At 39.9% G+C, this 144179-nt stretch overlaps 1 protein-coding gene across 2 annotated transcripts; it reads left to right on the top strand.

Moving 5' to 3' along the window:
- The first annotated feature begins 28678 nt into the window (after positions 1-28678).
- On the top strand, positions 28679-74387 carry LOC128150239 (uncharacterized). Of its 2 annotated transcripts, XR_008237993.1 has the most exons (3): positions 28679-28918; positions 29083-29172; positions 74309-74387. XR_008237993.1 is itself a non-coding variant. In XM_052806279.1 (2 exons), exons 1-2 carry the CDS (start codon positions 28831-28833, stop codon positions 29601-29603), a joined length of 609 nt encoding a protein of 202 aa, XP_052662239.1. In that variant the 5' UTR covers positions 28679-28830; the 3' UTR covers positions 29604-29745. The 2 variants fall into 2 exon arrangements, 1 of the variants encoding a protein (XP_052662239.1); XM_052806279.1 differs by lacking the exon at positions 74309-74387 and having other exon boundaries at positions 29083-29745.
- The last annotated feature ends 69792 nt before the right edge of the window (positions 74388-144179 follow it).

Below are 144179 nucleotides of genomic sequence, written 5' to 3'. Positions count from 1 at the left end.
GTATTCAGCTAATTTCTTCCTTCAAGAGCATATGCAACTTCTTCTGTGAGCATATATGGTATTTTTAAAAACACAGTACTCAGTGTGCTGGGGTCCAGGCTGTCTACATGGTAATTTACAGCAAGGACGGTGAGAAGTTAAAATACCGAGAGGTGCTTTACACCCTTTTCCACCATTATGCTATGATGCAGTGAAAGACAGTTAAGGGGAATGTAATTTAAGCTGAATGCAGCATGCTAGAAAAGGAGGATTTTTTTTCCTAGCCAAAGAATTACTAGGCTACACAAAGTGTCTTAATACAAAGCATTCACAACTTTGAGGTCCTTTGCAATAGTGACAACAGCAACAATAGCTGAATGCACACTTTTGAGTGTTGATCAGGCTGTTGGAGTTAGAAGAAGAAACGCTAGAGCTAAATGAAATCTAGAGTGAAGTATTTTACTCATGTCTCTTGCCTGTTATGAAGAGCTCCTGGTAGGACAGCAGCCCTGCTGGCTCTTTCAATTTAATTACCCAAGCTCAGTGGGTGTGATTCAGTTGTTCAGATACTGACTTCTTGCCGTTCTGACACTGTCCAGCTCCTAGGCCTCTGTGACTCTGCTTTGCTTTCCAGGCAGAATGATGCATAAGCTACTTCAAAAAGATGGGTCACACAAAGAGTATCCAAGACTGTGCTCTGGGCAAATGAACACAGTGTCTGAAGTTTCTGTCTGTGGGATATTTTCCAACTTTTGACAGCAAAACATTTCTGAGCAGAGTTTGCACAAACAGTCCCTTAAACTCTAAAGCTGACCAAGCTATGAATTTTTGGGGCATTATTAAGGTGACTGAACTTGTGTTATATGCTAGCACCAGGTTGACGATGTCTTTCAGAAACAGCCAAGGTTAACGACATTGCAATTTTACTCTCCATTTGGGTTATAACTTTGATTTTCGTTTAACTGTTGGTAGCCTGGAACCCTTCTCCCAATTGCATAGAGAACTGTGCCTTCTCAGCAGCCTCCAGCTGAAGCTTGAAATGCTGCCCTGCAGCCCTGCCACGATGGACCACTGTCCACCAAAGACCATCCCTGCCTGGGGCTGAGCAACCCACTGAGGTCCAGGGTCCTAATCACAACTCAGACATTGACTCCTGGCCTTGGCTGGGGCAACCCGATTTACTTCTCTAAAACAGAGAGATAAAGCCTGCTTCGAGAACCTTGTGAGGTTTCAGGTTTATAAAGGGATATGTGAAGAACTAGGAAGTGTAATGTAATAATTTAATAGACTTCCCCATAGCCCATAAAAACCTTTGAAAGTAAATCTGTCCCAAACAATAAAAACAAGACATAATGCAAAAAGAATAAAAAAAAGTAGTAGTGATTTTTTTGGTCATCGATACTTCTTTTTGTGAGAGGGCCTTCACTGACTGGGTGTTGAAAAGCATTTTACCAATGGTTTCATTGCCGTGAGTCAGGTAGCTGGTGCAGAGAGCTGGCTTCCTGTTTTGCTTTGAAAGGTTGGCTTTTTGTAATTTGGGTGTTGCTAAACCAACTCTTTTCTTCTGTGAGTCTTTATATGATAACTCAACAGAGACTGCAAGGCTATTGCATGATATGCAGCGCTCTCAGGCTTATCAAGAGTATTGTAAAAGTTGTGACTTTTTTTTTTCTTTAAGGCTCCATTTTCTGGAGTCCTGGCATTAAATCTCTTTCTCTCTTTCTTTTGTTACAACAGAAAAGCTCATATTAGCTTAAATGTCTCCAGGGGAAAGCTGAAAATAACACCAACAGTTTCAAGATGAAGGGCAAACAGAGGCCAGGATGTATTTTATGTTTTGACAACAAAACGCTCCTGAGCAGAACCTGGACAAACAAATTTGTGATGCTCATTTGAGTCTTGATTCCACAGGGAAACTGGGAAAAGCCTTGTGTTTGCATTTGCTCCCTTCAGAGTACAAGGGAAGAGGATGGGGCAGCAGGAGAGGCTGTCTGAATACAAAGAGTCAAAGAAATAAGCTTATGTTGGAAACTGTGGGCACCTCTTGCTGGCTGGTATCAGCTAGCAGGTATGTGTATTTATTGCCTGCCAAGCTGGAAGTGGATGGACAGCTCTGTCTGTCCTTCCGTTATTGTTTTTTCCTCACAATGCCGTACACGGGTTACATGCACGGTCAAGCCCCTTGTGTTTATAATTTCATTTGAGTTGTCAGGAGCTGTGGCGGAGGCTTGAACCATAAGAACTACTTCGCTGCAGGTCAAGATATTCCTCTAAATGTGTCTGCCTTCTGTTTCCTTTAGTGCAAGAATCAAGAAAAGGTAACATCGGCTGCATACTCGGTACTTCCTCTGCAAAACTGCAGCTGCTGGTTTGTCTGCAACCTTGCCCCCTCATAGGCAAGGTCATTTCCTTCCTCAAAAGACCGACCATGCTAACGCCTGCCTGCACGAGATAGGCTTTGGGAAGGAGCTGTGCGCTGCAGCATGCAGCACTCTCCGAAGTGGGTGTGTTAGGCTCTTCTTGGAAGCTTGAGGAGCCAAGCATTTCCTACCACGCTGTTGGCACGGCTATACCTGTGTTATCTTGATAAGAACTGAGTCATTTCTCAATAGGCAATTATAATGCTAAGGCATCAGGATTTCCCCTCTTCCTGCTTCTTTTAACGGGTTTTCTGTAATTCAAAATTTATGTTTTGTTTTAAGCAAGGCAAGAATTCTGGGGAAAGGTAACAACATCTCTGGGACTTTTTTGTCTCATTACAAGCCAGCAGCAAAACACCCACGCTCTGGAAGTCGGTCTGAGAGCAGGCACTAAAGGTTGCTCTGTGGTTCTCGAGAAGGGGAGAGACAAAAGGACTGGTGAAACTGGGGGGAAAACCAACGCTACCTCTTGGCAAAAATTTAGGTTGTCATCACAGATGTGTGTTTCTGATTGAAGTTTTTGTAGATGGTGAAAAAAGAGTGTAAATTTATCTATATCAACATAGGAAATACAGGTTGACATTTCTTATACTGATTTTTACCCTATGTCGGTTTGCATTTAGTCAGGGTTGTGGTCTAACATGTATTAGAAGGTACCTTCAAGGGATATTTCTGAAAGTGAAATTATCTTTTTTGTTTGCTTGTTTGTTTTAGAATTGGTGCTTAATATTAAAAAAAACTTTGATCTGGTGAATAAATGCATTCAGTTTGGATGGTCATAACCTTCCTGTGAAAACCAGGGAGGTTACACAGAGAAAAATAAGAGTTAAATGTGGAAGCGATTAGTATAAGACCGTAGGAGCACTCATGTCTTCAGGAAACCATGTGGCCATTTGCATTTACATCCCCTCTAACACATTCATCGTTGAAGCCTAGAATCTGTCAACAGCATAAATCAATCCCCTGCACATATCGCTAAGTTCAAGTTTATTATACCATCAAGGTGGAGCTCAGCTATCCCTGCTGTCATGCTGCTTTAAATAAGCAAATAGATTAAGCTAATTTAAATATCATCTGGTTTTGGAGAGGACTGTGCTCTGTGGTCACTTAAATTGCAAAGAATTTGTGTTGGATTGGATTGGAAATAACAGATCTGAGTGGGGAATTTTTTAAGTGAGGCAGAACTGAAGGGGAGTGAAAACTGATACTGAGTTTTTATATAACACATCAAAGCTTTGGCATGGCTATTGGCTTTATGAGTGTGTAACTCTATCTCCTAATGTGAATTAGTTTCACCCGTGTGACAGAGCAGCAAGTATTTTGCTGCAGAGCTAGGCATTATCTTTTGGGCCCTGATGCAATGAGCCCAAACGGGCATGACAGACATATCCTAACTGCTGGTTTTGCTTATTCTTTCCCTATAAGAGAGAATGGGCCAGGTGTTCATCTTGTGGTGAGACTATATGAAAATAATTACACAATTCAAGTAGGGATAAAGCTAATGACATTTTATGAAGACAATTTTAGTACAGTTCATACTTCCCTCCATGCCTGCTAGAAACTTCTGTAATTCTCCCCCACATTTTATAAGAGTTCTCCTAAAATGTCAGGTAGATGTGAATGTGTGACCTAAAAGTTGCTGCACTTCTGAACTCAGGAATAGTTTTGATTTTTTTTGATTTTCTGTGGATCAGTTTCCCAACATTCCTGCTAGGCAGATGGAAAACTTTCCATCCCTTTTTAGAGACACCATGAAACAACAGAACTAAGGAAGAGATAAATTGTATGATTCTATTTTACCAATTCAACATTAATTTACGTGGCAGACCTGCTTTTAAATGATCGAGTTAAAACTCTGATTACAGTTAAGTGTAGTTCTCCATGTTTTTTTCTTGGTGTTAAATTGAAAAATACCTTTAATCACCTTCATCCCATTGTTCTTGGGCTATGTTGAATAATTCTATTCCTCTTGGCTGCTTACGTGTCTCAGATGCTCATGGTAGGGTATGATGGTAGATCCTCAGTACAGTTAACTATTTACATTGAAAGGCAATGAGTCCATAGCCCTGTGTCCAGGACATTCAGCTAGGAGACCTCAATCCCTGCCCATCCTCTGATGTGTATCTAAAAAAAGTCTCAAACCAAAAAATACTCAGCAAAGAGTTTAATAGTGGTTCACCACTGACTTGATGCAGACAAGAGGGAGAGGCATTTCTCTCAAATGGGAGATCGAAGTTTGATGTCCTGTTCTGGAAGAGCTGGTGGAAGAGGGATTTTAGCTGAGATGTCCCACAATTTAGCTGATTGCTGTAGTCATTCAAGAGCTGATGGCTGGAAAAGGAGGAGTGGGGAAAATACCCTCTCCTTCTCTCCCAGATGTATACTGTGTTCACTGGCTACTCTCAGAACATGCGTAACAAGGAAATGGGCATAATTGTTCGGGTGGGAAATCCCCACAGCATTTGGATGTGTAACAGGGCTTCAACAAGCTACGGACTCAGGCCTTGGGTACTTCTGTTGGACATTGCAGCCAGAAACTGGTACTGACAGAATATGGGTCTTTGTAGAGTTTGGGAAGCAGGAGAATCAGCAATGTGGGACTTTGGCACTTGAACTCAAAGAAAGACGCATGTCTGAGTGCTTTTAATGGGCATGGCCCACAGTGACTAGTGTAGCTATTCTGTGGCAATGACACACTCCTCACTGTCAACAAAACCAGGTGTGTCATGCTCAGTGTCCAGCGCCCAATCACTTCACAGACTCTGTAATAGAAAAATCTCGTCATAAGCACTGATAAAAAGTATAATGACAGGCTGGGGGGTAGCTGAGCGGATGGATGCACAATGATGCATGCTTCATTTTTGTTTTCATTGCACATCTTTAGCCCTGGCCTCTGTCAGTGGTAACAGAAAGTTATCACTTTTGGCATGTGTGGATTTGCTGCTGCAGACATCTGTGCTCACCAGAGCTGCCCATCAGGAGCGGCATTAATTAGCACTTTGGCAGCCTCAAAGAGGCCACCAGAGCTGAGCAAGCAGTCAGAGGCGCAGCAGCTGGGCACTGTGGGGCTACTCCACGGCTTATGTGGGGCAAAACTTTCCTGGGAGGCAGAGTTGGTAAATGAGGGCACACGCTAGGCTGTCCGACTTTCAGCCCCGAGCTGCCTGTGTTTGGTGTGGGACGTGGGATGGGCTCTGGCTGCCCCTACGCATGCACACAGAGGAGTGATGGTCCATCAGCAACTGCCTGCCAATGTTATTAATCACTTGCTAATGTGGCATGTTTTCTTAAATTAGTATCAAAAATAAAGACGAGACAATGACTGATTGAAAAAGGATTTTCTTTGTCCCTAATGGGCTGCATGGAAGAAAATCTCCTGAATAATTTATCAACTGGCTAATGACTGAAAATAGCTTTTATAATGCTGACGAAATGGTGCTAAATTCATCCCTGATATACTCTATGGAATTGCACCAGGGAGCAATTTGGCCCAATCAATCTCTTTCAGACATTTTTAACTGTTTCAGTATCAAAGGGACAGTGAGTAGGTAGCAGCAATAGATAGAGTCTGAAGGGCCCTTCAGACTGTTTAAAATCAGTGTTTTCTTTTGTTTTGTTCATTCATGATGTTGGATCTACAATCAATACCAGAAAAATTTAAAAAGCCACTCATCTAGAAAATATTATATGTAGTCCTTTATTCCACATAAACTGCAGTCAGAGGGAATAAATAACCAACAAATCTAAAAAAAAATATATACATGATGTTGAAGCATAGCTCTTTCCTGTTGAATTAACTTTAACTTCTAAAAATAATTATTTGTTGTAATTTCCCTTTCAAGCACAGGGAATGTAACTTGTCATCTATCAAAACCTATTCATTAAACAGAATTATTTTGTTGATTGTAACCTTGCTGGAAAAGATACTAACCTTAGTGATAAAATACAAGAAAATGAAGTAAGAAGCAAAACCTCTTCTTGATACTTATCCCCTCAACATCCTCGTCCACATCTTGTGGTGTCTTTTTTTTTTTTTAATGAAGAAAAAATGTATTTGAAGAAAATAAGAGACCCTAAGATAAAAGAATTGAGTCAATTCTCCTGCTGCTTTTTACAGATGTAGGAAAAAGAGCCAGGCAGGATTTAGGGAAGAAGGTGTGGATTTGACTGCACAAGAAAAATGGCAATGGCAAAGACAGCTCGATTTGCCTAGCTGGGGAACAGTGAGAAGGCTGATGACTGGGTTTTGCAGTAATAGACATAGAGTGCACAGTAATTTTAAATTTAAAATTAATTTCCTGATAGTTTGTTCTTAATAAATACAAAAGTCACAGCATGGGAAAAAAAAGAGAGAGGCCAAACCAACTTCTGAGCAATTAGGATGTTTCCATCACTACTGTCATGTCGCTTGTGTCTTGAAGGGTTGCCATTTATCAAGTACAAATTCTGGAAATCAGCTGAGTGCTTTGGAAGGTGATGGATGTTTCTGCTGCAAACTTTCATTGCCAGAGTATGTCTGCCTAGTTATCAGCATGCGCTAAAAATAAAGGCCAAATTTAATGTTATACTAAAATAGCGCATTTTCTGAGTTCAGAGTGAACAGAGCAAAACCACTGTCGTGTTACAGAGTTTTGCAAGCACTTTGGAACTGGCGTTTATGGGATCAGAAATGATGCTTAGCACATAAATTGTGTGACACAGACAGCAAGTCTGGCTCGCCAAACAGTTGTTTTACGAAAGCTCCAAATCCTCTGAGTTTACAAGGATAGTAAATTCCTAAGACATACTAGTTACTAAGCTGAAGAATTAGACATTTACAAGTTTTGTTTCCCCATGGATATTCTCTGCGAACGTAAATCTCAGTGTGCATCACGGTTGCTTTCCTCACAGAAACCTTTCCTCGCATATATATATACACACAAATATAGAGCAACAGCAAACGCTTCACAAGCTTAATGCAGTCATAGCTTGTATCACTTTAAAATGCCACAAGTGCGATTTAATCAGAGACACGGCATTGACTTCTGCTGCCCCATGCCTTCCACTGCCTCTGCTTTTGCTTTCAGTGAAAAAAACCCTTAGGTTTCAGCTCTTCCGTTGAATTTGCGCTTCAGGTTTTATACACCTCCTGAGCAAACAACTTCACTGCCCCTCCCTCCCATCATCGACTGCTTATTTGTTTCTGAAATCCAGGCCTTGATCCCGGGAAGAAGCAGGTGCCCCACTCAGTGCCCACAGCCGCTGAGTAACTTGTTTGATCGAGGAGGAAGGGCCTGAGCCACCCTCTCGGCCCCGGCCCCGGCCCCGGCCCCGGCCCCGGCCCCGGCCCCGGCCCCGGCCCCGGCCCCGGCCCCGGCCCCGGCCCCGGCCCCGGCCCCGGCCCCGGCCCCGGCCCCGGCCCGCGCGGGGCGGCGCTGCCCCCTGGCGGCCCCGCGGCTCCCGCTCGGCCTCCGCCGCCGCCCGGTCCCGCGCAGCAGGCCCCGCGGCGGGAAAGCCGTGTGCGGCGACAGGGCCCTGCCGGCTCTCCCGCCCCGCCAGTTGGGTCGAGCTCCCGCTGGGAGCGGGATGGGCTTCTCTTCGATACCACCCGGCTCTTTTTTGTGATTTTTTTAGGTATAAACAGTCTGGTTTTACCAATCAAAGAGAGAGACCAAGCTAATGATCGGGGCTCAGGACCACCTCGCTGCGGGTCTCGTGTCTGTGTATTCGGGCACTGGCTTTGCACTACTTTGAGGTTCGTGTGGAAGATTTCCATCTATGTTTATCACTGCTTTCAACCAGTGAGCATTCTCGATGCTGTGGATTAATGGCCGGAGGATCTGCAGAGGGAGTGCCGCGTTAGCTGTGGGCCCTCACAGCTCCCAGAGGGCCTGTGCAATGCACTTACCTACTGATCTGCGTGGGAAAGGGGGACTGTAGGCAGAGGTTATGTTGCTGATGGCTGCCCAGGGTGCAAGTGATAGGGCAGTGGAGTTGGTGCCACTGTGCAAACACTGATACTGTTTGCGGTGGGCGCTGGAATTTCTTTTCTGTTCATCCACAGAGCGACTGGAGCTGAGGGAAGGGATTCATAGATCCACAGACAGATTTTTGAGGCCAAAAGGGACCATTAGAGCATCTAGCCTCATCTTTTGTATAGCTGCAGAGTTTCACTCAGACCTGCACTGAGCTTCTAATTTGCTTGCTGAAATCACCTTCCCCAGAAAAGCATCTACCCTTGATATGACAAATAGCAAGCGGTGGGGAACGCACCACTTCCTTGAAGTTTTGCCACAGTAGTTAATCGCCATCACAATGAAAATGTACTCCTGCAATCTAATTTGATTTTTGTCTGGCTCCAGTGACTGCGTACAGGTCTCCAATCATTCAGTCCTTTAAAGTGAAGAGTGCTTCAATCTCTGGTCTTGTTTTTTCTGACAGTTTTTATGTGACCATCAGCTTGTCTTTCACTTTTTTGTTTGATAATCTGCATAGATTGAACTCGCTGGCTTTTGCTGTATTGTGTTTTCACCAGGACTCAAATCACATTTGCAGCCTCTCCAATTTATCAACGTGCTTTTGAAATTGCCTCTGCTAAGCAGCAAATATACAGACTGCAGAGGACAGGCATGCGTGGTGCCACTAGTCTTACCAAGATACCCTTAAGGAGCTGGAATTTGTTTACCAGATGCTGCACTTCATAGTAGTATCCGCTGTGACTAGGCTGGTAGTAGTTTTCTGGGCTTGAATTATAAAGCTTGTACGTTTCAAAGCCAATATGTAGGAGAAGAGCTTTCCACCTGGGCTCAGACTGCCTGTGTTGGAGAGCCCTGCAGGTGTCCGATTGAGAGGCTTGCAGACAAAGCATTGTTCCTCAGGGACCACAGACTTTGGACTACACTTCAGACCTGCTACTTGTGCCTGAAATAGCTCAAAGCAGATGTTCGATATGCTCAGCAAGGGGTTTTTTAGGACTGAACAGACCCAGCAAACTGTGGGCTTGGAGTCAGGAGGGGTTCTCCATTGCTGTCTGATCTAGGGGAGCTGCTCTGTTTGGTTTTGTGGGGTGGTGTTTAAAACTTGTTTCAAGTGCTAGCAGCGTTCGGGGACAAGGTTTGTCTTCCAGTTCACTGGAGCACAAGACCACAATTTGCTGTATAAGCTTTAAAGATTCAGTTTGCTTGCTTTCGCCCACTCCTGCTGACCCACCTTTTCCTTCAGATTTGCTCTGCCCTTTATGGGGTTAGGTTTTGTCTTTGGCAGTGGTGTTCTGGGAGCATATTGGCCACCTTTTGTCCTAATTTAATTTCCTTCTCTATGTTGTGCTTTCTGGTTTTTGCCCTCCTTACTCATCAATGGGTGTTCCCTGTCTTTCACATGTTGCTCAGTGTATGTCATTCTTTTTCTTTTTCCTTACTGATCTGTTTCCCATTCAGCTATGATGCTTATTGGGCTCAGCCCGAGATGTCTGTCCAAGCTTGTTCATCCTTCTTGTTCAGGGTCATGTACTTGGCTTGCTCTTGTTTGAACGTTCATTCATCCCCTTAAGGCAGAAGCTCCAGATATACTCTCTAGCTCCAAGACATTAACTGGACAGTGGGCCATTCAGGCACCTGAATGCCAGTAGCAGAATTGGTATCCACAAGCCATCAGGAATAGAAAAGCATGTATGCAAAAGTTTTGGCGGTTGACTAGTTGCGGGACTTTGCTGGAAATCTAAAGAGGCTGAGTAGCAATTTCAAAACATATTTTTGGAGCACTTAATTGTTGAAAATTCCCACTTGAACTCCTCTCTGTGATCAGATCAATGAAAGCAATACAGCACTCGGGGATATTTGACCGACCAGATTAAGCAACTTGTCTCCAAGCTGTTCCTGCTGGTTTGGGTCAGTGTATTAAGGGTGAAACATCTGAGAACCTTTTCATTTCTGGGTCTCATTCAGTCATATCCAAAGATTTGTAAAGAAAAGGAATCAGCCCCTTCCCTTATGCAGCATTAAAAGTCAGATGATAATGTGATTCCAGTTAAAATACCTGCCTAGATAACTGCCTGATAACACCTAACCGGCTGTTGGTTTCAGCCAGAGCTGACTTGTTGGTTTCAGCAGTGCTTTCTGACGTGGTGCTGTTTGTGCCTAATTACATGTTGGCTCGTGGCTTGAGTCCAAGCTCTCCCACCATCCTCGCTTCCTGTTATTGGCTCATGTTTTGGCTTGGCTGCAGGCAGATCAACTGTGTTTTCTCAGGCAGGAAAAATCAAGCCCCACATGGAGAGTAGCCTGACCTTGAACGATGCCCCACCAAGCAGTAGGAACTCAAGGCAGGTTGAGCTGATGACTTGAGGCTACACTTGGCCATGGCTAACGAAGACAGTCTGGGTTATAGCTTGTGCAGCTACAGTGTATAGCCATCTCCTAGCCAGGCAACTTCCTGAGCTGTTTCATGTCTATTTACCAGTGTCATCTCTTCCCGCAAGAGTTTCCAAAGTTTAGATACTCCCTTCTACGCTGGAAAAATGCAGTGGCGCAAGAGTGAAATTGTACTTTCATAGCTTTCTCATGCTTTCATAATCCCCTACTTTTTATACCGTTTCAGAGAATTCTCTCATTCTGGCATTTCAGTGAAACAAAGAAAATCAAATTGAATAGCATTACATCCTAGGAATTTCAGGTGATAAATAGCTGAGGCATCATTTTTATAAGGTCAATAGCCACCTGATATTTGTAACATGCATGTGATTAACATCAATACTTTAAATATGCAGATATCATATACCCTAATACATATGATCTATAGATTGCTCTTACGTCAACTGACTTACAGTACTCTACGCCTACCAGTCATTAATAAATCCTCAGTCTGTGCATAAAACTAAAAATAATGGGTAGAATTGCAAGTCCAGGTTCTGATTATGTAAAAGGCATGGACAAAGTCTAGAGATCTTGTGTATGTGGGCTCTCCCATGGGGCACAGGCAAAAGAGATTATAGAGGGCTGCTGTGTAGCTGTCACACAGAGATGGGTAGGAGGGGGTCTTGTGTTTGCTGGTTACACAGCAGCTGCATCCTGTTGCTGTGGACCAGATACTGAGCAGGACAGGAGCCTGTTGCTTGGTCTTCCCCCTTTAACCCTGGTTTGGTGCTAAGGAGATGGGTATTGTGATGGAAGTATTCCAGCGTTACAAATAAGGTGTGCCACAGCTAGAAGCACAGCCCCAGGTAATAAATAGTGGGAAACTTACCTTGCTACGGCTCTTCACAGTTTTGGGGCATCAGCGAGTCCCCTGGGGTTACAGGGCTGAGGGGGGTACAGGGCAGTGGCAGAAGTCTGGCAATGGAGAAGGAGACCGAGGAGAAAGAAGCTGGAGGGAAAATCAGAAGTGCAGATCCAGCCTTCTGCTTGCCAGCCGTGCCTACACCTCTGTACCGGTAAGAGGGACAGTAAGATGAAGGTACATTCATTTACTTAGTGTGAACAAAAATCAGGTGTCAAATGGAAGGAGTGTTTAAAAGCCCTGTGCTTTTAACTGCTTACCCAGTAAACTGATTGTACCCCAGGTAGATCTTTAGCATAGGTTTTCTCTTCCCACTCTCTCAGAGCACTCCCACCTACATGCCATCATTGTAAAGTTTTCGGGGTGAGCACCTGTTTGTACCGAATGCCGTGAATCAGTCTATGCTTCAGGCTGCTGTGTGGTCAGCCTTAGAAGGATGTTGATATTCTTGGTAACTTGTTTTTGATTGAATCAAGAATGAATGAGTCAGATAAATATACACAAAACGTTACTTGAATTTGCAGGACACAGGAAAATTTTTCAATAAGGTTAAGCAATCCAATGCCATATTACCAGCTAAATGTAGAATCAGTGATGCTTTGAACAAAAAAAATATTTATAAAGCAGACTGATAGTGGTGCCAAATCACTCAAAACCCAACAACAACAACGAAAAGGAAAATTACAAAACCCAAAAAAGAGCTGGCTGAGGGAGCTGGGGCCCAAGGCAAGCTGCAATTGTTTCCCCTTTTCTGGAGATAGAAATACCTTTGTCTCAGAGGAAATAGAGCAGACATTCTTTGTAGCTGATTTCCTTCTGACTTCCTCTGAGCTAGAGATGCCTGTTTTCCTAGAGCTTTTTTAGAAACTGAATCTTTCTGCTGTGATTTCACACTTCAGCAGCTTAAGTTCAGCTAGTTTTCTGTGATATCAAATTTTGCTTATGTTAACAAAAAATCCCTCTACCTAAACTTCACTTTGCTTTCCCTAGCAGACCATTTCACCCACTTCAGAATATTCATGCACTCCAGCTTGTGCTTTCCTTTATGATCAAGCTGAGTACTTAGGTTGCTGGTGGCAAAGTTCATGTTTGCATTGTTTTCTCCACTGTTTAGCCTGGCATCTGTTTCAATATCACTGCTTTGTGTTAGAATTAGCAGGGAAAAAAAGAAGAGTATTTATGCAGTGCAATAAGTTTTCGTAATCATTTCCAGATGGCAGATCCCATCCTTTCTTTTCTTATGATTCACTGAAACGTAAAACACTGTGTAGAGTGTTCTGAAGGTAAAGAAATAGAAATAAAAATCACCTCAGGGAGAGGTTGGTATGACTTGCTTTTCGTGAAAATCTGTCAAAGGAAAAGAAACTTAAAAAATAAGATGGGAATTGGTAGTCACTGAGGGAGGAATTTATTAATCACATTGAGTGCAGAAAATGGCCTAGTAAACAGAATGATGATAAGGTCATCTTCACAATTTCATGAAAATGGGCCAAATCCATAGTCTTTTCTTCAGTCCTTTCACAGATGAACCACTTAAAATCAAATGTATTAACATGCTTGTCCAATGTAATTTTCTCTCTCTGTTAAGGAAAATACAGAATTTGTTGAGCTCACGGCAGAAGGTTTACCAGGGCTGAGTTAGCCAGCTCAGACGGCAGCAGCTCCTGCTGTAAGATCCAGGGAGACAGGCTCTGTTCCCATGTGTGAGGACTCATTCACGGCATGCTGTTGCTCTTTGGACATTTTTTCACTAGGCTTAAAGTTGCCTCCCTGAGGAGTCAGTAAAAATCCCCTTCCAGGCATGGGAGATGCTGAGATTCCCAGCTACCTGCTCCATCTCTTTCCCCAAGGACTGCACACCAATGTTTGGATTTAACCACATCTGTTCTCTGGTTCTTGTAAGGGGTAGATGGCTACCTCTTGCCTTGTTGAGAGCAGGAAGATGTGAGCCCTTTGTGGACGTGAAGGAGGAGATCAGAAAACTGTATAATACTAGCGGCATTCAGCAGAGTGGGGCATCTGGGTGGGAGGAGGGACACAGGTAACAGTTCTGTCTGATAAAAGCCATTCAAGAAAAAGTATAGTTCCTTACTTCCAGATGTTAAAGAATCTCTTGGCTGTTCTTGTAGCTCTTGGCCTCTGACTTTTGAGCATTGATACCGTAAGTTCATTTGTATTGGCTAATACAGCGCCAAGAAATCAAGCTGAAAGGGACTTTGTAACAAAGTTAATTTATTTTCCAATTAACGTCATCTCCATCAGCTTCAGAGATGATAAAATGACACACAGCTGCCATCCTACTTTTCAGAGTTTGGCAAGGGCTCGCTTTCCTGCTGCTATGAAGAGGGAAAATGTATTTATTTCTACATGTGAGATTTATTTATTCCCTTTCACTTCCACCTCCCATTCATTTATCAGTCCAGGAAAGGAACATGTCAGTTTAAAACAAACAAAACACCTGATACGTGGGTGGCTCCAGAGTCACCGCAGATCCCTACGGAAGTTTTCATTGTGAAATATGCCTGTTTGGATGTGGTGGAAACTGAAAGTTTTGTGGATTCATGCTCCCCTTCATTTGGGTAGCAGTGCTGTACACTTTAATTGACCGGCATGATTCAGTACGTTTTGGTTTCTGTCCTGTTTCTTTTCGTGCCTCCCATATCCTCAGTACTCCTATCCTCTTCCAATCTAAAAGTAGAATCATAGAATCATAGAATCTCCCATTTAGCCTGCAGATGTATTTTACTTTACCTTTAGTGGAATAGCCAGAGAAATTAAAGGCCTTGGTGTTTAACTCTTTCATAATCTCACTTTTGCACAAGGCACATCATAAAGAGCTTTGCATGCATAGTACAGTCTGCTTGATCGATAGTTTTAAAGAAAAATAAACTCGGTTAGCAAATCCTGATTTGGTGACTTTGTGGCTGCTTGTGAGCTGGCCATTTGTGGGGCACAAACAGAACTACTAGCCTGGAAGGAAAGGAAAAATAAAAAGAAATGCAAATTCTTCATCATATTTTGTTGTGGAAGAGATGATTTGCAACATAGACACAGTTGTTGCCCAAGAAAGACTCACTGTTCCTAACTTCTTGAAAGATACTTACTTGATAAATTTGTGGACTGTGTGTGGGCTCTTTTTTTTTTTCCTGGCATAGATCCTGTTAAATACACAGAGGGTCAAATGCTTCTCTTGGTCTTCCTTCACAGAGGCCAGCTGGAGAGCTTTAGCGTAACAAAGCACACTTTTCCCTTCTGCCATTCACCTCTTCGTGAACTGACAGTGGGCACTTGAGACCTTGTCTTGTTCTCGCTGACTGCAGACCATATCTCTCTCCTTCAACACACTGCCAAATGGAGGCCTTTCTGAGTGAGTGAAGAAGATATATTATTGAATGTGTCTGTCTTTGCTGTAGTAGAGTTATTTTCATGTCCATGATAGAAGGCATTGCTGTGTTTCGATGTTATTTCAAGTCAGGTTACTTTGGGGTATTTCAAGTAGATGAGCTAGTAGAATAATTTGGTAAAAGGAAGCCTTTCCTGAAAGTAGATGGGGAAAAGGTATCCAGTAGTTAGCAATTCTTGGATATTCTGGAGTATATGTAAGGATATCAGAAACTAAAGGGAAAAACTAGGGGAGAAGAGGGGAGCACTTTTGTGAGAGACTGGATCAACTGGGAAGATGCTACTGAATGGTTTGCAGGGACCTACTGTCACTGGATGCTACCCAAGTGTAATTTGAGGGTGTAGCTGGTATTTACCAGTATTTAATCTATTATAATTGCTGCAAGAAATGTATCTTTCTGTGATTGCACCCTGCTAGCAACTGTGAATTTGCCTCAGAAGTGCAAAATCTGTATCGAAATGAAGACAAGGAGGACTTCAAGTGGAATGGTAAAAAAAATTATTCACACAGATACCAAGACTTCTGTTGTATGTTCTTACCTTGTGTGAACATGCACCTTTCTGTTTCAGATGTCTGGGCTGTGTTTTTTTTTAAAGAATGGCTGGCCATTGACAGTTATAAAGTTTCTCAGGGTCTATCTTTCAAATTAAAAATGGCATCAGGAATTAAAGAAGCATCCCTAGGATGTATTTGTTGTGGCTCACACTGTTTTTAACAGCTTTCACAAAGAAAGGGGATTATCTCTTAGTGGTGCATGTACAGGCACATCCCAAAATGCAGTTCTACAGGCACCTTTGCTCCTTGGGGCATGCCAGGGGTGAAGTGTGTTGAAACAGGAGAATCTGAGATCTTTTCTGCAGCAGATTGTTGTTACTTTTGTAGCAGAAAAATCTTTGAACCCCAGATTTAAAACTTTGTGATGGAAGGCAGAAGAAATGTAAATATTCTCTATTAAATAAAGAATTCCCTGAAGCCTGCTGTAAGGATCAGTTTTGTAGGAAGAGACTATCAAAGCGTGAGAGGGGTAAGTGCTTCTGAGGAAACCAGAAGGCTTTACGGTTTGAGACTGCTTCAACAATAAATATGCAATCAGTTCAAATTATATGGCAAACTGTAAAATAATGTCAGTGTATTTTGGCATGATGGTTGAGTTTAAATGCATTAAGCTTTTCAGTGAGTAGTAATAATATGGCATTAGAGCATTAAGAACGGAATGAGCTTTGCCAAACCTTTGCTTTAGCTTGGTGCCTAAAGGCATGTTTAAAAGGTAATTTCAATGTGGTTTTAACTGGCTGCAGTACTAACCCAGGAAGGGCGAGGGAAAATCTGGCAAGGGTTGCTGCAGTTTTGAGGTCTTAGATTTTTGGATTACTGTCATAGTGGGATGCAGCTGGATTATTATATGAGCAGAGCTTTGTTGCAGCTTGCATGGCTGTAAAGTCAAAGGAGTTTCACAAGCAAAGGAAAAGCAACAAAATAGTATATATAGTACCGGTGTGTGTATGCATGGGCCAGAACCTTTTATAGCAGAAGAAGATAGCCCTTGTGCTCCAGTACCTGCTAATGCTCCAGGCTGTGACTCTGCCACATGAGGCCCTCTTCATTTTTAGAAAATACCCTTTTAGTCATTAGTTGTAGGCAGGATCCCAATAACCTCTGGATCTGATGGTGGGATAAAAGCTATCATTCATCAAATGGTTATACATATATATTCTCTAGTGAATAGAGTCAGAAAGAGACAGGAAGGCGGTTATGGGGGGGGAAGGAGGTCTGGCCTCCATGGCACAGTGTCTAGTCGGTGTTGAAGGGAAGCAGTTCCCAAGACATTTTGTAGCTGGAGCCTAACAGAGCCTTAGGCTGAGACTGTGATTCAGGATGGTCAGCGTTAGCCTTGGGAATACCGCTTCGGAAAATTCTTAAATTGGAAAACCAAACCCCCAACTGAAAACATGTTTTGACCTTCTTTTTTTTTCTTAAGTATTCGTATTTGAGAGCACAGGATCACAGGCTTTCCATCAGATTCTGATGGCAGAAGTGATATAAGGGTGATCATATCTGCTTTTATGCAAAATTTCAAATTGATGTTCTACATTTTAAACTTTAATCAGGTTCAGGCTGTGCTTTAGTTGATTTGCAGAGTGAACTGCCTCATGACCAATGCAATTGTTGACTGCTTTTCCATCATGATACTGGTGGATGCAGTACTGCTGTCATTCAAAGTCATATTCATGGTCTGGTCATCACAAAATTACACTCAGAACAACAACTTCTCCAAGAAACATTTTCAGAAGCTCAAGGTCAATCTTTAGTTTTTTCCAGCTTAACGAAAATTTTGTAAACTTCTTAGTTAATGATCCCACACAGAATCTCTGCACTCAGCATTTGCAGCTGGCTGTAACATGACCTGAAGTGTTTGTACTGATTTGCAACTTCTTTGGGTATGAGTTTTTAGCTGACCTGAATGAACTAGTCTACCAGGGCTGTGAAATGTTGGAGAGTGACCTAACGTCCACCTCTACAGTATCAACTCAGTCTTCCAGCTTGCACACTCAGCAAAGGGAGTGCCAGCGCCTCCAGATTCTATCCATTTAGATCAATTTAATTTCATTTAAAAGAAGAAATTCCACTGTCAGCATTATTTTGTTTATTGTGTTACCCAAATTTCCATGTGGGCTATTGTATTCTGAGTATTGTATTCTTCCTAGTTATTCAACAGGACATGATATTGTATTATCTTGAGGAGTTTTCCTATGTGCATTACCTGGTTTCACCAGGGGTTCCTTTAGGCATATGGCTAGACTAAATGCTAAATAACATTGGCAAAAGGGTCCTCAGACCAAAGAGTCAAGAATTTCTCATAATTTCTAAAATTATTTTGGACTCTTCCAGGATGTAAAATCCTATAGAAATATAGGCCACTTAAGAACTGCTGAGGCCATGTTGTACATTTAACCCATTTTCAGATACTTTGGACTTTTTAGAAAATTTTCCATTATCTGAAGCCAAATTCATGTGGAATTCTTGCATAAAATACTTGATGGATATTTTTATGAAGTCCAAATTAGTGCCAAATACATTTTTTTAGCAAGCTGTTTTACCTGAGAGACCTCAAGCCTTAGCCAACACCTGTGCAGTCTACCACATATTCACTTCGAATTCTAATCCAGAGAATAAAATGTCTGTGACTTTTGCAGCATCCTTTTATGGGACAGTGTGGCATTTTGAATTACTGCTTCTTTAGTGAGAAGTACCTTGAAACATGTCCTTACAGTCCCACAGCATAAGAGAATAAAATAAGATAATAATGAAAAATACAGATTAAATGATGTTGCTCTCCAAGCCTCAGATTTTCATTTCTCCACTTTGAGGGTAATGTTTTAACATTGCTTTGTTAGTGATATCTATAAAGATCATGTTTATACATCTATCCATCTATCTGTCTGTCTGGCTATCTATTTATCTATTTATCTATCTATCATGACTGGTAAATCAACTATACAAACACTTGATCTGAAAAGAGACTACTTAGATATTTCATGGCCTATTTAGTACAGCTATAAGGACATTTCATATGAGAACATATTCTTCAAAGCTGGCAAAGGAATAACATATCTCACAAAATGACAGAATAAGGGCATTACTGCTGAACGAACAACATAAAGAACTAGGAGGATAACATGCCAGAGATGATTTACAGATACTGGAACACTGCTGTAACTGGAAATTTTTTTTGCCTGCTGAATGCCTTATGGAATTTTCTTCCACAAGGTCTGGATTACATTCTTTTTTTAACACATCTGGGTAGAAAACCTTGTTATAGACAGGATGGTTTTTGAGAAAAATTGCTTCTTTCTGTTGGAAAAGCATCTGATGTTTTATGCTACAAGAAGGCTTCTGTGGCTGTACATCTTATATGACTGTGAGCTCTTTGGGGCAAGGTCTTTTATCTCTTTCAATGTGTAAGATATACCTTACACAGTGGGGCTTTGTTCATCATTGCTCATCTTTTGTTTTGTCTACATTGAGCACTTTAATGAAATACGGAGTCTGCTTGTTTGGTATGCTGTGCGACAGAGCTGAGATAGCCTGTCCCAAATGAAATGTGTGAAATGAACTCCCTCTTGGGGCTTTTGACATTTGTCCTTTCTCACATGCTTCCATTTTATCTAAAATAAGTCATTTGGAGTGCAAGTACATGGTGGCTCTTCGTGGTGGCAAGAAGAAATTGGTAACTTTCTGGATTTTACTTCAGTGAACAGAGATTTTTGCACCCTTTTTTGTCTTGCAAATGAAACAAGAGCAATCATTGTATAATTCTAGGAACACATTGTACAGCACCCAAACCTTACCCTGTAATGACCTGGAAACTAATGTACAGATGAAATAACCCATCTGAAAAGTCTGAGGCGTTCATCATAATGATGGCCAAAACAGAAATGGATGGGTTTCACAGGTACACAGCCTATCTGTGAAAAACATGGAAAGTTCCAATTTTTTCATGACACTTTTGTCTTTATTATCAAGTCATTAAAAAATGCCCTTTAAATTCAGTTTTTCTCTGGTTTTGTCCTTAGCTGTTCATCAGCAATTATGTTCCACTTTTTCCCAATTAACTTGAATTGATTGAAGGCAGTTCCTTTCTAGGCTATGTGAATCTGTACTTTCTCATTAGGAAGAAGACCCCCTTTTCACAGCTTGCCACTCAAGTTTTGCAGAAGTTACTGAACAGCAAATGGTGCATCAGCTAATTCCAACCTAGTGATACAATAAACAAAGCAACACTTTTTGTAACAGATGATATTTGGGTAGTGCTCTGTGGTGTGTAACAGATATGAAATCAAAACAAACATTAAGGAGGTTTCAGCAACACTCAAACTCAACCAGCTGGAATAGTGACTGCAGCAAGCAGCCAAGTTCAGGGCAAGGGAGAAAGATAATCAATGACCTGCTGGTGATGGGTGGACTTTGGTGAAGCTAGTATGATGCCTATTTACAATAATGTGCTATTATAGACATCAGAATAAGTAAGTAAACAAACTTTAAAAGCAGAGACCACTATGAGATGTTGAAACACTTCCTGCAAATGTCCCGGTTCTCTTTCAGGAGCTTCAGTGCTCCCGTTGTAGGTGGTGACAATGATTGCAAAATGGCAGAAGAGCAAGAAAGCTTTAACTTCTGTACAGCTCTGGTCTGCTTTATCCTCGTGCCACTTCCAATACTAGAGAGGCCAATTCCCCTTCTGAACGTGTTGGCAGAAATTTTTTCCTCCCATTCTTTCCATTATGAATCTGCTCCGAACACAAAAGGAGTAACTTCTGGAGGAGGGGAGGGAGAGGCGAATGAAAATGCACATTTGGAAAATTCTTCACAATTTTCATGAAGTTATTCTTAAAGAAAGGACAAGGTAATGAAAGATGAAAGGGAGACAACCTGTGTGGACTTGAAGTGAGCATCACTCAGATCCATTCCTGGGAGGAATTTCCAGGTGGATGTTGAAGCGCTGCATGATATAGAGGATATCTGCAAGTGATTTGATATCTAGCATGCAGAACTGAGCTTTAATCCACTCAGTGATGTATGGATAAGGACACCTGGCCAACGTCTGGAAGCACTTAAAACAGGATGGGGTCCGGTGCATTCTTTCAGATAGTTTTTGCCTATTACTGTTTCCCCAGAAATTGTTTCCTGCGTGTGCTTTGTTTTCAAGTACATAAAAATAACAATTTGCTTTCCAGATCTCTGTTTTGGCAGTTCAGAGAGAGGAAAAAGGTGTACAAGAGTAGATGAATAAGAGTCAACTGAATCTGCCCTTCAGAGCCTCTCAAGTGCTAAGCAAAGCACAATGAACTGATAAGAGGGCATGAATGAAGTAAGGATGCCGGCACTCACTAAACTGGGGTAACTGTCCCACTAAGGTTAGATGAAGTTGTCTTAACTGGGGGTATCAGTGTGTCCTACTTATAGCAAAACAACGAATAGCTGCAGAGTGTGGAGTCTTCTTATGTTCCTATAGAAGTAACATAAAGCAGCTTTGGAAGGCCATTGTGTATGTGGTTGGTGAGGTTTTTAAAATATTCTAAGTTTTCTGATGCAGTTAATGCAATATTGCCCTGTGGAAAGTCAGAGAGGAAGTAAATCTCTCCAGGTGGTATTCAGGAGAGATTGTTCCTGGTCATGTTGCTGCCTCTGAACCAGGAGCTGCTGTGGCAGTGGAAGGGCAGGATGATGCAAATCTAATCGAAAAGGCACAGTTTGTCCAGAGAAATTCTTCTTTAGTGTTGAGATTTGCAAGGCATGAGGCTTGTCCGTTTTTCAGTTGACCAAACTGGCCACAGGGCATGTGCAGCACTTTGTCCAAAAAGTCAGCCTGAGACACAGAGGTGGCTTTTGTGTTAGCCCCGAGTTTGTTGGCAGTACGTGGGTTTTAAGAATAAAAAGACTGCTGTAGGGCAAAAAATTTTTTAATAAATGTATTTGGTCTTTGAAGCAATTGTTTTGTGATTGCCTGGCAAGGACATCTCTGCCCCAGAGCTTTCCACTGGAAGACAGAAACAGCTCTGATGCAAGTGGTGAGTACCCCACTGGTAAAAGACTTGCCTTTTGCTCAATTTTTAGGGATCCTGTGCTTTTAAAGTAAGGCAATCTGTCTTTAATAATGTTATGACACACAAAAGTACTGGGAACAAAATGATCTTTATTTTCTGGCCGTAGTAACGTGACATGGGCCTGAGGTTACAGTCAGTTACACTTTATCCAGTGGCTCTTATGGTTATTGTTATAAAGCTTTATCCTTGTTATCATCAGGATGGTCTTGAATTCATTTTTTCCTATTCTTACAGTGTTGCAGCCAGCATGGCCTGTACTGTTCTGTCAGACACACTGGAATTGTATCGTGTGGTTTAAAGCAGATTCTGGGAGAAACTTCAGCCCACATAGAAAATCTTCTGACTGCTTTGCCTTATTCCAGTCTAAACCAACACCAGTGTTTAAAAAAAAAAAGTGAATATGTAGCTGCATGTTTGCAAACTGAGCACAATGTACATGTGTTTACAGAGTGTAAAAAATATCCCATCTATTTTACTAGGCTATATTTACAAGCCACCAGGCACTTTCCTCTCTCCTGGGAGTTTGGAGATAGTCTTCAAATGATCCTTAGCTTTACAAGGCATGAAAATAAATCTGGAGCTAAAACAGGCAGATTCTTGGCAGGGTTTTTCTTTCACTCTGCCCTATGCAACTATCAGTGCAAACCAGGGCCAATGTCTTTGGCTGTGAAAAAGAAAGAGCTTATAAAAATAGTACCACAAAGTTTTGTGCAGGGTGTGTGGCCGTAGTCATGTTAAAAGAATAGCACAAGTATTATTACAATAAGCTGTCTATACAAAGAATTTGCTGAAGTCAAATGATCAATTTTTAAGAGTTAACATTTATAATAGGACTGGCCCATATGTTCAAAAATAATTGTTGCACTAGATGAGAAAATGAAAAATCAACCACTTCTAAGGATTTCTGAAATGTTACAGTCAAATTCCCATCTCTCTGTATGAACTGGCTCTGACAGAGAAGAGCAAGGTGAGATCTCTCCTTTTGCGGTTACAGGGTAACAGCAGAGCTGCTTCCTGGAGACCAAGGCATTATCCAGCCTGCAGATGTCTGAACCTCCATGCATCAGGATCTGGCAAGCACATCCTTGCAGCCACACCCATGCCAGTCTTCTTCCCCAGGGGTCTGCTGCAATGAGGTGGTACGAAGCAATGCCTCAAGTTGCACCCTTTCCAAAAACAGCAAGAAAATAACTGAGAAAGGAAAGGTCCCATCTTGCCCCAGGGGAATTGCGACAGCTCGTTTATCTTCAGGGCCTTCTGCAGATGTTGGCAGTTTAAGCAAAGAACTTGCTCTTCTACAATTAATCCAGTCCTGTAAACAACCAATTTAAAATCAGGTGGATAACTCTTATTTTACAACACAGGAGAAAACAGAGAAATTGGGTAAAAAGATTAACCGTAATAGTACTGTTCAGAGAGAATGAAGAATTGGAATATGGCCCAATATATCCTACATTCATAAGCAGTGAAAAACAGAGTTTATTTTCTATCACAATGATATCCTGCACCAAGAAACTGCCTCCTGAAGTGATGATTAGTTACGGTGGGGTGAAAGTTGCACATACATTTCAAGAGTTCTCTCAGTGGTTTGCATGATTCACTAGGGTGGTTTGAATTATTTGCTAGGGAGGGTAATAAAATATCATGCTACTTCTCATCCTGTCTGAACACTTGTCCTGTCTGAACACGTGTTTTCGTTCTTCTTGGAAACATCTAAATTTTATTCAATATGAATTCTTTGTTATCCACCATAAGACCTTCTGTCACTAGAAATTTATTTTAAAGAATGATTAATAAGTTTGAATGTTCCAATTCCTCCACAAAGCAAAAGGCAATACTCAAATTTGCTTCAAGGTGCACAGGATCATATGGTGAGTAATTTCTGCAGAGCCTCGGTTATTCTGGGCTGGCTGCTGCTAGACCAGCAAGGAAGCAGGGTAACGTTGATTAGACACTTTTCATCTGCCCGCCTGAGGACAGATGCGCCAGTGTTTTCCTAGAACCAATGACATTTGGGTATCTGACAAATGTAAATGTTTTGAAGATATGTGGCATACTGCCCTTCATACAAGCAGCAGCACAGTTTTACTGGTATCAGGCTTTAAGCCCCCCTGGACTTTTGCAGCAGCCCCAAAACGCAGCAGTTGCAGAAGCACAGCAAGAAGTAGCGCGCCAGGCTACTAGCAAGGATGCGAAGCAGCCGCTTTCCTGGGCACTTGGAGGCAGGGACGAAACAAGGAGTCAGGGGGCAGCGGGGGATCTGGGCATGCTGACTTGAGATGTTGTGCAACCCAAAGTGGGGAAAAAAAATATTTTGTGAGATCCCGCTCTCAAATAATCATACCAAACATCTCTTAATTCACAGGACTGCCTGTTGGGGATCCTGGTGGGACTAAAGATATTTGTTTGGCCAAATGCTTGATTATGGGAGAAAAACAGATTCAGATTTGTTATGTTTTGAAATAAACCAAGAATTTCAGTCTCTTTCAAATGAAGCCAAAGCTCTTTGAAAGAGCTTTCAAAAGTCAAAATAGGTTTTTCTACAATTTCTTCTGTTCCCTCATTTGAAGGCAATGTTTCAGTTAGTTTAACTGCAGTCAGTACTTGTGTGGCTGGGAGCCAGCTGCTGAGAGGCTGTAAAGATTGACAGCAATTGGAGAGAAAATAGGAGAGGAAAAAAAGGACTATGCTTCTTCAATCTTTTTAATGAGGTGCAGCAAATTTAGAATGATAAATACATGTAGAGACTTGTTATTCAAAAGCCTACATTGACTAATTAATGGAAAAATCATGATTTATTTAAAGAGAAGAGGCAAGATTGGGAGATAAATTACTGCTCAGTATCCACTTGTATATTGTGCTTTCTGTTTGCTGGGAATTGTTTCTATCAGCAGTAAGAATTAAGTATAATTAGAAAATTCTTGTGATGATTTGAGTCCTGGTTTATTAAAAAAGCCCAGGATGCTTTTGGCATCTGCAGGTGTTCTCAGTGTGGAAAAATCCTGGCCTGGTTAGTCCCTGCCATTGCCCTGTTACCAAATGCCTTTTATCAAAACAGTGATATCCTTGAGGGAGTTGCATGGTCTGAGGACCAGTCAATGAACGCAACAAAATAAGCATGTGTGAAACGAGTAGTGTGGTGCCAGCTCCAAAGTAATCACAGTGCCATAAGCAATGTCCTGAGGTGTATATTAACTAAATATCGTCTTGTGAAAAATATCAGCAAGGCACCCTTTGCAGTTATACAGACCAACAGCAGTCACTTTAGCTGTGAAAATCCTATGTTTTGCTTTACACTCAGCTCTTCCGGATAAAAAAGAAAAGTGCATTTACACCCTTTCTCAGTTGTATTGTTTTTGCAGATTTTAAACATGAAGAGCTTTCCTGGAAGAGGTTGTTGGTCTCACGGAGGCCACAGAGGTGACAAAGGAGCTGCGTTCATCACCTTGGGGATGTCGCTCCTCATCTCTGTTGTGGTGAAGGCGGCCCTTCGAGCGGCCCCACGCCCAGATGGGTCCTTGCTGCTTGGCTGGGAGAAGGGCTGCACCACATCTGTGGCTTCTCATACATTCTTGTGTACAAGCGTTACAAAATGCAAAGAGAAAAAACGCAACATGTTCAAAATGACCTTTTGAATTGTCAAGGTGAGCAGCTCACTATCATTCGGTCAGAAAACAGTTTATTTGTATGCTCGGAGCTTTCTGTGCCCATATTTGTTTGTGCTTCAAGGGTTTGAGTCTAGTCCCAAAAGCAGCAGAGCGATGCACCCATTTATAGCTGCTTCAGTGCAATGGGGACAACTGGGAATTAGGAGGGAGTGAAACCCAAGAAAATATTATAACAAACTGTTCACTCACCTCTATCTGGACTGTTTGTGCAACTACAGTCTAAAAAAACCCACCAAATCACATTTACAAATGGAAGCAGTGAAGTTATTCTATTGACATTTCATATGATATCAAAAGAACTTTTTCTGCATTTTCACGGGGGGGGGTGTGTTTTTTAAAGGAAATATTAATGAAATGTATTACAAACATAAGGTCTGCTTCTGCTTTTACTTTTCCTGTTAGCATGGAGCTGTTCCAATGCTGTTAAGGTCAATGGGAGGAGTATGGCATTGACAGGACTGGTCTGGACCCACAGGAAAACAGAGCGAGTGCTGGCAAGGTGACAGAGGAACTGTGCTTAGTAAGGTCATTTGTAACCTCTCTATGATGTGAACAGCTGTGTAGTAGCTCTTTTGCAGAATCAGATCTATAAACCAGACATTATAACTACAGTATCCTGTTAGGCCATTGCTGGGAGAAGACTTTTTTTAAGTTTCTGGATTTGATAATTTATAACACTTAAAATGATTGAGCTTTATTTTCCAAAAACAAATGCCCCAAACTGTAAAATTGTACGTTATATTATTTTAGAGTTATTATCTTGTTTCCTGTAGTTCTTCTTGTGGTTGCTTATCAAAGCTGTGATACAAAGGAGCATTTAGAGATGTACTTTAGTGCCTGCCATTCTAGAGTACTATTTAAACTTCCTTTTCAATGGTTTTTTTTTTCTAATTAGAGATGCAGATATGAATTAGGGCATATGGGCTGAGTCCAGTGCTATTGAATTCACGAGTAAGACTCTGGCTTCAGGGGATGTTAAATCAGTCACTTTGGCCAAACACTGAAATTTCAGTGTTTTCTTGTGAAGTGTTGAAATGCAGGAATCAGTCTCAGATCAGATCCAGCTTTCTTGACTGTTTTTCATCAAGCCTTTTCAAGCCTTCAAACAGCTTCTGTTGAAAATACAATATTTGTTACTGTCTCCAACATGAACAGAGTTGGTTAATTTCTGAGGAGTTGTAGTAAGAACAGTCTAGAAAATGAAACTCAGAAGTGAATATTCCTCTCGTGTTGACAGTCTGCTTACAAAAACACAGCCTTGTGTGAAGAAGTGGTGCTCCATAAAAATAAGCACATACACTATGAACGATGGTTGGTAACATTTAATAAATGCTGCAGTTTAGGCATGGAACGTATGTTTTGTGTGAGTGATTTTCCTTTAGTCCTAAACTAAACGATGCTATTTCTTACGAACTTTCAATACGAAATCCCTGAAGGGTTAAAACTTTTGATTGATTGCTATCTTTTTTTTTTCTGTTTTCCCTGCAGAATGAGCTTCAGAGTGCATAATTCTCACTCATGGACAAATTAAAAAGGGAAAAAAATGCCCTTTTTATAATAAATATTTTGTATCACAACAAATATTCACACAATAGAAGTATCGGCTAAGAGAGCTGGGAAATTTGACCTGAATATCTGCTGAGAGGTGAGCAATAGTAATCAACTAGCACATTATCTGAAAAGCAAATTATGCGTCCAGCCAGACTAACTATGCTAAAATGAGTGGCAGGAGAAGATGTCAAGATTTTTTTCTTTATGACCTCTATGGGTATGTGTTGATTTTTTTTGGCACAGCCCCAGTCCTCAAGTGTATACAGTTGAACAAAGGTAAAAGGCAGCAGATTTTATTGATTCATAATATGGCTTGCTGTAATGTACTGACGGAAAACAAAGGGCTTATGTTAGCTATAAGGTACTGTAATATATATTTAACTGGTATAAATTATAAGGTTGTCTTTCCTTAAGAGTATAAAATATAAGGCTGTTTCAGAGAGAATCTGAAGTAAAAAATGATTAAAGCACTGTCCAAAGTAGACAAATTCATCAAACAAACTCAGTTATTAAAAGAATGCAAACTTATGTATGAATTATTTGCTCCTGCTCAGTTTTACCAAAGGCTGCTAACCATTCCCAGTCCGAGATGAAGGGTAATTTTGTACTGAAGACAGCACCGTGGCATGTGATGTATTGCAGAATGGATCAGGTACCTTGACTCAGTTTTTCTCCTTGATGCTGTTTGCAGCCAAACTTCTTAAGAGTGGGAAGCATCATTTTCTCTAAAAGTTGGGCTTCCTTCTGACTTAATACAGTGTGGGTTTTGTATAGATCTGGGTAACTTCCAGAGATCCCTGCCTCTCTCTATCTGTGCTGTCCTGAAATGTATCTATTAACATCCTTGAGCACCAGCAGAGCTTGTGCAGTGGATGCACTGAACTGTCATGGTGCATGACGAGGTTTGTGTATGGACAGGTCACTGTGGCAGATCTGTTTTTGACATTGATCAAAATGTAAAATCATTGTCAGAGGGAAGTTACAGCATCACTTCTGGGTTTAAATGGTCTTTACAGTGCCTTTAATGGAAGAGGCAATGAAGGCTGCAGACTGCAGTGGACGCTGCCGTGTAGCATCCAGCCTCTTGGCATGCCAGGGACCCGCTACTTGGGGACAATCAGTGGGTTGCTCTGGGACAGGTGTAGGGCAATCAACTACACGAGACAAGACAGAAGCCTTGGTTGTGTAAGGTTCATGATGAGCCTGGGGTACCAACATCTTAAAATGATTGTAGCGATCCCAAAACCTATGTTACCAATTCTAAGCAGCAAGAAGATAGTATTTCACAGGAAAAACTGTAATTTGTCACATGTACTAATAATTTTTAGGCTGGAATTGATATGTGACCGAAGTAAAAGGGCTCCAAACATAATCAATTGAATATAAATCCTGAAGTTATACACACAGCATGAAGCACTGTAGAATTTGCCAAACTAGCTATCTAAAATGTAACTAAAAAGGGTTATGAATATCTAGGGTGAAATTTTGGCTCACTGAAAGGAGTGGGAATTCTGCCATTGATCTGAACAAGGCTAGAATTTCTCTCTCCTTAGACTCCCTCCCCTGCATCTTTTCATTTTATTAGCCATTCTGCTCGCTGTTTGCATGCATTTTTATTTTACATGGAGAGATTATATTATGTCAGAATATAACATTTCAGAATTGGCAAGACACTCCCTGTTCTGCAACTGCAGTTGTAGCTGCCCATAGGGAAGCAGCGAGTGGCTAACGGCCAGCAAACTGCAGTATCGAGGTGGGGTTACAAGGGAAGCAGAGCAGCAATGGAGCAGAGGAGGAAAGGGGCCCCTGCCTTGCATTCTTCTATGTGAGAGATTCAGGGAGAAGCTGCAGCCATCTGTCCTCTTAGACACTTCCTTTATGTACTCTGCAATGGTAAAACTGGCTGCTGCAGTGGTCATTCAGGCTCTTTTTTTCCCCAGTCATTATCCAGCATGAGTTGCAGCAGTTTGAATCTTTCTCCAACCCACTCATTGCATGTGTTGACTGTGGAGCTAGAGAGCCTGATCCTAAAGCTGAGAGGTAGGTGATCTGTGCTGCTTCTGCTGACCTCTTCTATAAGGGGTGTTTCATGCATGGTGTATGATACTTCACTGGTGACTGGGGAAACATAGCTAGTAGCTGCACACAAAACACTACTTCTCTGGACCAAGTCCAGCTTTCTGACTTATTTCTTCCTTTGGCAGATCTTCCAACTGATCCATCCCTATTCTTACTTCTTTATAAGGGAAATGTTGCCTTTAGTAAAAGAAGAAATTCTGTGAAAAATACACTAGGTACGTTTACTGCTCATGTTTCTCTGCTAGCTTTTGTTAACAGTTTCAGGGAAGCTGTCTCTGAGTACGGAAGGGTTTCAGGAGGCAGGCCAGACCTCCAAAGGCACCGGCTAGAACGCTTTGTGCACCCCTTCGCTCACAGCTGTGGTCCCAACAAAGCTGCAGTCCTCAGTGGCATTGCACTGTATCACGTTATATTTGCAGTCCTTCTGGAATGCTTTTTTTCCATATACTTTATCCAGAGTTTGGTCATATATTATCTGCCTGACAACTCGACACCTATAAAAATTTATGAATTTGTATTAAAACCAATACTTGATTATGTCAGTGTTTATGAGGCTTCCCATGAGCCCTATATTCTTCAGTTGAATCTAGCTATAACCCCTCATAATAATAATAAAACAGGCCATATTTCACCATTTCTCTGTTAACATGACTCACTGCTAGCAATTACAGTAGCTACCAGCTCATACTTTTGTTGATTTTAGGGATTTGCTGCCTTGTAAGGGTCTTTGCTGATCTAAACACACATAGACATATATTCAGTGGCCCTCCTTAGCTGGGCTAGAAATAGCTGTGGGTGCATTTTTCAGTTTCCTGAGAACAACGTCTATCTACAGTTATTCATGCAAAAGTGTGTAGTGACTCATAATGAATGCATAATTGTGGGTTTATGTACTGATGATAAGAAAAAATTGACACTGCTAGGTCCATTATGTTTGCAAATGCTCTGGATATGGAGACCAACAAAAAATAAAGAAGAAAAAGCAAATATGCTGCCTCCTCCTGCAGTAACCCTCTTCTTATTTCCATCCCTTACTTGTCTGGATCAGCCTTAAGTACTTCATTCTGGGACTTGGTAGAGAACTTGTGTGGAATGCCAGCTGCAGCCCATACACTTAAGCAATGTATGAGTTGTCTTCTGGCTTCTGCAAGGGAGGGTGTTTCACCTAAAGTTAATATTTTACAGTCTGGTTTTGGTGTTGTGCAATTCTTCTATCTCATTATCCAATTTGTAAAGTCAAACCAATGTATACAGTAAGACCATAAAAAAGAGGTAAGAATCTAGCATTTTAAATTAGAAGTCAGTGAGTCTGGGGGATTTCTAAGCTTTAGTACTAGCAATGGTAACATACTACTACTGTTAGGGTAACTGTAAGCTGTACAACATGCTTGCAATATAAAGATTCTTACATCCTAAGGATGATAAAGTTGTTCTGAAAAATGAATCAGGGAAATAGCTTTTTATATAGATAAATATATACTTATAATATAAAACACATCCACATTATCCTAATTTAGAATAACCTAATTACTACAGAGGAAGAACATGGAGAGACACAAATAGTATATGTGAAACATTGGAGCAAATTTCTTTTTATTTCCATTTCTTTACTTCCCATAACACATAGCTATAATATTTCTGTAATATGAGAACTCCACAGGGATAATTTTTGCTGGTTTGAAGGATGAGCTTGATAGAAGCTGGCCCCAGAAGTTATAGCTGTACATAAATTTACAACTCTTAGCAATGAATATGTAATATATACACAACTTTTAGCCAACAGTTATATAGGATTGTAACATATTTTACGGAGACGTAGAACTATGATGATTCTTGAACTTTTTAGTTCCTTCTGTATCAGATTATATCTCCAGGAAAAGAACAGATGACTTATGCCTAAGTTTAAATGATGCTGAAGTTTTAAATTTAACAGATGTAGATAATACCCATACTACTCCCCAAAGATTTTTTTCATGTCTCAAAATACCTCGTGCAACTTAATTGTCTCAAGATAGTGGTGTAAAACCCCTTCAGGATGGTAGGTGCTACTCTTCCAAGTCAGATTAAGTTCCACTCCTATAGAAAGCATTTATTGCATTTGCAAACCTTGAGATTGCTGGCAACAGCAGTATGTTGCATTTTGGAAGTCCTGCAGGACATATCCCCATAGCTTATACAAAAAGCAGGGATTTAGAAAATGGAGCAAAAGGGGAGAGAAATCAGTAGACTATTCTATAGGTGTAGACAACCCTATCATTCTTAGAAACTCCAGTGTTCTAGAGCAATCTTACAAACCTCTTCTGATATTTGTACTGCCAAAAAATGTGGGCAATGTTTTTGAAAATGATAAAGAGAAATCATTTAAAAGCTGGGATCTAGATTCACAGGAGCAGTTAAAAATCATGTAGGTCAGGAGAAGGTGGTGGTTGCTCCTTTACATCTGTTCCAGTAGAATAATTAGACAACCTTCCTCTTTTATTCAAAGCAGAGTTTGGAATCCGTATCTTCCATTTTGTAAGAATATTTCCCAGCTGGTCAGGTGGTCAGGATGTTGTAGACAAATTTCTGCTTTAAAGATTTAAGGAAAGGAGCTGGATGCACATTTTTCGTGCCTACATAGTGCTCTGACTACTGGGTAGAGAACATAGAAATGCCAGGATTATTTCTTTCTCTTCTTTATCCTTCCAAATGTGATTGATTGTGAATCTTGCCTTTTAACTTCTTTTGAAAGTTTCCTGAGCTTGATGCAATTCTTGCCTGCAGTTCCTATGGTGCAGATATGGCAAGAGGTGGTGGCATTGACTCATACAGATGTATACATCAGAGCTGAAATACAGCACACTCCAGCTTGTGCTCTCACTCTCTCTCTGCTACTCTCCCTGCTACAGTTAAAGTCAAGATAGTTTCTGCATGGCTGTGTGAAGGTCTTAAGGGATATTTGGATGACTATGCAAAGCTGACTTGCAGTCTAGCTATATAATTAGCAAATACACAATTTATTTCACTAACATAAATCATATTCCTTCACAGAAAGAAATAATCAAGTTAGTACCATTAAATTTTATAAAATATAAGGAACTAACTTCAAGGTCAAGATAGAAATGACCTTCCTTTTAATTATTTTGCTATTACAGAATTCCTTTACTTTATTGCACTATAATTGTTAACCAGAGACAATTATAATTTAAAATACGATCCTATTTCCCTAGATAAAAACTGGAAAATTCAGTATTGGGCACTATGCTTTATATTTGCTAGTAAGAGCTTGTAACATCTCCACCTTGTGGTTGTTTCTCTGAGTAACGAGCCGAGACAGCTGCATCTCAAATGGTAGGTTTTTTTGGCTCTGAGACTCCAGGTTCTCTGAACACAAATATCATACATTGACAGATTTTAGCTAAGAGATTCTTGTATGAGAAATGCCTGTTGTACTGATTTTAGACTAAGGTAAGTTCTTTTTTCATGCTTTTATCAGACTTTATTAAAATTTTATATTTTAGACAACATCAATAGTTAAAGTCAGGGATAAGCGACCACAGAAGCAATAAACATATACGATGACTGAAACTGTCCGATTTGAAAAGAAGTGTTTCTTACATAAAAAATGCCATCAAATCAAATAATAAGTTGACCCAAGAGTTGGGTCAAGAAGATGAATTATCTTTTACTCAAAATATTTGCAAGTATCCTCATATTTGATGAAAAGAATGCACATTAAGCACAAAAATATTCACTGTGGCAAGTGGGAAAGTGTTATTGTCCCTGTTTCACAAGGGGAAAGCTAACTGAAGAGAGGAAGTGCCCTTTCACAAGGTCACAAAGCAAGACAATCATGGAAAAGAAAAGTAACCCATACTTTCTGTTTTACGATCCCTGGTGTTTTACTGTTAGGTCTGCCATCTCTCATCTTGATTTGCTATATTAATAATATCAGGAAATTGTCTACTAAACTCTAAGAAACCTCAGATCACAGGTATTAACTCAGCATTAGTTGCAAAAGTTGAGCTGCCTTTTCTTTAACTTTTCAATTTGCAAATGTAAGAAAAATGTCCAATGATATTTCTGGTATTTTCCTGATCACAATCAGCCAGAAAAATTAGGACATAAGCTTTTTTGTGGTATTTTGTCACTTCCTGCACACACCAGAATTTTAAAATGCCAGGACAGGCAAATAAATGTTATTATGTTATCTAGGCTTTCTAAAATGTCAGAAATACTTTGGCTTGGTATTTTAGGTGAAGGTGTCCCCACCTCTTATTTCCAAATTCCAGTTCTCATTGTAAGCATGATTTTGCTTTCTCTTTATTTGTTATTTACGGCTACTTCACATTTCTCCATAGAAATCTTTCCTGGTTTTATTGTAGTCATTGTAACTTCCTCTATAGCCTATCATTTGCAAAAAGCTACTCAGCAGCCTTTTGTAATGCATCATATAAAGGGAACATGACAAAGTTATTTAACACAATGGCATGAATATAAGCAGCATCATTCCTTCTTTCTCCATTTGTAGAGATACCTTGCAGCCAGAAAAGCTGTATTAGCTCTGGTCACTGACCTTCTATTTTTTGGGGGGGGGGGGGTTGTCCTCCTCACCCCACTTAAAGCAGTACCTTTCTTTAAAGAAAAAGTGCAGATCCTGTAACTGCTGTGGTAGGATCTGAGGCCCAGGATGCTCCGTCACACTCTGCTGATGTTTCTTTCCATCTCTGTGACTTATCCTGAGACAGACAGTGGTACCCAAAGTGACCTTTCTGTTCCCCATTCCTACCGGGCTGTGTCCAGTCCCTGAACTGAGAGGAACCATGAATGAAAATTAGTACTTGTCTATTAGTAGAATGAGACAACTTTTTTTTTTTTCTTTCTGTCAGAGCTCTTTTTTCTGTCCTCAGTGTCCTACTGAATATTTACCCAAAGAAGGTCTAACCTAGGAGGGCTCAAAGGCTCAAATACATCTCTTCTAGCTCCAGGCACCACAGGTAGCAACAAGACTGCTTCTAGTCAAGAGATTTTTTCCTATTTGAATAGCCTTCTGTGGGCACCAAAACTTACGTGGTGTGATTCTTTGTGGCAGCCTTGCAAAAGCATCAGTTTGGGTACAACTGTGGTTGTATACTCTGAGAGCTGGTAACAAAAAAAAAGATATCTTATTCTCCTATATCAGAAGTGACTTGTCCCAGTGACCATGTGAATAAGATTTTGAATAGCTAGAAAATGCTTAGTAATGACAGTCCAAAGTGTTGGAAGAAATGGCACTCCATGGGGAATGAGACAGACAAAAGATGAGCTGACATATAAAAAAAATCTGACAAAGGAGGAAAGGAAGAGAGTTTGACAACAATAGCAATAATATGTAGTCTGTACTTCCTAAGCAGGAGGTAGAGTTTTGAGGTGGGGAAAAAAGCTGGAAGGAGGAGCTGCGAGGGTGGTGGATGATGAAGAAAAGTGGTGAATGTGGCCAAACATAGAACAGATTAATCTAGCTAAATATAGATGTCTTCGCTGTAGGTGTCAATATCTGAGCTAGTCATCCCAGGCTCCTTAGTGGGGCATTCTCAAAAGATTACTCAGAGAGGATGTATTCCTCACTCATAACTTCACACAACTCCTTTCTAATTGTCAGCATGTGAACTAGTCATGGACTTCATAGTCAGTACAGAAGAGGAGGCACTCTCAGGGCATGGTTAATGCCCCCATGAAGTAATCATGTAAAGTAAATCATAGACAAATCATGCTAAAGTTTCTCTTTTCTCTATTGACTACAAAGAGAATGCAGGTTAATAGCTTAGATACAACATCTGAAGAGTGGTCTGTGATTTAGGCTAGAGAAACCATGTCCTGCACAACTAATCTCCAGAGGATCCAAATTATGCTTTCTTCTCACCAGTGAAAAAGACCCAGAACTTCCTGAAGGACTTCAACTTCAGAGCTGTGGTGCCACCCACCCTGGCTGCCCTTGTCCCCAGGTGCTTGCTGCATAGCATGGTGTAACCCCAACTCTGGTGTTCGGAGCTGTCCAGACCATTTAGAGGTCTTCTTAGGATTAGGTACTGATGATAGGAGACTAAGCTCAATGACACAGTTTGATTTCTGAAGCAGAATACCCCAAATAAAAAATGTGGTTCTGGTGAGTGTTCCTTCATGCGCAGTATAGTTTTGATGACCATATGGTGACTAAGCCATACTGCCCTTCTTCGCCGGCATGATTTCAGAACACTACTGAATTAAATAACCATGGAGCTTTGAAGAGCAGATCAGTTGAGTTGGGCGGGCAAACTTTAAAAGGCTAAAAAAGTTGGTTCAAATAGCACATTCAGATGCTTGTTGGGAAATAATTGGTCTGGAAATCAGGCTTCAGTGCCTCCTTGGCTCAGACATTTGCAATGCTGAAGGAAAACCACACCTTTCAAATTTGTGCTCTGCCGAAGTTCAGTGAGACTCCAAAGAGTTTTTGATACGTTAAACTTTTCAGCATTTTTTCCAAGAGGGAAAATTTCATCCCATTCTGCTTGAAGAAATCTGCCTGTGACTAACTAAAAGCAGCACGTAGCATACGTTGCAACAGTGCCGTTGTCACCGAGCACCCTAGGTGGTCCTGAAGACCACAGGCATTTGCCTACTGCGGGCTCCGGTGGGCGAGGGCCAGCGGCAATGCTCCCATGAACAAGAATGCCCCAGCGGTCCTGACTCAGGCAATACCACCGATGAAGCCAGCTGGAGCCGTGTCTCAGTGAGGGCTGCAGGGTTTGGCCCTGAACACTTCCAAACAGGATGGATGCTTCAGCCCAGGAAATGCTCTGCGCAACAGGCTGTCGCCCCCAGATCCACTTGATGTTAGTGGTATGTGGAGACCGTGTTAATCTACTGCCACAGGGTAGAATAAAGTTGATGTTAGTGCCAACTGTACTTGCTTAGCCAAACCCTGCTCAAGTCTTATTCATCCTGTAGACTGAGAAATGCTTAGAATGATGAAAACCTAAAATGTTTATTTTTAATCAGTGAAAGCATCTTAATTAGATTTTAGGGGGTTGTGGGCTGTGTGCACATACGCACAAAATTCTATTACCCAGAGCATGAATTAAATAAATAAGAAAAGTCAACTCTGTGGTGTTCAGTATGATCTGATGGAGAGCATAAAGGGATATAGCTTGTTCTCTGACTCTGTTTAGCCATCTGTGAAGTAGTAACAACAGCAGTTCCCTTCCAAGCTCTTCTAAGGTTTAGCTGGTCGCCTTCTATAGCACAGCTTGTAATACTCGTGGTGGGCAATATTAACTGGGGTAGAGCAATATCATGATAAAAATTTGAAAGCAGGCTTTTTTCTTTGGAGTTGAAGGGAAGTTCCACTTAAAACAATTACTAGCATGACATGCAGCCATGCTGATTATGAAGATTTAGATCTATTATCCTAGTTTTTACGGAAAGCCACTCCCTGCAGCAAAGAAAACATAAATACTGTTTTTTGATGTTTACAAATTCATACTTCATGTGCTAGAATACATATTTGGAAGTATTTAAATGAACACATAAAGTTCATAATTTGAAATTTTCTGAAACGGGATTTTTATACTGATGATGCTAGGAGTTTAAAAGAAAACAACTTTCCTTCTGTAATTAAGCAGAGCAGCTATTTATACTGCCAGCTGCTGGCTGCATTCCAGTACAAAGTGCACTCATGGCATCAATTTAAAGGGCATATGTTGGAGGAAAACACACAAAAGTGGCTTGGAAAAAGGTATGGAGTAAAAGTTTCTGAACTGCCTAAGTTTCTTCAAGGAGTGAGACTTCGAGGACACTCAGCTGACTTTGAAAATTTTACCCAGGCTTACAAGAAACAGAAGAAGCCTTAAAGTTGGCTGCGATCCTCTGTAGCCACAGAAAATTCCACACTTTGGGTATAGGTTTTATTTGAGTTACTCCAGAAATACTTGCCCTTATTCCTGTGTTAGAAGGAGGTCTAATTTTATTTAAATGATTTGCTTTGACTTCAATGGCAGCAGGATTAAGTCCCGAGTCATTTGTTGTTAGAAGACTCAGAAATTTCTTTATCCCTTTTAATGTTTTAATTAGTTTTTAATATTTTTCTTTCTTCTTGCAAATTTTAGCTTCCATACTTGCTTTTCTTTTTAGGTATGTAAGGTGCATTATTTAAAAAGCCTATCTTTAGGAGAGCAAAGCATTTTTTCTCTAATGTTTCCAGTTCCTACCAGCCTAAAGAGGAAAAAGCCTAAGTCTGCCCTCGAGTGTGTACATTTTACTGCATAGCTGAAACCAAATTCTGCATGGAAACATTTTATCAAGTACCTTATTTTTCTACACATTCCTGGAGGACCTGCAAAGAGAAGCTTGTCAGCTAAATTGAAAACATACTAATAAAGTTAAAAAGTTAATGGGAGACATTTGCAATTTCCCAATAATTTTCCTAGTGACTTAAACTCGAAATAACTGTGTATACTTCTGCTACTGTTTTCCTTACATCTTTGTATCAAATGACATGCAGAAGAATTAGTGCCGGATATCTACCATTTGTCGCACACCTATCAAATTATAGTTTTGCTAGGCAAACTCACAGTTCAGGTGGCCAGATCTCTGTTTGTCTGGGAGACTATTTTCAATTGCTTATAAGTAATAATGTGTGTTTTATAACTCAAACCACTTGTATAAATAGAGCTTAAAACCTTGTGACTGAGGCAATAAAATAGAAGCAAAGGTTTAGCTGTTGCAACCTACTATACAGTCCATTTAAGGGCAGCGGCTGAAATATAGTTCCAGACTCTGGGCCACTTTTGTGCTAACTAGACAATATAAAAATACATTTTTTTTAATAATTAGGATTATTATTGTCCTAATAAAGCAGCTGTAATGATTGCTGCTTCTTTCAGTGAGCCTTGGTTAGTTACTGTGAACCAAGACACTTCCACATGCTCTGCTAAAGGGTGTGGGCTGACAGTGTTACCTTTGCCTTGTATCTCCAGGCTTGCAAAAGGGTGCCATTTAAATATATGATTTTCATTTAAGGCTACACAGAAGAATAAATCTGCGGGGCTTGGTTAATTCTGTCTTATGTTCTTCTGTGTTTTCTTTCCACCTCTCCGTTTACTGTGACTAGACTATCATGTCTGAATATCACAAGGCCAGTCATGTATTTATACCAACTAATGCTGCACATCGCTGGCATCCTGACTGAAAGGTCAAGAGAGAAATAGTTTTGATGGACTAACTAGCTATTTCAAAGGATATCTTTTGTTTTTCATTCCCTTCAGAATAAAATTTTCTGTTCAGGCACCTATTTTATAAAATTTGTGTATTTGCTAGATCTTTTACCTCAGGAAAAAAAAATATAAAGTGACATCTTATTCCTTTCTTTTATCTGCCTTAAGCCTCCAAGAACATTCCTCTGCATTCTTGCCTCTACTGATAACATCTTTTCTAGCTGCTAAATAGCTGACAGCATATTACAGGGGTTGCACAGTACTGAACGCTTCTCATTTAGGTTTGGCCTGAATGCCAAAAATGTTGACCTTTTCTGTATTTAATATGGCTTAGAAGAGGCATCTTTCCAAGTCTTAATATAATCTACTGCTGATCCTTCTTATCCTCCTCCACTTCCCCTCCCCTTCGATCTTCTAGAACTGCTAGTTCAATGTATGGGATACGGACACCCTACATTGCCTGGCGTATCCTTTTACATATATCCAGGGGATTCAGGAATTCTTCTGAATTCCTTAAGTGCTGCTGTATTTGAACTACTAGTCAGATTCTTTTATCAGTTTCTGATATCAGTCTCTGCTTATCTTTAAGGATTTAGTAGTCTGTTAGTGTGAGTGGCTCATTTCTTTCCCACACAACCTTTTTTTATCTGTCATCTTTTGCCCATCAGTTCTTTTGAGAGAAATTTTTTGAGTGAGGACTTGGCCTTCTCATAAAGAATACAGAATAGAAACAGGAACATACAATATCATTTAACTTTTTTGCTTCTCTTTGTTATGAATGGGTACATCTAATAACATCCCAGGCCAACTACCTTAGTTCTGCTATGTCTATTTATATATCTTTCATACAAGAGCAATCAAAACAGGCAAAATCTGAATTAAGTTTTATGATCTGGATTGTTTCTGAAACATAGAGGTGATCCATGAAAAGCCAAACACTTTGAATAGCTGCCTTTGGATTTGGTAAGATTTTGCAGTTGTACTAGATGATTGTTGTAGGTCCCTTCCAACAGAAATATTCTATTCTATTCTATTCTATTCTATTCTATTCTATTCTATTCTATTCTATTCTATTTATGACAAAGTTACCATTTTTGGCTGTATACAAGGTGAATGATACACTAATTGGCTTGCTATGCCTTCTTTTTTCAAGCTATGAATTCCGATTATAATAAAGTTCTAGAACAGTTTTGAAAATTGGCATGTACCATAGAAATTTTTGTAAATAGTCTCTATCATTTAGCACATGACTTTGTCTTCACAGTTGTGGTGTATTCACAATGAAGTTTGCTGCTCATTTGAATGCCAAACTGACACCTATTTTGAAAGCAGAATCTGGTTTTCAGCTTGAAGAACAATTCCTATAATATTCCTTTATAAAATTCTAGTTGACAGTGGACCAAATGTTATAACTTTCACAGCTTTCATCCCACAGTCTTCTACCTGATTTGCCACCCATCCTGGGTACTGAGGAAAGTGATTTTGTAAGCCAACGACACAGAGCCATGTCCTGGGCCAGCTTGCTTCCAACAGCTGTCCCCCATGAAAAAAAGTACTTGGATAATGCCTCCAGATATGCTTTTCCAAACATAAAGATGCAGTTCTCAAAAGTCAGTCCCATTAAAACCTTTTCTTTTGAGCCAAGCCCAAACCATGGCAGTGCTGGGAGTATACTTTCAACCAAACAGCACCAAGCCTATTCTTATTCTCCACAGGCTTGTGGAAAACTCCCCAATAAGGGCAATAATACAGCCCACGGGAAAACCATGCCAAGCAGATGTTAGGATATAGTTTCTGATGAGAAGTCCTATGGTGCCCAGAGATCATTTCCTCATTCACTCAGCAGATTCAACCCTCCTGATGGAACAAGCAAACATAATACAATGGAAGGGGTCTGCCCTTCTCTTTGTACTCAGTGTAAGTTTGCCCTATTAAATCCTGAGAAAAAGACTCCTTTTCAAGCACAAAGACATTCAAGGGGAAAGACATCACTTATTCAAAATTACTGTATTATGCTTCGAGTTAAAATGGCAGAGATTTTGGGGACTTCAAACTAGTTCAAAGTGGGGAGTGTAACACAGGGGAGCATCACTCTTTCAAATTTTCTTTTCATTGTTACCTTCACATATCTTTGTCTCTTCCCTGTCCTCCTTTTCTTACTCTACCTATTTACCTTCTTGTAATGCTGACCAAAAATTCTCTTTCTAGCTAACACAGAGTGATTATCCCATGCCAGCCTTCTGCCAGTGTTACATCAGTAAAATTTCCGACAGCATGGGATAAACTTCTCAAAGAAAATTCTGTTTTGCAATCTGTAAGACTCGCAAAATTAACTTAGCAGATGGAGAATCCGGCCCTGTGTGTTCCACTGACAGCGGGCTACTGTAAGGTCAGCAGTTACCTTTAGAGTAACAGCCAAGAAATGTATAAGGACTCATGGATGAGTCCACATGTGGTGATTCAGAATTTGTATTAGGCATTATCAACACATTTCAGGTGTATTTATCAGCTAGCATCATGGTCTGTTCTTTCTAAACATGGAGAGCAGGAAGTAGGGCAGGAAAACTCAGTTCTAGCTGTAAATGCCTTTCTAATCCCACCAACCATCATACGATTAAAACCTATGGAAGGGCTGTTGCAGTCCAAAAACACTAAAAAAAAGACAATCGAAATTTCCACTGTCTTTACACCAAAAAGCAAGGTCTTGCACTAGTTAAACTCTGATGCAACGTTTGGATTTAATTACAGTAGGCCAAATTCTGCCCTCAGATACACCAGTCAACTTGGGTAAGACTTGGCATGGAGGGGACATTTTCAAATTTAATACCATGGTATTTTTATAATACCATGCCAAATAGGGCATAATATATTTTTAGAAACTCCCTCATTTATAATAATAAAATGCTCTTCAAGATGATTCATATTAAAAGAAACAATCATTTTGGCTTATAGGACATATTTGTAACTATGTGTAGACACTTATTTGGATGCAATTCAGCAGCATGCAAATTCAGAACATGGACGTATGCCAGTGGCAGGGATGAAAAAAAATCTCAACAAAGTGAGCTGTTACTCAGTAGCTGTTGCTGTCTCCTTTGCCTACTAGCTGAGAGCTCCCTATATCTTCACAGAGATGAAGAACTGGAAGGGACCTCTAGAGGTCATCTGGTCTATACTTCTGCAGAAGGATAAATTCAAACTGACAAGGACAGACATCTGTCAGTGATGGAATTACTATATATTGAAAACATTTTAAAAAGGGAAATTCCACGCCTTCCCATATTCTTCAGTATTTTTGCAGATAAACAAGCTTTTTCTAATGGCTAATTTGAATGGCTTTTGATGCAAATTAAGCAGATTTCTTCTTTTTCTTTGAACTGTGGTCAGGAGGAACAGCTAATCATGTGCTATCCCTCACTGGAAAGTTGTCAGTTTACCTCCTTTCAATCTCCTCTTTTAGAAGAGATATGGTAGAGAACCTTTGGCTTTTCCATCTCATTTATATGCACATTAAACCTTCTCTATGCTTGCTGCTATCCTTGGGGTCCTTCTCCAGTTATCTCCATCTCTTTCAGTTGCAGTGCCAAAAGCACCAGCTCAGATCTGACCAGCAGTGAGGAGAGTACAATAATCATGTCCCATAGGTGGTGTATAACTTTTCTCAGTTTGCAATAGCCTCACATTGTTGACTCACATTTAATCCATAATCCACCATGAAGCTCATGTGCATCTACCTGTACTGTTTGTCAGGTTTTAGACCATTTCTCCAACTTGTCAAGATCCTTTGAATTCTGATTTAGTCCTTCAAAAGGGTTTGTGACACTGTTCAGATTATAGTACTCCAGTCATTATCCAAAACATTAACTTTTGAAGAAAACTGGGCCTGGGTAGATAATGCTTGAAAGGTTCCATATTTTTAAGAGTGAACGATGGCTAATTACTATTTAAAAGTAATATTTCACTCATCTATCCACCCCCAATATGACAATTTCACTATAATCTATTTTAGTTTATTTAATACAGCATCAAAAGCCTGTCACTAAAGACATAGTTATTCTGTGATTTTCTCCTAACTGGCTAAAAATCAAATTATTTCTTTCCTTGGGTAGATGCATCATTTCCAAGGCAAAATTAAAAAAGCTCTATACTTAAAGTATGTGCTTATATGAAATAATGTTGTTAAATCAAAGCTATTACTGCTCATGTTTTGTTAACTTGAATACAGGCAGTCTATTTATTAAGATGGATGAAAAATTATTACAGTTATTAACCTGTAAATCACTGGTGTAGTATGTTATTCCAATCATTCCCTGGGAGGGTAGGGGAATGTGAACAATATTTTGAAACTTTTTTGTAATGCAACTTGCCATCTTTCTGTCAAAGTCAAAAAGAGACTGTAAGAACAACAATTCCGATTTATCACTTTTTATCCCTTTTTCAACAACCTGAAAGCAGGGAGTATCATTATACTCTGGGCAGAAGAAGTTGTTTTGCCTCAGGCTGTGTTATCTCCTTCTGCTTTCTGACATCATTCATAACAAAAGAAGCATTTTTAAGCCATGTTTTAAGGAAAGCTGCTACAGTATTGTCCTGTGGAGAACATGGTTTGATGTAGCCCAGAAGGTCACAGAGCTGCCGGATCAGCAAATGGTCTCTGTTTGATCCTACAAAGCTTCTGCCTGAACTTCTCTGACTTTTTCCTCCCCCCTCCACTTCATGCATTCAGCTTAAAATATATTTGATGGGGGTTTGGTTTTTTTTGCAATTATTAGCTTTTTGTTATTCAAAACCAGTTGATATTGTAATGCAACAAGTACTTAAACTAGATGATATTAAGTATCTCTGGTGTACTAGACAATGTAATGTGATTTTTTTGATGCATTCATACGTGTCTAGAATATTTTGTTATTCTGTTACGATGATGCACTTATCTTCTGGACAAAGTCTCTGGACAAGTAATAGCACAAAGATGTTTCTCCAATGATTTCTGCTGACAATAATTCCTCAGACATAGGCATCAGAGAATTAAAAGTCGGAAATCTATCAAAGAATAACATTTTTTTGCAAAGTCTAAACTTCAGAAGATGGATCCTATGTGTTGGCAACCCCTTAATGTCTGCAAGCATTCCCCAATGTGCCTCAGATCAACAGAGCATGTTAAGTTGACATGTTTAATTAGGTATGTGTAAAGAGAGAGAGAGAGAGAGAGAGAGAGAGATCTCATGTTTGTGTGTGCATGTGCATGTATGTGAATGAGGGGCATGGAGAAAAGGTAGTGTTATGGAGGCCTTCACTTTCACTTCTTCTGACCACATGCATCAACTTTCTTTCTTAGGATTTTTTTTTTATATAGACACAGAGCAGCACATTGGACCCCAATCAGTTATACCTCTTTCAGTCAATGAATGAGACCTGTTATTTGTGGGTGCTCCGCACCAGAGACATGGTTGAAAATGCACAAAGCCCAGCTGGGCAGGGTAGATAGACCGCTCAGCTCATTCAAGCAGGAAAGAAACCTGTCAACACCATATCTGTGACCTACAAAGTGGTGATAAATTTGGGACTTCCCCTACCAGTCCATTTTCCTAGTGCACAGGCAAGTAAAGCAATTTAGGGAAAACATAGACTTTTTTTGTGCAAGGCAGTGTAGATTCAGGGCAAGCAATACGGGATTTTTCTAGCTGATGTAAATCTCCTTAATGATGTACAGGAATGGTATGGAATTTGCTTTGTTTTTCCATATATCTTCATGGGGAAGTACACATAAGTTTGCCCAGGTATGTTGCCTTGACTCCCTTGAGGGTTAGGTAGGGATGCATGGGGAAAGAGGGGCACAAAGGGAAGGTCAGAACCTAGTTGCCTGACCTGCATGTCCATACCTTTATATTTAACTTGCAAATTAAGGATTTGTAGCTAAAACTGCACTGTCTGAAAGGTACATACCCAGATTCTTTTGGCCATAGCTATAAATTTTTTATCACTGATTGTACTTTGTGCTGGCTGCCCAGAATCAAGGCAGCCACTGTGTACTCCTTTCTACTCTCTGTACCACTAGGACTAAACTCTAGTTTCTGGTGAAACACCTTGAGTGCAAAACACAGCTGAGCGGCAGATTGAGAAAACAGGGACTCTTCAGAGATAGGTCGTGAATCTACATCAGTGCTCTGTTTTTCCCATGGCATCTGCCAAACATGGAAAAATATTGGGCATAAACCATCTCACCTAGAATCTTACTTCTTGCAGGTAGTAAAAAACGTCACTTATTTATTTAATCTCTGCTCTATACATTGTCAAAATGTTTACTTTACCACCTTCAGTGATGGGAAAGTGTATCCCTTCTACTAGTCTTCTGACAGACCACCTTGTCTCTCATTCAGCCTCCGCCTTAGGACAAGAGGAACTTTTCCAGGAGCACAACTAATCAGATCTCCTGCACTGCCGTCCCTGTCTCCTTGAAGAATCCTTAAATTTTTCCTCCATCCTTTGGCTCCTCACTCCTCCATTGCACTTTCAGTGTGTATTTACTTTGGTAATACATATTTCAAAGCTGAAAAATTACGATTGATAGTAGCTTTTTCCTTTTTTATTTCAATTACACACCAGCAATAGGGACCAGCTTTGCACTGTAGGGTGTCCTTCCTGTGGCTGCCCATGGCTTTTATCCTAGTGCTGGACTTTGTTTCTATCACTGTTTTGTCTTGCCCACTTGCACCCAACTGTAAACAGGTCTGCAGCTGGCATGTCCCTGCTTCCAGACTTATGGTCCAAGAATATCCTCTTAAACCAACGTCCATTGCTCCTGTGAGATCTTCTAAAACAGACATGCCGATATCACCACCTTTGCCTGTGCTGCGTACTTAACTTTGCTTCTCCATGCGGGAGTGTTTCAGATACGGAGTAACATTGGACAACAGGTTGGTGAGGAGTTATTAAGAATGAGATTATTAATGTTACATTAATTTATGCTTCAAAAGAATGAGAGAGTCTATGAATTTGCCAGGTGAAATTTGTGCTGGTTTGAGGTAGCTTCTTACAAATATCTAGCAGATTAATTTGCTGACAGGAGTGGATAACAGGGTCCTGAATTTGTAAATGCAAGGGGATCCCCTTACGTGATGGGTATGTCCCATTTGCCAAGCGTGCCTTGCATTTTGGATATTGAATTAACTTTCCCAAACTTGCAGCTTTTGGGGACAGAAATCATTGCTGTGACATATTTGGAAAAATACCTAGAACATTTTGATTGTCGTTGTAATATATAACTGTACCCACAGGCAGATCACATTATTTAGAAAGCAAGAATTTTTCATAAGAAAGATTTAGTAAATGTCTCAGCATATTGAAGTGAAGCAGACAAACATAAAGATGGTAGACAGACAACACTGCTTTTTTGCAAGTGGAACGCTATTTAAAGTACAAAAGAGTATCTATTGAGCATAATTGAATGGACTTCAGCAAGTTTCTTTTTTTGATACCTTTCAGATTAGATAAGAGTAAATTATGAAATAATAGCAAAAAGGATAAAACATCCATGAATGTCATTTTAGAATAAATTCCGTCTTAGGTTATTGCATGAAAAAGAGCAATACCACAGCAGGAGTTAGTATCAAAGGTGTAACTCAAAATGGGGAGGAACCACAAAACCCCCCCAATAATTTTTAATGAAAAACAGTTTTTAAATGAGCTAAAAGATCGTTTTCTTCAAAAGACTGCATGTTCTTTACATATTTTCTTACCTCTACAATTTTTCAAGTATACCAGTGGACTGGATAAAAGTCATCTCACTGAATTTATGATGCCTTTTCAGTTTGAACTCAGCAGGTCTTTGCCATAAAGTGAAAGGTCTAAAAACTTTTTCCTGCTTCTCCTGAAGAGAAAAAAGAGAACCTTATAGATGGACCAAATCATTATACAATGTGGTTAGTATTCATTGTCTCCCATGTATTGTCATCTGGCCAACAAAAACAAACATCCCAGGTCACTCAGAGAATGTGGTATTCATCACAGCAAGTCTATGGTCTCAAGTAAGCTGAGGTGGTTTCACAGGATGCATGATTTGCAAAAAGCCCTAAACAAAGCATGCAGACACTTTAAGCTTTATTTATTGGTATGTATAGCACTGACTGCGACATGGGTTTGCAGATACAGCCTTCCCTTAAAGATTTATAGAAAAGAGGAAACACAGATGAAAGTTCAAATTGTTACCTGTCTTGGCATACCAGCTTTTGAAATGAACAGTGGAAGGGTCCTAGTACAGGTTACAAAAAAAAAAAAAAAGTATCTTTGTATCATGAACTTTGTAAATCACAAGTCAGTGGGCTGAGTTACCAGCAGCAGGTTTTCTAAGGGAACCCTGGGGCTTTGCTGGCCCCAGGGATGTCACAGAGTCACCCACCATTCCTGGGCAAGCGGCCTCTCTCCCTGCATCCCTGCCTCTGGTGCACACAGACCAAGGAGGGTGGCTGCACTAGCACCTCGCCGTGCTCTTCCCTACTATTTCTGCTCTGCCACCACCCCGTACTACTGCACTCCCAGTCAGTTCCCGGTGCCCACAGCTGATGGGGGATGTACAGCCTCCCCCACCAGCTGTGGCTTTCCCTGGAGCTATCAATCTCAGAGACAGAGAGACTCAAACCTGAAATTCAAAATGCAGGATTTTTCTTTGAATACGGCTTTATTGATAACCACAATATGATAATAGAGCCCTAGAGTTTTCCCAAGTGCTGTTGTCCTGGCGGGGGTTCGCTGGAGCCACTTGCTAGCGTGACTTGGCACTGATCACTTGGGATAATATGCGGAGGGCTCAGCACCCCAAGTTTAGAGTTACTCAACCAAAATGCTGCGTGCTGAAGTCTGCCAATGTCTTGTGTAATCCTAACAAATTCCAACATTGCTGCGGAAAGCTACAGGACATTTAAGAATTTTCTGGAAACTTTACAGTTTTCTTTTATATTCAGCTTTAGTTTTCTATAAACCATCTGGCAGTTCTTACATGTAAGTTTGCATTACCTGCAACCTTGAATTTTAAATTTAAATCAATGTGTAATTGAGTTCCTGGGAGCAACAGTTAAATTATAGATTCTTCTCTTGTGTGTTTGCGTATGTTTAGACAGAGATACTTTTATTGATATCCTGAGGGCCAGCAAGCTGTTTGGATAGCAAGCAATTGAATTGTTACCCATTTCTGGCGCTTCACCCCTCTCTGGAATAACAGCTGGGCTCAAGGCTCTTTCTCGGCTAATTGTTAGACAATACTTTTTATTGTACTGCTTTCATAGTGAGCTGTTACCCACAAGTAGCATCTAAAGATGAAGAGAAGTATCAAAGAAAATTCCCTCCTTTGTTTCATGCTGGCAAAAGAGCATGACAAAATCATATCCCTCTTCCCTCCCCCCTTCTTTCTATTCAGGAATCTCATGGCATATTAGTTTATGTCTTTACTGTTCAGGGTATGGGCTTAAATATGCTACTCCTGTAGCAATTAATATTGCAGGATTATAGTAGCAATATGGAAAGCTGAACCATGAGACTTTGCAAGTGGGAAAGAGGAATCTGACCTAAACCAAAACTGTTTTCACTCGCTCACACTCTGTCACCCATGTACTCACAAGATCCAAGATGCGTGTGTCCACGTAATCCGGCTGGCATGCGGGCACCAAGGCGCACGAGTCCAGGCGGTCTGGCTGGGGTTCCTGGCAGTGACCCAGAGGACAAGAGACATCAGCTATTGAATATTCATGAGATCTCCTGGTCTTTTCTTCAGATGGCAACAACATCTGTCACCACAACCTTCTGTAGCAACAAGCTGCAGAAGTTCTGTACCTGCCATGAGGAGAGGCATGTACCATGCGCAGACATGGAAGGATTTTATAGTGACAGCCTGGGGGTTCCTGGGTCGTTCCCAGCTCCTCCGTGCTTGGTAGACCGGTCTCAATCTGAATCCCAGTATAATTGCAGCAATAAGAAAAAAAAAAAGGTACTAGATATAAATCTATAAATATATAAAAATCCATAAATCTAGATATAAATCTGGAGTGAATGTGCTGGCGAGTCTGTGTGTTCATGTTGTTTGTCTAACCTCACCCCTTGCAGTTTCAATACAGTTCTGTATTTTGCCCAACAAGACTAGGATTTTGGTTTCTAGCACATATGCCAAACATCAGTGAAAGAATCCCCTTGTCTTCTGTTTGATGTATCGGTCTTGAGAATTGGTCTCATTTAATATTCTTATCAGAGTTTGAAGTTCTTCAACTTCTGATTGATTCTTCTGAACTTTAAATAACAATATTATGTAATGTGATCTTTGTTTTTATCACTTTCTAAAGGGTGACCAAGAGAGACAGACTATTGGATTTTGTAGGGTGTTACTGTTCTTTTCAGTTTCTTTGCAAGCAGAGCTGAGCTGGAAAAAAAATCTCTCAGTAAAAACCAGGTAGAGCTTCACACTGATTAGTGTAACTTTAGAAAAGCTTTGTCCTCCCCAGAGGCCTGATAGAGTTTGCTGGATGCTGCCTCTAAGTATGTAAGTCCCTAAACTACTATATTCTTGCAGTCTTTCCCTAAGACGGTTAGTGCCCACAGTATTCAGGGTGGGCTATAAGGTTGTCTGATCTGACTGGTACGACCAACTTCAGGGGAGCTTTGTTAGAATATATTATTTGAAGCGAATGAAGAGCACCCAGGTCCTTCGGTGGCTTCCAGGTCAGACTAATGTCTTAAAGAAGGAACAAGGAGTCTCCGTGAGCTTCACCAGGGGCTCAGACCTCGCCGGGACCGGTTTTGGTTTCAAACACTTGAAGCTGTCGCGCTACTCCCCGATCCCACCATTAGATGGCAACAGCTCCCCGGCTAAACCCGCCGGGGCTGACAGCTGGGCAGACAGATGGAAAGCCGAATTTCCTTTCCTGTTCCGAAATGCTTTCCAAACCCCAGGCCTGGATCCCGTTTCTGGTTTGGGAGCGGGGATCTGGCGAGCCCCGAGCGATTCTCAGTCCTCTGCCGTGGGGCTGTGTCCCATTTCCCGGCCCCTCTGCCCCACGTTACACCCTGCTGCAAAACACGGGAGATGGCCAACAGCTCCCCACTCCCCCCCCCAAAACAGGCAAGAGCTGGATTATCTGTGCTGCTGCTTTTTTTTTTTTTTTTTTTTTAAAAGAGTCTAAAACTGCAATAAAAGGAGAAAGATGTGCACTGGGATCTGAGTGATAAAATTAATGACTTCTGCTTGAATTGAAAACACGTAATTTATGAGTTGCAGTCTGCAGCAGGTTGTCAGCACATGGAAGCAACAAAAAAGTAACAGCTTTGAGGTACAAAACTATGAATGTTTCATTAATTGAGTTATGGAGGTCATGAAACACTGCATTAGATGCTTTCTCTTTACCTTGCATGGCTTCAAATTAAAAATGCTAAGTAGCATCAAAGAAAATATGGTTGGAGGGAACCCAGTACATCTCAGTTATTCCGCTGCCCAGAGGTCAGTCAGATCAGCTATACCAACTTCATTCTCAGGGGTTGCTTCTCCAGCCTAGTCTTAAAGGTATGAAGGCTCCATAGCCTCCGGAGTAGATTGGGTCTTCCCCATGCCAGTGACTTCAGTAGCTCTTAAAGAACTATTTCTCGAGAAAGAGTCAAGATTTGTAGACAAAACATGCAGCCAAGTTTGAGTTTCCAATGTCAGCTGTTCTGGTTCTTCAAAATGCCTAAAGATATACAGAAGCTTGAGTGTCTCAAAGCATGTTACTGTCAATGAACCTGAGAAGTAACAGAGTGCCAACAGAATTACACATTTAATTATACTGAAATCTTCATAACACTTATGCTTTATTTTTTGCCTAAGCCAGGCATTGATCAAAGTAGTGAACAAACCAACACCCCAAGTACCTTGGTTTCCAGTAGTAAGATATGCAGATGTGTACAATGAATAAGCATTTTAAGCCTGTACTTCAATATTAACAGTTTTTTCCCTTGTGGCTACTACTTTCATGTCTGACCTTGATAAGACAATTAGCATAAGATTTTCAGAAGTTCCTAATTTTTGGTGCTTAGAAACTGTATTTTCCCTTCTATCCTATGTTATATCATTTTGTTCATCATCTTCATTTTCAGTGTAGATGGGTCATTTTCCTCTCTCTTTCCAGCTCATTGCGCCATTCCCATACTCCTGTTTCAAGGCTGTACTAGAACTTCATTCCCTTAATGTTCAGAGACATTTTACTGCTCCTCAGCAAAACTGAGTTTGTATTTGTAAGTATTGTCTGTCATTTCTAAGATTTTCTAAAGCATTGAGGTTTTTTTGAAAGTATTATCCACAACCCCTCCATTTGGGAAGAGTAATTATCTACCTGATCTTATGAGATCTTTTAAATCATTGAACAGAAGTGTCAAATGATTGTGCAATATCTATTTGCTTACTTCTGTTGACAGAGAAATTTAGGGCTTCCTGTGGAGGGAAGTGCTTTTATCATAATTTTTATTTTACAGTGATACACCTTCCATCCTTCCTCTTTCAACTTTCTCTTGGACCCAAGGATGCCAAGCAGAGAGCTGATGGTATAAATACCACTATGATCATCATGAACTGGCTATGTGAGCTAAATTCATTGCTTGGGTTAGCTTCAATTCTTTGTGTATGATATTCGCCTGCACCACCTGGATTTTGGGTTTACCAGGTATCTTCTGTAGCACCAGCTGACCCACCCCAAGAGCAAAACATAACAATGACAGAAATAACAGACTGGGCCAAGAAGAGGCCCCAAATGTGATGTAAATATTTAGTTTCAGTCACAGCAAGGAGGGTAAGAGGAAAGTGCGCTTGAGAATTCGTAAGTAATAGTGCTTGCCTCTAAGCAGGTTTGACTCTATTTATTAAAGTTAATCATTAGGTCAGTTCTAATTAATAATAAACACTCAGTTAAGCATTTCTCTGCATTTAAAATTGCACTTGCATTCCCTAGTAAATTAAAGTACTTCTTTTAATGTACTCCACAATGTTTTGGCAGCCTCTGTCATAAAATTTGCCTCTTATCCAGAAGATACCTTGATTGCTGGCATGCTATAGAATGGCTTCTATGGTGTCATTTACATATAGTTCCTCCTACAATTAATTATTGTTGTGGGATTGCTATAATAATGGAAATAAAACTGTTCTTTTTATAATAGAAGTTGTTAACTGACTAGAACAGTCATGATGACAAATACAAAGACATCATGGAGTGTAAACACACCACCCATCCATCTCAGGACAGAAGAGATGCTCACACAGCCATCCTGCGCAGGGACAGCTCTTGACCAGACCATGTAGAGGAATAGCATCCTTCCAGGTGAACCTGTTTTACAGGACTCAGCTAATTCTGAGCAAATCTCCTGTCTTATGAACACATGTGAATGGAATATTAGGTGATGGCCCATTATTTAGAGTGTTAGGTCTTTCCTCTGTGTGTGACTGCATGTATACCTACAGACAAGTTGTGGAAACAAAAAAGTCCTGGAGTGTATCATGACTTATTTTTCCAGACTAAATATTCTCTTTGCAACTGCTGGATTGATTTTGCCTTATTTTTGTTGTTGCTGGTTTTGTTGGGTTTTTTAAGTGTGCTTTCAATTTGCTTCTCACTAAATAAACATAAAATCTTGTCAACAAGTTTCTCTTCCTCTACCCTGAAATCTGATGTAAAAAGAAAGCAAAAATATCCCATACTCCCTCCTGTCTCCTGCTTCCTAGATGGCAGAAAGCTGGGTGGACAAATAATTTGCAGTGATTTACTCGGCAATCTTCATTGCATGTCCATGGGGCAATCATCCATAGAAAGTCTGTGGTTTTCTAGAATATATTTGTTTTTCAAAAATTATTCTCCAAATTACTTTGGCCAGTAATCTAGTTACCTGGAATACTTGTGGTAAACGAGTGTTTAGTGACAGCAAATATAATTTACTTTTGTATTTAAGTGAATGCTTGTGGGACATGTTGTAGGTATTTGCATGGGACTAGCACGAGGTACTTCATAAAGAAGACTGGCCACCAAATCACAGTCCTTCATGCGAGGCAACCAAGTGGGGGGTGTTTTCAGTCGTCTGTCTGTGGTCTGTCTATGGTTCTCCCACAGCTGCTGCAGTGTGATATGTCAGCAATTTCTCCTCGTGTGCGCCTGGCTGCCCCCAGCCACCCCTCAGCTGCCCCACGGTGGACTTTGCCACCACACCAAGCATCACAGGGGGATGCAGCCTCGGGGCAGCAGAGGCTGAGGTGCAGTACCTCCTCTTCTGCTGTCCCTGCCACCGGTGTCTGCACTTGGCAGAAAATGGACCAGACAGCTGAGGAGCATGGGTGGCAGAAGGAAAAGTGATAATGTCATAAAATACGTAACTATTTGCTACAACAGATGTGAATCAGAGGTTTCTGCTGGTTTAGTAGAAGGCACATTTTTCTGAATAGTCTGAATTCTCTGGACAGTCATGGTATAGTAAATCCATTACTTCTAGCACTGGAACAAAGATACCACAGCCAAACAGTGCAAATTGCTGATCCCATGTAACCTCACTTTGCTGTTTCAAATTTGTTCAATAGCTTTTGACAGGTTAACTTTGCAATAGCAAACTACACAGATCAGATATTCCATGTCCTTGTGCAGCCCGAATAAAAGCATAAAGCTGGCATAAATTTCAACTTTTGTTACTTCAAGAGAAATGTGATTGTTTGCCTATTTCTGATGTGAGTCAGATTTGTCATGCTGCAATCGAACAGTGCCCAATATCCAGCATCAGCAGTTGTGGAACTGCAGCCAGAGGATGCTGGTAGGAGCATCCCAAAGGCTGTGTTCAAAGTCTCTAGACAATACTTTCCATCTGCTCTTGCTTTTCAATTACTAGTATGCAGAGTCAGTTTGTGGTTCTTACTCTTGTTGAGAGATTTCATATGCTTTGAAACAGTCTAATTAGATAGTAAACTGGTTTCTGTAAGTGATGACTTCAGAATCTGACTGCTCCCACTAGGTTGCCCAAGGATGACCAACCCAGACACATCTTCCTGACTCCTTCATTCGTGTGGAAAAACTCATCATTCCTGTGCATCCACTTTGAGCACTGCTACAATGGGAACTTATGCAGTTGTAATTTATTTTTTTTAAATAATACCAAACACAGCATTTTAAATAATAACCATCATGTGTATGCAGCATTATTAGCAATAATCATGCATTTATTACTTATTAGCAGTATTTGCTATTTCTATGTTAGCAAGCAGTAAGGACCAATGTGCATAGATGTGTAGAGCAAAACAATGGATACCAACAACTTCACATCCAACCTATATGTGTTTCAAGGTACTTAATTTCACACTAACTCCAGCCTGCTCCCATTGACTAAAAGGCCAACCTTGGCTGGAGTAAATTAGGTGCACTCCTACAGCACATCTTAGAAAAGAAACTCAAGAAACCCAGTTCATGCATGGCAAGACTACTCTAGGATGTGAACGACAGCACAGTAACTGGAGGCAACTGTTCTCTTCAGAAATAGCCCTGACTGGAACTAAAATACTAACATAGAGGTACCAGCTGATGCCATGATGTGGGTCTTTGAAAACAACATTTATAACACTCTGAAGGGTTCTATCTGGGTCATTTGCTTAATATGCAAAGAAGTGTTGCTATCATTCAATTACTTTAAATCATTTAAACTTTTCCTCAAGCTTTACCTGTACAGCTGTATGCTTGCTCCTAGGCTAAGTGTAAGTTTCTCCCTGTATTTAAGTTAGAAAAGGTTGAATAGCTTATAGTTTAGGAAAAAGTGATAAAAAATTTTTATGATGTAAGAGATTTTAAGATTTTTTTAATGGCTCTAGCATCTCTGCAAAAGGTAATGGAAACTTGAAATTTGGCAGGAGTATCACTCCTATGCTGGAAATCGGCTTTGTTCAGCCTGCAAATTAACTGTACCCTTTTATGCATCACCTTTGCAATATGGTTTTTACTTACAGGATCACAGGGTATTCACTCCATGGCAGAACCGTCTCATTTGCTGTAAACATGCACAGTGGCTAAAGAGCAAGTGGGGAGTCTGAGGAAATAGAAAGATATGTCCAAGTCCTGGATTAAAAATTGAAAGACCTGGGTTCTCTTTCTTTTTCAGGAGTCCTACCTGGCCTTGGACAGGTCAGTAACAGCTGGCTCTTGGCACCTCTGCCAGCCCTATCATGTGGCTAATATGAGGACTGGGACGGGGGCTATGCTCACCCCTGGCCAGGTGAAGGGTGTCCTCATGGTATCAGTCCCTTCCTCAGCCAGGGCTGCACACCAGCTGCAGCTGCTGCTGTCTTCGTAACTACATTAGGTTTTGTGAAACTAAACTCATTCCAGTTTGCATGGTGTTGGGCCTGCATGGGCAGCCTTGAAAACATTTTTTATTTAAGCCAGGCTCTGGTTAGCATGCACAGATAGTGCTTTGAACAGTGACAATAAAATGAGGAAATGTCCTTTAACAAAAATCCTCTATGTGTGATCATCATAGCCAAGATTTGCAAAAGCACCTGTAGAACGACCTGCACAAAGATGTAGTAGCACTTTACTGTATTTGTAAGGCTGCATCACACACATCTGTGATATGGACTATTATTCTAGGACTATCTTGTACTTCAGGGAGTAAGGGAATAAGCTATATTTTGAAAGCAGTAGAAGTTTGCTGACTTCAGTGGTTACACCAGCACAGCTGCCTTGGGAAAACATTGATTTCCCTAATCAACTCAATCGTATCAGTATCACGCAGAAAAAGATTCTTTCCAGGGGCTTCCATGTTACCAGATGATACTCAAAGGATGACTGCTTCCCCTTTAGCATTACTAATACATCCTGTTTTCCCCTGAAGGAACCTGATACATAAAACTTCCTTTCTTGAACAGGGCAAAATAGTTGTCCTGAATGTGGTATCTGATGGGTGACTGTCTTGTTTCTTGAGCCTTACAATGCTGAAGTACACGATGGATGCTGAAGTACATTGATGGATGTACAGTTTGATTTTTGAAAATGCTGTGCCTATCCACCTGTTTTTTGCAGACTGCTGTGGGGAGACCTTTCTGCCACAGGTAGAAGCAAAGGACCAACCAAAAATTCTTGACCTTTATATCTTCACATCACAGTCTGCCTGGTAGTTACATTTTTGTTTAATAGAACTAAAACCACACTGGAAATCAGATCGCAGAATAGTGTAGGTGGGAAGAGGCCTCTGGAAGTCTGTAATCCACTCCTCCTACCTAAAGTTTAGGGTGCTCAGGAATTTATCACCAACTGAGTGTCATGTATCCATAAAGACAGAGGCTTCACATCCTCTCTGAGCTCCTGTCCCAGTGTCCTATGATCCTCATGGTAAATAATCTTTTCCTTACATCTGAGGAGAAATTCTCATGTTCCAGCCTCAGTTCTGGATATTGAATGTAAGACTGGTATAATTTTATACCTTTACAAGGGCTAATTAGAATGAAGTTGATATTTTTAACAGGTCTCAAAAACTCACAATCATCTTCAATAAATGCCACGGCTGGTGGCAAATTGAAGAGCCTCTAGGGGATAGCCATGGAGACAGAAGGTATGCTTTGTCCCTGGAAGATTTCAGGTCACGTGTGATGTATACTGTCAGGACAGAGTGCAAAACTTGTGCAGAGGATGTGAATGTCTAAGGCCACCAACTAAACCAGACTTTTGGAGGGCATTAATCAAAATATAAATCCAGTTCTTAAAACTGAAGCAGTTTAAGTTTTGAATCAGAGAGGCTTGATGTATTCACGTGCCAACTAAACTGCCCCTTTTGAAGTTTGTGATGTTCCTTCATGACTAGAATAAATTTCCTGTAACGCCCATCTCCTTCCCATCTTGCTGCATCCGTATTCCAGGTGGAGCTGACTTTTTTGAGTTAAATGCCACTGGAGAGTCACGGACAAAACCAGAGACCATGATGCTCACATTTGAAAAAGGGAGGAACCAATTTTATATAGGGCAGGTGGAAACCAGATGTACTTGAAACTGGGGTAAAAAGAAGCAGAAGTGTCCTGACAATTGAAAATGATAATTTCTATCAGGTTACACAGCTCTGTATTTCCTAGACCACATACCTGGACTTAATTAGGGCTTTCCAGAAAGAACATTGCTCTTTTTATTCTAATTTTTAAAATATTAACTCAGGCATAATACTTTATTAGAAAACGAAGTCTGGTTTCTTTTTTCACAGAAATGACTGGAAAATTTATAGATTTCCTAGGATTCTCATTTAAAACCTGACTGTTGATTAGTATGTGGATCTGTGCCTTATGGGAGAGTAGGAGCTTTACTGTAGTGTAAAAAACCTTCTCTTTAAAAGGCATTTTTTTTCCTGAATGTATTTTTGCAGCTTGTTTTGAAATCTGGTGGCCTTGGAGATGTTCTTGGTCCCAAGGTGACAGTCCCAAGGTGACAGTCTCAATGTGACAGTCCCAAGGCAACAGTCCCGAGGCAAGGGTCCTGGCACAAAAACACTTCCTAAGGTCAACAGTTGCGTGACTGTTCAGCAGTACTTTGTGAGCCAAGCCATGGCCCAGTGAGGCACCAGGCAGCCACGGGGACATGGTGTTGACCTCTGTGCCATGTAGGGCTGGCTGGCCATTTCGGCAAGCAGCCCTGAGCAGAGTGTTGAGGGGGGGAGGGGATGGGTGGGTGGTGAGCGTGATGGCCGTGGGCTGGCCGAGGAGTGGGTAGGATGTTGCCTCCCACCCAAGCCATACCTCCCACCCCATGGAAATGAAATGAGCTGTCCCAGGGCAGGGGGCAGAGGAAATCAAAGCTGCCCTTTACATTTCTTCTGGGTATGCCAAAATCTGGGAAAACCAAGCGCCTTAATGTGTTTTCAGCCTCCCTACTTGTCTCTGTCTGAAGTGACGCTGGAAGATAACCCGCTTTATTGCAAAAAGTTACCTGAGGTGCCTATTGGTTTTATTGTGTCTGTTCTTTGGGTGAAAAGTGATGGAGATGAAGGCGGACAGGCAGAAGGGACTTACTGACCTTTGAGGGTAGGAAGAAGGCAAAAGTGACCACAGGGGCAAAGACATGTTCGAGGAATGCTTGAGGGTTTGGTAGATCTTTGCTGAAAATAAATGTATAGTCAGTCACTCTGCACATCTGCAATGAGGCACTTTAACTTTTGAGAGATCCAAGAAGCCTCTCTCATTGCCCATCCCCATAACAGAATAGTGTCCCAGTCTGTAGTCCACAAACAAGGGATTTTTTGTAGCTTATTAGTTCAGGTTCTGTTATCATTCTTAGTATTGCGTTTGCCATAGACACTTGAATGGAACCACCTCACATCATTAATAAAGGCTTAATACTGAGAACATTTCTTACAAAGAAATGTCCTTCCATTGCATTTCTGGAGAGATACCCACAGGGAATGATGTGACTGAAGCATCTGGAGAAGGCTTTAGTGCTCTGCTGTGTGAGAAGAGTCCCCTTCCACCCTGCAAATGTGGAAGAGAGGGGCAGGGGGAGATAAGGGGAAGAGAAAGGAAGAGGCAGAGGAAATGCAGAGTTAATGCTAAAATGCTGTAACTAACCATTTGAAAGATGATATTGCACTTACTCTTGTGGAGTCAAACAATTTAACTCTGTGACCCAAGAAACCACCCACTACAGATAAGAGTAGGAAGAAAAGAATTGCTTTATTGACAAAGCACTGGGAGAATAGTGTGTGGCAGTACACTCCCCCCAGCAGGAAACGAAACTTCTCCAGGCAGGGAGAAGAGAAAAAAACCCCAAACCCTGGAGGCCGCAGGTTGAAAGTTGAACAGACCAATTGAGATGTGCCAGGTACACTGAGGTGACCTTCTTGGCCAATAGGGATTGAACGACTACAGGTCAGATTCGACAAGGGTATAGACAGGGTCCCACCGGAGGACATGCTGCAATCAGTCCTCCTCGGAGCAGCAGGTCTGCAGTCGGGGACTCCCCCTTGAGTCGGGGCACTGCCCAAGGTAACTCCTCGAGGGAGAGAGCCCTCAGCTTTTAGGTGAGTGATATGTGCATTTTGAGTCATCACTTTAAATCTTAAGGATTCTTAAGCCGGCTGTGTAGTACTAATTCCCCTTACATCATTGAACCTGTGGCTCGCTAATGTTATCAGAGTTCTAACTAACTTTTTACTGAAGAATAAATCTGACTATTAACACCTGTTGGATTTGTAACATAGTGACAGAAAAAAACCCCAGAGGGCATACTTGTAACTGTAAAAATAAATTAATCAGGGGGATAAGTTGTGTATTTTTATCCACATGTACTCTTGCAATATCTCTTTTTGCCTTAAGATGACTTTTTTTGTTATTGGACCTGTACAGTAGGTTCACCCAGAAAAGCAGTATTAGCCTATGGAAAACGGCAGCAGCACTAATGAAGATACTATATGGCGTTACTTATCTGGGCTGCATAGCAAGGGGTGCAAAAGCTGGGGATATTTTGGAGCTGGACCACCCATGGGGAGAGAGCAACAGATGTTCTGTGATTATACGTAACAAATATTTATATTCCTGGCACCCTTTATTCCTTGCTAAAATCTATACCTGTATTACATGCATGACTGGCTTTCTGCTAAATATGAAATGAGGACACACTTTCTCATTCAGTTACACAAAGGAGGTTGCCAGACACATAACTGGGTAAAGCTGTGGCTTCTCAGTAATCATTCATTGAGAAAAAGTAATGAAGCTTTTGCAAAAATTATATCAAAACACAGTTGGTAAATGTGTCAGCATCTTCTGTTACTAACATATTTCCTTACATACATGGAACTGAAGCTGGCTTTTACTTCTTCAGGAGAAAACTAGAATTTCTTGTTCTCCCAGTTACATTAGGAATTTCACCAAAAAAAAGGAAAAAAAAATCTTATCTTGGGTTTGTGGATTAACCTAAGCTCCGTTTTTTTAAAAAGTGTACCTAGACTTAGTGACTGATTGCAGAGAAAATATTGAAGATACATCCCCCTGCCCTATTTGCTCAAAACCTATCAAGTCAATGAAGACAATCTAAAAACATGATAATTTTTAAAAGCAACCTCATGTTTTTGCTGACTCATGCCTTTTGAACTGCAGTTCAAAATAATAATACTGAGAATTAACTGAAAACTTATCTAAGTTCCATCATGCAGCACAGATAACTTGCTTTTAATACTGATTTTATAATATGATGAATTATATAAATTCATGGAGTCTTGCTCTGTTCCCCAGCTCCCTTTCATTGCTCTTCATAAATGTTACCTTGTCACGATATTGACAACAATGATTTATTACAAAAACATAATGTCTTCTCTGTTTCCACATTACTCACAAGGCACTGGCATATTAGTATCTAGTAGATATTTTTAGTAATTTACAAACTGTATTAAGGTCAAATGTTTCCTACTTATTTTACTTACTTGTAAATGTCTCTTTAGTTTTTGTTTTGAGAATCTGTTGTTCATTATGTTTGGTGGTATTATTTCTGGTGATTGATTAAATAGACTTTCAGAGAGCCTCGGAAGTGATGGCCTATTACTTTGGTTTCTGGAAGTAAACACTCCCATGTTTGAATAATATGATTACATTTTCTTTTTGTATGGCAGCTCTTGCAAATGTATTCTGAATTCATACAAACTGCAGGCTGTGAATAAATTTCAACTCCTACTGCTCAGACAAGATTAATGTACTTTTTCATTCAGAAGAATATATGTAAAAACAAACACACAAACCCGTCTAATATTTGCCTCACCTTAGCTGGTAGAATACCAGCCACTGGGAATTCATCTTCTAATTATGAGTGCACAGTTAACGAATTGTTACTAAAGGAAAAGGAAAAAAAGCAATGAAGAACGAGAGAATTGGTATAACTGGAAAATTCCTTCTTTAGTCATCTGAGAAGCTGCATATGTTCACAAAGGATATTTTGGGGAGGTTACAAGGTATTGAGAGGAACAAAAGTGACCCATTGCTCTCATCGAAAAATCTCAAATAAGTAATGTTATCTCTATCTGTGTTTGTATACATTTGCACATATTTATATTTTTGTTCAGCTTTAGAAAAGAGGGAACAAGAAAATTATATTTAAACTGTAAAGGAATGATTGGTTAGGAAAGAATAGCCAGGGTGGGGGTGGAGGAAGACAGAAGAGAAGGAAAAGATACAGAAGAGAAGGAGAAGATATAAAAGAAGAAAACACTTGAACTACCACAAGAAAAAAAAAACAAAAGATGCTAAGACTTCATTTATTCCCTAGCACGTACTCACATCTTCTCCCAGAGAGGAAGGAATAGAAAATCTTCATCTTACCCTTATCTCTGTCCACCTGGATTCAAAGCTTGAAGAAGCCATGTGAGAACATGAAATGCAATCTTATTCCTTCATGGACACACAGTTTAGCCTGTGATCAAAGAGTAAATGATTCTTCCAGCAATCATATCAACACTGCCTTTCTCTGATTTACAGATCTGCTGTTGCAGATTTTCTTTCCTAAAAGGAATGAACAGTTCTTCAGAGATGAGTGCCTGAGGTAGGCCTTCTAGTTCTCTTCTTGTTTTAAAATAAAAAAATGCCATTTTTTGGCAGCAGCCCTTTTTCTTTAAAACACGACAAAAAATTTGGGTTGGATTATTCTCCCTAAAAGGCAACTGACTGCTGCAGTTTTACTAAGCTTGGTCTTACTCATTGTTTGTGAGCAACCTCAGATTATTTTACAAATTCCAGAGTAATTTCGGATTTGCTGATTTTCTAGGAAAACACAAAGACAAAATCTCTCTCTTGTATTTCAAAGCTTTTCATATTCTGGAAAATGTATTTTAAACTTGGTTATCATAAGACTAGAGTAGAAGAGTACTATGGGACACAGTTTCTCTCCATGCTGTCTAAAGGGCAGATGACAGAAATGCCCTGCTTTTTCTCAGTAAGCATCCTGATGACTGCAGTCATTAAATGCTACTTCTTGTCATTTGCTAGCTGTCAGTCACTCAGAAATTCTGCAGCCTGCTACCATGGCTGCTTTCTAAACTGTGAATGTGTTCCTCAAGTGAATGTCAGAAGATGTATCTTCATAAATTGTGGTGGTTGGCAGATGGAAGAAAGTAAATCAAGGAAATTTTTTTTTTTTCTTTTTCTGGAACATGCTTTAAATCTCTGAGATTATCCCAGGGATTCTCACCTCTTGTGCAGCTGAATTGAGCATTCCCTCCTAGCAGAAATGATTGTTCTTCAGATTCTCTCCAAACACATGGACGAATATTTTGGCAGTTGTTCTCTTGTTAGTATACATTAAAAACTCCTGACTTTCATGACGGATCATCTCCCCGGCAGCTTGGAGTCCATAGCTCCTTATTTGTTGATACAGCCTGTTGAGATCTAAGCTCTTTAATTTGCAATTGTAATAAGTAATTTTCTAGAAATAAAATGCAATTCAGTCACAGGACATTCGGAATCACTCAATTCTAATCTATAACGTCAGCAAGCCCATTTCACTGACATTATTGTTTTGACACTGAGTGTAATAGAAATGATTAAGCCAGGAAGAGAGCAGCACTTACTTGACTGCTGTCAGCTACTGAACCACAATAGCCCAGCACACAGACTCTATTCAGCTGATGAAATGTGAAACCTGATATGCTGCTGCAAAATGTTAGTAACCACAATGCTATATTTCAATCCCTACTTGATTTTATAAATGTTTAGTCTCACTCTGTTAGACCCAGCCTCATACAAAAGCAATTCCTGTTTCACAACTGGAAGGAATAGCAACCAAACTTCTTTCTTTTAAATTCACTGTATCCAGGCATATGTCAAGGCCTTTTTTTATTATTTTTTCAAATGGAAGAGTGTATTCAGATGGGGGATGAAAATGGCAAGAATATGAACAATAGTAGCCCTTGTGACTTTAATGTGAAGATTAAGATTCATGATGGTAGGCATGTAATGTGATAGAAATATATATCATGGCCCTTCCACCCTTCCAGCAGAATGTATACTTTGTTCTGAAATAATTTGTTATTGCTAAGCTCGGAGATGCAGGCACTTGAACTGAGTGCTAAGTGGGTATTTCTTCAAAATAGGTGTTTGCTTTCCTTTACATTTTATATAATTTTATATCATTACGCTGTCAAGTGCCCTGTGGTATAAGGCTAACAAATTGGGCACAGACAAGGCCGTGTAATGTTGTAAGTAAATACCTCTGTCTCTCTTTTATGTCTGAAGAGAAAACTCCCTTTTCCTCTCAGCTATGTGCACAGAAGATCCATAGTGTTACTTCAGGTATTTCAAATTATACTTACAAGCAGTCTTAACATATTTTTTTCTGATTTTATAGTTCAAAAGATTTTAGTTTAGACTGCTCAGTTGTTCACAAAAGTATTACCCACACATCATCTAAGGCACTGCAGAATAAGTATTTTATTCACAGAATCCAGATTAGATTAAGAATTTGGAAAGAATAGGTGAGAATAAGACATGGGACACCCTATGAGAGAGAGCTGACTTAGAAGGTACTGGGCATCCTCTGTAGCAGGGAGAACTGTCACCAGTAGAGGTAGGCAGCATCTCACAATTTTCAGAGACAGGTTCTTGCCAACACTCTGGCCTGTGGTGGTCTTCTTCTGCTATTGCTGATAGAAAGGATCTGATTTTATATGAAGAGGAACCAAATATTTGAAAATGAAAAGGCTGCATGCAAAACTTTCAGCAGAGTAGAAGCCCTCACGTTTCTTATAAAGCAATTACATGGTTACATAAATGGCTTCATAAATTTACCTCTTGAATAATGTATCACCTCAGGGAAGAGTCTGATTTATTTTACTGCTTTGTAAATAACAAATGTATTTGTATCAGTTAGATCACATATATAACACCTATGATTGTTGTCTCTCCATGTACCATAATATGTTCAATATTATAAATATCCAAAGATTTTCTTCTTGATGAGAGTGCAAGTGTTTCATACTGACATGCAATCTGTCTTAAGGTGGTGTTTGTAACTTCAATTCTTCTTAGATTTGTTGTCTTCTCATTACCAGTACTCAGCCAGACAGCTGAAACACTGACTCAGAAGAGAATGCAGAATATTTAATAGCTCTTCCGTTGTAGTGCATTTTTAGCATTATTTGAGCAGTGCTGTCACAGATATGGGAGAACTTCAGCATAGATTTAGTAGATTTAGATAGATATAAAACTCTAGATTAACTGGAAATGCCATAGTAGTGTAAATAAAATTATTTACAAGTATCAATAATAGAAAGGGAGACATACATGCAAGTGGACAGTGGATTATATAATACTTGCCATAATTTATATCTTAAAGAAGGTAGAAAAGAACTGGCTAAAGCAGAGAAGCAGCATGAGTAGGGCATGAGTTCATGTTTTGGAGCAGGGAATTTGGGGTTTCATCACTGGTTATTGCTATAACTTTTGGCATGCCAAAACTAAATAACTTAATTTTCCTTTCTGAGAAATGGTCATAGTTGTATACAATTTCCAGGGCTGTAATGAGACTGAAGGAAGTGACAGTTATAAAGTGATATAAATTCTTCACGTCAAAGCTTATATAGGAAGGATCTTTCCTTCCATGACAAGAGATCGCAGCAGACCATAAGAGAGTTGGACTTCCACCAGAGGGGGAGCATGTGCGAGGGGACAGCAGGTAACCGTGCATGCCAGAGCAATGATTTGGTAAATCCTGCTGCGAGCGCCAACCTCTGTGTGGCTTTGCTCCCATGTTGACTGCACAAATCTGGGCAGAGAAGAGAGAGCGCAGTCAGGAAAGGGGCTGACTAGAGCTGGGGAGAAAACCATTTCTTCTTCCCTTTCTCTCATCTTGCAGTAATTTTTGAGGTTTAAAAAAATGGGTCCTGTTCCACATGCAACTCAATCTAAAAAACCCCCAAAATGCTGAGCTGCATGTTTGCAAAAACAATGAGAAATGCTGAAATGTTTTACTTCTACACTCACAGCATTTTTAGGTTTAACATTTTAAACTTTTTCAACTTTTAAAAGTATTTTCTGCATTTTTTTATTATAAGTTAACTTACATAGGACGATTCATTCTGAATGAAAAGAAGGAACTTTTCCTGTGGCAGGAATAGCTACGAGAAGGCAGCTACACTTTTCCTCAGTGGCTTGTGTGAAGTTTCTAGCTGAGAACATGCTGGTGTCTGTGTACACACACACTTCCGTGCGTGCTTCAGTTCCCAGCCATAATATATCGTTAGTAAAGGTTTGGGGGGTTGTGCTTTGGGCTGGTCTAGCTAGGAGTGAAGAAAGGGAGACTTACTCTGTGGTTTCACAATTGGCTAAGCCTGTCTAACTGTGGGCTGTCACCGAAAGCAGTGCTCCCGCTCTTCCCCACTGTGGGAGCAGGTTGATTTGCAGCCAGCTCCACGAGCAGCCTGTGCTCTGATCTTGCAGTATCTGCATTTTTTCAGGCAACGGATTAAGTCAATAGCTCTTTGGTGGGGACAAAGCGCTTTTCGAGCTGGGAATTGGTAGAATCAATATTGGCCATGGATATGTCGAATTCTGGAGGGATACAAACAGGCACTGAAACAATCACAACAACAGAAGACTCTTGCTTCTTGCCCTGGGCAGATCCGTTTTTACTGGTGGTAGAGACTTGAAGTCTCAGGACAGCTTTGTGTGCATGTGTATTTCTAAGATCAGAGATTTTACACCAGTGGGGAAAATACAGGCTTTAGTCAGAGTGGCTTTAAAGTGGGTATCAAGTTTATTTGAATAAGGTTATATGCAGGAATTGTCAGTTCTAATAAATGAAAAACAATTCTGAAAAACATTGTATGACAATGTAAGTGTGATGGCTCTGTGAGGTAATAAGTTGAAGTCCAGATGATAAGGATGACAGAAGTAATGCTATTTTATTCATACAATACTAAAAAATAAAACAAAAGCTTCTAAAAAGAAGAAAGTAACAACACAAACTTGCAAACTCTCTCCTAATATCTGTTTGCACGTGTATGTTTGTTTCTTTTTCCCAAAAGAAAGACATACAAATATTTCTAATGTAGCATTTGAATTTATAGCACTTTTTTTGTCTGGTTTCCTTGGGCTTAGGTGTAGGATACTCGTGTGTCACCTCTATTTTCAGAATTTGTCTTTTACCTCTGTTTTGCAGCTTCATGCCAGTATTTTGTAGAGTATTTTAACAAAGGCTGACTTCCCATGATATTAAAATATAAATGGTGTGTTACAGAGCAAATGTCAGACAATTCTACTTATTTTTATTTTTGCCTTGTGCTTTCCATATGTCTTCCTTTAATCTTGGTGCAAGTAAAATGCAGAGATGGGATTTTCATTTAAAATTGCAAAGCTGCAGTCAGCACAACTGAGGCCGTAGTCAACAAGCCAGGCTCGGTAGTAAGTGAACATGCCTTGTATCTTGCAAAAAGCTCTCAGCGTCTTGCAGAATGTGTTGTGTCTGTCTAATACCACATAGAAAAGCTACACTGAATTTGTAGTATTAAGCAAAAGTGACCATCAGTGTTTGCAAGTCATCTATGACAAAATACTCCTGCCCATGACTTGATAAAGCCAAAGGTAAGGCAGATATTTAGAAAGAAGATGGAAAATCTTGTGCTTTAGAGAGAACATTACCACTCTGGTGACTTGAATTTGGTCCCTTGCCCTGTTAGTGAGCTGTTGGCAATGGTGGGCAAATTAGGCACCAGCACTTTCACAGGTGGTCACTGACTGTGTTTTCCTCAGATTTGAGCAACTGGTTCAAGATACCTGAGGTCTGACTTTTAGAAGTGCTGAGCTCTCAGAAAGGCAGCTGAGTCAATAGAAGCTGTGCTGTGAAACTATAACATGCTATAAAATGTTAAGTACTCAAAAAAATTAGGTCCAAGTCATGTCCTATTAGGTACTTAGCCACTCTTGGTTATTCCCATTTTTAAAACAGGAACACCATTATGCCTTACATTGGTAGATGCTGGAAGATAAATTCAGCCATGCTCATAAAATATCCAGATCCTGTGACAATAAGCACCTCATAGTGGAATTAATAATTCTTCATTTTTCTCAGAGCTTGACTAACATACGGTTAAAACTGGGAAGAATGCTCCCACACTGGGTATTTATATGCTGCACAAATGATACCAGTGTCTAGGAAGACACTTGGAGAGAGTGAATGCCTAACTATGAGTGGAAGGATGACTCCATTTCATACCAACAAGAAATGGATGTTTTTTAAATTTTTCTTCCATTAAGTGTTTTTTTAAATGAGAATCTAAACATTTTTAACTGAGATTTTTACAGTCTAGTTCTATTTACACCTGTGTGATTATAATAGATCTGAGATTAACTGGGGATGGCTTTATGTTGCAAGTTTGTCATAAGAAGTAGGAACAATTTTTTTACCTATGTTTTAAACTGGGAAAATCCTGTTTCAAAATATGTACCTCCTATTAGATGTTTAATATCAAACTCTTAGCACAGTACAGAATATCTAGGACCTGGTGTTACAATAACAAGTATTCAGTGATGATACTGGCTTAAAATATTCCTTCTTCACCCTTGTTCCACCCTTGACTGCCAGCTGTACCTTTGCATGGGGAAGCAGTGTCCCCACCCTTGGTTGCACCAGTGCAACTGTTGCTGCAGATTCTCTGTGAGACATATCTGACCTAGCCCAGCTGAAAACAAAACAGAAACATTTTTTTCAGAGACAATTTCCTTGCTCAAAGAAATTAAGCCCAAACTACTGAAAAACAGCATCTCTTAGACAGAGTTTGTTAGTGTTTACTTTTCTTAATACTGACACAGATTCACATTTTCAAATCAGTCTCTATGCTGCAGGTAATTTATATTGTGTCCTCTTATGGTAAGTAGCTAGTGTCTGTATATGGAGGTTATTCTTTTATTACCATGTATTAAGCTCTCTGAACAGAACAGGTAGAATATTGCCTGTTTGCTGTGTATCAATGGCAAAGCTCCAATTAACTTGGAGCAAGATCTTTCCTGAATTTTTGAAGGACTTCATAATCAGTAACTTACTTTCCTCCATCCCATTGACTCCCATGAAATCAAAAGGAATTTTGATTTCACAAAACACTGGTGCAGACTGGACACTTAATTGCCTTGTTAACCGATAAGCTGTTTATTTTTCAAATAACACTTATAGTTCATTTTCCATTTTTTATCTCCATGACCATCTCAAATCATTCATAAAATCTAACAAAAAGAATACTGTAGAATTTTCTTTTCTAAGTATAAAAAGTAAATACAAATGCTCTTCTCCAATTACTTTCCACACTCGTGATGTTTGTAGCGATTTCCTTGCAATTGTCTTTATGAGACAGTGTAGAGGTCTTTTTCCTTCTTTCTTTCTTTGCTTCTTTCTTTCTTTCTTTCTTTCTTTCCTCCTGTCTCACTCTGTTTCTCTCTTTTCCTTCCTTCCTTCCTTTCTTAATTCCTTCCTTCATTCTTTCCATGAGATACAGCCCAACTAACAACTTGAGTATATACTTTTATGTTTGGAGGGCATGCTTAATGATATACTAAAAAGTCTCATGCATCCTGACTGGTTTTAATAATCAATAAACAGTTTTTGTTCTCTTATCGAATATATCCTTTGCTAAAACAAGGGCAGACCAAAAAAACCATCAGTGTGTTCAAATCTGACAACCTTTGCAAACTCCTTCTTCAATAATAGCACTTTTAAGACTTGCTAAGCCTTATTTTAACTCATCACATAAGTCAGATCACAGATTCCTCTTTTGTATCCAAAGGCTCAGTATTGTTTCCTAATTATAATAAGAATGTATATGGGACAGTGGTCACATCTGTGTTCCCTTAACTAATTCATCCCTCAAATATGTTGATACAAATCAAAGATAAAAGGTAATTTTTAGGTTAAATATTAAGATGCTTGTGAGAACTTTCTTTTTTGGGAAGCCAATGACAAATGAACTGCTATTTTTCCGATTTAAGTTAAAGAACTTTCTGTTAAAACTATTATTATGATTCATCTTGCTGAAAGCAAAACTGTTTTCCCTTTTAAATGAAATTTTAAATTCAGCAATCAGAAAAAACCAGTCCTTTGAAGACTCAGGGACCACTTCAAGAATACAGTGTCAAGCATGTGCATACTTTTTGTATTGTCACAGATTGGAACTGACTGGTTCTAGGGTAAAAAAGTTCTTGTAGATTCTTTAAATGTTTAAAGGAAACAGATAAAATACAGATGTTTCTTCACCATAAAATCAGTGACCATGCCTGGGTCATTAGTAGGGTCTGAATTTTTCAGATATACACTCATGCACAAATCTCTGCTGCTTTAATGAACTGTGTAAGTGGAAACAAATTTTGCAGCAACAAGCTGTTCTGCCTGAATGATTTAGATTTAGCAAATTCATAAATATTTAAAAACTGGTCCTTATAATGGGAGGTATGTGGGAACTCTAGCTCCTGTTGGTTCGACAAGATCTGCCTGAAGACCAGAGCTGATGCTAACCACTTGTACTCAAAGTTGACTCCAGCTGTCATTCACTGGAGTTGTGTGCATTCATTTGAGGAATTTGGGTTCTGATTAAGGTATACAATTATAATGAGCAGATGTACCATATTTTGGTACTGATAATGGGGGGGGGGGGCAATTTTAGACCTAGTTTAACCAAATCTAAATTAATGCTAAACTCCCTTATCCCTTCTCTGAATTGGCCCAAACAGCTGGAACCACGGAGGATTTCTTTATCAAATCTGCACATTTAGGCTGCCGTCTTAGCAGCCAAGAGGCTAATTTCTGGCTTGACGCTGGCCAAAGTGTGGTTAACCTCACAGAAATGTAACATTCCAGCAACAAGAATTCATTTTTACCCACTGTTGCCACTAACCAAATGCTAACATTTTACTTTGGAGAGCACAGTATTATTCAAGCTGTCTTGCAATACTCCAAATGTTTGTACCATTACAAACTGATGACAAACTGATTTGTTCATTACATCTTAAATGTAACTGCCAAATATTCTATCCCCAACTTAAATGCTGTGTTTTGAGGTTAAGCTAACCTAGCCTGTGTGTATAGGTAGGCAGCCAGAAACAAGCACAAAAATCTGTCTTCATTCTGAGCAAAACCTGCTATTTTTTTTAAAGCTCTGTATAAGGGATAAATGCTTTTTCTGAATGACTGTGGTCTTTCAGAGCATCCAGAGATGCGTCTCTGGTCAAGGCTCTCAGAGCTTTTGTTGGAAGGGTACAGAATGGGTGATCCTGGGAAATACTCTGGGAAAAGGCAATGCAGTACCAGAATGCACAAAAGGGACATTGATTCTCTTCTCCTTCTCAGAGGTGGTCTGTGATTTCTTTCCTCCTAGCCAACTCTGAAAACACCAAACCTTCCCTGGAGTTAACATGGGTAGGCAAGGTAGGAGAGCCTGAGCAGTAGAAATACTTGAGCAGGGAGGGGAGCACAGGGGAAGAAAACAACTGTGTTATATTTACCCTTTGTCTTCTGTGCTGTTCTTTCTTATCTGATGAAAAAGCAACAGCAAACCTACCAAAGCAAAAGGGATGCCTTATTGACAGTCCCTGAGAAACCTTCTTTACTAGTGTTTCCTCTAACACACACTATCTATCTCATATACGTCATTTATTTCCTACTGTTATAATAGGGAAGTCATTTTCTGCAGACTGGATTTTGATCTTTTAATGGGAATGGTTTTGTATATTAGCTAACCTTGCAAGGCATTTCAAACATTTCATCTTTTCACCCAGGAAAAACAACTTCATTGAGCAATTCTCAGACTCCTTTGAACTTTGCACAGGAAACCACCTGGAAATGTATGATAAAACACACAGTTAAAGCAGTGGAAAAAGCAAAGCACATCACACAGCCTAATATAGCCTAGTATCAACAGAATATTCCATCTATGGACAGTAAATATGCCTTTTTTTCTCAGGAGATTAGACTCAGTTTAGACCAACCCACTTGTCATTTCACGTTTCACTAGTTACCATATGAAACTGCTTTAACTTACTGTGTACAAAGTCATATAGACTGTCACTTATTTAATGATATGCATGTATTTATGTTTTAAAATTGATCTGGATAAAGCTGAGACCTAGCAGGGTTCTGACTTACAAAGCTTGTATTCAGAGTTCCCATTCAGGCACTCTGTACTGCTTTTAACTTCTGTGTGTGATTCCAGTCATCCTGCTCTCCCAGGTTGTCCTACAAGCTGGAGAGTCATCCTGCTCAGGCCCATTGGGAACATTTTGTATGAGCAATGCGTCAGGCTCAAACTTGCTCCACTGAAGCCAAGAGGCAAACTCCCACTGGATTCGGGCTCTGTCTCAGCCATAAGGAACACAGTGACTGTCTTTGAAAATGTTTTCTCTTCTTGAATGCATAAAAACTTGTCATCTTTTGGCTTTTTCTTTTATTCTTCACCTGAGAAGAAAGTAAAAAGTGTGGTCAGGTATCCCTCTGTATTAGGGCTGGCTAAACACCAAGCACACACGCATAGTTTTTCACACTTGAACTTCTGTGCTGGGGCCACGTTAAGAGACCAGCAACAAGGTGCTGCTCAGACAAAATGTGCTGGAGCCTCTGAACGCCAACTGTTGGCAAACAGAGGCCACGGGGGCTGCCAGCACCAACACCTCTGGGTCATCCTGGCTCCCGGCTGCAGACTGAGCCCAGACCCTCCCGGGCTGGAGCCAAGGGACTCCTGAAGAACCACTGCTATTGTGCCACCCGTGAACCCTTCTTATCCTCTCTGAGGTATGTGGTATGTGTTTTGTGGCTTTCAGCTGTGCAAGGGTTTGGTATGTAGTTTATAGGCTCACTTGAAGGTTGGGATTACTTGAGCTATAATCTAGTTACGTGCTGTTTCTTTTAAGTGTCTTCCTTCTGGAACATGCCAGGTTTTATCACCACATGCTTCTCCAGCTCTGCCATCTTATGTAAATAACACCCAAACACAGCACATCTGAATGTCAGCAGAGGGGATGGGGCATACAGCAGCCTTGGCACTGAATGCCAGCCTGGACGACCCTCCATCCAGACAACCCAGAATTTGGCGGCTGCTTTGCTGAATGCCGCTCCGAGCTGAAGCATCTGCTTTGGCTGTGCTAGCAGTGAAAGTTTTCGCAGCTGCCAGACTGGGCTCCATTTACTCTGATTTTACATGCTTTTTAGGAGCTGGCCTAGCTTGCAACAGCACATAACTTTAATGTTAGACTTATAAAATGAGCCTTTGATGCTTTGGAGCTCCATGTCTGTACTCTTTCCTCAACAAGGAAGAGCTGAACAGGGAGCGCAGGCTGATGGGCTGTATTACTGGGTCAGTAATATTAGTTGCTCTGCCCACTTCATAATGTTTCTGAATGGAAGAAACAAAGTATTGACATTCACAACAGAGAACTGAAGCAAAGGATATGTATCTCACATAAAAAATGGAGCTAAGCCTTGCTTTCCCAAGGGCAGAAACATTTGTACATATGTCAGTTTGTTCTGCTCAGAACAATTTACGGTTACCAGAAGGAATGTGAACATGGTACTTAAGTTTCTGTAGGGCAGAACTATCATGGTGAATGTAGGAATATATTACTTGTAGGTAATTTCAGAACTGTACAATTCTTGCAGCTAATGGTACAATCCTTTTATTTTTTGTGATAGTTATGTTAAAGTGGACACCAAAGATGCCATGACTAATCGTGTGTTTACCATCTGTTAGCAATATCTCCATGTGAATTAATTAGCAAAGGCCTAAGAGTCCTCTTTTTACAGTCTTCCACGAAAGTAATACTGATTGACACTGACACGGTATTAAGTTACTTCCCATTCTAATATGGCCCTTTTGACAAAAGATTAGCCCTGCCACCTGTCCCCTTGGCTGCTGATTACTTTTCTCAAATATTCTGCTTCTCAGCTGAAACTTAATAAATACAAGAACATTTTACCAGTATAATAGTTTATTGATACTAAGAGCATTAAGATGGTCCTCACTGTTGTTTGTGTCTCACTCTGAGACTATTATTCTCTTAAGGAGAACTGAAGATAGAAAACACTTTTAGTTAGACAATGTTCCTGCCAGCCTATTTTGAATGCATCTCCTACACCGAAACTACTTACTGCTTTATCTGTAAGGCAAACAGCAAAAGGTTCAGCGCTGAAGCTGCTTTGAACAGACACCTACAATCTCCTGGTTTCTGGATGAGCCTGATTGCTCTGAATAGTTCCACATGTGAGCACTTGTGGTCCTGAATCTGATGTTCTGCAAATATCCTGTGATACTGATTTACAGCCTACTACTCTGGCTGCTGCAATATATTTCCAGAAAATGAAAAAAGGTCAAATACACAAACAAGGCAGGTTCATTAACCCTCCCAACACCCTTCCCCCAAACTCCCCCTCAGCTGAAATCTTTAGATAACTTTCAGCAAATATTTTTGGAAGTATTCCGTCACGTCTAATCAGATGGCAAAAGCGTTTGTTTTATTTAATCATGGCTGTGAAACTGAGCCTTTATTTTTTTCTTATCTTCCTTTCTTCCATAAGGACCCTTTTGATTTGCCTCTCTCTTCATGACCACATGAAATTTGGCCAGTGATGAAAAGACTAAATGGGCCCCACTGAAAACTTTCAGAACGTCCAGAGTTCAGCTCAGGGGTCTGGCAGGTCTCTGGAGGAGCTGCAGATTAACCACTACTCAACTCATATCCAGAAATCATGCTAATTTCAGTATGTGCAGTTACCTACTATGTGTAAAGAGCCATGAGCAATCTCAGTAGCGGGAAGGGAGTTCCTACCTGTCTTGGGTGGGAAGTCAGTATGGTCACATAACTGACAATATGGAGCTCAGGAGGAAGACCATTTGTCTTTGAAAAGACTGACTTCTGAAAACTGCTTTTGCAGAAGGAGAGGTCACAGTTCTGAATGAAGTCTAGGAGGAGAGCAAGGTTGGGGAGAGCTGTTAACATGAAAAGTGTACCTCCTGAGTGCTCTCTGCAGGAGGCACCTGGTTTGGGGTCCCAGCTGAGCTGCTGCTTAATAGCTCATCTGGGTGCCAAAAAGCTGTTTCATGACATTCTTGGCTTAAGCATTGCAAAAGCAGTGGAACATTTTTGCTAAACAGAGCCTTTAGTCTTTAAATCATTGCTTTCTGGATGAAAACCCAAGAAAATTGAGAGCAATGTCAAAATGCTAAAACTTTAGTGTTCAGTCAGACACAGTTTTGTCCTGAATCTCAATGGCTGGCTCCAAAGTTTCCTGATGTATATGTTAGCAAATAGTTGCCCTTTTGTATGAATAGTAATCTGCCATGTCCTCTGAGCATCATGGATGAGCTCGTGTTCCATCAAGCGCACCTCCAAAAACTACTTTATGCTCAGCTAATGAATCTTGTGTTACTTCTAACATTAATACTTGGGAGATTTAAAAACATTCACTAAATGGAACTTGCCCAATCTGCAGCTGGAAAAACCAGGACATATTATTCTTCTGGAAAAGTAATAAAACCTTGGACATTTTTCAGCTATATTTCTGTGCAGGATGGATCAACTGTTCTGTGCTCAGTTAAGAATTCTAGAAATGCTCATGAAGTAATTCCTGATAAGAGAAGCATAAACTACGTATTTTGCTAAACAACTGTTTGCTTACAGGCCAGTTCAGTGACCTGTGATTTATTGCATGTACGTGTTCAAGACACATTCTAGTAGTAAATGTTTTTCCATTTTCCTTTATAATTTTTTCTCATTCCTTCTGAATGCTCTGACTATAAGATTCAGTGCAACTAATGATGAGGACAGGGAGAAGGCATGCAGCGTCTTTTGGTCCTGTGGGGAAGAACAAGAAATGCACATACAGCATTGGATCATGTCATAAATTAACCAGACAGATAGCAGTGATTTCCCCAGGATGACCCATAGCAGGAAGGTGCTGAACTAACATTTTCAGGCTACATCTCTTCTTACTAACATTTTGTCTATTGTATTTGTATCTTCCACTTTTTTTCACACTGAAGTTGTACTCATAGAAGAGCAACTGCACAGCAGTATTTTAACAATTTCATATTGATTTGTGGGTTAAAAAGTTGTAATTATTCAGACAAAATATGTTATCAATTTAGCTTTATTTCCCAGCTGTGCTCACCTGTCATTTTTAATTATTGTTTTCAGGATCCTGGTGATGATGTCATCCCCCTAAATTTCCCGAAAGCTCCCCAGTGTTCATTCCAAATGATTAATGAAGGTATGAAAACTATGAGTGCTTCCAAATCAAATATGTGTATAAAGGTAAGCAGTGCACAGGAAAAGATGATTAAAATAAAGAATTGTGTGTTTCCTTGAAATTCACCAGCCCATTGATACTGTAGCAGTTCAGATCTCAGTGGAACTTTTGTGCAATCTACTGAATACTTTTTCTATGGGGGAAAAATATCTAGCCAAACTTGACTGTTCAACCTATTTGAGTTTTATTTTATGGCTGTGGGTTTCACATACTTGTGACATTAAAAGGACAAAAATGGGCTCTGTGCTAAAGTGATAGGTCTGGCAAATCCATACATCAATTGTCTTGAAAAGTGTGGGTCTTGAGACTTATTTCATTTTGAATGTGGGTTTTTAATGAAGAAAATTTAATAAATTGATATTCTGAATTTTTGGCTTGCATTAGGAAGCTAAAAGGTAAGCTGTTGCAACGCTGTGTATTAATAAGCACTCAGGAGTCAGATTTGTCAGGAGGGAAAGTGCAGTGCTTTTTATTAACTGAATGAGCATTGTGTTTAGCTGGGCTTTGCCAAGGCCTCTGAAAATGTCTAATTCATGTGGAAGCAGGCTCAGACGCTTAACTACTAAAGTAGCATAGTGTTTTCCATTCCAACACAGCATCATCTTAAAACAGTCATTCCCACTCCAAACTTTGTGTCTATCTGCTCAGTGTATGAACTTCAAATGAAGCAAAATTTTTTAGGTCACAATAAGAATGGAAAGCCTGAAAATTATTATTCCTTGACAGAAGGTGAAACATCCGATTGCTCCACAATTTCTATCAAACAGAGCATATAATAATTCTACATGAAATGTATACTTTCACAGTTAGAGTTTATATGCCATTTTATTCATGTATCACGGTGTTCACCAACAAGGTCAGCAAAGGCAGCGTCCAGGAAAAGCCTTAAGTGGTAAAAGCATCATTTTTTTAGAACCAGAGGGTCTAACTCCAAAACTATCATTCAAAAGGGCCTGTTCAGCTGCTATCTAGCAGTAAACCAAATTCAGTTCTGTATGTGTCTGGGAAGGGATTAATCAGAACATACTGATGCCTGCATTGTGGAAAACTACATCCAAGCCAGATTGTCTTCAGTCAGTGGGAAGAAACAAAGTTTTTTCAGGGCATGATTCATTTCCTAAAGTAGGTGCTAAAAGAAGTAAATGATACAATGAAAAAACCCCAATGAAATCAGGTAAATACAGTGGATAATTTATCATCCTGAGGTACTGAATGCCTAAGAACATCTATTTCTCTGCAATAGCCTTCAAGGGTTTCAAGACTTCAATTCTTTTGGTAAAAATGTCAGTTGTCCCTAGAATTTTGTGCAGGTCTAAACTGGCCTGATTTGACCAGCTAAGTAATTGTGTCCCCAGTCAGCCCACTGTTCTTGTTCTACTAAAATCTCTTGAGGATCTTGTAGGTGTTTCCAGAGACTCATGCAGAAAATGATCTAGTCCCTCACAAAAATATCCCCGTGGTCACTTTCTCTTGAGACGGTCATGGTGATGGTACGTGGTGTGTATGAATACGGTGGTGAGAGTGCTTGCCCAGGATGGGGAACACATGACTTTTACGCTTTCCTTAGTTAGAGGTTCAAACCCACATCTTTTTACTTCTAAGTGTGCCTACCCATAAAGCCATGGGAGAATGAAGGGCATATATTTTTCTTAATGACACTGAGTGTTTTTTCAAAGCAATGGAGTTAAAGAGTTGATGATCCAGAGACGTGAAAGGAGAAAGAACATGCCTGTGTAGCTTATTGCTCGGGTTACTTAGACGGCAGGGTGAAGACCTAGTTTCCAGTCCTTATTCAAAGAAATGTTTATGATTTTTATGGTCACCGACTAAAATGTGCAAATAGGCATTGGAGCAGAGACCTCCCCTTCTGGGTGAATTTCCTAACCATGAGCTGTTTCATGTAGGAGTAGTTTTAAGCGTTTCATAAACACCACTTAAAGAGTCAATAGCAAAACAGAGGCCCGGGCTCTTTCTTTTAAATGCAGCAACCACCTGCTTATTGAGGCTCAAAGAAGGTAAGCCAAAGATGTGTTTGTTGTGCTTTGTTTAGGAATCATGTTTGCTGGGTTAGCCTTGGCTAATGGCCGAACACCCACCCAGCACACTCACTCCCCCCTCAGTGGGACAGGGGAGAAAACAGGATGAGAAAGCTCATGGCTCCCGACAGGGAGCTGCAGCACTTGGAGCACCTCCTCCCCCTCCTCCTGCTCTCCCCTCGGGGCTCGCAGGGCTGCTTCTCACACTTTTCCCCCTCACCCCTCGCTGCCGGGCAGTGTTTTGCCCTTTCTGACACGGGCTTTCTCTGAGGTGCCCACCCGTGGCTGCGGGGCTCAGCTGTGCCCTGCGGTGGGTCGGTTGGAGCCGGCTGGAACCGGCCCTGTCCAGTATGGGGCAGCCCCGGCCTCTCCTCACAGAGGAGGCCCCGCAGGCCCTGCTGCCAGCGCCTCGGCACCTGCACGCGGTACATCATGGAAGAACCTTTTATATTTTAGAGTTTTACCTATCCAGACATGGCAGGATCGTCTTCTAGAAATGGTTCTCTACAGTTTACAGACACTTGTGCAAATAACACATCTGACGTTTTGTTTACAATTTCTGTGAAAATTACAATAGTGCATCTGAAATGCATATCAAATTTAAAAGCTATAAAGACAGAAGATTGTTTGAAGTTCCCTTCATGTCAATATGAAGTGATGCTACTGCCTTCACTGGAGCTTCTCCTTTAAGCAGAGCTAGAAGTCTGTGCTACTGAAATACAATGTTGATGGCTTGTTTAATACAGCAGTAAATGAGTGTAAATCGGGACCCGCTGGACCAAACTAGGTTATGCTCCTGTTGCCCTGTTCAGTATCTTCTCTGTTTTCTACCAAAGAGATATGTGATAAATAACTGGATAGCAACAGGATTTGTCTCAGCTTTTTAATCAGCAAGTGTTACGGTGGCAGACATGTCAACCCACTTCTTCATCTTCTACCGAACGTGACTCGTACCAGTTACAGTGCCAACAAATGCCCCAAACCTACAGAGTGCCATTGAGGTCTGGGCCAAGCAATCTTACAGGATTTTTGTATTATTTTTGAACAACGATGGAGAATATGATCCTTGGAAAAGAGGTTAAGGAGTTGAGATGGGGAGAATTTTATTTTATTTTATTTTCGTCCTAAGCTCCTAGCACAGTGTTTGTGGGAGAGAAGGATTACCTAAGTGGAGACCAGAAGGTGATTTCCATTTCCCCTCTCCCCCTCACGCATGTGTGACTTTTGGCAAACCAGCGTGTTATGAAATCCAAATATTCACCTGCCGGTAGAAACCAGACTCTGTGTGTGTGCCACTGCTCATCCATCTGCGTTACAGACCACAAAGCCTAGCTGCATGGGTAGGTATTAGATCGAATATGTCACTGTATTAGAAAGTACAGTCCACGCTAATAAATAAGTAGCTTCCTGTTGCCTTGTCTGATCTGTGCAAGCAGAGGGAAGTTACACACAAGTGTGATAGAGGACAGGTTTGACCAATTATTCCTAAGCAGTGTATGTTGCACAGCACATAGGTAGTACAGTCTCTCATGAACACCGTGGTGTCTAAGTGCCTGCCTTCCTAACATGACCTAATTTAATCCTATATAAATGTCTGTGTAAATTGTGTAAAATAAGGAGGTATAAGCTGCAAACATTTTTCATTCAAAGATCATAGGAGAAACCCAGGGAAAATAAAAAAGGAGTTTTAAGGATAATAGAGATGCATCCTCACCATGTGATTGTCCCAATCTGTGTAAGTTTTTGCAGACACACAGAACGGCGGTATTTCATCCTGTTATATCAGAGTGAAAAAGCTAATGGAGATGCTAGGTAAATTATTTTGTAAAAAGCAAATGAACAAGCCTGATCTTGTGCCAGCACAATAACTATGGAAGCAGTCATTGAAATGGGCTTCAGTGGACTGTGTGTTCATTCCCCTCTGTGTTTTGTGTTTGCTAAGCTGGAATAGTCTAGTAACAAGTTTCCTAGCAGGAACAGTCATGGAAACAGGGAACTGCAGAACTATTGCAGAAAGCAAATGTTGGCTTTGTGACTGGGACTGTATGTTTCTAAGCTATGGTAATTCAACAGAAAAACAACAGTCAAAACTAATCGGAGCTTAAATACCAGGTAGTACAGTGTGACTAAGCAAAGGTAACGGAGCCTGTAAGATCCGGACCAGGCCCTGAGAGGAAGGAGAAGACAAGTTAAAGGAAAAAAGGCATACTGCCCTCTTCTGCCTTAGATGGGAAGAATTTGCGGGAGCTGTACCCCGGACTTCTCAGCCGATTTTGTTTTCCTTATAATTGGTGGACAATAGCTTTGTCTGAAGGATAAGGCTGGGACCTCTACTGCATTTCTTGCTTAACAGTAGCTACACAGGCACTGACCTGCAATGCCAGCCCATAGTGCGTGAATACTTTCTAGAAAGAATCTCTTGGAGTAAAACAGAACATAAAAAGAAGGTAAATTTGCTGAGTAAATTATTCATTGTGAATTATTCACACAGTTTTACTAACAGTCATCTGGAAAAAGTTAACAAATGAAGTAGAATGACTGAAGTGAGTAATAAATATAAATCAATCCAAGAGACATGTAGGGTTACTTGTTTGTTGTGAAGAAGGATGGGACTGATTGAGCGATACAGTGAAAAAAAGCAGAAGAGTAGAATAAGATAAAGAAGGGGTGGCACATTTGGCTATATGGTGGCAGTTCATTCAGTAAGTTTTGCTGATTGTTACTATTTTATACACACGGTGTAGAAGTGAAAGAATGGCCTCCGTAACTCTGCTTTTTCTGAAATTGACTGCTTTAATTTAGAAGTCAATAAACACCATGCATGCTCACAGCATCCCAACCCAGAGCTATTGGAAATTGGCACACTTGAACTTCCTCCCACTGGGAAACCGAGGCTTGGCTTTCAAAATTCATATTTTTATGTCCTTGCTAGTTCTATTTTGTTAAAACAAAATATCTGATTCCCCCCCCCCCCCCCAAATTGGTTGCTGAAAGCTGCTTTTATTGAGGGAAAGCTAATGTTAAAAGAAAGGTTGTATTCCATTATGAAGGCAAGTGCAGCTTTGTGATAGGAGCTGAAAATGTGTTAATGAAAATGTTGGTTTTACTTTATCTTGAATGTCTCATTAGCCTTATCTCCAGCTCATGCAGGCTCTAGATGGTTTCATTTGGGCATTTGGCCATCTTTTGTTTTTCCTTTTATTATTTCCACTTAAATATTTACGGCTTGAGCCCAAGCCCATGAAACTCCATAGTAACACTCCTATGGAGTCTCATAGACTTTCCAGCCTTGGAGTAGAGCCTTTCTCTGAAAAAAAAAAAAAATGACAAAAATGAGCTTGTGGGTTTGTATGATTGTCATCTTCCAGAGATCTACATAAAACACTATAAATAGGAGTCTCTTAGCTGCCAGTTTGATGAATGCATGTCACCGAGGTTGCCCCCTCAGCCATCTTTAACAGCAATAAAGTGCCTGCAGGCCAAAAAATGCCCTCTGACACTTGTGTAAGCTCTGGAGTCTAATGGATTGAAATCTAGTAAACAGTTCCTTCTAACCCTTTGCAAGAAAGAATACTGACTCTTAATGATTCTGCAGGGCTGAGAGGAATTGGGAGCCATAAGAATGTTGTTTACTACAGTTTGCAAGTGCAACCCAAGAAGCATACAACTGAGTAAGTTTTAAGTCACTTTGAGTTCCTTCCAAATTCTTTCATGCCATTTAGGCAATATTTATCTCTAGAATAATTCTACTAACAGACACACATGCTAATAGCATCACCATCTTCAGAAAATATCATAGTAGACTAGGGTATTCTAGCACTGTTTTGCATTTTGCATCTTCGAGATTTTTTTCAGCAGGAAGCATGATATTTTATCAAAATGCAGAGGAAACAAATGACAGAAAAGTAGGCACTAGGCCAGACAATAGCAATAGATTCAGTGTAGTATTTTTTCAAGGAAGGTAAGTATCAAACTTAGCTCTTAAGCTACAAAACATGAGTACTATTTTTGCCTTTTAAACATAAGTAGGTTGGAAAGATTTGCAAAACAAGGAAAGAAAGTCCTTGGATCATTCAACCTAGCATTTATATTCTCATTAATTAACAGATTATTAACACTTTAAGCATATGAATACATTTTGTACTCAGGGAGAGGTGCATTTTATTTACTTAGTTTTACTTCACTAATTGTTGTATGAAGATGCAACACACTATAGTGCTGATAAAAGACTGAAATCTATTTCCTTTCCTCAGTCAGCAATCATGTAAAAATTCACAAAGTTAATTTTCCATGAAAAAAATCCTGCTCATTGACTCCATTTGTAAATCAAACAAGAAACCAATACAGACATTAAATTCTTAGATGTGTCTGTGCTAAACTGTGCCCATCTCTAGTGCAAGGAGGCAGAGTTCAACAGTAGGCTCAGCAGCAAGATTTCTTCACGGTGTTGCAGCACCTTCAGGTGCCTCAAAATAGTCACAAGGGCCATGATAGATTGTGGGGCATTTCAGGAAGCTTCAGGCCACCAAAGCTATGCTGGGGGTCACTTGGGCAAGGATAGCCAGAGAAATATGGAAACATTTGTCCATGTCCAATTTAAATCAGATACATTCTTTGGAACAGAGACTATCTTTCTGTCTGGTATTTTACAATAAATTCAGTGTTCTTGCAGTTACAGCTGGAGCTCTTTGATTAGTACCAGCGTGCAAGTGATCAGTATAAAAATAATACAAATTTTGGAAATAGAGTATGTATGTGATGTTTAATCAGGTGCGATGAGAGAAGATGGAAGGAATTTCATACGATTACTCAGTAGATGCAAGCATGCACCCTGGTAAAAGAAATGTTTGCTTGGAGGTAATTTTGCTTGAAAACCCCCAAAGTAGATGAATTAGTTGATTAGTGTTTTGTTGGCTATTTTTAAGAAGAGCTGTGCTGGAGAAATCTGAATGAACACAAGTAGGGGCAGGAGAATCTGGGATGGTTCTGCTCAAACAATCCAACAATAATAAAAGGCTAGGAGGGATCAGAAGAATCAATAAATTACTTTTTTTCTTTTCTGGCTGGCCTCCTCTGTTTGTGACTGCTACCTTTGCAGCTACTCTCTGGGTAGCAGTAATTGGAGCCAGAGGATTGTTTGGTTCAATGCTGAAAACAGGTTTTAGCAACTATAAATACCGATTAGTAGCTGACCTGTTAAAAATCTAAGGGGCATGTTAGATTCTTTTGTTTTTGTAAAAGAAAAGTTTTCTTAAAAGAAATCCTTTTTATATATATGTATATGTTGAGTTTTTCGTACGGTTGTCTGTTTGGTGAGTGTAACTAGTTTTGATGAATGAAGTGTTTTCAGCATAGCCAGCTGACTTGTCAGATATTTGCCCCATTTGAGCCTGGAAACTATATTCATATTCCAAGAGAAACTTGCCCTGAGAAAACTGGCTAAACATACAGCACCAAGCCACAGACACTGTGTCCAAGGTGCTCTACTGTATACATATCTCCTCTGGGGGAAGATGAAAAGAGAAACAACACATAAGGGATATGAAGTCACATTATTTAACGAGTATTGGAAGGCACTCAAAGACTACAGTAATTGTCATGGTAGAAGGACAAACTCGACCAGTATGGGCCAGGGTCAAAACAGATACTCTCAGCACAGACAAAGGGTGCCACAGACATTAAGAAGATGTTTGTGTGATTTCAGTTACGAAGGCAAGACTTGGCCCCATTGGAAAGGATTAAATAAAAAAAAAGTCCAAACCCAATTTTAGAGTGTTCTCTAAACCAATAGCCAGGGATGAATAAACACGTCCTGCTGCTGAAAGCCTGAGCTGGGTAATGTATTGGGATATGCGCAGACTTCAGACAGTGGTCCCCAGGCAGCTGAGTTGTGATCACACGGACACGCTCAGTCTGCGAAGCAGGCAGATGAAATCAGTGACTCCAGTCATTGCTCATGGTAGCTCAGCACATTCCCTGCTGACCTGGCTGAAAGAGTGCTTTTATGAAACAAAACTGATTAAAGAAACAAATGATGTAAAATGAAATGTCATCATGGATACAGGGTTTAGGGCTATACAAACAACCGTGGATTGAAATCATTAGACTCTCTCTGCTCTGGAATGGTTCAATATTTTTAGAGGATTAAAATGCCTTTTCTACCCTTTGGTCTCCTGTACTTATTTGTATGTCAACATAAGTATTTGTCAGTGTTTTTCATGCTTTCCTAAGTCAGGAAATCTGTAAATTCATCATATAAAGGGACTGAGTCTTAATTCCTGGGCCTGCTAGTCCCAGATCAAAGGTTTTGATATATTATTCCTAACTTCTTTTATTTGGAAAAATGTAGCCAATACCTCTAGCAGACAGCATGGACCTGATCCAGAATCCACTGAAGTTATTTAAAATACTCTGATCAAGTTCCATGAGTTTTGGTTCAGGTCCTGTGGCTCCAATCCAACACAGCACTCTAGCTCCTATGTAATTGCTCAGGAGCTTAACTTTACATCCAAGTACCAATGCTTTACCAGATTGACATGTTCATATCAGCTGGTACAAGTAGACTGGCTCTGCATAACTGCTCAGATAGCATTTACTGGATAATATACTCATTTGCAAAGTCTGAAATAGGATTTTTCACATGTCGGGTTAGTAAGTAGCCCTCGAGCTAATAAATCCCAGCAAGTCTTTCCTACAATAAGCCATGTGACATTGTCACAACAACAAGGTATGCTTGTAAGAAGTGCTTCCCACTAAGGGCTGGGGCACTAGAAAAAGCCACAAAAATAAACAGAAAGGGCACTAGAAAAAGCCATGAAAATAAACAGAAAGTAATACAGGAAGGCAAAAAAGTCTTTGTAGTTAAACTATTAGAAAGTAATACAACTTTAAGAAGTGAGCACAGTTTTTATGAACGTCTTTGTGGACAGTGGCAAGATTATGTTCTGTCAATTGGCAATCCTGCCTGAGTTTCTTCTCTCTTGTTTTCCCCATTATGCTTTGATCTTGGCTGGGAATAAACTATTTAAGGACAAAAGGCCTCTTTGGTACTTCCAGTAAAAATGACAATAGTTGCCTCAGTCACTGTAATGCTCCATTGCTGCCTTCTGTAGGGTGTAAAGAAAGGAGAGTACAAACTCATGTTAAGCATAGCTGATCATCAAATAGTAATCAGAGATAATGACAGTCTACTGGGTGAATAGCTCACAGTCACTGCTAAATCTGGTACTTCATTATATTTTTCTGTAAGCGATTGCCATCAGACCTCAGAAGCAGCAGTTGTTCATAGTTTCTCAGGAAGTCCCTCTGCAGTGTAATGCCTGGTTTGGGCACTAGGGATGAACTCAAAACTTGCCAGACTGATTCGTTAGCCGCTGTGGGAGAGATTTTCAAAACACAAATTACTGGGAAACATTAGATGTCTGTTTCTCTTTAAATCTACCTGAAGGTGTCATTTCTATTTCCTGACCAGATGAATTTCACACAGCCTGGTGAGACTGCAACCAAAGTCCATGCTCTGGCTGACATGGGCAGGTGCTAATCTCCAGGATGCAGTTACAGCTGTGAATCTTAGCATGGAGAGGTATCACTAGCTATTTGCTAGATGCTGATGAACAGAAGTACTCTATTCTATAGAGGACTGTAAAATATTTTGAGAATTTCGAGTTGGGGTTTTCTAGAAATGCGAGTTAATACCAATTGGAAGGAAATAATATATTGTTATTCCTGTGTTTTTCCTAGTTGTCAGTGTAGTGGCATAAGGGACCAACCTCAATCTTCAGGAAACTTCATTGCTTTTAATGAGGTTACTCAAGAGGTGCATTTGATCTTCTGCTGACAATTTTAACCTTGAGAAAACTATTTATGCTTTGAGACAGAAGGCTTAAAAAAGTAATAGCAACATTTAATAGTATAATTACTTCACATTATTTTGCATTCTCTGACTTTGCTTAAATGAAACACATTGCATACTGAAATAATCTTGTAGGGAGGATTATTCAAACAAGATAAAGTCCCTGCTGAATGTAATGTCAGTTCTTTTTATGCATGCTGAGTAACCTGCTGTGCTTTGGCAGCTTTAAGACTGAGCCATATCGTGCTCATATTGGAAGCATGCAAATGTCTGAGCTAGCAGTTTGAAATGTGGCTGAGCAGTTATTACTTCAGGAATGTTAATTATTACTTTTATGTGGATAAACTCTCTGGAGCTGCATCCATTTAAAATTCAACCACAGACACTATGCACAAGTTTGATTCAGTCTCAGTGTTATAATTTTTCTTTGTTTATATATTGGTAATGGTACCATGCTGGTGTCAACAGACTAAGACCTTATGAAGTGAATGTAGAAATAAATATTATTGTTAAAGAAAGGATGAATCATTTGCAGTCAAGCAAAACTGAAGATTTGTGTAGCTGCAGAAAATCCTGACTTGAGGCGCTGGAGTACACAGAAATAACATCAAAATGTTAAATAAAAGTGAATTAACACTAATGCAAGTGTGCAAGTGCAATATTGTTAAAGAAAGGAAAGCCAACAGAGAGCCAGAGGACAAAGCCTAAGCTGCAAAAAACCATGTGCCAGTCCAGCAGGTTTCCTTGAAGAAAAGTTGCAGTTTCAGGTATCCCAGGCTTTACTTTCACAGGTGGTTAATGCTTGCAGTTCATGTGAAGTCCTGGAGATTTCCATAACAGAAAGCACTAGTGCTAATGAATCGCTATGCTCCAAGTTTTCAAACATGGATTTTATCTGGGTGGCTTAATGATTCAAGAGAGGCAGATGAAAGAAGAGGTCATTTTTTAAAATTTGGATTCAAACCTGGTATCTCATTTTTGTATATTGCGTACTGTGTCTGGATGTGCTTTCAGCGTGAGATGTTACTGCTTGTAGTTTACAAAGAGCTCTTTCACCAACTCTGGTAAAGTTTTGGAAGGCATTAGTGATGACCCTACTGTAAGTAAGTGAACTGCATAGGAAAAGGAGAAAAAAGAGAAAAGAGAGCTAAGGAGAAAGAAGAAAGACAGTTTGACATGATCCATGGAAGAGTTTCTTAAAACTATTTTATCAGTTTTAGATTTCCCTACAAATCTCCAGGTCAGCTGCATGTGTATGCTCAACGGGAATTGCTTCTGACTTTGCACTGCTATTTAGCTGGAAATAAAACCAGGACACTGAAGACAGAGAGAAAGAAGCACAGATCAGTGGTAGTGCAGCTGCATTAGAAAGGACTGTTCTGAATTTGGACAAGAAGTTTGATTCCAGAAAGAGCTGAGAATGGCACAGAAGCAAAACATTTTTATGTCTATTTATATGGGACCTAAAATAAAGGTGATAGTAATATTCCAAAATAATTGCCAGTTAACTGATTAACCTCTAAAGCTACTGGTAATCTATAACAGAAAGTCAAGTCCAAGCTTTTTAACAGCGTTTCAACAGTAAACTTCTTTCATGAATTGGTGAGCTGTGATATCTGACACACTCTGCAAAAACACCTACGGTGAAATGATAATTCTGTGATGCTGTTTGAGGCACAAGATTACTTGCAAGATGCAGTAACACTACACACCTGTGCCCAATTTCACTCCTAATTTAATTTTCACTTTCTGTACTAGACCCCAGTGAAGGGAAGCATCTCTCCTCAGGAAAGCTCTTATACATGTTTGAAGTTCTGTGAATATTTAAAACATATGTCATTGTTGTCCAGAATAGATTTGGTTTAATAGTCTGAGCTCTGGCCTTTTTTTCCACATGGGCCATGTTCAGAGTACTTAAAGCAACTATGTTCTACCTATTTTGCAAATGCTGATTGAGAGATCATGACCTTGTTGGAACACAGAAGACTGAGAGCACAGGTAGGTCATTAAAAATACATGTGGAGTAAGACCTTACTTAATCTGGTAAAATCAAGCCTTAAGCATGAATTTGTGATAGCCATGTACTGAAAAAAGATAATAGAGTTTTTATGTGAATATATATATGCACATATAGCTATAAATACATACATCAATATGTGTATACATATGTAATATATAATAATAATAAACTCATTTTTTATTTATTTATTGTCAAAGTGATACACAAATATTAAGCCATTGCTACTTTTGCCATAGAATTAGAGTAAAATAGTACCCTGTTAAATTTTATCCTTAAAACATGAGCCAACCCCTGATGGGCTCTCTGAGCTCCTAATAGTTTCCTTTTTCTCAGACATGCTGAAATACTCTGCTGAATCCTTTGTGGCTTGGTTTGTCCTTGTTTGGACTTCAATAGTTTCCTAGATTTACTATCCTCAGAATATCAGGTCCAGTTTTGGCTTATTGAATTTAGGATCTAGCCTGAATCTTAAATGAATTTCTCTTAAGGATGTCTGAGTCCCATGGTTTAACTGGATCCATACCCAAATGAAAGTGGGCAAACTAAGATGGCCCTTTGCTGATATTATTGACTCCTATCTGCTAAATACATTTAGGTTACACATAATATACCCATGAATGACCTGTCACTATGCTATTTAGATATTTCTGCTTACTTCTATTAAATAGTCTTAGGCAAAATGTAGCTATATGAAGAAAATACATGGAGGAGAAGAAGAAAGGGAAGAGTTTTACCCCCTCTCTTGTAGCAACCTGTTTTTATAGCAACCTGTTCTAACTGTTGCAGGGCAAATGGGTTTTGCAAAACAAGCCTTTCGTTTGTCCTTTTGCATTATTATGATAAAATATAAATTCCAGGAGAAGGAGGAGACCATTGTTTCAGAAGAGTTAAAAAGAGCAGTGGGGGATTCTCAGACAGGCGTATGCACATTCTCAGGTCAGGAATGCACTTTCGGAGAGCAGCAAGCTGTGAATGTGCAGCTGCAGGCTTCCGGGTCCTGAATAATCTACATTCAGAGACTGCAAAGTCATCAATATTTATGGACTAGTGGAATCATCCCTGGCATGCAGCTACATCTGCCAGCTCTCCATTTACTCCACATCCTTTTCTCTGTAAGTTTCAGGTTCTTATTTCCTGTGACTAGTAGGTTTGCACTTTGAAGCAGAGCTCCTCCAGTGAAACAGAGAAGACGCTTCCTGAATCATACTGAGCAAGCATGTTAACCATCCACATCGAGAAATACCCACTGCAGCAGATGTTGTGTGAGAAATGGGAGCTACCGCTTACTACAGTTTCCCAGACTCCGCCCTGCTTTGGTGGATGCAGCATGCTTGCTCTGAGTTAGTTTCTCAGAATTGCTTTAAAGCAAAAGGCTCCCACACCCTGTTTCAGCAGGAACTGCTATTTTGTCTTCAGGCAGAGCCTGCTGCAGGGCAGAAATGTCCATACAGATGTATTTTCTCTCAAAGGTAGAGTCTATGACGCAGACATCATTTGATGAGATGCTACAGCACTAAAGCAGCACTTGAAGATAATCACATCTTGTGGACCAGTACAGCCCATCTCACATTGAGCCAACAAAATAATTCTTACTTTTCCAAATAAAGAAGAATGAAAAATCATTTTTATGTGGCAAAATCTGCATAGCTTCGACAGAGAACACTCATTTAAGAACTTTATCTATTAATGTCAGGAGGTTTAAATAGCAGGTTAATAATAATGTCAAATTTTATTGTAGTTTTATTTTCAAATGAAGGTCATCAAGAATGCCAATGCATTATTGATCTTTGCAAAATATAAAAATATAGCATTTGTGTTCTTGCTTGCCTAAATTTGCATTTCAAGGCTGTATAAATGTAATTTGAATCACAGGCTATCCCAATAGCACTGAATCAGTAGTGGAAAATTTGTGCTACACCAGTCATCTTAGATTCTGGAAACATTTACTTCAGCCGATTGCACTTTTCTCACATTTTCCCATGAATATTCAGGTGACAGAATTCTACTAGCACAGGCCCTATGTATAAGGAGTCCTAATCTTGCATATTAATAATTCACAAACGTGCATTTCCAATTAATTTCTGTAAGTATTAATCTGCAATGTCCTTTCGCCTAAGATTGCCTGATCAAAAGTAAAAATTGCACCACTTGTCCAAACGCAACTCCCTAGCTCCATGTTCTGTGCTTCTGATTTTCTTTCTATGAGAAATGTCACTGTGTGTAATGAACAAAAAAGAATTTCTTTAACAGAAATTATTCTGTGCAAGTAATTAATGTGGCTTCTAAAAGTCATCAAAATTTCATTACTCAGGAATTATTAATGAAATTTCAGAAGAATAAAGAAGCAGAAGAAAAATAATATCCCTACATTCCCACATATTCATGTGTTGGTTTTGATTTGGTGGTTTGGTTTGGTTTGGTTTGGTTTTTAATGACTGCATGGTACTATGGAGTAACTTATTTTATCATTCAGCAGACAGAAAGCCCAAAGGAAAGGCAATTTCTTTGCCTTCCCTGACAAATAAATCTCTGAATTTGAATTTATATGATCCAGTGGATGTACAGCATGGTACAACTTAAAAATCCTTCTGTTCAGTTCAAGTATATGATGCCACTTTAAATGTCTAAGTCCTGAGTTCAGATGGTAGTCAGGAGACTTTGCTTATTACATCAAAAGGTGCAAATACTACTTTTAATTTTTTCCTTTCTTATGGGACATTTTAATGCAGTGTGCAGGTGGCACATAAAATGAGCTCCAGTTTTGATAGGGTAACCTGTTTTATGTGAGTTGATATTGTGGCCTGGATACACAGCTGACCTGCTGGGCTTCAGAGCCCTTGCTGAGTGACAGCTGGTAGAAGATGACAGCTGCCCCATATTCTTAAGCCTACCTGGTATCTGAAGCATTATAGTAACAAGGAACCCATCTGGGTGACACCTTCAAATGTATTGATATACTCCGCTCCCATTGACATGTGGATGGCAAGACGTTGAAGTCCCAAGAAGTATTTGACTAATGTTATAGAGTATTCTGGATCATGAGTAATGTTCCTCCTGTATACGAATGATTCAAGTGATGTTAATCTCACAAACAGAGTAATAATTTATGACATATTTTTTCTAAGGTGTCTATAAAAAGATTGTAAAAGGTAGTTGCCTGAAGAAACTTTGGACCTGCACTCTTTTCAGGAAGATGTTTGCAGTGTACAGCTTTAGTGGTGGGCTGTTAATGTGCTACGTGTGCTAGGTGGGAGGAAGGTGGAGCAAAGTAAAGTTAAATTCCCAGGAGCAGGGGAATGAGATCTACCAAAAAGAGGATGAAGGGGCAAACAGCGTTGTTGGAGGGGGAGCAAAGGTGAGGGCTGGTGGGATGAGAGATGACTCTGGAGCATGTGTGTGAGAATGGTGCTTGGGAGGTGGAAGAGGAACATGAAATGGTTGAGGAGGGGGCAGGCAGTAGGAGGCATTTGGCTGAACAGATTGTTGCTTGGGGTTAGGCTAAGATCATACAGACATGTGGGCCGTGTCTGCTGGGATCTAAACAGCATGACGTGGAGCAATGGTCTACATTTGTTTTGAGTAAATGCACCCTGCTCCTATTTTTTGTCATCTTAAGTAGTTCTTTGGGTATTCCCAGCAGCCTAAGCTTTCTTAGATTTTTTCCTGTTTAAATAAATATTCTAGAACATCACCCTGTACTGGGAAGCAGATATAGAAGTGCATGCACTCAAGTCTTCACTTCCTCACCCCTGGCTGTTATTATCTATCTACCCTGAATATAAACTTGTAATCTCTGCTCTTTGTTGCTTTCCCCTAGATTCACTGTTGGGCCTTCTTGAAATGCGGTAGGTGGGTACACATTGCCCTGGCCAGCTTTCCTGTGAAAGCAAAGGGAAGGAGGGTGCTAGCACCCCAGCTTTTCTGCCTCCACCCCAGCAGCAAATACCCTAAAGACAGGGCATGTTCGTCAGCATCTCCGCAGGTCTAGTATGAACGCAGAAGGCAGGAGAAAGGGGCTTGGAAGTACAGCCCAGTGTCTGGGGGGGGCGGTGCTGTCAGCAAGCAGTGTGGTAGCTACGGCTCCTTCTGGTGAATGTAGATACCATGGGGTCAAATCCTTTTTGACAGAAAAGGGAATGGGATTTTCCATAGCCTGAGAATGTGCCCTTGCCTTATCTGAAACTTCAGTGAATCTGAAGTTCCTGGCTAGCTTTGAATTTACCAAAACTGCAGTTTAAAAAAAAAAAAAAAAAATCACCAAAAGTATAACTAAATCACTGGGCACTATTTAAGAGGGGTAAAACTGGAACAGGACTGAATGCCTGCACAGGGGAGGAATTCTTATTTTAACTGAATCATCCTTTATTAGCTGGATGTTTGTGGTACAAATGGTGTGGTTTGATGTCAAACTTATTTTCCTTTTCTGCAATCCTCTCAGTATGCCAAGTTCTTGCAATTACTGTTTTAAATTTTCTTTCCATCTTTAAGTTATGACTTAGAAGTGACATAAGCATTCAGACAGAAATCTGTTTAAACTCTCTTTGCAGTATCCTCATGTCATTCATGTTGTCTGCTGTGCTGACTGACAGATGCCTACAAGGTAGAAGAACACACAGTACAACAGTACCTGAGCATGACAGAAGAATTCAACACAGCTGCAACATAAAAGTCTTCCTTACTTTGTTTCCTTGGTTTTATGGTTTTTAAAAAGACCCTACTGTAATGCAGTATTCTGTGGTTAAACTTAATTTGCTTTTTTAAGGTAGCATTAAAAAGCTCATTCATGCACACTTTACATGCTAGATGGTGGAGGGCAAGACAATATTTTAGTGGCTACATCAGTGGCATAAGAGTTGGGATTCCTGGGATCCTAATTCCATGTACTGAAGTTGTGTGGTGAAATTTATAAGGAAAGAAATGTCTTTCTGGCACTGGTCATTGGATTTATCACCAAAGTGTGTGGGAATGCAATTGCATTACCTACCTACATAGAAGAAGCTATGATAGCACAAGATTTACTGAGGAGTAAGTTACATTATAAGAGAATAACTTCTAATATTCCTTTCTGGGGTTGGTAGGAGCTTCAGGAAAAGAAGCTGAAGATACATGTATTGAATCAGAGCCCATTCTAGCTGCTGGCTAATTTTACACGATTTGTGGGCTGTCCAGCCATTTTTAGGACTCAAAAAATAGCAAGAGACACAGCAATGTGCTTTCAGATACACTCAGATCAATGGTGGAAAGGTTGGTTTGTTACCACTTCTCTGAGTACTTTTAGTTTACCCATGAGACAAAATTTTTTTTTAGTATCCTTCCTCCTCATTCTGTGTTGTGGTTTGATGCCACACCCAGTGGTTTCTCCATTAAATTCTAAATGCATTACAGAGCTTCTGGTTATAAAACCCAAGTCTAGAGCCATCAGCTTCTTATGCTTTCTTCATGAGTCTTCAGCCCTTGGTTTTCATCAGTCTTTCCTGCTTCTCTTCTATTTCATCCCCTTTTTACTCAAATCATGCAGCGCACAGTGATTTTCATCAGCCCACTCTGTACTTGAAGGCTTTTCATCAATTTTGCTTCTTGGTTTTGTTCCAGTAACCTTGTGTCTGTTTTCTTGGTGTCAACTGTCATGCTTTGATCTGCAGCTTTTTTTCATTAGTAAAGTGTGTGCTTTAAAAAGGTTATAACTAGAAGGGGAAAGATACATGGAGAACCATATATCACAAGTGCTCCTCAAGTATTATTTTGACATGTGAGAAAGAGAGGAGGAGGAATTATTCCTAGCATTATCATTTTCTTTTTCACGCTCATCTCATTCCAGATATGACATCAGAATTAGACTGCTTTTCCGTGTATGAATACTTAAGTGAGACACAGAGATTGACTGCATGGCTTTAGATTTAAATCAGTTTACAGGCAGTGAGACAGAATCCTTAATTGTCCAAGGATTTTCTGTTGCCTTTTGCTGTAGGATCTCCAACTCAATTCTTGACCTTTTTGTATAGATTATATACAACCTGGGAAACTGCTTAAATTATATTTATGACTATTGTATGGTAAAAAAGCAGGCATGCCTAAATTTTTAGGAAAAGCATTAAGCAGTCAATAGCAATGCTCCTTCAATAGCTGGGGAGATCTAATTGGACAGTTTCCAACAGAGTCCATGGAAAAATGCAGATCATATCAAGCAAGCATCAGCTGTGAGAGTATCCAAGGTTAGAGGGAGACTCATACTTCATTTATAAGCCAGGATTAAAGGCAGTGGAGAATGTTCATTGCAACTGTGCAAACATAAAACATACTAAAGGGCCAAGACATAGAAAATGTCAACCACTGCTGTTCTGAGCCTATCCATCACAGTGAGCTGAGAGTCATCGCTGTATCCCGCAGTGAGTCATGAGTGAAGCAAATGCTACATAAGCTTTTTTTACCCATGGGGATTTCAATTAACTTTTGAAATAGAGATGCCTTGTGTTGAATATCATGCTGATATTGAAGACCTCCACAATGTTGTCATGCCCATAGACATTTTCAGATTATTTAATCAGCCTTTTCTGGACAGAGTAAGGCAATGGGACTCTCAGATTTAAGCAGTTGTGCCAAAGCTGTAGCTAGCAGCCCCAATATGATGGGCAACCCACCACTGATAGTCACTGATTATAATCCAGTACCACATGGTGTGGAGAATGAACTCACACAGCTTTGTGGTGATGATAGCTTTATCCCCTTCTGCAATCAATGTGTCTCAGCCACGAGAATGGCCCCTACTGGGGCCTTATGTTGTTGGCAACTTGAAATCTCACTCTATTGCATTCCCCCAAAGGCCTTATCACTGCACACCAAGGGTTATGTAGGCTGGAAGGTGTTAGTCATTCCTCTGTTATGTTCCCCTAGGTTATGGGGGGGAATAACTTGAGGAAGACTCAAGAAGAAAGTTCTCAGCTGAAAATCATGTAGTGAGCACAAGGGGCCTTATTGCAAGCAAACACCGAATGCAGTATTGAATTTGTTAATTCTTTGACAAGTATGGTCACCTATCTTCCTATAGGGGAGAAGCTTAAGCCTTGACAAGGGTGTCACTTGACAGACAGGAGAAACTTCACAGACTGATGGACACATTATTTTCTTATATAAAGCAACAAAAATGGGTTACACATCTTGATGTAATAGGGAGTTCAAGTTCTGCTTTGCTGAACAAAATCCCCTTACATAATTTTTGGGGTAGTGTTGCTTGTACTGTATCAAACCTTAAAGAAAGTTTCTTAAAGACACTGTCAGACAAAAAATAGTGATGTGGCAGTACATTTTCCTTTCCAGAGCAGAAAATAAGAGCTTTGCTCTGCAAGGTCTAAATATGTGGTGGGATTGATCCCCTTTGCATACCAACTTGAAAGCATACTGAAGAGAGGTAATTTTAACCCATGTCAGTCTCTATGTCAATCACCTTCACTGTCATTACTGATCCCTGAATCATGACTTTGTGTGCCTCCCATGTGCTTCTTGTCTCTTTTTATTCAGCTGTTGTCCTTCTCATTCCCTCTGTTTGTCCTTCAGTCAGCTATCTCCTTCCTCTTCCTTTTCTGCCAGAGGTTAGGGCATGGCGGGAATGGAGAGGCAAGATTCAGGTGCCAGTGCCATAAAATAGCAGCTTTCTTGAATGTAATAAATAAGCGTAGCAGTAGCATTAGGGAATAACAAAGAAAAGAAGAAACAACGGGGATCTTTTAAACTAGCAGCCAAACAAAGGAGAGAAAAAATTGGTCTTAGGATGGTTATATTTGTGAGCAAAAGTGTCTGTAGTGCACAATCTGATTAGCTGTAGAGGTATATAAAGAAAGCTTCATTGGATGTAGATACCATAAATGAGAACTGCACTGTTACAAGGAAGTTGTAAAATAACTCTTTGCACTGTTAACCACAAGAAGTGGGTTTTTAGCTTTGTTTGTTGTTTTGTGGGGTTTTTTTTTATCACAACCCTTCAAGTATTTACCAGTTGATTAACTGTAAGTGCAAGAGTGATCCCATTAATTTTAACTTTGAAGATCAGAGCCCGATTTGGTCTACCCACAATATTTCCTTATATCTCCGAACTTTTAAAATCAATTTTTGACTGCTGATTTTGCAAACAAGTTCTCTTTGTTTGTCTGTTTCTTAAAACACAGAGAACTGAAATGTCACACAAAATGGTTTTCTGGGTAAATAGGTAGTTTAGAATGTTCGGATGTATAGCAATTTGTTGTTAAGCATTTTCTCTGTCCTCTTGTGCAAATTCCTCTGCCCTTTTGTGAGCATGAGGATAAACAGAAAACACACATCCCCCATTATGAAATAAAAACTTACTTTTTTATGTATTCAACATCTTTTTATAATGAAATGCCTATAAGCAGAATGTTGAAATTGAGCATGGAAACAGCAATGGCTCGCAGGCACATTCTAGCGCTATGCTGCAATTGATTTTGATTTGGCAATGCCATTAAACAGTGAAAATTCTTCTTAGGATTTGCAAGGCAGTAGAAATAAATGTTATAGGCTTTCTTATTAGTTGAGAAATAGCAGTGGACAAATTGCTGGTGTTTTTTCTATTTTAGGATCTTCTGAATAACAGTATAATAATACACTTGAGACAGGGATTTTTTTAAAGTTTTTCCTCAGATTTCTCCCTTTTTTTTAATTCCAGTTGTATTTCATACAAGTTTCAAAATATTCTATCCCCCAGTACAGCAAGGTATACAGGAAGTCTTGTAGATTCAAATTCACTGTTCTAGCTCCCTGATAAAAATGCCTATTGCAGGAAGGGTGGCAAGAAAATAATCTTTGGCTTCCTAAAGCATGCATTAAATTGGAACTGCTGAAGTCTGTACAATTGCAACCAGGGTGGATTTCAAGGCCTAATAATGGTGCTTTCCATACTGATTGGAGCTCCACAAGGCACTCGAAGAGAACAATGTATCAGACAGCAAGTCAGCAAATTAGAGAGGAAATCAGAGCTAATCACATTGTCCTTTCCCTACACACCCACCATTCCAGCAGGTTAGGACTGACCCCTACAGATGGGGTCTGTCTGCACAGATGACTGTGCAGATGTCAACACCTTTAAGAGGTACAGCTGGCTTTCCATTCCAATCTTTTCTTCTTCCAGATTCTTCTGTTGTTTATGAAGTCTCCCTCCACCTGACCAAAGGCTACATGAGCCAGGTCAGAAGTTTTTTACCTGGAAATCAGCTTAAAATGTACATGTACAATCTCTGGAGGATTGTGTCCCAGGAGAGGTGTAAATTGCTTAGTGTGCCCAACAGAAAAGGTCTAAAGGGTAATGTTATAAAATGTGATTACACTGTGCTGTGACAGCAGTCAGGAGTTCTGGGGGTAAGAGTCAGCCTGGTTGCCCCAAGGGTCATCCAGTTGACCTGTCCTCCCGTGGCCCCGCACTGCTCCTAGGGCCATTCAGTGGGATGAATGCCATATGGATGTCAGTTTATGCCAGCCTCCACATGAATACTGCAGGGAAATGAAGGGGAATCAGCGGATTATTCTTATCAGAACAAAGAGAGACAACATGCCTCAGAAAGCTGAAGAGGTAAATGCACAAGCTGGAAAAGAAGCAGGGTAAAGCAGAGCCAGCCTGTCAACAGTCCACTTTAAAAGCAAATATAAGGAACTCCTTTATTTTCTCTTTGAAATAAACTAAAAGCATATAGAAAATTGGGCATAGGTACAGTGCTGATTTTATCTTCTGTCTTTAGGCAAAATTCTGTGCTTTAACTCAGAGTGACATCAGATAAATCTGCTTGTTGACTACCATTTCTATTTGGCATTGAAAAAAGGGCCTATTAGGAGAAACTGTTTTCAGTGGATTAAAAAGAAAAAACTCTAGAAAAAGTTTTTCAGCATCTTCCTTCATGGTGTTAACTGTGATTTTGCTCAGCAAATTGAAATATTAGAGTATAGATCTTTTGCAGGTCAGCTACATATTCAAATAAAAATCAGAGGGGAAATTAAAACACCAGAGTTACTGACTCCCAAATTCGGTTATGAATTGGTGTACTTGGGCTACTTAATTTTTTACCTTGTTTTCTAGGCTGTGTTTGTGTTTTATTGCATTTGTGTGACATATATAACACACATCAATACACGTAGCCTCGCATCACTCCTGTGAGGAGAAAAGTAGCATTAAAATAGATACAGGGACCAAAACCCAGAAGGAATTTAATCATCATACTGCAAGTGTGACCTGTGAGTTAGAGTGCCTGCTCTGAATGACCTCCAGCAGAGCAAACACAAGGCCTCAGGGCATCTTAGCAAGACTGAAAGTCACTGCAGTGGGAACACAGGATGGTCTGTGTGAGCCCGTTAGACACGGAATGCCTGAGCCCTCCTCACTCCTTTACCACAAGATCCTCCCTGAGCAGTAATTGCCTGAAATAAAACACAGAGCCATGTAATCCTGATGCATTGTTTGCAGTCTAGGTTTTTGCGGGGTTTTTTTGCCAATACTTCAAATAACAACAGTTCTTAATTTATTTCCTCTAAAGAAATATTTCCTTTCAAGGACCAAACAAGCTGCAATGATCCCCAGATATTTTTATGCACAACTCATCTGATTGTGTAAGTGGATTGAAATGGTAGCATGCTTTTCATGTCATTGAGATGCTACTTATTAATCTAATTCCAATTTAAAGAAATTATTCCAGTGATCTGTGATTATGGTAAAACATGCCAAGAGGTCTACGACCTGCAGCTGAGAGTAAAGAGTCAGGATTTTCCTAAGTCCTTCTGTTCAGAAGGTCTGTTTTGGAAAATACTTTTCACCTGCAAGTTCCATAACAGTAGCAGAAAAAAAACTCATTGGGAGCAAAACAAACCCCCCTGGGGGGAATATTTACAGTATAACTCCATACAGTCCCACTCGTCTCTGTGCTACTCTCGTTTATTTCTGTTGTAACCACTGGTGTCAGTGGTTAGACTAATAGAAAACTGGATTTTGCAGTATGTGAAAAGGAGGGACTGATTATCCCCAGGGGCAAGGAAATTATACCACACACTTTATTTTGAAGGCAAAACAGAGAGTTGGACTCTGTTTGAGAGTATCTGTAGTGTAGAACTACAATGTTTATGTGACTCCTGCTATAGCAGCTACCTACACTTGCTAGCTGTATAATCAAGAACAAATGACAAAATCAGCCAAGGGTGTGAAAACTAGAGCTATTACAATATAGATGTTTTGGGTTGTTCCAGAAGCCCATCTCATTCTTGTGTGATATGTAACAGTCAGACACAGCCAGGCAACATGTGTGCATCTCCCACTGTGATGGGCAGAACTCTTTGTTTTACAGGATAAAAAGAGATTTAAAAGATGTTATCCCTTTTGAGAATATTTTATTGAAGTGTCACTTTAAAGGATTGGGTTGGATTGCTTAAAGAAAACAAAATAGAGAAACCCTTCTAAAGAATTATATTTTTCCTGAACAAAATGCGGCTGGTTGAGAGTTCCGTCTTCCCAGGACCTTTGTTTAGTAGCTGCAAGAAAACTCTGTGTGGGCAAAGACTCAGAAAACAAATACTGTATATCCAATGTCTGATCTGTCTGGGTTTCCACAGCACACCAAGCTTTGTATTATCTCAGCACTTGCATGTTATTAAAAAAAAAATAAATCTTTTTCTTTGTTTGTACAATCCTGAGGCATTTTAACAGGGCAATCAGTTAGAAATGCATTTTTATTTTGCTTTTTTGTTTCAAATGTTCTAAGAAAGCAAGCTTTTTCTCCTGGGGTTGAAAAGAAACCTTCACAAAGCACAGCCTGTTTGTGATAGAAAGCCAAAATTGAGCTCAGGTGAGCTCCCCCCGTCTGCACACTGGGTGACTTGTTTTGCTCTGCAATAGAGGAAAGCTATCATGTAGGGCAGTGAGAACTGCCTGGCTGCTTGTCTTTAAAGCCAGCTGTGAGGTCAGTCAGTTGCCCTTCTTGTACTGCCATAACAGCACTGTTTTTTAACATATAGGAAATGTTAAATATTAAATGTATTTGTCCTCCATGAGTAAAGGTAATAAAACCTGCAGACACAGAAGCTCTCCTGCAGTCCGTTCCCTTCTTTGCAAGGGTGGCCTGAGAGGTCTCACGGCAATCTGGCTGTGAAGGAGGCAGCAGGGGATATTTCAGCAGGGGATGCTTTGGCAGGGGACACCATCGGGACAGACAGAGCAGGAAACTAGCCTTCTTCATAGCTACTGCCAAGTCTGCTTCCAAGAATAGTATAGATGTACCTAGAGAGTCCTTTAACAAAAGGAAACACCCTCACCCTCAAAAAAACCCACAATGATACTTTTAAAATATCTGAATATATCTTTGTCATGACAGGAACCCTTTCTGTTCTGAGTACCCAAAATGACAGGATCTGCAGCCCTAGCCTAGGCAGAAGGCTACATTGTCCTGTATATCTTGTGTGTTTACTGTACCACAAAAGCTTGAAAGGCTTGGAAAGCTTGAAGCCAAAAAGCTTGAAAACTTGCAGGTCTTTCCTTTGGAAGGTTTTGACTAATGGTTTACAAAGACCAGACAGCCTACTACACTCAAATAGCTGTTTCTTTTATCAATAGGCACGAAGCATTTGGGAAAAATTTTTAAGTGTATAGACTCCATAAAGTTGTATTATCTTCTGTCAATGATTTGTGCAGCCTGACTTCTCTTGACACCCCCAAGAGGCCTCTCTTGAGCTATTCTTTCTTCCTTATAGACCAATTAGCCAAAGCAATATATTCAGACAGTAAACATCCTGATTACAACATTAACAAATACTAATAAGAAATTATGGAGCATTTCTCTTTTCATTACATGTTACAACAATAAAGTCTGACATCCTGCAACTCTGAAGAGCTTCATGTCAGGTGTTCGGCAAAGCATATAAAACTCAAATCTAACCATGGAAAAGTCCGTAGTAGCTGATGTTTACGTCTGACCTTTTTATGTACATTAAAATCTGTTTTAGATCATTGTTAGAAGATTTTATGCTTTCTTCTGATCTCATATAGTTAGATTCTTGATATTTAAGGTTTTACAGAGAGAAACATAAACAAATAGAATTTAATTTCTCTTCCACATTTTCTTAAAATACTTCCAAATAAATTTTCCACTGCTTAACTGAAAGATACTGAGTATATACCTCTGTGCTGTAAAGAAGACACATGACCTGTTTGGAAGGGCCACCATCTCATTTTTTGCTCATTCAAACAGTGGCCAGTTTTACTCTAAGTCTTCATATAAGTGTCAGGCTCGTTTATCCCATTACACCACCATACATTTCTCCCACATCTGCATGTTTTATATATATGCAAGTAGGTGAACACACACATACGTGTATATGTAGATATGTATGTATGTATGCGTTTGTTTATACACCTTTAAATAGATGCATGTAAAAGCTGTGTGGATTACAATATTACCATCTTGTTCAGCTTTAGTTGATCACACAAAATTTATAGTGCCTGCAGGGAAAAAAGGCTGTTAAGTACAGTGCTGGCAAAATCTTCTTTCTGATTTCTTTCCTCTGGCTCCCAAACTTCATTTGTTGTCATGTTCAAGCTTTGTTCTGGATTCATAGCCCATGGCAGAGAGTGGGATGGGTGAGAAGTCAAGAGAATTCAGGATTTAGGACAGTGTAGCAAACTGAAATGTTAGAGATGTGTTGGCAGCCTGTGATACAAGCAAAATGAAACCCTCAGCTGGACAACAGATATTATACACATCCACAGTAAAGTCCCAAGCACATGAACCCCCAAAATGTTACCACTGATGTCCTTGTTTGCTCTCCAAAACCCAAACGCACTAATAAACATAAAATAATGTAAGTCATGGAGGGGTCTAAAGGATTAAGTTTATTGATATTGCTGCACCTTGGGATAGAAATGAACCTTAGTGAGACAGAAAATACTCATCAAGAAAAGACACACAACTTTTATGACACATAATATGCCATGAGAACCACTTTGTATGGAAGCACACAAACAGTTCCCAGTTACAGCTTACCAATATAAGGATGCGCGCTTACCACAACTAAGTTTCCACCCAGGCAACACCTGCCCGTGCCAGGGGTAGGGAGAGCAGCTCAGCTGTCTGCTGATGGCTGTACCGGTGGCACCCAACCCTGCTGAGCCACCCGGTGTGCTGGATTGCATGACTGTCCTGACATGAAACCCTGAACATTTACTACTCACAATGTAAGAGCAGAAAAATGGCCGAAGTAGGGGATGTTGGGATTACATGAGATACACAAAATCTACACCAGTGAGTTACAGCAATTCACACCAGTGGTTATACACCATCGATGCACAGAGGGATTTAGTCCTAACCCTTTGGGAAGTTTATTAATTAAAAGCTGTTTGGTAGGATGATGAGAAAACATGGTGAGTGACTGCAGCAGAGTGCACGTAGTGCACCTTCTGATAACTGGGGCCAGCAAGAATGCTTTTATTTGTCAAAGAGCTTATTCAACACAGTTAAGCAATGGGTAAACACTACACCTACTGTATTTGTGAAGAGCATGTTTCAGTGGGATCCCCGGCGTGTCAGCAGGCTTATTCACAGAACTTAGTGAGTGTAAATAGGTATTTGCTAGTGTAAAAGTACTTTTCCATATACAGAGAAAAAGGACTGATCTTTTAATTGATCTTTGAACTATGTTAAAATTGACAGCCTTGAGATGCCAGTGTGCAAAGTTAATTAAGTTGTCAAAGATATTTTAGGAAGCTGAGCCCAGTTTTGTTTGAAGGTCTTTGCCATTTACAAATTTGAGGGAGGCGCTGCAAAGCTGCGGGTGATGCTAGTGTAAACAGAATGAAAGAGAAGCAGCATTATCTCTGTCAGAATTGTTCTTTGTTGTGGGTGAGGATCATCTTATTCTGACTCTCACAGAACTCCTACACGATGACAGGACTAAAAGCAGGCTTGAAGTCTATAAAACTTAAAAAATAAAACTGCTAGCCAATGGAGGTGGGCGGAGAAAATGGACAGAGGAATTTTGTACCATCTTCCAAATTTCACATGTGTTTAGCAGAGGAAAGGAGAAAGGGAAACTAACGGAATTAGAAACTAACTAAAGGAATTAAAACAACAACAACAAAAAGATTAAAATTGCATTTATACTCATACCTAGCTTTTGGGGACTAGGGCCCTAAACATGCATTCCTTGAATATTTCCAACCTCTGCTTCCCTATTCTGTGCTTACATGTTTAAGAGAATGAAACTTGATTGACTTTATTCAATTACTACAAATATTTGCGGAATGCCTTCCAAAGCAGCCCTAATACTGCAAGATTGTATCAATTTTATTTCTATGTGTGTGAGTGAGTGTGATTGCAAGGGTGTACCCTGTGCAAACAACGTCTTTCACTTGTAAGAATAGTTGTCAGTTTGTGGTTGGATAGTTTTCTTCAAGGGAATCTCTTCTCTCTGATGGGTACAGTAACTGCTCTCTTTAGTTTTATTGTCCTCTCTATAAAAAGATAATTTTGGCTGAATCAATGTGAAAATACTTTTCCTTAGCAAAACAGAATAGCAACAATAATGTGTCCGTCCAGCCAATCCTTCATGTGCAGAACTCCTTCCAACTCACTGGAGCTCCGTGAAGAGTGGTTTTACAAAGTTTCTGATGAGATAGAACTGTTAAAACAGAAAGAATGGACGTCATATAATTTATTTAGAGAACTTTTTGCAGAGAAAGTAAAATACCAGCAAAATGTATGGGATATTATAGAAATCATCGTTTTGCAAGTCAGAAGTATAAGTACAGTAAAATAGCAGGATGAAAATGGAAAATGAATGCTCTGAATATTTTTTTTCCAGGGGTGCCAATAATGCATGAAGATTTAATTTCCCAAATTTCTCATCAAATGACCCATCTTTAGGATGGAGGTATTTGGGGATTTTTTTGATAGTTTCAATGACAAAAAAGTGCTGTAAAGATGTTAACTTTGTGAATGCCTGCTTGTAGAGATGGGCTGATGTAACTCTTGCAGGAAAAGGCAAAAGTTGCAGGAAAAGGCAAAAGTTGCAGGGAATGTGTTTTGTTTTCCTGGTTAACAGAGAGCCACCTCACCAGGATAATGTGAGAAAGTCATGGCATTCTTTTTCACATACATTAACAGATCTCTACTGTTACATGTCTCAGTGAATACAAATTATGAAGGATGTTTGAAGCACAATCTTTGGACAACTTCACTTAGAAATTATTTTAACACCTTCAGATAATACAAGTCCCTTGAGCTCCAGGAGGTCAATAAATTCTTGTAGGTGGAGGCTGCTGGTGATGCACAGCAGGAGCCGTTTCCCAGCTGTATCACTGATTAGCAGGAATCTCACCTTGCCAAGCTTTTAAAGCCTTGCAGAAAATGCACCAATTAAGTGTTCAAATCCTTCAGCCTTAAGCCATATGTCAGGGGAAAATAATTCACTGGCACAGGGCTTTGGGTCAAGCTTCTTAGCCCAGCAGTTGATGTGATAATGCTTCAGCATTGTGCTGCTTGCCCACCCAGGAGGAAGGAGATGGAGACCTGGCTATTGTTTCTCTCTAAAGCAGAGCTCTGAGGAATATGAATGTAAGTGTGACTCATTAATAATCTCAATTTTAAGGAAAGGTGATGGAGGAGGGGGGTTTAAAGCATTCTTGGCTCAGCAACTATTCATTGAAAAAGTGCTGCTTTGCTTTGCCTCACAGCTCTGCCTGCAGTTCAGGGCTCTTGCTGCCACTACCCTCTGCTTGCACCAAGCAGTCAGTTTTGTGGGTAAATTTTCAGGAATGAGCAAGGAAATCAGATTTACTTATGGAAAAGAAGGGTTGATTTCTTAAGGGTTGGCAGAGAGCATATAAGGATTCACTGCAGATAGCCACATGTTTAGCTGCAGGCTAAATTAAGACAGTCACTAAAAGTCCATTAAAACCTCCTCAGGTGCTGGAATTGCAAAGCAAGACTGACCACCTCTGCCCCAAGTGCACTGTATGTAGAATGAGGTCACTAACCTTCAAGGAGGCAAAGAAAAACCCAGAAAAGGTGGCTGAAAACTCATGCTGACTAAAAGGGATTTCCTGCCATGTCTCAAAGTTATTAGAAGGGCTCTACTCTTCTGAACTGTAAAATTTGTTGCTTTTCCCAGCAGAGAAAGGGCAAGCACTTGGCCACACGGTCATTGCAGTGTTGCCATCCGAAACCCCTCATGCATGACCCAGCATCCGGATGGTCTTAGACTCACCTTGCAGTGAAATGCTCCAGCCTCAGCTCTGAGGAGCAAGAGGAAACCCAAAGACTTCATTAAAAAGAGAAAGCTAGAAATATTTCAGGCATCCTTCAACAGGAAGACAGTTGCTTCTGCATTGAGATGAATATTGGATGTTCAAATATCATGGGCCACCTCTTCCCCGTACACCCACTTGGCTCTTCCAGCTCAGCATCCCCAAAGTGACATGGGTCAGGGGAGGAAGGAGTCTGCAGTAGGACAGGGAACTGAAGGCAGGAGATTCCAAGTTTTAGGCCTATAACCTAGTTTTTAAAGCAACCTCTCCCAGAGCTCATACTTGTCTCAGGAACAAATTTCCTCTTAAGTATGTAGCAGCTCTAGCTCCAAGCAGTGCCAAGTGTGAAAACTGTATGTGTGGAGGGGAAAAAAGAAAAGGAGATTAATGTAAATTAGGCACAGATACAGAATACAGAGATTAGCTATTGTGAACAAACACTGGACATGAGTTTGTTTTAAAGTGAGTTTCTCCACCTGCCTATAGTTGTCTCATATATGACCGAAATACTGGGCATGGTTTTGCTTTTACAAGGTTTCTGCATAAATGTTTATGTGCTGTGAATTAAATCATGCACTTAAAGAAGGAAGAGGTTGAAATGGAAAACTTACTAACCCTAATGATGGATGGATTGCTCATTACACATAACTAATGGGCGGCCAGTCCAGGCAGGAAGTTTCCATCCAGTAAATGTATCTCTCTGAAAATTTGCCAGGTAGAGGTAAAGAAAAATGTTACTTTGCCATTTTGAATTACTTCTTGAAGGGTTCTGGACTCTTTCTGCAGAAGGAATAAAGAAGAACCTACAAGACTAAGAAATATTGAACAACTGGCATAAACTGAGCTCAATAAACCAAGCTTTTCTATTTGTCTTTCTCTGTAACCTGTTCTGCCTTCTGGTCTCCCTGCTAGAAGTATTTTATAAAGTGTATGTCTATCTTACGTCATTAAAACTGACATTATCAATTAGCAGCTAAGGTAAACACTTTATAAACCTCTCAGCTGAAAATGTGAACAGTGTAAAATGGCCTGGTTTGCAGTCCTCTCTGTCAAATATTCTATTTATTTCAGTACTTTGGAAGATGAGCAAGAGCTGTATCTTCAGCCAGCTGCCTTGTCAAGCCAACCTCAGCTCTGCTAGGCAGCTGCTTTAAAATAATAATTTAGATCTTGGAAGTTAAACCAGTACTTTATCTGTTGAAGTGAATCTTTTGAAACACATCATTTAGATTATTTTTTTTCGAAGCAGTGTAAATTGACCCATAAAGTACAAGTATACTTTGGCTATGTTTTTTTGAAGAAACCCATAGTAATTTTCACCTCTGTATGCATGTGTATTTATACAGTATCTGCACATCAAGAATTCACAGGTACAAATAAATGCATTCTACTCATTCTTATATGAGCCATCTTTTTATTATACACTTACACAGGGGGAGCCTGTTCCTTGAGTGGCTTTTAGGTGAGAAGGACTAGGTGGGACCAGTCCAGGTTTCACACATCATTAAACTCTTTTAATAAATTGATAAAACTCCACCCTACAAGAAGTTGAATTCTTTGCCCAGACTTCTTCTACTGGAAGATTATGGAAGAACTAGAGCTCCCATATGTCTGTTTTTCCACAGACATTTCCTGTTTTTCTACCCGATTTTTTTTTTCTGGGACAAATTTGCAGATTTCTTTTTGATGTTTTTTCAGGATTTCTGGCAGTCTGAATAGAGTACTGCTTACTTCTACACATTTTCAGGCATTACTGCAAAGCCCACAATAGTCAACTAGACAGAACTGGTACCGTAAGTAATTTAACAATGATAAAAATAACCATCATCCTGAAGTTCCATTCAGCTGAAGACCTCAAATGGTCAACTAATACAGGACCTTGAACAGCCTCAGAAGGATTATCAAAGAGAGGGATATATTGGCAATCACATCTGAGCGATAGATACTCTTAAGACATGTGCTGTTCTTACAAAATTTGAATTGAGAAGGATGCATACTGTCATGCTTCACTTTTTCCTTCAAAGACTTGAATTTAAAGCATGTGCTGTTTAAATCCCTGCAAATGTCTTTGAGTACAGACTGTTGCCTTAAGTTCTCGCTCTTCTTTCTTTTCCAGTCATTAAGAATTAATATGGGCAATTTTCAAAACCTAGCCTGTGCAGTTTGCCTTTGCTGCACAGCCCACCCTGGGCTGGTGGCTGGGGTACCCCCAGCCGCTGAGCTGGGAGTGTGAGTGCCCATGGCACATGGGGATCCACTGCACACAACTCTCTGGGGGGGGACCTTGCACCAAACTGCTGGCGCTACAGGGGAAGACCACCATCTGCCCCCAGGTCATTAATTGGATTGAACAGTACATGGGAAACTACAGGGAGACTTTGGTTAAAATGAAGGAGTTGGCTCGAAAAGAAGTCTTAAAGAAGCATGAAGATTTGCAACTGGTGGATGAGACCTTGAGCTGGAAATGGCAGCAGCCTCTAAATTACGTGTGATGAGCTACTTCTTTGTTAATGAGATGGTGCATTTGGTTTCATTTGTGACTCCATAGCAAAAGTTCAGGCAGATACAGAGCAAAGTATACGCTGGCCTTTTTTGCTGATCATGCATAAACTTTGTTCTCTAACTGATAGGGCACAATATGTGCATGTATATATATATATACACGTTTGTATGTATAAATCGACATGAAGTTGGGGAAGACTCTTTTACTTGAAGTATACAGGGCAAAACCCTTAGGCAGTAGTAACAGCAAGATTAGAGCTAAGCAGTAGTTAAAATATTATGAAAAAAACCTCCAATTATTGCAAGGTAAGCATTAATTCCACAAGCATTACTGTTGAAACTGTGTACACTGCTGTTATCTAGCAGTGAAATTTAGACTTAAATCAGGCCTGCGCCCAGGATCACTTTTCTGTCGAATTTGGCAGAGCATGTGATACAGACTTTGCTCTGGCTGTATGCTTTCCTGATTGTTTTATGCTGGCTGTGTGGTGAAAGTTGGTACTTGATTAAGCTTGAAGCTTGTTGCTGCAAAGATAACCCATCAGAAGTTGCATTGGTCAAGTGAGTTTGCACCAGACCAGTGATTTCTGTCATCTCTTAGGTGTTACAAGTTAGAAATTTAAAGTTGAACTTGTACCATTGAACCATGGCCGGAAGCTGGTGACTTCTGGTCTTCACCATGTAGCCTGCATGTGGGTCTGCAGCTCTAGTGAAATAGCTACTGAATCTCTGCAGTATCCAGCATTTCTGCCTGTTTTGGATCAAAACTCGGTCTGTGCTTGGTGGCTTTTTGAGAAGACAAATGAAAGAGTTTGAAACTTGAAGCAAGTAGCGCTTCTGATAGAAAGCATTCTCCAGGAGGAAGGTTTCCTTTGTTTTCTAAAGATGGTCAGATGCTGTATTCACCTGATGTTCACAGAAAGATTTTTCCAATGCTGGATCGCTTTCAAAAAGATGTTTTGTCCCTAGGTCCCAAAGGCTTTGCTGTGAGCCTCAGTGGTTTGCAACTGCAGCAGGGCTTCTTACACCAAAGGCTGTAAACTGACATCAGGAATTACCTGGAGCTGAAAGAAGGACCTGAGCACTGGCCTGAAGTGATTACAGTGATTTAAGGCAGGCACGAGGCAGACGGCCTCCTTCTGCTGCATCTGGAGCCGGCACATTGTCTTACATTCGGCTTCAGAAACAGGAGGCTGTAATAACACAGCCGTCACGTAACAAATGCAGAGGATATTGTGGCCTCAGCGGGAGGAAGGGACGAAACTCCCCATAAAGCTAAAGATGTGAGAAGGTATTTTTGGGATGCTGCCCAGTCATCCAGACTCAGTAAGGAGTCAGATAAGACTCCAAGGCTTCACACAACCTTAACAAAAAAAAGCTTGCAGGCCTTTAATGGGAGACAGCCAGCTTCACTTCCAACAGCATCATTTCAGCCTTGCGTAGGTTCGGGCTGAGCTCTATATTTGATTAAAACTGGCAGGCAGGAGGAGTTTCATGTTTCATTTTTGTAGCCAAAATTTCTGCTGTACTTTCAGAAAATCATATGTAGTGCTAATAGAAACAATTTAGAGATTTTTTTTAATAAGTAATTCTTTTCATTCTAAGACATTCATTGCCTGAGGCTTCCTTTGCCATTGAACTCCACTTTATTGATGTGGACCTTCAATTTAATTTTTCTCTTCACAAATTCATGTGCAGTCATTATGAGTGTGTAGCCACAGTTGCAAAGGAAGTAGTCAGAGTTTTGCCAAGTTCATTTAATTTCTGTATGCAAGAATTCTGGTCCAGCCTGATGACTACCTCATTTTCTCCCATTCTTGTGGAATGTCCCATCCCATGAAAAATACTCCATATGAATTATGTGTACTGACCTGAAAGCATCAATCAGGTATGGATTAGAGGGTATTAATCCTGGAGTCCTACATGTTCAGAACTTTATTCCTGCTTTCTCTCTCCTGCTAACTCCCAGCACTTCTAAGTGAACAATTTATAATCCTATGTGCAAAATGCAGTCTCCATATTAAAGTATGTATTAGGGTATATAAGTTGTTCATATGTGCCTACAGAGGTGTGGACATTTGTTTTAAATGCAATATTTGTGCTTTCTAATAAATTCCAGTTGTGATGTTAATTTCAGTTGCTAAGGTATACGATTTAGTACACCTTGTATTATAAAATTTAAGTTCTTATATCCTTTTTGTGTAACAAAACCAGGACTAGTCTTTTGCCATCTCTGCTGTATTTCTTGTGTCCCTCAGCTCAAGTTTCTGTCAAATCACTCTAGCAGCTCCTGTTCCAGTTTTTCCTCTCTCTTCTTTCTTAGTCAGAGAAAACCAGACCCACTGCACTTGATCAATTAAAAGCCATTTTCAGGTGTCAGAATATAAAACATCACAGAGATTTGAAAAATAGAGCTGATATGACTAACTGCTGCAGTAGTTGCAGTGTCCATGAAAACATCTGCTGTCTAGTCTCAGGATACAAGCTTGACGTAAACACAAAAGAAACGTGCAAGCACTGCAGGAGACAGCTGCTGATGAATTCGTTCTCCTTCTTTTCCAGAGGTGTAGCAGGCACAAGTTCAGGCTTTAATCAGCTGTGAGCTGGGCATCAATGTCCTACTGTAAAAGCAGTCTTCTGGGGACACAGCAGTACAGGGCACCCAACTGTCCTCCTGATGTCCTTCCTCCCAGGGACAGAGACCTTGGAGGTTTCTGCTGCCCTTCAGGAAGGAGGTTATTTGCCTCTGAGCCTGGGATCACAGTCCTTCTGAAAGCCCAGGGACATATTCAGTGCTGGGAAGTAAACTGGATCTTTAGAAAGTGGTGCTTAAAAAAACGAAGTTAGATTTCTGAAGTGGTTCACGTTTGCAGCTCTACTCTTTAGATTTCACAGTTAAATTTGTAATGACAAAAATGTGCCAGAGCAACTTCTGTGTAAATACACTCCAAAATTAATGGCTTATAGTAAAACAGAAGATGGCAATTCTGTAGCAGTTCCTTGTTATAAAGTGAAAAAGAGAGGACTGAACTATAAGAATGCACTGCTAAAAAGTATAATATTTTGAGCAAGTATATTATTTCTGCTTAGAATTCAGAAATTCTACATGTGAATGGATTTATAGCTTTTTGTATTCCCTTTCACTGCAGACTACTATACCAATTTCTTGGAGTTTTGTTTGTATCTCGTCCTTACTGAATAGGGAATTTTTCTGACAGATAATGAGACTACATTTGGATAACATCAGCAAATTTTTGTGAAGTCTGAAATCCTGATAAGCAGCACAGTAATCTTATATTGCATGTATTTTCCAAGTATGGAAAATTTTCTTCAAACAGTGGGTGGCTTGTGGCTTTGAATCTATAAAAAAAGCTGTTTATGGAGCCCTATGAATAGGTTTTGGTAGCTGTAGATGATACTACCTGGAAGACCAATTCTGTCCTTAAAAAGTGACTTTAATAATCACTTTATCAGAGTCTCTATTTACTGTTTCCCACTGAATACTTACTACAGTTACTCGCTTTCCAGCTGAAAGATATTTTTCCAAACTAAAAACTCCCCAAGCTCTCCATGAGCTCTTTTTATTTCACGCATCATCACTGACAATAAAGATAACACAGGCTAAATTATACCACTAGTTCTATCTCTGTAACATCAGCTGTGGTTAGAATATGCCTTCAGCAACATCTGAAAAACCACATTGGTTTGCAGTGTGCTTGTTCGGCACATGAGATGGTAAGACTTGACTTGACTGCCAGATCTTTGTGGATTTGAAACTGAAAAACACCTCCGTCATTTGCCAACTGAGGAAAATATATAGTGTAATGGATGAGACTTAATGAACCTGTACCCATGAATTCTGTACCCACTCAGGAAATTTTGGCAGTTAAACCTCACTCCAAGTTTGGCTTTCATAGCAGATGATGTTAAAAGCATGACATCCACTTTGTTCAGGGCTTTTTTTAGTGTTGAAGGCAAATAGCTTGGAGACTTTTTGTAACATTTTCATACAGGGGTACAATGAAGCCTCTCTAGCGAATACTTTCAACATGTTTATTCTCACGTCCTCCCTCTTATTTCCCTTATAAGTTTTCTTTAAAAGCCATTGAGTTTTGCTTTTCAGGTTCTTCTTATATGCCAGTCAATCAATCAATTGTTCATTTAGTTCATGAAAATTAATTCAAATTTCAGGTCAGGTAATATCAGTCCAGTCAGCCAGAGCTGTACATTATGATCTCAAGGGTACTAAGGGCTTTTCTTTTTGTGAGTTTCTGTTTATTTAGAAGATTTGGCAGCATGTTAAACCAAAGGTTTTCACTTTCACTCCAATGCAGTCTTTGGATGTTATTCCAGGATTTCCTGTGTGTGCTGCATGGCAAGAGATCAAGCCTGTAGACTGCATTCAATTAAACAGATCATCTAAATGAGATGATGAAAATAAGTGTGTGGTGTGTATTTGTACAGCAATCACTGTAGCCTAGTCAATACCTATAGTTAATGAGCACCACAGATTTCACTGTTTGTTTAGGGGTCAACTGACAAGAAACCAGGTTCACGATGTATTTCAGTATCCCAAAAATCTGGAAAGAAAGTACCAACCGAGAAAAAAAAAATTAATTTGATTTCCATGGATGGTATTTGTTTGCCTTCAGAGGTACAGTCCTTATCATTTACCCTGACATCTTGTGTGCAAACACTGGCAGGGTCAAGCTTAGACAATGGGAAACCTGGTCGTAAAGGCTGCCTATTGCGATGTTTTCCCTTAATGTGAAAAGTGAACAACTACAGATGGGTGACTTGTAAGTTGCTTGTTAGGGCAATAATTCTTGCTGACAAACGAGCTCCGAGTTGGATGGGGAGGAAAGAAGGGGAAGTTCCCTGACCTCTTTTGTCTCAGTACAATGTGCTGGATTTAATAGAGGCTGGAAAGACTGAGCAGAATACTGCTGGTGTTTTGAAAAAAAGTAATAGTTTATTTCTTGGTTGAGTCAAAATGAGAGACAGTATTTCTCCTACTTTTGTTTTCTTCCAGAGCAACATTAAAAATGTGGACCTCAGAGCTGATAGCCATCACTACACAGAGTTTATCATTTTCCACCTGCACAGATGCTTTCTCTTGTGCTGTCCCATTGGAATCCTACCTTTTGTCTGCCAAGTGGAACTAAGTTAAAATACTTTTCTGCTGATTTGGCAGGATTAAGAAATAAATTAGAGCACTCTAACTGCCTAGAAGTCTTGTTTTACCAGCTGCTTGCAAAAATCTACTAATGATTACATTTTAAGTCCTTTTAGCACTTCGGGTTCAGCAGGTTAAGCCTACTGGACCTAGTGGCATGGGAGTCATGTGTCTCCTGTATCTGAGAGATCAATGTTTTATAGCAGGTTGGCTTAGCAATAAACAGTGAAAAAAGAACCATCACTTTACACCTAGTTCTATTAAACATACGGTACTACCTTGCCGATGTATCTAAAGGCTAAGTAGTCTCTCTGGCAGCCATGGTCACTTCTCGCCAAGCTAGAGCTGCCATGTGAACTTATATAAATCTGTTCCATTTGTGGAAAATGAAAAACTCAAGAACCACGAGAACATAAAATGTAATTAGGAAGTCATTTCACCATCCATAAGGGGTTACTTCATTAAACTTAAACATATCTCTGCACACATTTCACTTAAAATCAACTTAAGGATATGATGGTTTTAAAAGGTAGTAAAGAAAATATAGCAAATATGCCGACCAGGGATTCTTAAAAATATTTTTCTCCATTATTTTGCCACAGACTCCATTTTGGCTAGATCATTACCTCACATGTGTGCAGTGCCTGAAAAGGACTGCATTATTTGATACAGTAAAAGTAGCTGGTGTTTTGTTCACAGGGAATCAAAATTAAAAACAAGACAGTTAATTTTATTGGAATTTGAAAAACTTGGTGGAAAGAATTATTCTCTGCACCTAAGCAAGTTTACATGAGCTTACTCAATTGTAGCAGTTTAAGCACCTTTCTCCAAGCTCAAAGTCTGTCTTGGATGACTCCATGCTCAAATTCTTAGATTCTTATGTTTGATTAGGACTGAACAAATTACAAGTAGTTTGTGCTAGAAAATCTGTTTTATTTCAAAGCACTTTTGTCAAGATCAATCAGCAACTGCAGTATCTTTGACTTCTGAAATTAACCTAACTCTGAAAAGGATATGCATGATTTCTTTGGACCTCTTAAATATCCGATTTTCAGAACCAGGATCAGTTTGGATAATTTAGGAAACCTGAGTGACATTTGCCAAAAACATTTCCTGATGGCTTAGCCTTTCAGAATATGCTAAGCATCCCTTTAGGTTTTAAGATACCCCATGGCTTACTGAGGCTCACACTGATGATTATCAGTTGAATGGACCCTGTCAGGAGAGATTTTGACCCATGAAAACAAGGACTTCCTAGAGAATAGATAACAAAAACCAAAGGTTCATCCAGTCATCTCTGTTTCTGTAGCTTACAGTAAACAAAAGTGCAATGTAGGCTGGCTGCTTAGTATCTCTTTTCTCTCATTTTCATTTCTCATTTGAATTACCTATGGAGAGCTGGGTTGGTTAGTCTGATTGGCCTTCCGTAATTAGGATGCATTTCTCTAGCTCTGAAGTGAGATGACTTAATTTGCTGCCAGGATTAAATGAGGGCCATTCTTGCTGGTAACTTTCTGCCAGTGTGGCAAAGGACTATTTTGAGCAACTGACTGACCTGGGACATGGTGAAGTAAAGGATTAGGGGATGAAAATACGCAGGGCATAAAACAGGTCACATATCAACAGTAAAATACCAATAATCCAGGTTTTTTTCTTCACATTTTATATGTAGTTACATCATTGATTTAAGAGCATTCCCTACAAACTACTGCGCTAGCTGATTACCACTGCGGTTTTCTGTAACAACGTTCTATTGCTGCAGCCCCATACTTCAGTAGTCCAGCACACTTCAATAATGATGGTTGCTGGGTAATACTTTCTCAAAACCTCTTTATTAATAACAGTGAACTTGGGTTTCTTGCAGGGGACGTGTAAGAAACCCAATAGGGATGATATATTAAAAGAAACCTAAACCTTTCACTGTAGATCTTAGCTCGAAAGTTTGCATCTGCAGAAAAGGGTTTTCTGAATCTGAACTTGGCCCAATATAAGAAGTAAAGATTATTAAACTATTCAGACCTGAATGTTGTCAGTGTGTGGTTATATGTGAACATGGAGATTTAATTTTGGCCCAATATCCAATTCTCAGGCTTGCTGGAATTGCCTTATACAGTGTTAATAATAAGTTTCTCTACTAGAAAATGTAGTAGTACCCTCTGTAATCCAGTATAAAATAAACCAATCCCTGAATTCAGTATGTTGTATGGTCTTGCTCCAAATGTGAAGAAAGCTAATCGTTTCATATCCTACTGCATTCAGTACTTGGACTTAAAAAAATTTTAAATATGTTTTGTATTTTCACATCATTTCCAAATGTGTTAATCCTGTGAGCTTTTCTCCCGTAAATAGGTGAAACGAACTCTTTTGGGTTATGCATAACAGTACTGTTGGGATTTCTATAAGATTCTTTTTAAAATATGTTTAAAATAAATAAAATACAGTGGTGTTGAGAAAAATATTTCCTGTAGCAGCAGGATATGCTTTTTTTAAAATGCAAGTCCCAAGCTGGGCTGGAGTCTGTGAAAATCAAAGACACTTCTTTAAAAGATAGAAGACCATGTAGATTTGGCATGCTGCCAAAATCTCACTTATGGAATCCATTCAGTGTCTTAGCCACAGAAATTGCAGAAAGAACACCAACAAGATTTTTAGCTTCCAGAATACTGCATTTCTTCCTCTCTTCTCCCTTCTCTGTACTCATTTCCTGAAAGTTGTCTCATTAAGGAAAGGAAATGATTTTTTTTAAGAGCAAATAATTAGCTGTTCCTGAAATTCCATCCCATGGGTTGTCCCACTGTCTTTGGCATACCTATGGTACCATAATTTCACCTGAAGATCTGATTCCATGAGTTTGATTTTGTTAAATAGAGTGTATTTCCAAAAGAAAACCATCCTCTTTTTTTTTTTGCTTTTCATATAGCAGATGCATTTTTACCCTGTCATTTTGAAACAAATATATTAGGTAACTGAATCTTTTTTAAAAAACTGGATTTTTAAAGTCAGTCTGGGATTATGCTAAATGATGAATAAACAAACAGAAAGAAAGCCTCCAAATGCTTGCACATAGTTACATTTTTGAGAGGTTTTAGAGAGTGGATAAAAATAACCACAGAAGCGTTCTAAGGGTAAGAAAATGAAAACAAAGCCCTGAAGACCCTTTATTTTCAGTATGTTTTGCTCATTTACTGACTTATTCCTTTAGATTTTGTGTTTATAGTCAGGCAGCTTCAAACCACTTGTCTTCTGTTTTCAGCTGAAAGCATTGGGAACTCTGGAAATATCATCGGGCTTCAGCTCCACGAGCTTTTGAAGGCAGAATAAAGTGGAATGACACCCTTCCCCCGTCCTTCCCCTGTCCCCGCTGTCCCTGTGACGCCTCCTCCCTTCCCTTGCTGGGGGCTGGCAATATGGCTTCTTTTCAGGGCGGGACCAGCCCTTGCCAGCTGCAAGGGTCCCTGGGATAATAGTGTGAGCCTCTCACTCGTATTACTGCTTCTTTGTCCCAGGTACTAAGCAAAAATATGCATGGGCATACACGGACACAAACCTCCCACCGTCTAATTTTACTTGCAGTGCAAAAACCTGAAGGTGGGAGTAGGATAAGAGTAATCAGATCTCAGAAGCAGTTGCTCCAAATTATGCAAGAAGCTCTTCTTAATCTTAACAAATGTCGATTGTTCACCACTGTCAGCTTATTCCTTTCCTACTGCCTGATGGATAACACTAGATGACTGACCAGACTAATCGAATACAAAGCAGCTTCCAAAGGGGTAACAGTAACCTGTGTGGGATGCAATTGTTAAGTTGCACATCGATGGCAAAAGTTTCTTTTCAGTTGTGTAGGTTTTCATCTTTAGCACTTGATTTCCGAAGCAGTATAGTGTGCAGTGGGATGCAGAGGCAAAGGATGATGGTATCAAGAGCTGCTGTGCAAAAGTGCTTGTGGTCCTCAAATGTCCTTGACTACAGAATGATACTGTCTTGGCTATTGTTATTGAAGGTGTACATAGAAAATGGAGCCTATAAATAGATAGTTCAGAGAACACTGGGACAAGAGGCCTGATTTCCTGTAAATTCTTATGTTAAGTTTTATAGACCTTTGTCCTTTAGTTTTTCAGGTGGTTGGAGCATGTATTTGGGCTCACTTCCATGTGGATTCTCTGGTGTCTAACAACATTTGAGCTCACATTACCCTCTTTCCCTCACCGGTGGCTTTAACAGGGTTTCTCTCCTCTGCCTGCCTCACACTTTCAAAAAAGTAGCTGGAATCTGAGACTCTGAAACCTCCACAAGTGCAGTTGAAACTGTGCTTGCTAACACAAGGTTTGAATTTGTCCATGAGCATAGAGCAGTTTTAACTGGGCAAGGGAGCTATAATACCACTGACTCCAGTGTGGTTGCTAAAGTGGCCAGGAAGCAAAATTGTACATATGTGAAAAATCTCAGGATTTTAGGAGATGTTCCTTCCAAATTGCAGTAATAAGCAAAAACACTGAAACTATTTCATGGAATCGAAATTCCATAGTGTTTTGTTACAAAACACAATTAAATAAAAATAAAAGGTGCCTCTGAAGCTCTTAGTGGTAGGAATGGGATCACACTGGGAATCTGGAGGGTCTGATAATCCTGGCTCCTACTCAGCTGACCAGGGAAGCTGGCAGGAGTAGGGTATACAGGTTGGCCACAACTGTGAAGAGTTTGCATTTTTCAGCAGAGAAGTGTTTCATGAAAAAAATGAGTTGCTGGGTCCAGCAGTTGCTCCTAATTCACACAGTATATTTTTGAGTAATATCAGACGCCAAACAGTGTCAGACCCCATTGGCAACTCACATGATAACTTAGCAAACAGGAAGAAAAAGGATGATAACAGAATACTAATATTAACTTTGTAGGAGAGAAAAAAGATCTGTTGTACATTGATCTCATTAAGTAAATGATTTACTGGAATTTCCTTTTGCTTTGCAACTTGCTTGAGAACATATTCGATCTCAGCTATCTAAGGCCTGGATAATTTCATCTGGTTCTCTGCCAGCTATGACACAGTCATTTAACACTGTCACTTTTCTTGCTCACCTCCATTCAGTGTTTGGTTTTGGCTTCTGTTTCTAAAGTAACAGGACAGTATTTTCCTAAGATACCAAGGACATGTCTAACAGGCAACAGGGAGGTCTCATCTGGCTCTGCTTAAAGCTGGCTAATCATTGAAAATTTGGTCTGAGGTTGTAAAGGACAGCTCTAGCTTTCTGTTCTTATAAGATTTGGTTTTATATATCCCAAGGGCTAAAAAAAATGTATCAGGAGAAGTAACAGAAACTGTATAACTGTGGATAAATCAGACTTGATTAATTTTGGTTATCTTAATTCCTGTCTTCAGCTGGTTGGACACACAAAGTAAAGATCTGTTTCCTTGCAACTTGGAGCTGCTAGCAATAAAATGGAGGGCAAAACAAGGATGAAAGAAATTTCTCAGGGAGCTGATTTAGCATGAAAAATAATTAACAAAATAATTTAATTATGAATTTGAGACTCTGCTGGTTGATACTTCACATTCTCATGTCTAATTTCCATGAATATATAAATGTGCATTTAACATTGTTGAAGACATAATAAGGATCGCAGGTCTGTGGGGAGGGACACGCACATGTGGTGCATATGTGATTTCAATATTGTGATTTCAGTCCAGCTCCTTAATTGCTAAGATTCTGACATTATGGTATAATAAAGGCATAATCAAGATGCATTAGAGTCAGTTTGGATATCTGAGCATGAAGCCAGGGGATGCCAAGAATTTAACAAACTACCTGATATCTACAAACTTATCACTTATGCATGTTACTGGATCAGAAATAGAAACAGACCTGATTACTGATTTGAGAATCAATAATTGTTTCTAAAACAGCTGATTAATTTACTTTAGTACCTGCCTACTTATCTTGTTTATGACACTGGGTAAAATTAGTGCCGATGATAGAGGGAGTCCAGCAATCCAGTGTTTGTGAAGATTGCTCTGTCTGCTTTTGCTAGTTAAAAAATAAGAGTATTATGCGAAATGACATTTTTATCACCAAAAGGAGATTTTTATGACTTGCAAATATCATATGTTGGACAGAGGGCACATCTTTACTGACAAATATATTTAAACGGTAAAAACACCTAATTAGGTTTTATAGTACCTGTATTTGTTTAGCAGAGAGAACTGATTACAGGGAGATCAATAGGCAGGACCATTCACTGCAGCAATGCAAATGTGGTTGGGCCGCTGGGAGTTTGGAATGAGCCAGGAATGTACCTTAAAGCCAACTCCCTCGCTACTGGAGATTGCTGTCTCACATCCAGCACTGACTGAAGATCTGTCTGCGTATTAGCTACCCCATTATTTATTACAGACCAGCAACTCAGAAGTAAACCCCATATTTGAAATGATCAGTGCGCAGGGCAACTAGTTATGGCTGCAGCTGTAGCAAGGCTGCTCTAACAGGGGCAAATGGACTACCCCCGTAAGTGGAGGGAGATAAAGGAACGCACTGCTGCCATGGGCCCCTGAGAGCTTAGACCTGCTCAGACCTGGGTGCTCTCTGGCACCGCTGGGGGCACCGGTCACAAGATAGAGGTGGGGAGGAGAATTTGTTTGAGGCTACACTGGTGTGCTGGGCAGAGGTGTCCTTCGAAAGGGTGCAGGGGATATCTCTCGACCCCTGCCCTCCCTGTGCTTTGGGTTTACTGTCATTGTCAACAGCACTACAGACCCCAGGTCTTTGTGCTGAAAGAGTGTGAGGTCTTTCCCTCTGCCCTTGTTTAGCACCTTTATAAACCAGGCATAATTTCTCCCCACGTGTCGTTTCCAGAAATTAAAAGCTGTGGTATGTATGCTTCAAAGTAAAAGAGTATTTTTTTTCAGCCTTTACTGTTGTTACATCGACTGGCTTAACCTTGGGCTGTGTAGCCCCCAGACACACACTGCTGCCTTCTGTATCACTCCAGCCTAAAACGTTAAAGAGATCCACTTATAACTTCTTATCAGCACAGCATGAAGACAGGAAGAAAATCACTTTTAAGAAACAGCATGCCTTTTAAAATAATCAGCTCAGACTTCTGGTTCAGATTAAGCACAATAAAGCTTGGGTTGCACCCGTACCATATCCTTTGGGGAAGAAAACACCACAGAGGCGTTGTTCATAAGAATGGATTAGGCTTGCAAAGATCAGTAACTAGTATAATCTGGAACCTCAATTCAGATGCTTTGTTTTTTAAAAATAGGGTTCACTGGGGCAAATTTATGCCAGATGTAACAACCATGGCCAGCAAAACTAATTATTTCTATTTAAAAATTCCATTGCTAACACAAATGCTGCCTGAAATTGTGTGCGTTTGTATTTTCAGCATATGAAAGGGCTCTGCAACTGCTGACATCTCTGGAAGCAGTTTGACCAGTAAAGCCAGGAGTCCTCTGTGGAAACAAAAGCTCTGTGATTCTTTTATTAAGTGTATGGTGTTTTCCTCTGTGCATGGTAAATACAGTTAGGAGCCATGAATGTAGAAGAACACCCATTAGTGAGTCCATCATCAACTCATTAAGCTATGTATAGCATATAAAAGGGTATTCTTCCCATAAAGATGTAAATTACAGCAGAGATAGTGTATTCCCTTTCTCCATAAACTTTTTCAAATGCTCCAGTTAGTTGTGCTTGTCAGCACATGCACATGCACGTGTTTGCTCACAGGACATGCGAGTACAGATTTATGGGGGGAAGAAGAACTGTAAGTTTTATACTCTGTACATTAACCCTGGCTCCCATTCCTATGCCACACAATAGTACTGTGGGTGATAAAATCCCTTCTTCCCTCTCTCCCCCATTTACAGCAAGGCTATTCCTGAGTACAGAAGACATCTTCTTCTTGACTTTTGACCATGCAGTCTACAGCATTTCAATGAATAATTTAAAAAATTCACTTACAGAACAGGTATTAATATAGTTTCCAAGGTATGACTGAAATTGCATTTGGAATCTGTATGCTCTATGTTTCAGTTACAGCATGGTTAAACTGGCTAAACTTTACTGATGGAGCTCTGGACAAATGAGCTGAAGTTAGCAGGCTTATAGATTTAGGCTCAGGGACCCATCCTAGCCCAATAATTTAGGCTTGGTTAAGGACACTTGAATTTGTTATGGTCGGTTGAGTGCCAGGTTTTCTTAAACTGTTTTCTCAGCTGTATTTTGCACTGAGGTAGGGCTCCAAAACCATTGGGAACAGGAATTTGTGTGGTTAGCACTTATGTAGTCATTATCAAGGGTGCATAAAAGTTATGAAGAACATCAGAACTCAAGGTCCAGAGTTTTTTAAAGAAATCTTCAATAAAATCCATAGTTTTATAATACTGTAGCACAGAAAAAAGAATCTGAGAACCACTAGTGGGCAGCTGTGTAAGCCATTTTCCTTAGATTACCTCCCATCATGTTTCATGAGTGAGGACTTCTGTTTAGCCCTATTGACAGACATCTGCAATGGAAGAGATGCTGTGTGGATGGCCAGAATATAAATAACTGATTCCAGCTCTATTGTCACTTCCCTTAAATACATTTGGACAGTCACTAGAAAAGTTCTTAACTGTTTTACGGGATGTTTCCTCTCAAGTCAACAAAATCTTGTGATGATATTAAGAAATCCTTTGCTGATCTGCCAACAAAATTATTAATGCCCCAAGAATTCTTACTCAGACCTTGAATGGAAGTTTTATTTCCATTTACTGCCATTTAATTTAAAATCTTGCCAGACTGGTAACATTTTATCTTCATCAGGTTTGCTAAGTCAGCACATGCCTTGCAGTGCATTTTGCTGTTCCCACAGGGAATGGTCTGTCACTGTCAACCTGAGAGCAACACTGTAGGTTGTACTGATACAGCTTCACTGGCAGCAAATCATAAACTAAGCGAAGTGGTTGGACCACCAGAGGAATGATGAATAGCCCTCAGAATAACCTCGTTACCTCCCTTTAGAAAAGATGATGAGGGATCAAGGCAAGGCACATTTTGTTTGTGTTCTTTTCTTGACCTACCATGACCCAACTGAGGCAGTAACACAAATTTCAGAAAAAGACTGATGTTACCTGAGAACAAGCAATACTAGTCAGAAATCTTACGAGAAGGACTTGATCAGGGAAGAATATTCTGAAATACAAAGTTGCAGATTTGAAAAATAGCCCGCCTCAGCATCTGAAATGTTGCCCAAATGAAAGAGTTAATTAAGGAGTCTAGTTCAACCAACTGTAAAAATTTTGGTACTTTTAGATTAGTGAATTTGATTTTTCCAGTCAGTTGTTCACTGTAAGAAGTGAGATAAACTCCCCTACCCATATTGGGAGTTGAATTCAGAATTTCCCCCCAAACTCAAGGATATTTGGACTTGAGATTTCACCTCTAGTCCAGAAATGCCTCAAATAATTCTTTTCTGCCCAATCTCAGTTCTTAGAGCAGATAGAACATCCTGCAGTTGTGTGAATTTTATGAAATAGGGTGGCTTTATGTATATCACCTTAGCTTTCTAAGTTTTGTCAACCAGAGACAGAGACAAATATTCTGGACACTGAAGAGATTGGGGCCGAGAATGCATAGAGGATATCCTCCTGTAATGACTCTTTGACCTTCCTGGCTTGTTTTCTTTTTTACACAGATGAAGATCACTCAAAAACTCTCTGGGAACTCCTGGGAGAGTATGAAAAAATGGAGCTCCCATTCTCATCTGAGTCATCATGCTGATGGGGAACAAGGGTGCAAAAACTATTGTGAGGTTACTGCAGATGGTTTCTGGATTAACTGTGTGATTTTGCTAAACAGTCCAATAGCAAATGCTTTGCCTCAGCATGAATAACTCAAGTGAAGCATTTCAGGCCATGCAGAGGTAATTAATTTGGAAAAAATTAGGAGTAATTTTAATCCAGTCACATTTGATTAGCTAATGAATGAAAAGGAATTCTCTTTGCTTCCCCCTCCTTTCTATTTGAGCCCTTATTTTACTCCTGCTGACATATTTATTCCTGAAGCATGCATAGCTTTCATAGGCTGACAGATTTCTTCATCTACAGCCTGTCAGGGCAACACCTAGTAATTCCACAGATACTACAGTCCAAAAGTCTTCAAAGCACTTCATATGTGGAATAATGTGGTAGTTAATCTTTGTTAGAATAACAGCAGAATATGATAAAACTGTTGAATGTACTAAGATAATCAAAACAGTTTTTAAAGCTGACTTTTAATAGGCTCTTGTGTTTCAAAGAGTAAAGATCAATACCAGTACCCAACAGAAAGCACTTCTGTAGCACACTTTCAGATATCAAACATTCTGCACATTTTCTTGGAAAAGGTTGAATCTAATTCTCTTCTGACTTCCACCATATTTTTCCAAGTTGAACATGGTCCTTTTGCAGTATCATCTCCAGTTAAATTAATGCTACTGGCAGAAAATCTGGTCCACAGTCTCTGTGTGGACTTAACTTCTGTTTCTCGCATAGAGGGATGTCAATGCAAGGCTGAAATCTCCTCAGATTAAAAACATATAGGTACCACCATCAGAAGCTTGGGGAGACAATCTTTTTTTTAACACAGAGGTAGACTGCAAAGCCTAAACCTGTTAAAATCCCCCTTTTACAGGAATGACGTTCTGGCCACTAACACTCTCAAACTTTATTCTTTGCTCTTATCTCAATGCACCCATCGCTCCATTCAAACCTCAGACAACTTCCCTGCCAAACTTTGTTTAAGCTTGCCTGATCTGCATAGTCCAAAGTATGGTCTCTCATAAGAAATCATTAGGAACCCTTCTGTAGTTGAAGAAGTCTAGCAAGAGTTTTCCAAGCACTCGCTGCAAGTGTCCAGGCGCAGGATTGGAATCTAGAGAAGCACAACTTGGCAGAATTGATCTCCAAAGACATCTATCACTACAGCTCGGGTGACCTGAAAACTGTTTTTAGTGTGACATGGTTTAAGCTGTGATAACTTTATAAATGCTACAGACTAGAAGTGCAAGCCTTTATTTGTAAGAGCAGTGGATCCTGAAAGACACCAGAAGATACCACCCCTGTTAAATTTCTGATTGGCAGATTCAGAAGGTTTGTCTAAACTGGGGAATGTGCATTGCCTGGTTTAGTCATTAATAAATAATTCAAGGCCAGATCCAAAGTCTGTTAAAATTTATGGAAAAACCTCCCAGTGATTTCAGTAACCTTCGTGTAAGGGCTGGAATCACTGTAAAACCCCAACATGCTCTCTCACTACAGGAATGATACTGTCAAGTTAAAATTATAATTGCTGATGGGATTTATGCCAGCAGTTGACCCAGCTAGCAAGTTGATCATCAACTGAAAAGGGGATGTAAACCTCAATGAGAATTGAAAGAACAGAATGGTTACAAGGAATTCCCCATGGAGCCCTTGAACAGTAGACAGTGTTATCTTTGCAGCTGTGCATAGGAAGAAAGCATAGACATCAACAGTTCTCCATGCTTCAGCATGCACACAATGGTGTACTTCAGATGAATGCGTTTTTCTGTTATGGGCTACCACTAACATGGATCCATCCTTACATCTGGTGCATCTGTCTTTTTTATTTTTTTATAGCTGATGGGAAACCTACTCGACAAGGAAGATGTTATCTTTGAAATCTTTTTTTTCTTTTTAAGGAGCAGTACAGTTATGCCTTCACATACACACAAAGAGCAAGGGCTTAGTGGGTGGTTTTCTACACTCATCTTCTGAAATTACTTTTAAATATGCTGTTTAAATGAATAGTGCCATCTAAAAGGCTTTCTCAGACATAGGTTGTGTGCTCTTTTCAAGACTTTCTCCAGTATACCCACTGGTATATAAATTGATAGTCTACATCACTTTGTAAAATTTTACAGGCTGAAGCTTACTATAAATTAAAATTATTAGATATCAGAATATAAGTAACAAAGATGATGATTAAGATGCATTATAGAAGATACAAAATGCCTTAGTGGGAGGCAATTGGATACCTTTGATTAATAAGAGACTGAGAACCAGATACAGCCTGGCTATTTTCCACCACTGCAGAAGTACAAAGAAGTCATAAACTGAGGTTAACCAACCAATTAAATTGGTTTGTAGCTGCTTTGCATCACTAGAGCTGCACAAAGAAACTAAGATACATTAGTGAGTCTAACCCAAAATCTTTAAATAATATTTTCAGAAAAAATGTTTTAAAACTGATACCAATATGCTTTTATTAATATGCAGCTTTCCTAGCATGAGTACCAATTTTACATCATCCATAAATTTGTTAGAACTGGATTTAAAACCTGTCAGGTTAGAAGTCTTTAGTCACTGTTTGATTATGGCGATATATAAAAGGTAATTTCTATATTGCTCTTTCCTTTTTTAAAAAATGTATGGATCATCTTATAGATATGATGGAAAAGTTAATGGAATAGCTAAATAACCTGCAAGAAAAATGTGAAGGATATCAGCCTGGTTGGTATCCCACAACTAAAGTCCTTTGATATCGTGAATACTTCTTGGGGCAGAACATGTCAAATCACCACTTTACTGTGGGTAAATATCATGGATTGCCTGAGCTGTGTGCAGCACAGATCAGAGGCACAGAAGGAACAGCCCAGCTATCTTTATATGCCCCCCACTCTGATTATGACTGCTATCCAGTTATATCTTCAAGATAAATTAGAACAGCTTCAACACTGCTTTATCTCAGAAAGTCCTTCAAGGGGCTGTTGTACTTGGCAAAATTCACCAGAGCTCCAAATCCTGCTTATCTCAGTGAAGACGAGGGTGGGCTGATAGGAAGGCAGCTAGACCATCTTCCTGTTAACTGAAGCTTTCCTCCGTCTGTTAGCACAGGGAAGAAAGACTGAATGGAGTTGTGATAAACGGTATTCAAGGATATGAAAGGTTGTTGCAAAGAGGAAGGGAACAAGCTAATCCCCACATGCAAGGCAGATAGGACAAAAAATTATGTGGTCAAGTAGGAGCATGAAATACTGTGGTAAGAAAGATTAAAGTAATGTTTTCGGGGCAGCATTTTCACTGAGGGAAGTCAAATGCAGGAAAAGATTGCCTAAAGCGAATCTGGAGTCTCTTCACAAAGATCTTTAAAGACAGGTAAGTAAAACCTCTGTCCAAAGTGAGATGGGCATGCTTTACCCTGCCTCACGGTTCCTGACACCTCTATTTTTGTTACAGTCCCTTATCACTAGAGGAGCTGTATATACTTCCCGCTAGAGATCAATGACCCTATCTACTGGCATTTCATTGAGTAAGCCACCAAAGTTAATTTAGCTAATCTGTGATCTGCAATTACTTTGTGGCTGCAAAAAGTTGCACAGCTTTCTATGGACAAAAGAACATATCCTGTTAACAAATTCAACCATTACTTGTTCTCCCTTTGACAGGACATCTACTGCAACAATTTAAACTGTCCCCCATGGACATCTTTACAACAATACTGTATTGAAAACAAATCACCATACAGCTAATTGTATCGGGAATATAATTACATTAGTTGAAATATTTTCATATAGAGGCTGAAAATGACTGTGAGAGTGGGTTTGGGTTCAGTCTTGAGGCTTAGTTCTGAATGGAAAGGCTTAAATTTGGAAGGCCTTTTCTTACAGGCCTGCCAGGCAGGTTTGGAAATCTTTCAGTACTCAGTAAAACCAAAGTAGTAGTATTAAGTGAATGGGATCAGGAGAACATAGCCTATGTTATTTTTCCATCCTATACCTACACAGAAAAAAATTAAGGGGTCACAAGGAAACTTGGGGATTGAATGGATTCCTCCTTAGTGCTGGCAGAAACATCACCTGGGATGGAGACCTCGATGTCCCATGCTTACAGGAAGGGTTTTGTTTGTTTTCTTTCCTAGTTACTGCTACTTGGACTCCATTTCTTCTCAGATAGTTATCATCTGGCTGTGTGTTTTGTTAATATTCAGGTCTAAATGTGAATAACATCTGATAATGGAAATTTGGGGACAAACTTCTTTTTTTGGGTGTGTGTTCATCTGGACCCAAAGACGAAATGTATTTCTTACTCATAATCTCCCAAATAAATAACAGAAATGCAATTAAGAAATAAGTGAATTGTGTTTCTTTTTTCAATGCCCCTAATTACAAAGGAAACTTACCTGTTTGTAGGTAAGAATAACAGAAGTGACAATAAAAAGCTACATTGGGCCTCAGCTATCTGAGCACAGCCGTTTTGCAACTAATGAAGCAACTATAGTGGATGGCAATAACCAGGGGAACACTCTCTTTCCTTTAGGCAGATGTTCAGGTTAATGAATCAGGCCAAGTGAGGTGGGATTCCTCTAACCAAGCACTCTGTGTGCACCATCATTTTTTCCTCTTCACCACCCACTGAGTCTTAGCTTTCCATGTCTTCCCGCTGCCAGCTACCACAACTAACCTTCCCAGAAGCCGAGCTGCTCCCTTAGCCCGTGGCTGCTGTCCATCATTGGCTTTGGAGCAAGTGTTCCAAACTTGTTCCCAACTGTGGGTCCCCTGCGTGGTACGTAGCATATTTTGTTACTAGCCAGGACACCGGGGTGGCCTTTTTTGGCTACCTGTTGGATTGGTGAATTCATTCCCCTGCTGCCCTCGGGAGCCTTGATAATGATCCCCATAGGCTTTCTTGATGCTTAGCAGGAAAGCAGATCTGAACAAGTGCAGACCTCCCTGCTGCTGAACTCGGACAATAGGGCTGCTCATAATACCAGCAGATGTTTTTGCTTTTTAGGCCATACAGGGCAAATTTATTTTCCTCTCAGGAGCAAACGCAAGCATAGCCAAGACTAAGAAATTCAGAGCTAGCTTCCGGAAACCCACTATTGACTTATGCTGCAAAGTGGTACTTACACTTAAGGTCAATCAATAATGAGGGTCTTCTGGTTAGTCCACTCAGCTGCTGGCTCAGCAAAAAGTGATGTGCCTTAAGCATCCAAGCTGGGCTTAGTTTCATACCTTGCTCTGCTTAAACGTGGTGTACCAGATGATTTCTCTGCTTTGTGTATTGCGTTTGTAATGGCATTGAGTTCTCTTCACCTTAAGGCATTGAGGTGTGAAAGCTGTACCCCTCTGAAGTCCCCATTAACATTACACATACCCAGATAACCCCTATCAATTTATTACATTTATTAAAAAAACAGTACTTTGTAAACTATTTTTTGGTCTTTCTTCTACTTTTTGTGCTCATAAAAGCACTAAAATGAAAGCAGAAAAAAGGGGGGAAACACATTAAACTGTTTAAAGTTTTTAGTTCACAAAAACTTTTAACTGGATTTCTTGTTTGGATTCAAAGAGGCAAAACATAAGACTTTGATGTTCTTCATGTGCCTGTTAAAAGAAAGAGACCCACTGATAGGAAGAAGTTGGCATGAAGCCCTCTTTGACACAGCAAGCACAATGTAAAGGATTAAAGGTCTAATCTAGAAGATATATTGCACACTAAACAGCGGAACCATTTAGGAGAACATTAAATGGCACTTAAGCTAAACAGTTGTCCTTGGGAACTGCAGTTTATATGTGACTGCCCTAATATCCATTTTAAGCTTGCAAGGCTTTGAAAACAAGATGTCATTGTTTTATAAAAACACACACATTTAATCTTCCCTTGTGAAGCTGTTCTTGAAATATCTGGCTGCTGGACTGGCAAAACATTTCAGAGGAAACAAATGGGGCTGGTGTCAAAACTAGTACTGTTGCACTTTATTTCTGAAGTTATTTGCATGTGCTCAGTTGATTTTTTTTGATCCAAATAAGCAAACCGCAAACTTTTTCAATGATAAAAGTCCCATTTAATTTTTTTAACAGTATTCCCACTGTTCTATAAGCAAATAATAATAATAATACAGTTTAAGTAATATGAGAACACCAAGAAAGTGGTCAGTTCTACATTCACTTGTGTTCTGCTTTCTTCATAAATTAATATTTATGGAACTATTAGGAGGCTTCAGCCAAAAATAAAGACCACCCAGAGCAACATTTCAATTTTAGTATTCTAGGCACAGGTCATTAAAAAAAAACCTTACAAAAAAGCCTTCTTCTGCAACATGTACAGTACATGGATTTTCATGCACATCACTCAGTAGGCATGTGAAGCATATTCCATTCCTAAAAAATTACAATGCATGCTTTTATAATTCATTTACTATTTTTCACCAGGGAGAAATCATCCTTTCCACCACGCAGGCCAGAAATAGAACAGGAAAAAAGGCAGCAGGGAGGGGACTGTGTCTTGCAGAATCATACAGTCCAGTTTAAAATCTTCCTACTTTTTAACTGATGTTCTAAAAAATGAAATGGAGAGAATTTTTTTTTATTGTAACTCTGTATCTGATACCTTCAATCTTGTTACTTGTATCAATAATGATATAAATCCTTGGCATAGAGATTAATCAAGTCAGGATATCCCCTGGATCAACTCATTATCCCCAAAAGCTATCTGAAAAATAATAGTGCCATTGTGGTCCTCATGGGTAGTTTTGGTTAAATGAGCTAGCGGTCTCCAAACAGTTCCTGGCAGACAGGCAATCCCAGCTGGTTGCCTTGTTAACTACTTCAGAAGACAGTCCAAAGGCAAAATCAGTGAGAAGAGCAACCACCTCCAGCAGGGCAGGGGTAGCCTGAAGTCACAGGTGGCCCTGGGCTGAGGAGCACTTACAAGGCATTGCAGGATAGACTACACAGTGTCAGAGCCATGGACCGAGCAAACAGAAACCCTCTGTCTCCAAGTAGCGTTGCAAGACAGTTGCAGGAGAAAAGTTAACAGTTACTTTTATAATAACCACCCCCAGGCTCCTCAGTCACAGAGCCCGTTATGCTTATCGTCATTGTTAGCATGTGATTAACTGCTGGAGTATATCTGAAGCTGTTCCTCTCAGGCCGGGTCGGAATCCACTTAACTGGTTTTTAATTAAAAGCAGCAGCTGATACCTCATGGAAAGCATTCTTTGTGAAGACAATATGGACTCTGTCTGTGCTACGTGCTTGCCGTAGTTCTCTGTCCCTATTTGACATCATTAGCTAGATTTGCCTGATGTTGAGATGTGCAAAGAGCAACAGCAGTGCTGAGGCAAACTGAGCGCTAAGGCTGTGGCTTGTCTAAATCACAAACAGGAATGATATAAAGGCTTTACTAGAAAATAGTTTTGTTAGATTCTAATTATAGATGGTTCTGGTCTGAAATTTGGCGGTGGGGCAGGATGGTGTTGGTCCCAGGAGATCAAGTATTTGAGCCATCATCCTATCTCTCTCTTGAGAAGTCTTCTCAAGGTAGTCTGTTCTTTTCAGTCCTTCTAGATATCCATGCCAGATATCACCCCAGTCGCAAAGCCATAACTTTCCTTTCAAGTAAGACCACTCCAGCAGCGTGAACGCTCTGCCCTGGCTGTTTCTGTCTCCATCATGCACCACCCAGGCCTGAACCCTGGGCTCCAAGGAGTCTCTTGAGATCTGCCCTGGATCCAGCTGTACATCATGGAGAGAGCTCAGAGATGGAGGGACCACTGTGTCCCTAGCAACAGTAAGTTTTCTGTTTATAAAAAATAGGAAATATCCGAGAGTAGAAATAATATGTTTGATTAGAACAACTAATATTCTCAGAACAAATGCCAAACTTGCAGGCACAGAAGCAGCTCTTTTTCAGGTCTGAAACAGAAACAAAAAATTTCAAAACAAAGGCCAAGTAAATTTGATTCATTATGATATTTTAGCCTGTAAGACTTCTGAGAGAAAATTAGTCTTCTTCCTGTCTACAGCCACTTGACTGCTGTCTCTGCAGCCTTCAGTAGAGTCTTTCCTCTGCTTTGTAGTGTCTGACTGAAAAGCCTCGTTGTTAAAGTGAGTCTCAACACACACAGACAAGACTTGGGTGGAGGACAACCCAGGCTTTTCTTTATTTTACCTTCTTTGCTTTTGCTTTATTTTTTACTTTATTTTTATGGTGATAAAATGCCAGTTGGTTGGTATTTCTATTGCTTTCTACATGTCTGTCATCAGTGTGATCTCTACCCCCGATCAGTGATTGCACCAAAAGTTCTGGAGACAGCTAAATGGCTGAAGTGAGGGCTTGGGGATAGAGAATCTGTGGGAGGAAAAAAGGTTGGCTTAAACAGGAAAAAAATTTTGACACTTAAATGGAGTTTATTTAGGCAGAGTTATTCATTGTGGACTACATAATTTTGGGCATTGAAATTTAGAGAAAATGGACAATCTCAGAACTTTTCCAGATTCAGAATCTGGTAAACACTGGAGATAAAATGTGCGTGGGGAGCAGAAAATTCTCCCAACTGCAGTTGGCTGCTCCCATGCTGGAACAATGCATACCCACAAATAGCAAGTAACCAAAACACTTTCCATTTCTTAATAGGCTGTCTGCTGTTAATTATTTTAGTTGCTTGCTGGGAACAATGGAGGTGGATTGGAAATGATGGCTCAGAAATTGTGAGAAATAAGTAACTATTTTTAATGTTTTGGACTTTACCAGTATATAGTGCCTCTCATTAGAACTCAAAACACTTAGAAAAGGATAACTCTTCGTACTATGCTCAATGTGCAAGCTAGTAGAGAGTGGCTAGGGAGTTAGTATGGTGTTTAACTTTGAACAGGGTGCAGGGATGGCTTTTGCTATAGCTATTTATAGAGGATTTACACGACTGTAGTGTTTATTGTGTCTTTCAATAAAAAGCAGCTGCAGAAACACACAGCTGGCAAGCTTCAGTACCTATGAGATACTGAAGACATTATCCAGAAAGCTGATGCACAGGTACAAGGAGATTCACATGCTCTCTGCAGCACTTTAAGTAATGCTTTTCTAACAAAAGTCTGAACTAATTTTAAATGTTTATGTTGTTTATGTTCAAAATTCTCGTCTTCTGCCTGTTTAAAGCCAGATCCTCATCCTGATATAAATCATCCGACCACATTGTTCAAGTTCTTTGGCTAGGTCTTTGCTACAGAGTTCTGCAGGCTCTGGTACAGGTATTGTTCCTAGAGATTCTCTCATCCATACACAGAAATATTCCTTCAAGGTTAGCAGTGCTATTGACCCAGATTTGCTTTTATAGCTATACATGTGGGCTAGAGGCTGTGTACTGATTGCACTCTAGCTGACACGGGATCTACTTACTCATGAGAAAACAGTGCAAAAATTGACTCTATGACCCCCTTCAATCCTCTTACAGACCCATCTTTCTATGAGTCCATGATGCTCCTCACTTCTGCACTCTAGCAATGTAGTCTCTATACTGTCTCTGAATACACATCATGTAAGAGAGATGCAAAGAAGAAAGGATCAAAGATGTGGCCATAAGCTGAATATCTGCTTCTGCCCATGATCTGTTTTCCTTGACATTTTCTTATCTCACATGCCTTTCATAAACTCCAGAACTTTCAAACCAGTCCCTCCTGTCTTCTACTGCATTATCCTGTCCTGTGGTAAAAGAATGAATGCAATTTATGTGTATCTACAAATTAAGACCCCATGGAGAGGCTGCAAAGGAGGTGGGACCACTGTTATAGCCAAAGGGCTAGACCAACACTGACGAAATTGCTGCCTAAATAAGAAGATGTGGCAAGTTTTACATCTCTATTTGAAATTGTTTATATTTTTTATTTAGGTTTCTGTAGGAGTTGAGTTGGGGCTTAGAACTTTATTCTTTAGGGAGTCTTTTGTGAGAGGCCATGTAAAGGTCAGCAAAACTTGCCTTATTAAGAAAGAATGAAGAGAAAAAAAGATAAAAAGAGCCTGGAGATGCTTTGATTGAAAAGAGCATGCTCAACTGCAAAACTACATCATGTCTTATTATGTGGTAAGACAGTCACTTCTGTGCTCGCTAACTCTATTTCAAATTCTAATCCTAAGATTTCGTAGTGGGGCTCATCCAAAAGCCATCAGGATCACTTCCACAGTTTTCTGTAAGCTTTGGATTGGACTCTGTCCACATGTATCCAATTAAAACGGTCACTCAGGCTCTTGAGATCATCTTCCTTTCATCCTCTTGCAACATGGGTTAGGGTTTCTCAGGACAATATGATATGCACTCTCCATGATCAATGCTAAGAGTAGTGGATGCATAAAAAAACCACTGGCACCAAACAGCTAATACATCAGATTTTGCTATAACTTCACACTGTGTTCAATCCTATTGACGTCAGTTCTGTGCAGTGTTTGGCCCTAGATTTTCCCACAATGGGATCCCATTCTTCTTGCATGAGAATATGTCTTGGACAAATTGCCATGTCACATGCATTCAAAGGGCCATGATAAGCCCTCCATCTTTGCACGGGGCTCCCAATTACATCAAAGGAATTTCTGCATACAAAACAAGGGTAAAATATGCCTCTAATTTAGGGTTAAATTATACCGTTAAGGCATGGGCGAAACTAAGAGGCAGCAAGGAAGCTGAACCACATTAGGGAGCCCATCCAAAGCACTGTGTCTCAGAAAAAATGCAATCCTTTATACTACAAGCATTTGGCACAAATGGGGAAGAATGTGTGATGTGCCTTTTCAGGGAACAAGCTATCTCCTTTCCCTCCTACCAGGCAGCACCACTGGAAGGCAGAGAAAGAGAAGAAATTCAGGATTTAATATGCTCTTTACCTCTCTTTTCACACTGATTCCAGGCAATGATTTGTAGGCCTGGTCCCTGATTCCCGCACTTCAGCCATCCACAAAGACTGTGAAAGGACAAGGATGCTCTTACTCTCTCTTCCACTATATATGCTCTTCTGAGGTGAACAGTTTAGCTCGTGGGGAAAAAAAATCCAAAGTTGGTTCAGCAGTGAATATTCTGATGATGTATGGGATTATATGGAAGAAATGTCATGCATGTATGTTCCTTGCATATGTAAGTATGATTACAAAAGTAAAGATGAACTATTATCTGTAAGACCCTAAGATAGTAATTTAAGTGGATGTTGACAACAGCACAAGCTTCCTAAACCAGAGTAAAATGTGAAATGCCACTTTCATCTGAGAATATTATAATGAAAATGAATGAGAGTATTATAATGAAAATACAACTCAGAAGGAGATTCTGCAGGGCCAGATATTTGCTGCCACTCTTTAAATATTGTGTGCAAAGTAAAAGTAAGGGCAAAGGTGGCAGAATCAGCTTCCTGCTCAGTCTTTTAGGTCTCTTTCATCTTAAATATGTTGTCCAGGTATCAGTAGCAGGTACCTCATAAGTTCACCTATGGCAGCCTCACAAGTAGCACTGTGCCAGGAGCTGCTACACCTCCATCAGGTTGCATTTTCTGGAGTAAGGGAAAGGATCACTATGTCCCAGAAGATTTTAGAACTGTTAATTGTAACTCAGTTTGCTCATTGCTATCCATAGAGCTATCAAAAATACAGTGATTTGGAAGATTTGGGGTAGAAGACTCTAAATTGTGTAATGGGAGGATTTTAAGGAGGATTCAGTGGATTCAAGTAATTTATGATTGCATCCAACCTTAATTGGGGTATCCCAAGGTCATACATATAAAAAGCAATGCCTCTTTCCATGACTTTGGTTTTATTAAAAACTCCTTGTATAGTTCATGACAGTTTTAACTTTTCACAAGACACTCACAAATTAGAATCATCTTCCTTGTAGGCCTGCTAATGGAAATCCCCTCATACAGTTATTAGTCACTGTCTTACAATAGCTTCTTGTCTCTAAGTACTTTGATGTTGTACATAAGAGCCGTGGATCAATTACATCCATTTTTCCCATTACCGGGCAAATATTTGGACATTTTCTGTTGAGTTGATTCAAGGCAGAACTAAACCAAAGGAGCTGCATACTGTGCAGACATTTCCAACCTTCAGAAGCTGAAGGTTTTGTGACCTGAGAGAATTAATAGATGTTTATTCTAGCAGGATAAATGGAAAAAGACCATTTCTATTTTAGGGAGATAAATGAAAAGCAGGGAAGATGGGGTTTGTTATGACAAAATTGTTCACAAGTGGCATGCTGAAATGAGGAAAAACATGTATTTATAGTATAATCCTCACGGCATGTTTGTCAAGAGAGACTCAAGTGGCAAAACACATTAGTAATTGTTGTGTTTCCTCACTTATCGAAACAAGTATTTCCACTAAAACTAGTCTGCTAAGGTAGTCTCCATTGCAAAGACTCAAAATACACCTATCTTCTGCAGTGAAAATCCAGAACTTTTTCATTAAGATGTGATTTCTTCCAACAAGGAGAACACATATAGCTATTTCTTCTTGCCTGTTTCAAACAATAGCTGTAAGTCTTCCACCACTGTGTCAGAAACATTTTCAAAATATTTCACTTGCCAGGATTCTTCTGCAGAACAGAAGGAGGAAGGCGAGCCAGCTGGCATGCCCAGCAGTGGCAATCTCAAGTGCTTACCATGCTCAGGAATGTTACAAAGTAAGAGCAAACGGATGGCATTCTCCAAACATGGTGCTGCAGTTATTCCTCAGCTGGTACTGCTCTTCGTTTGTCCATTACTCAAGTTTGCTAGTAATGCTTATGGGAATTTTAGCTCAAACAAGGGTTTCATTGAGAAGAGACTAATGCTTGATTTGGTCATCCATTTTTCATTAAATCTTTTTTCAGGAGACAAGACAGTTTCCCTGAAACCACTTTTTCCATAAACCAGAAAGGAATTCCTGTGACTGTGGTATAGACAAATCTTAATTCAGCTGTATTACTGCTCTGGTACTGGGCATCAGAGTGTGTCAGCTGTACAGAAAGACAGAATGGCAGCTTGTATGGGCTTCACTCTCTTCCTTCAGATGATCAGGAACTGCCGAATGATAGGGGTGGTGAATCCTTAGAAGTAACTCCAGAAGAGGATTCCTCACCAGGAACAGTGTGTGCTAATCTGTGAAGCAAAAAGACATTTCTTTTTGTCTAAAGGTTCAAGAAAATCAGGTGATGAAAGTGTTGTCAATATTATCTAAATAGGTAATGGATTTAGAGCCATTCAAGGAATGAACACATAAATGGATAATGTATTTCATGTTCATTGCAAAAACATTCTTATGTTTTCTTTCTGATGAAGTTTTAGTATTTTTATTTAAGCCTGTCTGAAATAATTTGAGCTTCTTATTGAGTATTTCCATTTACTGAAAAGCTGGCATTCAGCCAGAAAACCTTCTTTGAAAAATGACAGCATTTCAATCTGTCTGTAAATTATTTCATTAATGTTGTGAGTTTGGAATAGAAAATTAGTCCCGTTTGAACCCTGAAAAAGAAAACAATTAAAAACTTACACATGCAATTTTTTTCAAGTCCTTAAAATCCATTTGTGAGCTGTGGAATGAAATTATCATATCTGTCATTTCCAAGAGAATATCTTATGTCACAAATGTCAATGTGTTTCAGTAGGAGAAGGTATAGTTTAACACTGTTATCTGCTGTTACTGCCAGGAAGGGCATAAATCATGGTTATCTGAAGGCCTGATGCTGTTCCATTTATGTAAATTTGAGTCAGGAGAAATACCACTGTAATCAATGGACTGTACAATTGTACAGATAGCAGGACAAGGGTGCCCCAAACACATTGTGCCTTGCACATCTTATCTTTCTTTACCCACTTCCCTGGCTTCACCTCCTTTTCTTTATTTCTTACAATGAAAGACTGCAAAGAGCTACAACTGGAAACAGCCTTATCACAGGGAACCACTCTCAAATCAATGTGTCTTTTATTAGGCATTATCCTGAAACTCTCCACCAGGACTTGAACTGAGGACAAGACAAGTTGGTGCACTAATGCATTAAGCCTATTGTGATTTGTAGCTTAAAATGCATTATTTAATTTTCATTAAAAATGGATTTGCAGCATATGCAATTTCAAAAAAATAGGATGAAATTTACTGTCTCTTTCCATTTACGGCTCAAGCACTTTGTTGGAGGCATCATCATTCATCACAATGTCATCTCATGATTGTTATTTTGCCTGCTGGGTAGAGGCATTTTAGTTAAAAGTGAAAGTACCAATTGTGTTAACTATAATTATATGTTTGCAGTACATTAAAGAAAATAGATGTGGTCTGGGACTTAAGTTAAAAGCACAAATTCTGTGAGGTGCTGAGAACATCCTGCCAGATGCTGTGCAACCTCAGTTTCCATCCAGGGTGACGGAAAGCTAACGTGCCTCGTCTTTTTCAGGGTCAGACCGCTGACGATTAAACAATTCTAACAAATATGATCTCATTCTTATTTGTCTGGGACATTATGAAACACAACATGAAGGAAGTTTAGATGTGGTAGCAGAATACAAAGCACTAACACACCCAGTGTGGTGCTTGAAATGTGTTCCTTTATAATCCTATATTTCCCAGACAAACACTTGTAAACATTGAAGTAAAACAAAACACATTTCCTTTTTATGAAAAAAATGCCTTAAAAACCACAGGATTAGCAACACCAGGGAAGGACAATCCCCTGAAGGGCCTAAATCTTGTTTCCAAAACTTGGGCTGAGTTAACTGTGTTCAAGCTGAAATTTTTTATGGTAGAGCATGCAAAACATTTTTTTAAAAGGCATATCACGGTCAAATAAACCCTGAACAGAATCTGAAGTGATACCTCATGATTTGAACACTCTTACTGATTACAGAGGACATTCCAATGGTCAGGGTGGGAAATGGAACTCAGACATCCTGGATTTGGTTTCTGGCTTGGCTGCAGGTTTTCCTGCATACACAGGAGCAAATCACTTTTATCTGTCCTGTGTCGTGGTCTCATGGCTAAAGAAAATAAATCACATTCTTCCAGTCAGAAGCAATACAGGTGGGAGAACTTATCTGTCATTCCTGTCCCCACCCAAAAGCAAAGACAGAGCTAAATATATGCTGAGGTGATAAAAGCTGGTAATACTAAACTATTTACACAGTAGAGCAAAAACCATTGTGGAAAAATTCACTGTGGTCAGTTGTTTTGTTTGTTGAATGACATTATTTTTGAAGGTAGACAGAAAATGATGAAATTATTTAACAGATTTTTATTCAAACGTTGCAAAAGACTCCTCCTTTAGGCCTCTCTCTCATGTTTCTCCTGCCCGGGCTGTGCCCAGTCATCTAGTCACAAGAGGAAAACTATCATCACACAAGTGAGCACCGCTGGAAATGAGGAGAATTATACAGACAAAAAGCCTAGTTCATGGGGTGAAAGCATAAGAAATATAATACAGGCCCAGACCAATGTCTCTTTGACAGTGTTTTATCTCTGGCAGCAGGTTCAATTAAGGTAGGGCTCATCCTGTACCCTTCTTCTGAGTGCCTGTTCTTCAGCTATTGCCTACTTCCCGACTCCCAACATTTAGCAACTTAACTGCTTTCTGAGCCAGAAGCAGCATGTAAACCACCACTTATTAACACCCAACAAAGCATCTGACCTTCGTGAATTTGTCTAACCCAGTAATTTCAGGGGAAAAAACCTCCACCTGTTTGTCCTTCACAGCATGCTTCCCTTGGCAAGGACTTCTACAATTTAATGATGTGTTGAACAAAAAAATCACTTCCTTTTACTATATTTTCCTCTTGTCTAATAAAATGGCCCTTAGTTCCTGTAGTGTTGCAAAAGTTTTGTATCTTCATAATTTTAGATATTTTCACCATGCTACCCTTTTGGTCATCACTTTTGCAAGTGGAAGGGCATTATCTTTTTAAACTCCTTTATAGAAAGCTCCTCTGATTATTCTCGTTCCCATTATCTATACCTTTCATGTTATCCTGACACTGGTGCTGATTTGATCAATCAATCACAATGACAGTTGATTGACTGACAATTTCATATTTTAATTCTTCCAAATCTCCTGTGTGAATAGCATCTATTGTTACTGAGTTCTTGTGGTACTGATTTGCTCTAAAATCTCCCACACTCCAATTTGGGAGTTTGCACAGACTCATTCTGTGTAAAGAATGACCCCAGTGTGAAAGACTCCCACCTCATTTACAGAGGGAACCAGTGCAAATAATTCATTTAGCTGTTCCATAATGTCTTATCTTCCTTCGCTGCTTCTTCTCATCCTGCTGTCCAACCGTGCTCCTTCTGATGTATATGCAAAAGGCTTTACTGTTAGCTCTCATTACTTCTGCAAGTTGCTTCCACTGATATTTTTGGCTTGCTTTGCTGTGGTTTAACATTTATTTTGCTGGGGATTATACTCTTCCTCTGTTTTCTTTCTTTGGACACAGCTTCCATATTTTGGAAGATGTCTTTTCATTTTGAATGGTGTCTATTATGCTGCTGTTTAACTATGCCAGCTGCTTCTTCTGGCTGTGGCTCATTCAGAGTCCATTTTTATCAATGCTATTGATGACTGGCATACATTTATTCTTTTAAAAGCATGCATGCTGCTTGGAAATATTTTACTCTTTTAATTGCTATTGCCAATTTTCCCTTAAAGAGCTTCATCATTTTTATATAATGCCCCAACTAACTATTTTTCGGAAGTATTTTGGTAGACACTTGCAAGTTAGTAATGAACCTAAAAGTCTCTGAATTGCTTTTTAAGTGTTCACTAGCATAGAAATCAGACAACAAAACAAAATAATGAAAGGGCCTAAGGAAAGCTGTCATGAAAAAACTTCTCCATCTGATTCACATACTAACCCAGAGGTTAATGTTCCACCAGTGTTTGTTTCATAAATCTGCACAGATCTACATTAACATCATCCATAGCATCATGGGTGTGGAGCAAGAGGCAAATGTAGTACCTAGCATTATGTATTCACGTACTAGAGAGATAGGCATGCTGTAAGAACTCGAAGGGAGTATTTTTGGTTGTTCCTGAGAGTACATTAATGTAGATTTCTATTATATTACATCCTAGTAAACAATTTGTGATCAAGGTACCATACTGAATTCTTTGTCCTCTACAAAAGGATTTAAAATTACCTTTGCAAAAAACTTGAAGCATAATTAGATTCTGGTGCCTGGCTAAATGGAAGCATCAGTTTGGTTGCATATATTTCACTTTTTGTGCAAGATGCAGTATGGTAAACCTCCTTCAGCAAATCTGTGTGTGAAGGCCACAAATTAAGCCACAGTAGGTTCTAACTGAAGCTTCAGCCTTTGTGCAGAGCCTTAGGAAAACCTCACAGAGTTTTTGTGCTGTCTCTTAGCAAGTTATACGTGGATGTTCTTAAAGTAACAAATGGAAATACAGCACAACGTAAATGTAAGGGGCACATACTATTAATTCAGCTACTAAAAAGAAGAATGTAATGCAAAGAATGTCAAGTTTGCATAAAACTTGGGACTTGACTACTGTGTCATTAAGTGTCCCTTGATCCTTTTGCAAGAATATGACCATGCTTGTGCCATGCCAAATTTCTCTTCTTTAATATCTGTAAATGTAAATAAGTATTTATGAAGCTACTTCTCCGTATTTCTATCTGCTTTAAATAACAAGTGAGTCTTTATTTCTTTTTAGAGGTCACGTTACATGTCTTTCACGAATAGGAGAATTTATGTAGATAATGTACCACATACATACTATATGGATATGCAAGTGTACACAAATACGTGTTTAAAGTTGCTTATGCATATATGTTCCACATGGATAATGGTGCAAAACAGATGCTTTTTTTTTTCAGGAGAGTAGGATGGCAGTATTCCTGCCAATGGGAAAGAAGAGCTGAATTAGTTTATTTTCCACTTTGAGATTTGAATCCTGTAAGAAAGCCAGTAATTTTTGAAAAATGGAAGAAGTAAGACGGGAAGACTGGAAAAACAGATGTCATTGTAAGTGACAAATAAGAATGCAATTCTATTGAAGAAAAATGTCTGTTCAGAAATTTTCCAATCAGATGTGATTTTTTTTGTATGAAAGCTTGAGTAGAGTATAAGAATAACTCTGAAGTAGATCTCACAACTCAAATAATGTATGATGAACATAATCAGTTTATTTTAAATTAAATTTAAATTTAATTCTTTTTTTTTTAATTAAAACATTGCTTAGGAGAGGAAAAGACACGCATAAAGGAGAGCTTTTATCAGAGATTTTGTAATAAGCCTAGTTCTGAAATCCATCAGGCAAAGTGCATTGCCCGCAGCAGTTGACCTAGAAATCACTGCTATGAAATGATCTGGGGAAAGCTGACACTATTTTTCCATATTTGTCAGAGATACTAGGGTTTGGGGTGATCTAAAATTGCTTTAAATGGTTCAGTATATTTCCAGTTTTGTTTCTCACAATAATATTGAACCAACTTTTTGTTACTATAGAATGAGTCAAAAGCAATGAAACAGCAAAGACAGAAAGACTTGTGTGTTTAGCCAGAGCCACGCTTTGTCATTTTATCATATAAACTATGTCAGCTGGCGGCAGCATGAGTAATCTAAGCTTCAAACAATATCATTCTGTAGATAAATCAATGAATACAGACAGAAACAAGCTAAGTCTATTTTAGACAGCCTAATGATCAGTAGTTTTTTCTAATAGCTTGTCAGACTTCAACCTGTCAAGCCTGAAGATTTAGGGACACTGCTTCACTGGAGATTTCCTGATTGCACTCCTGCTGGGCTATCTACAAATCACAATAGGAGACTCCTAGGAAAAGGGGAGAAAATGGATCACCTTCAGGCCTTTATGAGGCACAGGTTATTGTCATGCCTCAACTAAATCCTAATTACTCTGATTAACAATGCAAGCCTGTCACTACTCATGCATAATAGTGAAAAAGTTTGCAGTAATGACTATGAAATTCTGCCTCTTCTGCTCAGGCCTTCACACGTGCCTTACTGGGTCTTTGTCCGCCTGGCGTGCCATTCACCCAGCTGCTGTTTCCAAAATAACGTTGCCAGGGTGAGCCCCATTTGCAATTCAGACCAGACCTGAACATACCCAGTGGGATCAACTGGCTCACAAGATGAGCTGCAGGATTTAAAACATATCGAGAAGTCACCGGCTCTGCACATTGGATTTCTTGCTTCTTCAGTATATTAACTTCCTTTTTAAAATCAAAGGTCTATGGTAGGTTGCTATTCAAATTTAATGTCATCTTTCTGTATATGTATATATATATATTTAGTATCTTACCTGTCTCAGAGCTTTGTCACCACTTAGCTGTTAAACATCTCTGAGGCATAATGGAAATAATACTTCAGGCAGGTGTCTGCAACAGCATATGCACATCTACTTAGAAGGAAATGTCCACCAGTTTAGTAAGAGGTATAGCATTGCTTTCATTTGAGGGAAAAAAAAAAAGAAAAAGCTTTTAAAATAGAGGAAAGACTTTATTTCTAGGGAAAAAGTATATTTTGACATGCTTACTCTAGGGCAGTAGATTGCAGTTATCTATATGGCTTTGCTAATGCCCCAGAACGCTTGACCTTTCATTTTATATTAACTCTGTTGTCTAATCCTGCCATCATTAAAACTGACTGCAAAATTCTCTAACGAAGCTCTGGTACCACTGGAATTACCGGCAAAGTTCCCATTAGCACCAGTGGCCATGTCCAGTGCCGGGGAGGCATGGGCCTGGTGTCCAGGGGACACGGGGAGGACGTGGCAGAGATGAGGGAGAAAAGGTTGTGTCCTGCCACAAAATTCAGCGGTGGCCAAGCTGTGGGATGGGACCAGGAACTCGGTTTAGACATGCACAGTAAGAAAGAATGGAATTGTTGCTAGTTTAAGGTGGAAACGTATTCCTCCATCTCTAACCTGTAAGTCCTGGCTCCTGCTAACTGCCAGTGCTCAGCACCTCACAGGACTAGCCCATGCAGCCTCCAGGCCGGTGTAATGCACTTTCTGCCCCTCACCTCTGCACCGATATACATTGAACAGAAAGTGCTGGAGTGTTCAGCAAAGAAGCCTATAAAATTAAATCCTCAGTTATGCTCCAGTAGGAAAAAAAAAAATTCATAATTAAAACTCTCTTTTTTTTTTTTTCCTATTTTAAAGGACATGTCCTGGGAACTGCTAGGTGCTTTTTTGCTACATCCTCCAGCTGAGGGCACACAACTCTGAAAGAGGATTTTGTCCTGGAAGAGCAGAAAATGCTGCTACTTCTTTTGTGCATATGTGCATGGTCTTTCATATTGCCTCTCAGTCAGTCCATTTATTGGGCCTCTTGGGTTTGGAGTTTATCAATCAGGTGATCAACTGAAAAGAAAGGGACATTTGATTTGCCTTGCTTAAAATAAAATTTCAAGTTAAAACATAAGAAAACAAAATGCAGTAATGGTCTGCTTTGAAAATACAGAGCTGTTTGCCTGTCAGAAGTAAACATCAGCATGCTGATTTCATTAAACTTTCTCTGGAAACTCCCTGGGCAGCCTGGCCAGCTGGCAGCCCTCTGCACCCTTCCCGGCACACTTGAAGCCTGCGGTGCACCGTGCAGTACTGCCTGGCTGGCTGGCAGCTAAAGGGACTGACCATCAGGAAGGCAGGCACCAACCCAGATTTTCCCATTTTGCCAGGTATTGGGAAACGTTGATGTTTCATTCCAGCACAGAACAAAATGAAACGCTGACAACCTGGAATTTCCCACAAAACAGACATTTCCTTTTCCGGCCAGCTCTGATGTACACGCGCGCGCACACACACACGCACATATTTGCAGAATTATTAACCGCTATGTAATGACACCAGACTATATGCCCACTTCCACCGTGTGGTATGGAGGGAATCCAGTCCTCAAAAATCCTGTGTTAGAGCAGCCACCAGAGAGCCCCGGAGCCTGGAAAGCAGCTAGGTGGCATAACTCCTTCTTCATGGAGCAACCCTGAGTTTTGTGCAATGTCAAGTTATGAAGCGTCTGCTTCATAGAGAGCACTGCCATGCCTGAGGAGCCTACAGAGAGCTCGACACAGTGCAGTCTGTTACTTACAGAACAAAGTACAAGAAAGGAATTACTGTTTGAATCAGAAGTGATTCTTTCTCCATCGCCTGTGAGTCCGGTTTATTTGTTGTTTTTTTTTTACAGGAGCCGTTGCAAAGTACCAAAAGCTATCGGAAAGTCTGCGTTACATCAGGCAAGCTGAGTGTACTGACCCTCTGAGCCAGCCCACAGGGAAGAACAACAGAAGGGAGATTGCAGAGGAAGATAGGACTACTTAAGTAGCAATTCATTGTGAACCACTTTTCTAAGCTGTTGATAAAAGCATTAAGTGTGAGAGAGGAAGGGGACTTATCTTCTTGCCCAAGCAGAACCCTAATGACTCCATAATGACTGCTAAATAATGTTGCCAATAATCTCCATTTAATTATACAGCTCCAGTATGTCCTAAAAAGGAAAGAAAACACAAAAGGCATCTGCAGTCCTAACATACCCAGTGGTCCCTTAGCCTAGTTCTGTAAAAGGCATGTGGATACGTAGCATGAGTTATTGCCTGGAAGATAATTCACTTCCCATCCTTCATCTCGTCTGAGACATTTACTCATGTGAAATAAATTTGCTCAGCTCTTGACGCAGCCATCAATAAATGCCGTGTCTATTGTAGCTTGTGAGCATCCAGGTAGGCTCTCCTCAAGAAAGAAATATATGTGGTTTCACAAATCTACTTTGGAAGGCTCTTCAGAAGTGTTTTATCTTTGACCAGAGGGGACTACAAAAGCAGGGTGTTTAATGAACACAGCACCACTTCATGCGAAAGTTTGAGGAATAGTTTTCAGACAGATGTCTATTGTAAGAGCTGGTGACTTACACAATGGGCTTTTTAAAAGCCTGAAAATATGAATTCCCTCTTTATCATTATTCATCTTTTTACAGATGCTGAAAGTCTGAAAATAGGCCAGTCTTTGAAATAACAGCTTAATACTACACTATACATGCAACGGGCTAAGGAGAATATTTTATTTAAGCACAAAAATCTATTTTTGGCTTAATATTCCAAAGCTTTCCTAATGTTCATTTCACCAAAATACTTCTTCAGGCACAGCCCAGATTCTGGCCAATACAAACACTGGTTTCATCTGGAATATTTAGCAAGCTAATTGATAAAAAACATGGCATAATAGGTGAAGGGTCTGTCATTTGACTTCTACCACCAGCTCAGGAGACTTATTGTTATTATAAGTAATACAAATTAGGGAAACACAAAGAACCAGATTTCCATTTACTCTGTGGAGAGAGCGCCAAATTCTAGCTTTGGGGATTAAATTATAACATGCAAGCCAGCAAAGCAGGAATGAAGAGCACCTCAAGAACTGTATTTTGATGAAAACATAGTGTGATTTCAACCAACAGCATGTTTAGTTCTAGCCATGTGTGATAAATATGCTGCCTTTGAAGCTCCAGCTGATGAACTTTGTTGTTCTTTTTGGTAAATTTGCAGACCATCACCTGTCCTACCCCTCATTTACATGTGTAGAGCAAAAGAAGTAGAAGTGTAGGTGTGAAAATTCACAAACCAGAGTATTACCTCTAAATTAGATGGGAATTATATTATTAAGGGAAGGAGGGGTTATGCTAAATAGCAGTCAAAAAACTGCCCTGTGTTAGCATCTTACAAACCTGATGGTAAGCACTGCTTCCACAGTGGGGAGAGATGCAGAAGGCCAGTGCAGGGAGCAGACCTGTCTGTGGGAGCTACCTTCCCTGTGCTTCCAGGGCCACGGCTAATTGCCACCCCTCTCAGAAGGTTATAACGACAGTGCCAGACACTGCACCTGATTATAATGCGAAACTAATAGCTTTACAGAAGCACTAGTAAAAGAGGCACAGTCACATCTACTCATCTCATTGCAAATATCACAGAAATCTGAGGGAACACAGGTCACAGCTGACGGCAAGCTCATGCAGCGTGGAGCCAGCCTCCCCGGTTCTCCGGGTGAGGTCCCCTGGAAAAGGGCAGGCAGGGAGGGGGCAGGCAGCAGGCTCCATCCCAGCACCCAGGGGCTTCCTTTCTTTCCTTGTGCGATGCAGACAGAGAATAAAAACAAAAGCAAGCAGAAG

This window comes from Harpia harpyja, chromosome 13 (genome assembly GCF_026419915.1).
Source record: "Harpia harpyja isolate bHarHar1 chromosome 13, bHarHar1 primary haplotype, whole genome shotgun sequence".
Classification (NCBI taxonomy): domain Eukaryota; kingdom Metazoa; phylum Chordata; class Aves; order Accipitriformes; family Accipitridae; genus Harpia; species Harpia harpyja.
This window is presented reverse-complemented; position numbering and strand designations above follow the sequence as displayed.

What these genes read in the sequence shown, in the direction of transcription:
- LOC128150239 (XM_052806279.1), top strand. Translation starts at nt 28,831, where the DNA reads ATGAGTTGCAGCAGTTTGAATCTTTCTCCAACCCACTCATTGCATGTG. An exon ending in CCTGATCCTAAAGCTGAGAG is followed by an intron (nt 28,919 to 29,082) that starts GTAGGTGATCTG and finishes TTCCTTTGGCAG; the next exon opens with ATCTTCCAACTGATCCATCC.